This window comes from Dryobates pubescens, chromosome 3, assembly GCF_014839835.1.
Source record: "Dryobates pubescens isolate bDryPub1 chromosome 3, bDryPub1.pri, whole genome shotgun sequence".
NCBI lineage: Eukaryota > Metazoa > Chordata > Aves > Piciformes > Picidae > Dryobates > Dryobates pubescens.
The window spans coordinates 12,804,123-12,942,725 of record NC_071614.1 but is presented as its reverse complement, the minus strand read 5'-3'; the positions used below and the strand labels follow the sequence as shown (position 1 = coordinate 12,942,725).

Sequence of the window (138,603 nt, the reverse complement as noted above, 5' to 3'; positions counted from 1 at the left end):
GACTTTAAAGCTCATCCAGTTCCTGCCATGGGCAGGGACACCTCCCACCAGCCCAGGCTGCTCAAGGCCTCTTCCAGCCTGAACACCTCCAGGCAGGAGGCAGCCACAGCCTCCCTGGGCAGCCTGTGCCAGAGTCTCACCACCCTCACTGCAAACAATTTCTTCCAGTCTCAGTGTCTCCTCTCCCAGCTCAAAGCCACTGTCCCTCCTCCTGGCACTCCCAGCCCTTGTCACAAGTCCCTCCCCAGCTCCTCCCGTAGCTCCTCCAGGTACTGGCAGGCTGCTCTAGAATTTCCACACACCACCTGATGTGGGAGGGACTTTGTCAAGGGCTTGCAGTCAGTGGAAATGTCTGCTCTGGTCAGACCTCACCTGCAGTGCTGCATCCAGCTCTGGGGCTCCCAGCACAAGAGAGACATGGACCTGATGGAGTGAGTCCAGAGGAGGCCAAGAGGATGATCAGAGGCTGGAGAACCTCCCCTGTGGGAGAAGAGAAAGCTCTGGGGAGACCTCAGAGCAGCCTTCCAGAGAGGTGCAGGAGAGCTGGGATGGAGCTGTTCAGAAGGGCTGTGGTGACAGGATGAGGGCAATGGTTTGGAACTGGGGCAGGGCAGAGTTAGGTTGGACAGCAGGAGGAAGCTCTGCACAGTGAGAGGTGAGACACTGGCACAGGCTGCCCAGGGGGGTGGTTCAGGCTCCAGCCCTGGAGACATTCCAGATCAGACTTGATGTGGCCCTGGGCAGCCTGCTCTGGCTGGAGGTGTCCCTGCTGAGTGCAGGGGGGGTGGACAAGATGCCCTTGGAGGGTCCCTTCCAAGCCAATGCCATCTGTGAAGCTGTGAATCTCTCTGCCTCAGAATTCCTCTTGCTCTTCAGTCCATGCTTTGCTTGCAGGCTTGGAGCACAATTTCTCTTCTTTGTCAATACAAGGCCAAGGGATGTGCTGCAGATGATCAAAGGGTGCTGGCTGCTGTCAGCTCTTCTCCAGCTCAGCAGGGCTTGGGTTGCTGTGCCTTGGGTTTTGCTGCAGATGTACAGAGTGCAGCAGCCTGGAAATGGTCAGAGCTGTAAGTACAGAGCAGCTCCCTGCCCTGCTGGGCACAGGCAGGTGAGATGTTTCCTGGCACAGTTCTCTCCTGTCTCCCACTCTGTTTAATCTGCTTCTCCACAGCTCCCTGAAGGGAGGTTGGAGTGAGGAGGGGGCAGTCTCTGCTCCTTGGTGGCAAGGGACAGGAGCAGAGGCAATGGCTCCAAGCTGCCCCAGGGGAGGCTCAGGCTGGAGCTCAGGAACTATTTCTGCCCTGGAAGGGATCTCAGCCATTGGCAGAGGCTGCCCAGGGCAGTGCTGGAGTCCCCATCCCTGGGGGTGTTCCAGCAGCTGTGGCCCTGGGGCTTAGGGACATGGTTTGGTGCTGCCCCTGCAGGGCTGGGTGGAGGGCTGGACTGGCTGAGCTTGGAGCTCTCTTCCAACCAGATCTATTCTGTGGCTGTGAGTCTTGACAGAATCACAGAATGCTTTTATTTGGCAAAGCCCTTTCAGCTCATCCAGCCCAGCCATTCTCTAGCTCTGCCAAGGCTGGGGCTAAGCCATGGCCCTCAGCACCACAGCTCTGCCTCTCTGAAACACCTCCAGGCATAGGGATTCAACCTCCTCCCTGGGCAGCCTGTGCCAGGCTTGGAGAACCCTTTCAGGGAAGAAGTTTCTTCTAATTTTCCAACCTCTCACCCTCCCCTGGGGCAACCTGAGGCCATTTCCTCTGTCACTCGTTCCTAGGGAGAAGAGACCAACCCCCACCTGGCTCCAGCCTCCTTTCAGGACACTTTTAGGATGCACACATGGGCAGACATTGGGCATCCTAGGCACGGGGCTTGAGCCCAGACATCCTCACAGCAGGGCCACAGGGACTGCCAGCTGTGGGAGGAGTTCCTGCCTCATGGTCACTGTGAAGGGAAGCTCTGGGAGCCTGCAGTCAAGGACAGTGTCTGCACCCAGCCTAGTCCTGGCAGGGGTGAGAGATAACTGCCCAGCAGGAACTGTGAGAAGGACATTTGAGGACTGCTTCTCCTTGGGTGATTTTTATCTGCATTCCAGCTGCAGCCATGAACAAGGCTAATCAGAGCCATTGATAGCTAAGGCTCCTCTGGAGCATCTTGCTAGGAAAAATAGTTGGAGCTTAAGGTCAACACAGAGAAGAGCTTCTCATGACAGCTGGGAAAGCTGATGCAAGCTAAAAGCATGTCTGATAGGATGGCTTGGGTTGGGAAAGCTCTCTGAGATCACCCAGTCCAACATCCACCCAACCCCACCATGGACACCAAACCCTGGCCCCAAGTGCCATGGCCACAGCTCTCTGGAACACCTCCAGGGATGGGGACTCCACCACCTCCCTGGGCAGCCTCTGCCAAGCCCTGACCACTCTGGCAGCAAAGACATTTTGCCTCCTCTCCAACTTAAGCCTCCCCTGGCACAACTCCAGGCCATTTCCTCTCCTTCTGGCACCTGAGCCTAGGGAGCAGAGCCCAACCCCCACCTGGCTTCAGCCTCCTCTCAGGGAGCTGCAGAGAGCAATGAGGTCTCCCTCAGCCTCCTCTTCTCCACACTCCACACCCCCAGCTCCCTCAGCTGCTCCTCCCCAGCCCTCTTCTCCAGACCCTTCCCCAGCTTGGTTGCCCTTCTCTGGCCCTGCTCCAGCCTCTCAATGTCCTTCTGGGAGTGAGAGCCCAAAGCTGACCCCAGCACTCAAGCTGTGGCCTCCCCAGTGCCCAGCACAGGAGGACAATCCCTGCCCTGCTCCTGCTGCCCACACCATTGCTGCTCCAGGCCAGGCTGCTGGTGGCCTTCTTGCCCACCTGGGCTCCCCTGGCTCCTCTTCAGCTGCTGCCAACCAGCACCCCCAGGGCCTTCTCTGCTGGGCAGTTTGCAGCCACTCTGCCCCCAGCCTGGAGCACTCCTGGGGTTGTTGTGAGCCAAGTGCAGGACTCAGCACTTGGCCTTGCTGAACCTCACACAGCTGAGCTCAGCCCTGGAGCCAGCCTGGCCAGGTCCCTCTGCAGAGCCTTCCTGCCCTCCAGCAGTTCCACAGTGCCACCCAAGTCACTGTCATCAGCAAACTCAGAGAGGCAGGACTCAGCTCCCTCATCCAGATCACTGGGGAAGCCCCAACATGTCCAACCCTGTGCCTGCCTTCTCAGGCTCCATTATGAAGATGAGCCTTTGTGTTTGTGCAGTGGAGATCCTGCCTGAGAGGCTAGGAGCAGCTGAAAGCAGGGGGAGAAACCTTTCTCTTTTCTTGGTGCAGAAGGAACCAGTCTTGGCTCTTGGACTTGGTTCTGCTTCTTGCCTTTACTTCCTACCACATTCCCCACCCTACAGAGTCTCTGGCCAGCCTGCCAGCTGTTTATAGAGAGGAAGGCCCAGAACTGCTAGAAGCTTGGGGTTTTCCTCTCAGACAGCACACCTGGAGATCTCCTGGTGGTGTGTTAGCTGCTCTGAGCCTTTGCAAGCTAAGACATCCCCCAGCAGAAGGGTTCCCCAAGTCATAATCACTGCAGACTAAAGCAGCCTTCCCAGCCAAGAGCTGCCAGCAAGCTATGGGCTGTCATTATCTCATCTGTCTAGCACCAAACTGTGCTTCTGTGATGGGCCTCAGGGCTGGAGGCTACTGATCCTCATCTTTTGACATGCTGCAGGGAAGGAATCCATCCAGAGGGATTTCAAAAGGCTGCAGAGGTGAGCCCAGGCCAACCTCATGAAGGGCAACAAGGCCAAGGGCAAGGTCCTGAACCTGGGCTGGGGCAATCCCAAGCACAGTTCCAGGCTGAGTGGAGAATGGCTCAGGAGCTGGAGGAGAAGGCCTTGGGGGTGTCAGCTGGTGACAAACTCCCCAGGAGCCAGCACTGGTCCCTGGCAGCCCAGAGCCAGCTGAGTGCTGAGCTGCAGCCAGAGCAGGGAGAGCAGCAGCACAGGGAGGGGATTCTGCCCCTCTGCTCTGCTCTGCTCAGAGCCCACCTGCAGCACTGCCTCCAGCTCTGGGGCCCCCAGCACAGGAGGGACCTGGAGCTGCTGGAGAGGCTCCAGAGGAGGCCACAAAGTTGATCAGAGGTTGGAGAACCTCCCCTGTGGGGCCAGGCTGAGAGAGTTGGGGCTGTTCAGCCTGGAGAAGACTCTGGGGAGACCTCAGAGCAGCCTTCCAGTACCTGAAGGGCTGCAGGAGAGCTGGGGAGGAACTTTTGACTAGGGCTGGGAGAAGACTCTGGGGAGACCTCAGAGCAGCCTTCCAGTACCTGGGAAGGAACTTTTGACTAGGGCTGGGAGTGCCAGGATGAGGACAATGGCTTTGAGCTGGGAGAGGGCATATTTAGACTGGATTGGGAAGAAATTGTTTGCAGTGAGGGTGGTGAGACTCTGGCACAGGCTGCCCAGGGATCCACAGTGCCACCCAGCTTGGTGTCAGCTGCTTACAGGCAAGGCAATCTGTGCCTGCACCCAGAGGGACGCTGGGGGCCTCAGGGGCTCATGTGCCCCCCGGTTGCCCCCAGCCTCTGGAGCCCCTGGCTGCTGTCTGCATGGTGTTTATGGATTTCTCTCCCTGGTCAGACAGAGGGCTGGAGCTGCGCTCTGGGGTTGTGCACAGGCTGTGAAGGTCCTGCTCAGCCTGGCTAAGACTGTGCTCAGCTGCTGGGCTGCTGGCAGTGCCCAACAAAAAAGCTTCATGAAGGGCAGAGCTGAGTGCCCATGGCCAGGCCTGAAGGCTGCTCTCAGATGAGCTGTGGACTCTCAGAGTTTCCAAGGGAAGGGTTCCCTTGAACGAGGAAGGGCTGTGGTCACAGCAGGTCCCCTGGCCTGCTGGGGGCTGCTCAGGCACCTGCCCGGGGCTGGCTGCTGCCCTGGGGCCTCTCTCTCAGCCCCCATGCAAAACAAACACAAGAGAGAGAAACTGCAGAGGGAGAGACTCTGGGCTGCAGCTGCTGCAGGGGCTGCTGCAGCTTCTGCCCTGGGGCTCCCCCAGAGCAGGCCCATGCCTCCAGGGTGGCCCTGCCTGTGGCTCCTGCTGGGAGGGATCAGCCAGCCTCAAGCACAGGGCCACCAGCAGCATGCCCTGGGGCTGCAGGTCCCTGCCACTATCACTTACCAGGAATTTTCCACTAAGTGAGACACCACAGGAGGTGTCAGTGATAAAAGCCAACCTGAGAAGAACCTTCTCAGCATCAGCCCTGAGCACATTAATAAATCATTTAGCCCAGCACCTCCTGAAGGGCCACCCCAGAGCTGCAGCACAGCTGATCCCAGGGTGCCAGCATGGAAGGGACCCCAAGGATCACCTGGTCCAACCTTTTAAAGTGATAGAACCACAGAACTGTCAGAGCTGGAAGGGACCTCGAAGATCAGCCAGTTCCACCCCCCCTGCCATGGGCAGGGACACCTCACACCACAGCAGGTTGCTCACAGCTACCTCCAGCCTGGCTGCAAACACCTCCAGGCAGGAGGCTGCCACCACCTCCCTGGGCAACCTGTGCCAGGCTCTCACCACCCTAACTGCAAAGAATTTCTTCCTCACATCCAATCTGCATCTCCCCACTTCTAGTTTTGCTCCATCCCTCCAAGTCCTATCCCTCCCTGACACCCTCCAAAGTCCCTCCCCAGCTTTCTTGGAGCCCCCTGCAGATCCTGGAAGGCCACAATGAGGTCTCCTGGGAGCCTTCTCCTCTCCAGCCTGCACAACCCCAACTCTCTCAGGCTGTCTCCAGAGCAGAGCAGCTCCAGCCCTCTGCTCCTCCTCGTGGCCCTTCTCTGGACACCTTCCAGCACCTCCAGAGCCTTCCTGGCACAGAGGCTCCAGACCTGGCCCCAGAGCTCCAGCTGTGGTCTCAGCAGAGTGGAGCAGAGGGGCAGAATCCCCTCCCTGGCCCTGCTGGCCACACTTCTCTTGCTGCAGCCCAGGCTCTGCTTGGCTCTCTGGGCTGCAAGTGCTCCCTGCTGGCTCCTGTGGAGCTTCTCCCCCAGCACCCCCAAGGCCTTTTGTTCAGGGCTGCTCTCCAGCCAGTCCCTGCCCAGCCTATAGCAGTGCCTGGGATTGCCCTGCCCCAGCTGCAGGACCTTGCCCTTGGTCTGGTTGAACCTCATGAGGTTGTCCTGGGCCCAGCTCTGCAGCCTGTCCAGGTCCCTCTGGATGGATCCTTCCCTCCAGCAGTCAGCAGCACCACACAGCTTGGTGCTGAGGCTGCACTCAGTGCCAGTCTCCATGGCACCCACAAAGATGTTAACCAAGCCTGGTCCCAGGACTGCTCCCTGAGGGACTCCACTTGTCCCTGGCCTCCCCTTGGCCATGGACCATTGCCAGCCACCCTTTGCTGATAAACCTGGACCCAGCTGATTTGCTCCAGGAACACCTCCTGGAAGTCAAATGTCTGCTTATTTAGGGAGCATCAGCAGGAAAAGGTGAGGTCTGCTTCCAGGAGGGAGGCTTAGAAAACAAAACACAGCCACAGGAGAAACATTTGTGCTGGAGAGCTGCTGTCCTCCCCTGGGACTGCTCAGCCTGTGAGAAAGAGGAAAAGAGGAAGGCAGATGGAAACAGCCAGAGTGTGCCTGGGTGGCTCTTTGCATGCCCACACAGCTGTGCAGAGCAGTGAGAATCCCAGTGTGGGGATTTGGGCTTCAGTTCATGTCATAGAATCATGGAACTGACTGGGCTGGAAGAGACCTCAAAGCTCATCCAGTTCCAACCCCCTGCCCTGGGCAGGGACACCTCCCACCAGCCCAGCTTGCTCAAGCCCCCCCAGACAACCTGGATGGCAGCACTTCCAGGCTTGAAGCCTACACAGCTTCCCTGGGCAACCTGCTCCAGTGCCTCAGCACCCTCATGGGCAAGAATTGCTTCCTGATGGTCAGTCTCAACCCAGCTTCTTCCACTCTGAAGCCATCACCTCTCATCCTTCACTCCAGGCCTTTGTCAGAAGTCCCTCCCCAGCTCTCCTGCTGACCACACACCGAGCTCTTAGCCATCCCTTGGGCCTCTCTTTGTTCTTCCCTCCATCACCAGATGACCTTTTTAGGTGCTGGGGCTTGCAGCTTTTCTTACAGGGGTGCTGAGCCCTTGGGGCACAGAGAGAGGGCTTCAGGGCTGCTGTTTGCTCATAGCCAAAGCTAGAGCCTGCAGCAGGGCAAAGGAGTTTGGATGAGATCTTCTCTCTCAGGGATGCTCTTTGCTACAGGGGAGAGAGAAAAATGTTATCATTAACCTCATAATTGCTCTTCCAAATGCAGAGAGCAGCAGATAAGGCTCCTACAGAGCCCACATCCTCCCTGGAGCCTTACCACAGGAAAGCTGGAGGAGTGCCCAGGTCCCACTCAGCTCCCTGTACCCAGCCACCCTCTTTGTCCTGGGAACGTGTCCCAGGAGCTGTGGTGGTGGGAGCTGGGGCCAGGATCTATGTGTTAGTTATTTATGGCCTCACTGAGAATGCTGATGGCCAGGCCTGCAGCTCCCAGCAAGGATTCATGGAGCTCACATTGCCCCCTTTGAGCCCTAGAGCCAGCACTGCTGCTCCTCATGGCCACAGTTAATCATAGTATCATAGTATCATGGAATCAGTCAGGGCTGGAAGGGACCACAAGGATCATCTAGTTCCAACCCCCCTGCCATGGGCAGGGACACCCCACACTAGATCAGCCTGGCCAGAGCCTCATCCAGCCTGGGCTTAAACACCTCCAGGGACAGGGCCCCAACCACCTCCCTGGACAACCCATTCCAGGGCTTCACCACTCTCATGGGGAAGAACTTCCTCCTCACCTCCAGCCTGAATCTCCCCACCTCCAGCTTCATTCCATTCCCCCTAATCCTATCACTCCCTGAGAGCCTGAGCAGTCCCTCCCCAGCCTTCTTGGAGCCCCCTTCAGATCCTGGAAGGCCACAATGAGGTCACCTGGGAGCCTTCTCTTCTCCAGACTGAACAGCCCCAACTCCTTCAGTCTGTCCTCACAGGAGAGGTGCTCCAGCCCTCTGCTCAGCCTCCTGGCCCTTAATAACCATCTGCACCTCTCGGGAGAGGATTCTGCCCCTCTGCTCTGCTCTGCTCAGAGCCCACCTGCAGCACTGCCTCCAGCTCTGGGCCCCCAGCACAAGAAGGACCTGGAGCTGCTGGAGAGGCTCCAGAGGAGGCCACCAAGATAATCAGAGGGTTGGAGAACCTCCCCTGTGGGGACAGGCTGGGAGAGTTGGGGCTGTTCAGCCTGGAGAAGAGAAGGTTCTGGGGAGACCTCAGAGCAGCCTTCCAGTAGCTCAAGAGCTCCAGGAGAGCTGGGGAGGGACTTCTTATAAGAGCTGGGAGTGCCAGGATGAGGGACAATGGCTTTGAGCTGGGAGAGGGGAGATTGAGACTGGAGATGAGGAAGACATTGTTTGCAGTGAGGGTGGTGAGACTCTGGCACAGGTTGCCCAGGGAGGCTGTGGCTGCCTCCTGCCTGGAGGTGTTCCAGGCCAGGCTGGATGAGGCCTTGAGCACCCTGGGCTGGTGGGAGGTGTCCCTGCCCATGGCAGGGGGTTGGAACTGGATGACCTTTAAGGTCCTCTCCAACCCAAACCCCTCAGTGGTTCCATGAAGCCCACTGGAGCTCCCCACACAGTGCCAGCTGCCATGCAGCAGTGAGAGCCAGCTGGGGCAGAGCAAAACCTCCACCAGCTCTCCTAGAAACAACCCAAAACCCCACACCCCCAAAGCCTTGCACAAAGCAGCCCCAGGCCAGCCCAGCCCAGGGACAAAGCCAAGAGGCAAACCAAACAATGTCCCAGCAGAGCTCAGCTGGCTGAGCAAACAGAGAGCCCAGGGCTCCAAAGAGCAGGGCAGCTGGGTTATGAAACCAGATTCCAGCCACAAAAGGAAGCTTACAGACATCTGCAGTGCTCAGAGGCAGAAGGGAAAGGTGGCTCTGGGTGTCAGGCCACACTCCCCACACACACACACAGAGGTTATTCAATCAATATTTGTCCTGGAGTCACACAGGGTGGAAAAGTTTGCAAGTGAGTGGTCAGCAGAATTTGCTGCTCATTCATGGGCACGTGTTTGTGTACCCAGCAGCAGCCCAGCTGCAGGATCCCAGCAGGAAAACCTCGGGGTTAAGCACTGTGTGGTGACCTGACACTGCTCTGGGGAGACCTCAGAGCAGCCTGCTGGGGAGGGGAGAGGAGAGGTTTGGAGAGGAGAGGTTTGGAGAGGAGAGGAGAGGTTTGGAGAGGAGAGGTTTGGAGAGGAGAGGAGAGGTTTGGAGAGGAGAGGTTTGGAGAGGAGAGGAGAGGTTTGGAGAGGAGAGGTTTGGAGAGGAGAGGAGAGGAGAGGTTTGGAGAGGAGAGGAGAGGTTTGGAGAGGAGAGGTTTGGAGAGGAGAGGTTTGGAGAGGAGAGGTTTGGAGAGGAGAGGAGAGGTTTGGAGAGGAGAGGTTTGGAGAGGAGAGGTTTGGAGAGGAGAGGAGACTCGAGGAGAGGAGAGGAGAGGAGAGGAGAGGAGACTCGAGGAGAGGAGAGGAGACTCGAGGAGAGGAGAGGAGACTCGAGGAGAGGAGAGGAGACTCGAGGAGAGGAGAGGAGAGGAGAGGAGAGGAGAGGAGAGGAGAGGAGAGGAGAGGAGAGGAGAGGAGAGGAGAGGAGAGGAGAGGAGAGGAGAGGAGAGGAGAGGAGAGGAGAGGAGAGGAGAGGAGAGGAGAGGAGAGGAGAGGAGAGGAGAGGAGAGGAGAGGAGAGGAGAGGAGAGGAGAGGAGGAGAATAAATCAGGGTGGAAGAGACCTTCAAGATCATTGTGTCCAACCTATAATCCAACACCACCTAATCAACTCAACCATGGCACCAAGCACCCCATCAAGTCTCCTGAACACCTCCCATGATGGTGATTCCACCACCTCCCTGGGCAGCACATCCCAGTGGCCAATCACTCTCTCTGTGTAGAATTTCTTCCTCACCTCCAGCCTAAACCTCCCCTGGCACAGCTGGAGACTGTGTCCTCTTGTTCTGGTGCTGCTTGCCTGGGAGAAGAGACCAACCCCCACCTGGCTACAACCTCCCTTCAGGGAGTTGGAGAGAGCAAGAAGGTCTCCCCTGAGCCTCCTCTTCTGCAGGCTAAGCAACCCCAGCTCCCTCAGCCTCTCCTCACAGGGCTGTGCTCCAGACCCCTCCCCAGCTTTGTTGCCCTTCTCTGGACACCTTCCAGCAGCTCAACATCTTTCCTAACCTGAGGAGCCCAGAACTGGACACAGGACTCCAGGTGTGGCCTCAGCAGTGCTGAGCACAGGGCACAATGACTTCCCTGCTCCTGCTGGCCACACTCTTCCTGCTGCAGGCCAGGATGCCCTTGGCCTTCTTGGCCCCCTGGGCACACTGCTGGCTCATGTTTAGGCAGCTGTCAATCAGTACCCCCAGGTCCCTTTCTGCCTGGCTGCTCTCAGCCACTCTGCCCCCAGCCTGTAGCACTGCCTGGGGTTGCTGTGGCCAACGTGCTACAGGAGGGCTGCAGAGGGACTGTTCCCAAAGGCCTGCAGGGACAGGCCCAGGGGCAATGGCTTCAAACTAGAGCAGAGCAGATTGAGATTGGATGTGAGGAACAAGTTCTGCACCAGGAGGCTGCCGGAACACTGCAGCAGGTTGCCCAGGGAGGTGGTTGAGGCTCCATCCCTGGAGATATTCCAGGTGAGGCTGGACAGGGCTCTAGTGGAGGATGTCCCTGCTGAGAGCAGGGGTTGGTCTGGGTGAGCCTTGGAGCCCCCTCCCAGCCCAGCCCACTCTGTGATTCTGTGATTCTTGATTGCATTATCTGGGGACCTGCATTTTGATGCCACTCAAGCACTGCCTGCTGAGTGCACTCCCAGCAGGATGGGGACCCTGCCCCTGGGATTTTAGGGAGGGAGATTGTTTGAGCCTCCAAGTTGTGGCTCTAACAGGACAAATAATCCAGTTCAGGCTCCAGCAGGACAGCTCTGTCCACAGAGCCCCTCCCCCAGCAGAAGGGGTGGGATCCACTCCTGCTGAGCTGCTGCTCAGGGCTTTATTTGGGGTCCCAGCAGTAAGAGTGAAGATGTCATCCCCTGCTGAACAGTGAGCTGCTACCCCCTGCCTTCCTCAAAATGATGACCTCAGGTTGAAGATATTGCAGCCCTGAAGCACCCTGGGGCTCTATCCTCCCTGTGACCTCACCACAACAAACTGTTTGCTGCAGACCAGGAGCTTGTGATGCAATTTCCACCCCCCTCTAAGTGAAAGCTAAAGGGAATTCGACCATTAGGGCCCCAGCCATGGACCTGAGCCCCTTAAAGCACAACCAAACCAGAACAAACCCAGGGCAAACCCCAGAACTGCTGCCCAGGGGCTTCAAGGCAAAACACAGGCAGGGCACAGCACAGCACCCAGGTCACCTCAGGCTGCTATGCCCTGCTGGGTGGCACTCAGGGAGAGAGCAGCCACGGGGGCAGGACATCTCTGAGCCCTTAGAACAGTGGTTTGGTGTGACTTGAGTGCTCTCTCCAGCACTGCTTAAGGGGCAACTGCAGCTGCACAGGGGAAAGCCTGGGAGAGGAGAGCTCCATTGAGCAGCAGAGATGTACAGAGAGAAGGCAAACAGAGGCAGAGGAGGCTGCTGGAGGGCAGAAGCTTTCAGAGAGTTTATTTGAACAGCCCCCCTGGGAATTCACAGGGAACAGCTCCATCAGCACTGGGCAGCAAGGGTAAGGGCAGAGAGCACAGCTCACAGGATTTCAGGGGTTGGAAGGGACCTCTGGAGATAACCATTGAGTCCAACCCCCTGCCAGAGCAGGAGCATAGAATCCAGCACAGGTCACACAGGAACACATCCAGATGGGGCTGGAAAGGCTCCAGAGAAGGAGACTCCACAACCTCTCTGGGCAGCCTGCTCCAGGGCTCTGGGACCTTCACAGTCAAGAAGTTCCTCCTCCTGCTGAGGTGGAACCTCCTGTGCTGCAGCTTACATCCATTGCTCCTCATCCTATCCCAGGGTGCAAGTGAGCAGAGCCTGTCCCTGTCCCCTCCCTCCTGACCCCCAGCCCTCAGCTATTGATAGACATTGATCAGATCCCTCTCAGTCTTCTCCAGGCTAAACAGCCCCAGGGCTCTCAGCCTCTCCTCCCCAGGCAGTGCTGCAGTCCCTTCAGCATCCTTGGAGCCTCCCTTGGACTCTCTCCAGCACATCCCTGTACCTCCTGACCTGGGGAGCCCAGACCTGGATGCAATACTCCAGGTGAGGTCTCCCCAGGGCAGAGCAGAGGGGGAGGAGAACCTCCCTGGCTCTGCTGGCCACACTCCTCTGATGCACCCCAGGACCCCATTGGCCTTCTTGGCCCCAGGGCACATTGCTGTCCCATGCAGAATTTGCCTTCCTCTGGCTGGCCTGGCAAAGCCCCTGGCAAAGCCCTGTGCTGCAGCACAGCACAAACACCATGTCCTGCCCCACACCTGCCTCCTTCCTGGCAGGAGGGGAAAGCCTCTGGGTCGCTGCCCCTGGGTTTTTACATAGAATACACAGAATAAGCCAGGTTGGAAGAGACCTTCAAGATCATTGTGTCCAACCCATCAACCAATCCAACACCACCTAATCAGCTAACCCATGGCACCAAGCACCCCATCAAGTCTCCTCCTGAACACCTCCAGTGATGGTGACTCCACCACCTCCCCAGGCAGCCCATTCCAATGGGCAATCACTCTCTGTATAGAACTTCTTCCTAACATCCAGCCTAAACCTCCCCTGGTGCAGCCTGAGACTGTGTCCTCTTGTTCTGGTGCTGGGTGCCTGGGAGAAGAGACCAACCCCTTCCTGGCTACAACCTCCCTTCAGGGAGTTGGAGAGAGCAAGAAGGTCTCCCCTGAGCCTCCTCTTCTCCAGGCTAAGCAACCTGACTGCTAAACATCACCTGACTGCTCCTGGCAGCCCCAAAGGAGCCTGCCAGAGTTACAAGAGATCATTGCATTTACCTTTCCCTCCCCTAGCTGCCTTGGTCCTGCAGCCCCAGCAAGTGTCAGTGAGGAGGGGGAGCTTGGTTTTGTCACTAGAGCAGGCAGGCCCTCAGGAGCTGGGCTGGTGAGTCAGGAGTGGTTATTCTCTCAGTACAATTCACATCTTGCCTCTAACTCCAGTTCCAGGTGAAGGTTTTGATTCACCTGCAGCAGCATTTTCAGGCTTGCCTTGGCAACAAGCTGTGCAGGAGCCCAGCCTTGGCTGGAGGTCTGTGGCCCTGCAGATTGGCTCTTCACATCCTGCCTTGCAGCAGGGCAGTCCTCATGCTGGGCACAGTAAACCCAAGACAACAGGAGGCTTCCACACTTGGATTAACTCCCCTCTGAAGGCAGCTCTGCAGAGGCATCCACAGGTTCACAGGATCCCAGGATGTCAGGGGTTGGAAAGGACCTCTGGAGATCATTGAGTCCAACCCCCTGCCAGAGCAGGAGCTAGAATCCAGCACAGGTGGCACAGGAACACATCCAGACAGGGCTGGGAAGGCTCCAGAGAAGGAGACTCCACAACCTCTCTGGGAGCCTGCTCCAGGGCTCTGGGACCCTCACAGTCAAGAAGTTCCTCCTCATGGTGAGCTGGAACCTCCTGTGCTGGAGTTTCCATCCACTGCTCCTCATCCTATCCCAGAGTGCAACTGAGCATCCTGACCCCCAGCCCTCAGCTATTGATAGACATTGATCAGATCCCTCTCAGTCTTCTCCTCTCCAGACCCAACAGCCCCAGGGCTCTCAGCCTCTCCTCCCCAGGCAGTGCTGCAGTCCCTTCAGCATCCTTGCAGCCCTCCCTTGGACTCTACCCAGCAGATCCCTGTCCCTCCTGAGCTGGGGAGCCCAGAGCTGGATGCAGTACTCCAGGTGAGGTCTCAGCAGGGCAGAATTGAGGGGAGGGAGAACTCGGACAGGTGGGTTGCTGATCTCTGATTTTGGCACAGCCTCCCTCCTGCCTCTCCAGGCTCTCTAAAGCCAGCTCTCCCCTCCCTCGTGTTCCTGGGCTCCCCAAAGCTCACATTGTCTCCAGGCACCCACATCTGAGGAGTCTCCCTTCCAGCTCTTGGTGCACTGGGTGAAAAAGCCACTGTGCTCTACCACTCCTATAGCCACCTGGCACCCAGCTGCCTGCACCAGCCTGTGCCCTCTGCAGTTCAAACACCTGAGTGGAGCTGCTTGGTTGGAAGAGAACTTGGAGGGGGAAATGACTGAGACAACACTCAGCAAAGGAAGCTTCCAGAATGTGTCTCTCTGGTTTTCCTTTCAACTTTGCTATTTCCTCCACTCAGCCACCAGCTCCTCCTCACACACAAAGTTTCTACTGGCAAAGTCAATCTGTTGGACATTTTCACATATCCTCCAGCAGGCAGGGCTGCAGAACACTTGGAATCATCTAGAGCTTTGCTAAGCACAGATCAAAAGGACATAAGAAGCTGGGAGGGGTATGGAAACAACAATCCAAAAGCAAACACCAAACCAGCATTTGCCTGAGGCTGTGCAGAGTCATTTGCATTTGCTCCTGAAGGCACAAATTGGTCTACAGCACCTGGGATTTCTAGCATGCCAATTATCTTTGTACTGTGGTACCCCACTCATGAGCAAAAATAGCTTCACTTCACACTGAGAACAGTCAGGCTGTTCTTCTGCAGCACCCAGGGCATCAGCAACACAGGTAAAGAAGTCATTGTCCCACTCTGCTCAGTGCTGGGCAGCCCACACCTGGGGCACTGCCTGCAGGTTTGGTCCCTGCTGTACAGAATAGATGTGGGCAGGCTGGGAAGTGTCCAGAGAAGGGCCAGGAGAGTGCTCAGAGGCCTGGCAGCCCTGCTGTGTGAGGCAAGGCTGAGAGCTGAGTGTGCTCAGCCTGCAGAAGAGAAGGCTCAGGGCAGACCTCATCAGCATGGAGCAGCAGCTAAAGGGAGGCTGCCAGGGGGATGGAGACTCCCTGCGTCCAAGGAGCCCCATGGGAGAGACAAGGGGGGATGCAATATTCCAGGTGAGGTCTCCCCAGGGCAGAGCAGAGGGGGAGGAGAACCTCCCTGGCTCTGCTGGCCACACTCCTCTGATGCACCCCAGGACCCCATTGGCCTTCTTGGCCCCCAGGGCACATTGCTGTCCCATGCAGAGCTTGTTAGCCACCAGCACTCCCAGGTCCTTCTCCCCAGGGCTGCTCTCCAGCAGATCCCCTCCCAGCCTGTGCTGCTGCAGTTGATTCTTCCTCCCCAGCTGCAGGACTCTGCACTTGTCCTTGCTGAACCTCATTAGGTTCCTCTGTGCCCAGCTCTCAGTCTCTCCAAGTCTCTGAATGGCTGCAGGGCATTCAGGCTTATCAGCCAAGCCTCCCAGGCTGCTACTGTCAGCAACCTTGCTGAGCATACCCTGTCCCCTCATCAATGTCACTGATGGAGATGTTATACACTCTTTAAAACAGTGCTTCCAACAGTGACTGATTCCACCCCAGCAGCAGTTCTGGGAAGGAAGTGCACACCTCTGCACTCACACAGTGTCCCAGGTTAGCCCAAATGCTGCACTCCCACCTGGCATTTCAGTGCTGCTTCTATCCCAGCCCTGTGTGGCATGAAAGATGGACTTGGAGAATGAGCCCTGTGTCCAGTTCTGGGCTCCTCAGGTTAGGAAAGATGTGGAGATGCTGGAAGGTGTCCAGAGAAGGGCAACAAAGCTGGGGAGGGGTCTGGAGCACAGCCCTGTGAGGAGAGGCTGAGGGAGCTGGGGTTGCTTAGCCTGGAGAAGAGAAGGCTCAGAGGAGACCTTCTTGCTCTCTCCAACTCCCTGAAGGGAGGTTGTAGCCAGGTGGGGATTGGGCTCTTCTCCCAGGCAAGCAGCAGCAGAACAAGAGGACACAGTCTCAAGCTGTGCCAGGGGAGGTTTAGGCTGGAGGTGAGGAAGAAATTCTTCCCAGCAAGAGAGATTGGCCCTTGGGATGTGCTGCCCAGGGAGGTGGTGGAGTCCCCATCCCTGGAGGTGTTAAAGAAGAGCCTGGATGAGGCACTTGGTGCCATGGTTTAGTTGATCAGTGGGTGTTGGGTGGTAGGTTGGACTTGACGATCTCTGAGGTCTTTTCCAACCTGGTTAATTCTATTCTATTCTATTCTATTCTATTCTATTCTATTCTATTCTATTCTATTCTATTCTATTCTATTCTAACCTATCCTATCCTATCCTATCCTATCCTATTCTATTCTATTCTATTCTATTCTATTCTATTCTATTCTATCCTATCCTATTCTATTCCATTCTATCCTATCCTATCCTATCCTATCCTATCCTATCCTATCCTATCCTATCCTATTCTATTCCATTCTATTCTATGCTAATGTGCTCCAGGATTCAGTTGCCATAGCAAGCTCCTGAGCTCCAGAGAAAAACACAGACTGTGGCTGCTTCCCCTCAGAAATGCAAGAGGAATAAGAACCCTTACCCAGATGCAAGGTGGAAGGCCTGGGTTTCATGACCCATCTGTCTACCATACAGTAGTCCTTGGGTCAGCACCCAGTGAATGTTCTGTCAGCCTACAGATCAGTGACATCTCTCTGTGGCCCAGGGGATCTCCTCCAGAAGTCCTGAATTCTTTCAAAAGCAGCACTGACTCAAAAGGAGCTCAGAGCTCCTCCAGGGCAGCCAGGAGCATTGTCACCCCAGCACCAGGCATCCATCTCACTGGTTGCCACTGGAGGGATGGAGCCTCTGGTCAGCACTGGGCATTGCTTGCCCCATCACAGAATCACAGAATTGTCAGGGCTGGAAGGGACCTCAAGGCTCAGCCAGTCCCAACCCCCTGCCATGGGCAGGGACACCTCACACTACAGCAGGTTGCTCACAGCCACATCCAGCCTGGCTTCAAACACCTCCAGGCAGGAGGCTTCCACCACCTCCCTGGGCAACCTGTGCCAGGCTCTCACCACCCTCATGGGGAACAGCTTCTTCCTCACAGCCAATCTCAAGCTCCCCACTTCTACTTTTGCTCCATCGCCCCCAGTCCTATCCCTCCCTGACACCCTCAAAAGTCCCTCCCCAGCTTTCTTGGAGCCCCCTGCAGATCCTGGAAGGCCACAATGAGGTCTCCTGGGAGCCTTCTCCTCTCCAGCCTGCACAACCCCAACTCTCTCAGGCTGTCTCCAGAGCAGAGCAGCTCCAGCCCTCTGCTCCTCTTCATGGCTCTTCTCTGGACACCTTCCAGCCCCTCCAGATCCTTCCTGGCACAGATGCTCCAGAACTGGCCCCAGAGCTCCAGCTGTGGTCTCAGCAGAGTGGAGCAGAGGGGCAGAATCCCCTCCCTGGCCCTGCTGGCCACACTTCTCTTGCTGCAGCCCAGGCTCTGCTTGGCTCTCTGGGCTGCAAGTGCTCACTGCTGGCTCTTGTTGAGCTTCTCCAGGGCTGCTCTCCAGCCAGTCCCTCCCCAGCCTGTATCAGTGCCTGGGATTGCCCTGCCCCAGCTGCAGGACCTTGCCTTTGGCCTTTTTGAACCTCCTGAGGTTGTCCTGGGCCCAGCTCTGCAGCCTGTCCAGGTCCCTCTGGATGGATCCTTCCCTTCAGCTGTCAGCAGCACCACACAGCTTGGTGTCATCAGCAAACTTCCATCACAGGGAAGTGGCAGGCTGCAAGTCCTCCACCTTCCTCTCTTGAAACAGCAGTTTGGAGGACACTTTGGAAGCACACAGCATCCTCCCAGCAGGAGACAGATGCCAGCTGGGCTCTTCCCTGGGGAGGCAAGTCTATCTGGGCAGCTCACTGCTGGTCCAAGTGATCCATCCATGGCATGCCACAGGCACACCAGTGCCCTCTGTCAGGAAGGACAGCACCACTGTCAGCCCTAAGAGAGCTGTCTGAAATGGGAGTGCCCACCTCAGAACAGCACTCAGCTCCCTAAGAAAGTGGCATCTGGGAAACTCCTCTTTCTTCTATCATTCCCTATTCCCTTGCTGACTGTCGGGGCAGCTCAGGATGCACAAGGAACACACCTCAGGGACGTGGCCCTTTAATGTTCAGCTTTTGTGGCACCCAGAGCCAAACCATCAGAAAGCAACAAAAGCCACAGAGCTCAATTCTGAAGTCACTGAATGCTCCAAGGGGCAGTGCTGAGATGCATTCATCAATGATGTGGATGAAAGGAAGGAGCATGTCCTCTACTCTGCCCTGGTGAGGCCCCACCTGCAGTACTGGGTCCAGTTCTGGGGATCCCAGCTCAAGAAGGACAAAGAACTGCTGAAGGGAGCCCAGCACAGAGCCACTGAGATGCTGAGGGCACTGGAACAGCTCTCATGGGAGGAGAGGCTGAGAGAGCTGGGGGTGGTTAGCCTGGAGAAGAGGAGGCTGAGGGGGATCTAATCAATGCTTACAAATATTTGAGGGGTGGGGGTCAGGAGGATGAGGCCAGACTCTTGTCATTGTCAGGACAAGCGGCAATGAACATAGACTTGAACATAAGGTCCATCTAAACCTGAGAAGGAACTTCTTTGACAGTGGCAAAGCTCTGGAGCAGGCTGCCCAGAGAGGTAGTGGAGTCTCCATCTCTGGAGACTTTCAAGGTCTGCTTGGATAATTTCCTGTCAGACCTGCTTTAGGTGATCCTGCTGTGGCAGAGGGCTTGGACTCAATGATGTCCAGAGGTCCCCTCCAACCCCTGCCATGCTGTGATTCAGCGAGAGGAACACAAACCTGAGCCCATAGCTTCCTCCAAAAAGAGGATTAGTTCCTCTCTGATCCATGGGACAGCAATGTGCCCTGGGGGCCAAGAAGGCCAAGGGGGTCCAGGGGTGCATCAGAGGAGTGTGGCCAGCAGAGCCAGGGAGGTTCTCCTCCCCCTCTACTCTGTGCTGGGGAGACCTTATCTTGAGTACTGTGTTCAGTGCTGGGATCCCCAGTTCAGGAGGGACAGGGATCTGCTGGAGAGAGTCCAAGGGAGGGCTCCAAGGATGCTGAGGGGACTGCAGCACTGCCTGGTGAAGAGAGGCTGAGAGCCCTGGAGCTGTTTAGTGTGGAGAGGAGAAGACTGAGAGGGGATTTAATAAATGTTTATAAATATTTGAGGGCTGGGGGCCAGGAGACAGGGGACAGGGACAGGCTCTGTTCAGTTGCACCCTGGGGTAGAACAAGGGGCAATGGATGTAAGCTGCAGCACAGGAGGTTCCACCTCAACATGAGGAGGAACTTCTTGACTGTGAGAGTGACAGAGCCCTGGAGCAGGCTGCCCAGAGAGGTTGTGGAGTCTCCTTCTCTGGAGCCTTTGCAGCCCTGTCTGGATGTGTTCCTGTGTGACCTGTGCTGGATTCTATGCTCCTGCTCTGGCAGGTGGGTTGCACTGGATGATCTCCAGAGGTCCCTTCCAACCCCTGACATCCTGTGAGCTGTGAGCCTGTGATCAATCATTATGTGTTTCAATTTAGTTATTTTTCCAATCAAACTGTCAAGCTTTTGATAAAATCTCAGGGGACACTGCAGCATTTGTGACAGTTTGGGATGGTTGGTAAATCATCTGGCAGCCATAACTGGCAGGGAATTAAGTCACTGCAAGGCTTTGTGAGGCAGGCCCCCAGCGCTATCTCGCCGCAGCCATATGTTGTGCTGCGAGGATCTATCTGTTACCCAACCCTTACATAAGCTGTTGATGGAATTATCATCACAGGACATGAACACTTGTAGCACGGTTGAGTGGACTGAAATAAAGTGAGGAAGGAATAACTGAAGGAGCTCCAGGCTGAGGTGGGACCTGGCAGCTTGCCCTCCCGAGCTGCAGCCGCAGGACGGAGCGGGCAGACCTGCAGTCAGCTGCACAGCAGCCACCGCGCCGGGAACGCCAGGGGACAGAGCTGGGCTTGGGCTGCAGGCAGGGCGGGAAGTAAATACCTGCACCTTCCCTCCTGCAGGGCAGAGGGGACGGCTGGGGAAGGGCTGAAGAGAAGGGTTGGGAGGGGGTTGAAGGGAAAGGTTGGGAGGGGGTTGAAAGGAAAGGCTGGGAGGGGGCTGAAGGGAACGGCTGGGGAAGGGGTTGAGGGGAAGGATTGGAGAAAGGGTTGAAGGAATTGATTGGGGAAGACGTTGAAGGGAAAGGGTTGGGGAAAGGGTTGAAGGAAAGGATTGGGAGGGGGTTGAAGGGAAGGATTGGGAGGGGGTTGAAGGGAAGAGTGGGGAAGGGGTTGAAGGGAAAGTTTGGGGAGGGTGTTGAAGGAAAGGATTGGGAATGGGTTCGAGGGAAGGGCTGGGGGTGCTTCAGGGAACTCGTGCAATGTGTCACAAGCACACCTCACGCTGCGCAGGCCACCGGTGCCAGCCGGGGCACACCCGGGCCGCCGCAGCGGGACACACGCCTTTGGCTGCCGGGCGCATCCCCGGGGGCTGCCCGGCCACACCTCCGCCCTCCCGGAGCCACGGCCAGCCCCGGGGCGCTGGCACCCGGGAAATACAAAAGAGGCAGCGCCGGAGCCGCTTGCAAGGGCCCAGCCGCAGCCCCCGAGCAGGGTGCAGCCGGTGCCAGGCTCCGAGAGCCATGTGCCGCGTACTACGGGCACAGACTCCACCTTCCCCGGCTCCCGCCCGCCCCCACGCATCCAGGAAGGGAAAAGGAGGAGGAGGAGGGAGGAGGAGGAGGAGGAGGGAAGGGGGTGAAAGGGAAAAAAAAAAAGAAGAAGAAGAGAGAGGTTGAAAGGAGGGAGCTCGCCGAGACCCACCCTTCTCCCTCCTCCTCCTCCTCCTCCCGCTGCGGGCTCTGGCCGGGCTTTTGTTTTCCTGCAGCTCCCCGCTGCCCACACGTGATTGCTGTGTTTTCGCGCATCGGCGGCGCGGCTGCACCTATAAATAGGGAGCGGGCGGGCGGCGGCGGCCCGGGGCACCCCCGTAGCACCCCCATGCACTCCGGCCGCCCGACGGAACCCATGCCCCGCCGCCCGCCCGCCTAAAGGGGAGGCAGCGCCAGGCAGCGCCCGGGCAGCCGGGAGGGGAAAAGGCGGCGGGCGGGGGGGGTGGGGGGTGTGAGCCGGCCGACAATGGCGGCGGCCGCCACGGCCGCCAGCCCCGGCAGTCCCGCCGCCGCTGCCCTGCCGCAGCCGGAGCCCTGCCCCAGGAAGGGGCCGGCGCCGGGCCCGCCGCAGCCGCCGCCGGCGCGCAGCGATCCGCGGCGCAGGCAGGCCGCGCTCTCCTTCCTCACCAGCATCTCCCTCGACGGGCGGCCCCTGCCGCCGGGCAACGACGGCCCCGCCGCCAGGCCCCGCCAGGCCCCGCCGCCGCCGCGGCTGGGCAGCCCCCCGGCGGCGCCCGCCGAGCCCCCCCGGGCCCAGGAGGAGGAGGAAGAGGAGGAGGAGGAGGACGCTTTCGCCGCGGTGCAGGTGCCGGCCGCCGCCTTCCTGGGCTCGGCGGCGGCGGGCAGCCGCGGTCGCCTCAACTCCTTCACGGCCGGCGTGCTGCCGGCGGCTTTCGGCCGCACCAGCCCCCAGGGCACCGCCGTGGTCGGCGGAGAGCTGGGGCAGCCCTGCTCCGCCGCCGCCTTCGAGCTGCAGCGGTCCCGGTAAGCCTGCGCGGCGGGGCGGGGGAGCGCGGGGTGCGGAGGTGATGCGCGCTGGGACGGCTTCGCCCCTCGGCGGGCAGCCGTGGGCAGGCCCCGGCGGCCGCGGGCTAGGAGCGCCGGGGGCTGGGACAGCCGGGGGCGCGGAGCCGCCCTCCGCCGGGCGACCGTCATGGGCGGGCGCCTGGCCGGGAGAGCAGCGGTGGCGGCGGGGCTGCCGGCGTTCCCGGGGCAGCAGCGGCTGGAAGCTTGGCTCTGCCGATCCGGGCAGGCTGCACTGCCGCCGTCCCCCGGAGCGGCTGTCACCGCTTGCCGTGCCGCGCTGGCGGGCTGCGAGGCAGCAGGCAGGGAGCCAGCCCGGAGCCAAGCGTTCTGTAGCCCACAAAGGGCAGGGGAATCGTTGCGCCCGTGCCCACCCGTGGGGTGTCGGCACGGCGTCCCTCTGTGCCCCGAAAGATTCACTTCCATCCACAAGCACAAACGCTCCGTGTGCCTCGGTGCTGCTCCTTGCCTCCAGGTACTCTTTTGCCTTCTAAGAGGTTCATCTCAAAAGAGTAATCTCGGCAGCTTGAGGAGCTGAGACTTTTGGCTACAGAAGGTGCAGGCATGTAAAGATATGCGAGTGCGTGCGGATTAATTTCTCCGCGGGTGCGGAATCATCTTCTTTCCCTTCTTCACCAACGCAACTGGGCTGTCACGGGCTGGGGCTGGGGGAAGTGGCCGGGCAGAAGCCGGAGGAAATGTCTGCTCTCCCCAAGCCCTCGCTGCTCGCCACTCCCACATTCCCCATTTGCCACACTCCCTTCGTGCTTCTCCCTCGGACAAGTAGGTAGCCTTTGAGTCCCGTGTTGTTGCGAGGGTTTGTAAGGGTAACTGGGCGTGGAGCAGCGTAGAAGAAATCCCTTTCAAAACCCACTGGCTTGGGGAAACTGGAGGTCCTCCGGGAGAAAGTTGTCATAGCTGTGTGCCCTGTTGTTGTTTGGATCTTCCATCTGGATTCTGTTGGTGGCTTTTTTGGAGCCCCTTTTCAGGTGCTGTGCTAGGAGCCCCACGTTCCCAAGTCCAATGCCAGCTGGTGGGTTACAGAATGGTAGGGGCTGAAGGGGATCTGTGAAGATCCTCTGGTCCAGGCACCCTCCCTCTCCCAGTCTGTCTCTCTCAGTTTCCTGCAGTGCCAACCCTCTCGTTGTGCCATGGATCACCAGCACAGCAACAAGGCACACAGAGGCTTCTTGTGCGTTTTAGCCTGTGCCATGGCTCTGCAGGCTGCTGCCTGTGGTTTTGCAGGTGAAGACTTCACCTTCACACCATGGTCTGGGAGTCTCTTGAACTTCTTGCTTGGTGGTGGTGATGCACTTGGCAGTATCCTCTTAGTCTTCAAGAGGCTGGGGACTCCTTGGCCTCCCAGTGAGTGAGTTTGTTATTTATGCAGGATTGTTGTGGGCTTGCAGTGTCTGAAGTGGGCTCCAAGAAAGCTGGGGAGGGACTTTTGAGGGTGTCAGGGAGTGATAGGACTGGGGGGTGGGGTGGAGCAAAACCAGAAATGGGGAGATTGAGATTGGATGTGAGGAAGAAGTTGTTCCCCAGGAGGGTGGTGAGAGCCTGGCACAGGTTGCCCAGGGAGGTGGTGGAAGCCTCCTGCCTGGAGGTGTTTGCAGCCAGGCTGAAGGTGGCTGTGAGCAACCTGCTGTAGTGTGAGGAGTCCCTGCCCATGGCAGGAGGGTTGAAGCTGGCTGATCCTTGAGGTCCCTTCCAGCCCTGACAGCTCTGTGACTCCTACATTCCCAAAGACCCTCCTTGCTTTCCCTTGCTTGCACACCTTGGTCCTGTGCTTAGTTCTGGGTGCTAAAGATCTCACCTGTGTCACTGCTTCCTCTGTCATCCCTTGCCCCTACTTGCCACTCTCTGAGTTTTTCCTGTCACAACCAATACTTCTTGTTTCTTGTTACATGACAACTCTGTGGAGTTTCAGAGGGAGCAGTAATTGCTGGCTTTGTTTAAAACCCAGAAACCCAGCATCCTGCAAGCTCTGCTGTGCTGCTGGCACGCAGACAGCCTGGCTGCATAGCTGGAGTCCACCGCGAGGGAAATCAACTCATGCCCCCTGGTCAGGGTGCTCCTCCAGTCCTCTAACAGCCCTGCTTTGTAGTGGATGCTTTCTCCTGGTGTAAGACATCAGACAAAGTTTTCTCACTTGCTTTTTTGTTTTCTTGAGAGCTCAGCCCAGCTGTGGCTCAGTACCCTCACTGCCCCACCAAGTGTGAAGCTGTCTTACGGCCTTTGCTCACGGCTGGTGCTGGTGCTGGAGAGGTCTGGGTTGTGCCCTGGGCTTCGCTGACTGCCCCGGGCAGACTTTGGCCTGCCCCATAGATCTGTTTCTGTCCTCTGAAGGTAGCTATTGATAAACATTGGGAGCAGACAGCTGCAGGCCACGGGCTGGATGGAGTGTTTGCTCCTCCCTTCCCTCAGTGAAAAGACACGGTAAGGGCTCCAGTTGCTGGGTTCACTCTTGGCTTCACAGAAGGTAAATGGAGGCATGCACTGGGCTGGTGCAAGCCCAGGGATGAGGGTTTGAGCAGACCTGCTGGAGAGGAAGGAGCCAAATGACCAAGCACATGGAGGTTTTGAAGGCCAGGCTGGATGTGGCTGTGAGCAACCTGCCAGAGTGTGAGGTGTTACTGCCCATGGCAGGGGGGTTGGGACTGGACGATCCTTGAGGTCCCTTCTAACCCTAACAATTCTATGTCCTTGGTGCAGTGGGGTGGGAGGCACAGTAACTGCCCAGAGTCAAGCATTAGCTGGCCTGAAGGAGGATGTGGAGAAACAGAGAGGTAAATCAGAGTTGGTTTTGGTAGCTGTCATAGAATCACAGAATTGTCAGGGCTGGAAGGGACCTCAAGGATCATCCAGCTCCAACCCCCCTGCCGTGGGCAGGGACACCTCACTACAGCAGGTCCCTCAGAGCCAACCTTCTGCTCTCCTTGCATCAGGCTTGAGGTTGAGCTGGATGTAGCCTTTGACAGCCTACAGCCCTCTGTGCTGGGACACCTGAGCCCTTGTAACCAGAAACCATTTCCTATGACAGTGTCCGGCAGGACAGGCTGCCGTGTGGGGCTGCTTTTATGTAGTGCTCAGGGAAGAAAACACTGTGGTGCACATGTAATCAGAGTTCCCTGGCTTTTCTGTTTGTGTTAGCAGTTGGGAGAGTTGTGTGCTGGTTTATGTTTAACAAGGTTATCATTAATGTGGTTTGGGTTTGTGCTCTCTGTGTGTTCACAAGAAACAAGCGGTGCAAAGAGAGGGAAAACCAGGCAAGGGGCTGGAGCTGGGAGCTGTGGGGAAGCTGCTGTGTAATTACATGTTGATGGAAAAAATCCCTCTTGTTCAGATGTCAGCTTGTTGATGCCAGAGGCTCCTGTCTAGTGCAAAAGGAATTTGTCTCAGTTTCGTGGTGGCTGAGGAACAGTGGTCAGGTTCTGCCAGGTCTTCCTTCGTGTCCAAAGCTTCGCCTTAAATTAGCTCTGTGCAGCAGAGTGGCATGAGCTTAAAATCAGTGCAGTGCCTGCAGGTGACACAGTCCTCAGTGCTTAGAATCATAGCACAGCTCAGGTTGGAAGCACCTCACAGATCATCTGTTCAAACCCTGCCCTGGGCAGGGATACCTCTCAACTGGACTTGGTTGCTCAAGGCCTCATCCAACCTGACCTTGATGAGACTGTGACCAGCAGTGTCTGGAGGTCCCTTTCAAACTCCAATGTACTGTGATTGTGTTTCAGCACACAGGGTGTTTGAGCAGCTCATGCTAAACAAGAAAGCTTGCAGCCCAGTCAGACTGAGCATTGTCCCTCAGCAGGGCAAGGGCACATCACAGGAGGAGCTGACCAAGCCTTTGACACTCATAGAGTCACAGCATGGGTTGGCTTTGAAGGGACCTTAAGGATCATCCAGTTCCACCCCCCTGCCACAGGCAGGGACACCTCCCACCAGCCCAGGCTGACCAAAGCCCCATCCAACCTGGCCTTGAACACCTCCAGGGTGAGAGCAGGGAGCAAGTTCATGAGACTGTGACCAGCAGTGTTCTACAGGGGCTGGTGGTTAGAGCTGGGAGGTCATCACAGAATCATACATTCATGAATGGGTTGGAAGGAACCTTAAAGATCTCATCTAGGTCAAATCCCCTACCATGGGCAGGGACACCTCCCACCAGCACAGCTTGCTCAAGGCCTCATCCAGCCTGGCCTTGAACACCTCCAGAGAGGAGGCAGCCACAGCCTCCCTGGGCAGCCTGTGCCAGAGTCTCACCACCCTCACTGCAAACAATTGCTTCCTAACCCCAGTCTCAATCTCCCCACCTCAAGCTTCAAGCCATTGCCTCTCATCCCATCCCAACAACTCCCTGCAAGCAGATCCCCATTTCCATTCCCACCATCCATGCAGCCCTCAGACAGAGCCATGAGGGCAGCAAGGTAAAACCCCAGCTGGGAAGTGCCTGTTGGAGGGCTGCTGGCAAATTCATGCCCTTTGCCTTTTCCCCTTTGAAGTGCATTTAAACACTCCAGCTCTGCTCCCCAGCTTGCTCAAGGCCTCATCCAGCCTGGCCTTGAACACCCCCAGGCAGGAGGCAGCCACAGCCTCCCTGGGCAGCCTGTTCCAGACTCCCACCACCCTCACACTGAAGAACTTCTTCCTCAGCTCCACTCTAACCCTGCTCTGCCTCAGCTTCGAACCATTCCCCCTTGTCCTGTCTCCAGACACCCTCAGGGAAAGTTCCTCTGCAGCCTTCCTTCAGGCATTGCAAGGCAGCTCTAAGGTCCCCCTGGAGTCTTCTCTTCTCCAGGCTGAGCAGCCCTGCTTTTATGTGTGGCTGGCTTTCTTGTTGCCATAGTTTTCCTGGGGAAGATGATTCCTGTTTCCATGTCTGAGGTTTCCTGGTGCAGTGTGCTGGGTGGTTGCCCCCGAGCGCACGCTTCCTCCTGCTGCCTTTTCTCTGGCTTGGCTGGGGTTTTTTTCCTTGCTAAGGAAGCAAATCAGTGATTGGATTTGGAGTCTAAACATTGCTTACAGTTGCATTTGTCTGTGTTGCTGTGTCAGACTTGAAGGCAGATGGGCAGGAGGATTCCTTCTGGGAGCAGCTGGTGCTGGGAAGGAAGCAGAGAGAGGAATATCTGCTGAATAATTACCGGGGGGGGACACGGAGGCAAACTCAGAAGGACATGGAGGTTAGTGTGGCCCAAAGAGATTTGTCCTGGGTATTTATTGACCTCCAAGTCACATCTAATTTCCTGAGTAATTCTGGAATGGATGTGTGATTAGTAAAGCTTGTGAAGATTCAATCTGCTTCTCCCCGTTAGAAAATGCAGAGCTGCCACAGCCTCAGTATGCATCTGAGGAGGAGCAGGGGGCTGGAGCTGCTCTGCTCTGGAGACAGCCTGAGAGAGTTGGGGTTGTGCAGGCTGAGAGGAGAAGGTTCCCAGGAGACCTCATTGTGGCCTTCCAGGATCTGCAGGGGGCTCCAAGAAAGCTGGGGAGGGACTTTTGAGGGTGTCAGGGAGGGATAGGACTGGGGGGGATGGAGCAAAACTAGAAATGGGGAGATTGAGATTGGATGTGAGGAAGAAGTTGTTCCCCAGGAGGGTGGTGAGAGCCTGGCACAGGTTGCCCAGGGAGGTGGTGGAAGCCTCATCCCTGGAGGTGTTTGCAGCCGGGCTGGATGTGGCTGTAGTGTGAGGTGTCCCTGCCTATAGCAGGGGGTTGGAACTGGCTGAGCCTTGAGCTCTCTTCCTGACAGTTCTGTGATTCTGGAGAGACACAGCTAAGGGGGATACTGGAATTCTTAGCTTGCCAGGCTTTTGTACTGCTCACAAAGTGCGATGGGCTGTTAGTGGTGGAGGAAGCCTCCGAGGTGTTGTTGAGGAGCTGAGTCCCACTGGTTAGTCCCATGGTGGATGGCTGAGAGGTCAGAGCCTGGCCCTCCACAGCCTCAGGTGGGCAGGCAGGGCAGGCTCAGCCCACCACAGAAGATTCTTCCAACACTTCGAGATAAGAGAGACATCTCTCAGAAGCAAGTGTCTTACAGGCAGAGCCCTGAATGAGCAGCAAAACAAAGAGCTGGGGGCACCTTCCACCCTGTGGGGTCATCCCGGCATCAGGAGCTGCCTTGTGAGCTGCTGGAAGTGCTTGGGACCTTTTGTGTGCGCAGGGACTCTGCTATTCACTGAGCCTAAAGCCCTCCAGGCAGCCCGAGGTTCAGAGTGATGTGTACAAGAGCAGCATGAAAGCAGCAATTTAATGGTCTGGGGAGTGAATGGGAAGGGCACAGGCTGGGCTGAGGCTTTGCAGCCAGGGGGGACCTTGTGCACCCCTGATGGGTGCTTGCTCTTAACCAGGGGATGCTCACTGACTCCAGCTGTCACTTCAGGAGGCTAGGTGGCCTTCCTCTGCCGCCTCAGAGAGGGGACAATGCCACAGCGGTGTTCAGGCTCGATAAAGGCTGTTGCACCAGCATCCTGCTGCATCCCTTGGGGCATTTTCAGTGCTGCAGACCCTGTGTGAGTCGTTTGCTCCTCAAGAAAGGGCTTTCAGTCTCCGTGCACACAGCTCTGTGCAAGCTCCTCCAGGAGCCCTGTGAGGGACAGGGAGTGCACCCATGTCATTCAGCATGAGCTTTCTGGGCTGTGCACATGCCAGGCATGGCTAAGCCCCATGCCCATGCTGACCAGCATCCATCACAGTGGTCTCTGCTGGCCTTCTCCCTTGTCCAGGGCTCAAGCTTGAGCCTCCATCACTTCCTTGTGGAAACGTAGTCATCTTCCATGTGATAGCTGAAGTAGAACAATGGTTCAGAAGTCAATACAGTGATGGAAGTGTTCAAGGCCAGGCTGGATGAGGCCTTGAGCAAGCTGGGCTGGTGGGAGGTGTCCCTGCCCAAGGCAGGGGGTTGGAACTGGATGATCTTCCAGGTCCCTTCCAACCCAAACCATTCTATGAATGTATGAAGGAAAATGAACTCTCCCAACTCACAGCTGAGTTAGGTGACCTCAGCAGTGTTTATTCCTAAAGCAGCAATTCTCTGCACTGCTGTGATCAGAGCTGGGGAGAGCCACATTCAAGCACTCCTCAATATTGGCAGGGCTGCAATCTTCATCTCTGCTGAGGCCTCTCCCTTGGGGTGCTGGCAGTTGCCCCTGCCCAGGACTTGAGGGCTGGAGCTGGAGGAGAGCTGGGGGGGAGGAGGGGGAGTAGGGCTGGAGCTGGAGAAGGGAGAGTGGAACTGGAGGAGAGCTGGGGCTGGAACTGGAGATGAGCTGGGGCTGGAGGAGAGTTGGGGCTGGAGCTGGAGAAGGGAGAGTGGAGCTGGAGGAGAGCTGGGGCTGGAGCTGGAGAAGGGAGAGTGGAGCTGGGGGAGAGCTGGGGCTGGAGCTGGAGAAGGGAGAGTGGAACTGGGGGAGAGCTGGGGCTGGGGCTGGAGAAGGGAGAGTGGAACTGGAGGAGAGCTGGGGCTGGAATTGGAGGTGAGCTGGGGCTGGAGCTGGAGAAGGGAGAGTGGAGCTGGGGGGAGAGCTGGGGCTGGAACTTTTGTTTTAGCATATTTTAAGGGCTTATTATGGTGCTGAGTATACATCTCTGGCAGGTAGAAACCGTAATATTCATCAGATAAGGTAAAAAAACCCCTCTGCTGTCAGTTCTGAAGAGGAGCTGGGACAGAATGTGGCATTCAGGACTGCTGGGGAATGAATTTGATCAGATGCTGGGAGGGAGCTGCCTGCAGAGCTCGGCAGGTTTGGAGCGAGGCGCCCGGGCACACCTGAGAAGCTGTTTGTCTTGGCTGCCTTTGCTGCCCACCAGCTCAAAGCTCCCTGGGTCCAGCCCTGCCTCAGGAAGTCCTGTGGTTACGGTGCTGAGGTGCTGAGCTGGTGCTGAGGGACCCCTGAGGAGAGTGGAGGAGCAGCAGTGTCAGCAGGTCTGTCTGTGGGCACTGCTGTGCCGTTGCTCAGGTTTGGCTCTTGCCTGGCACCAGCAAAGCTCCTGAGCAGGCAGCCAGCCCAGCCCTGTGCCCCAGGAGCCTGCCACACAGCCTGGGGATGAAAGTGCTGCTGCAAGAGCCTGGAAAGCACAGAATCATGGAATGGGCCAGGTTTGGAAGGGACCCAGCCCCCTGCCATGGGCAGGGACACCTCCCACCAGCCCAGCTTGCTCAAGGCCTCATCCAGCCTGGCCTTGAACACCACCAGGGAGGAGGCAGCCACAGCCTCCCTGGGCAACCTGTGCCAGAGTCTCACCACCCTCACTGCAAACAATTTCTTCCCAATCCAGTCTAAATATGCACTCTCCCAGCTCAAAGTCATTGTCCTCATCCTGTCACTCCCAGCCCTAGTCAAAAGTTCCTCCCCAGCTCTTCTGGAGCCCTTCAGGTACTGGAAGGCTGCTCTGAGGTCTCCCCAGGGTCTTCTCCAGGCTGAACAGCCCCAACTCTCTCAGCCTGGCCCCACAGGGGAGGTTCTCCAGCCTCTGATCAACTTTGTGGCCTCCTCTGGAGCCTCTCCAGCAGCTCCAGGTCCCTCCTGTGCTGGGGGCCCCAGAGCTGGAGGCAGTGCTGCAGGTGGGCTCTGAGCAGAGCAGAGCAGAGGGGCAGAATCCCCTCCCTGTGCTGCTGCTCTCCCTGCTCTGGCTGCAGCTCAGCACTCAGCTGGCTCTGGGCTGCCAGGGACCAGTGCTGGCTCCTGGGGACTTTGTCACCAACTGACACCCCCAAGGCCTTCTCCTCCAGCTCCTGAGCCATTCTCCACTCAGCCTGGAACTGTGCTTGGGATTGCCCCAGCCCAGGTTCAGGACCTTGCCCTTGGCCTTGTTGCCCTTCATGAGGTTGGCTGAGGGAGACCTCCTTGCTCTCTGCAGCTCCCTGAGAGGAGGCTGCAGTGAGCTGGGGGTTGGGCTCTGCTCCCTAGTCTCAAGTGATAGAAGGAGAGGAAATGGCCTGGAGTTGTGCCAGGGGAGGCTTAGGTTGGAGAGGACTGAAAATGTCTTTGCTGCCAGAGTGGTCAGGGCTTGGCAGAGGCTGCCCAGGGAGGTGGTGGATTCCCCATCCCTGGAGGTGTTCCAGAGAGCTGTGGCCATGGCACTTGGGGCCAGGGTTTGGTGGCCATGGTAGGGCTGGGTGGAGGTTGGACTGGGTGAGCTTGGAGAGCTTTCCCAACCCAAACACATCTCTGACTCTCACTTCTGTATGTTTACACTTCAGTAGACACCAGGTCACCCTGTGGGAAGCATGGGAGCCAGGTTGTGTTTGAGCCATGCCAGTACTGACAGAATTCCCCTCCAGCTGTACCCTGGTCCCTGCAAGGCTGTCCTTGCTGACAGGCACTCACTTCTGACACCCAGACCTGCTAAGTGGGGCTCTCAGGAGCTGCCAGGCTTAGCAGTGCAGCAGGTGCAGCGAAGACACAGAGCTGGCTGCTTTCCTAAGCCAACTCCAACCCATCCCTTGCCAGCCTGCTGCAAGGAGGAGGATTCCTAAAACGTGGGGAGGAGATCCTTTGGCACCTGGGGAGCTGCTCTCTGCTGGCCTGCAGTTTGCACATCACCTGCTGAGAAATGTGAGGAGTGGTGGTGGGTTTCCTCAGAAGGGCCCAGCTGGGAGGGGAGGCTGAGGAGCTGTGCAAATCCATCAGGGTTAGGGTTTCACCAGTGGCTGGACAGACCACGCTGTGCCAGCGGGGGGCTGTGAGAGCTCTCAGGGTTTGCTTTGCAGGCTGCAAAGTGCAGGCTCAGAGCAGCACATGCTGGAGGAAGTGGGAAGCTCTTTCACAGGGGCTGCTAGCTGCTTGGCTGGCAGGAATGCTGAATGTGTTTGCTCTTCCCTGCAGGGATTTCAGAGCCAGCGCTGCTCTTAGCAGCTACATTTCAGAGTTGGTTTGGGGCTGTTTGGTTTGGGTTTCCTGAAGAAGGTTTTCCATTGTGGGAGAAGCAGAAGTGAATGAAAAGTGAAGGAGAGGTTTCCTTCCTGTCCAGAAGCTGTGTTTGTTCAGGAGCCTTTCACCCTGTGTGTGGCTACAAAGGACAAGCTCATCTTCTTAGCAAGCGCTTGGTTGTTCCTCTGTGTTGTTAGAGAATCATGGAATGGGTTGGGTTGGAAGGGACCTTAAAGACCACCCAGCTCCACCCCCCGTGCCGTGGGCTGGGACACCTCCCACCAGCCCATATCCATTTGCATCTCATGTGCCTGGATGGTAGTTTGCCTGTAAGCAGAGCTTCATTTGCTTCCATCCCAACCTGGGCTGGGCTGGCAGTTTTATTTTGGGGGTGCTTTCTCCAAATGAGTTGGGGAGGGTAATTTCAACTCATCACAGGACCTTAAAGGTATCATCCAGTTCCAGCCCCCTGCCATGGGCAGGGACACCTCCCACCAGCACAGCTTGCTCAAGGCCTCATCCAGCCTGAACACCTCCAGGGAGGAGGCAGCCACAGCCTCCCTGGGCAACCTGTGCCAGTGTCTCACCACCCTCACTGCAAAGAATTTCTTCCTCCTCTCCAGTCTCAATCTCCCCTCTTCCAGCTCAAAGCCATTGTCCCTTATCCTGTCACTAGAAGTCCTCATAAGAAGTCCCTCCCCAGCTCTCCTGGAGCCCCTTCAGGTACTGGAAGGTTGCTCTGAGGTCTCCCTGCAGCTTTTTTATTCTCCAGGCTGAGCAGCCCCAACCCTCTCAGTCTGTCCCCAAAGGGGAGGTTCTCCAGCCTCTGATCATCCTCATGGCCTCCTCTGGAGCCTCTCCAGCAGCTCCAGGTCCTTCTTGTGCTGGGGACCCCAGAGCTGGAGGCAGTGCTGCAGGTGGGATCACCGGAGCAGGGTCCCTACTCACCTCCCTCCTGCTGCTGCTCACACTTCTTTTGCTGGTTGGCTTCTGGGCTGCCAGTGACCCTTGCTGGGTGCTGGGGAGTTTGTCATCAACTGGCACCCCTTAAGGCCTCCATCTCCAGACTGCTCTCAAGCCACCCCTCACCCAGCCTGGATTTGTGCTTGGGATTGCATTTTGGTGCTGCTGCAGATGGAACCATGTTACCCAGGTAAATATGATTAGGTTTTCAAATCTCCATGCTGCCAAAGCAAATCAAGACACAGGCACATCAGTTTGTGGGCAGAGACATTCAGAAGCAGCAGAGCTTTTCCTGCTGAGAAGACAAGAACAGATCTCCTGATTTTGTGTAGCAGGGACAATCATAGAGGTGACACCATGGTGACTTTGCTGATGATGCCAGGCTGGGGGTGGGGGGGGTGACTGACACCCTTGAGGCTGTGCTGCCTTCCAAAGGCATCTGGACAGGCTGGCAGCTGGGCTGCACAGAGGTTAATGTACCACAAGTGAAGGGCTGAGAGACCCTGAGGTGAGCTGTGTCCCTGGCCAGCAGGAGGGCTATGTGCTGGCACAGGGGCATGGCTTCTCATTCCCTGGTGATGAAAGGCTCAGATGCCATTATCACTGCTTCTGGAGAGGTGTCTCTCAGCGCTGGAGCCTCACTGCTGCTGGCAGAGAAGCAGGTGGTAGCCCCAGCATGGTGTTGTGCCCTTGGCAGGGTGCAAGCAGCACAGCTTCACCAAACCACTTGAGGCAGGGCTGCTGAATTATAGTTTCTTGGGTGCACGGTGCTGGAGGAGGGGAGAGCATGAAGGACTTCCCCGCCCTGAGGGATGACCATTGTGTCTCCTGGGGGGGTGTCTGGGGTCAGCCAGTGCCCCCAGCAGATGCAGGGATGGAGAAATGGGAGCCAGGGGGTGAATGGGTGTCAGGGAGTGATAGGACTGGGGGGGATGGAGCAAAACTAGAAGTGGGGAGATTGAGATTGGATGTGAGGAAGAAGTTGTTCCCCATGAGGGTGGTGAGAGCCTGGCACAGGCTGCCCAGGGAGGTGGTGGAAGCCGCCTGCCTGGAGGTGTTTGCAGCCAGGCTGGAGGTGGCTGTGAGCAACCTGCTGTGGTGTGAGGTGTCCCTGGCCATGGCAGGGGGTTGAGACTGGGTGATCCTTGAGGTCCCTTCCAGCCATGGCAGTTCTGTGATTCTATGAGTGTCACATAAGACCCTCTGCCTTCAGACCTCCTGAGATCCCTTATGTGCCCTTGTGTGTACACACATAGAGTTCAAGGAGCTCTGGCTGCTGCTTGTTCACTCTGGCTGGTGCTGGGGACCTGTATTTCCCACCCCACTGCAGTCAGCTCCTCTGAAGGATGTACCATAAAGCAGAAGCTAGGTGTCAGCTGTGCTCTGAATCACAGAGAGTGGCTTGAGTTGGAAGGGACCTGTTACAGTTTGAAGGGGGAACTTCAGCCTGGTCCCTGCAAAGACTGAGAGTGAAGTAAATGACCACTGGATGTGAAAGGAGAATCATTCTAAGGCCTGTAGAATTCACTGGCTTGCTCATGGCATACAGAGCAGAGGCAGAAGCAGTTCTTTCTCTCTTTTCTTCTGCCACTGCTGCTTGCAACTTCTCCCCTCTCCCCTGCAGCCTTGCCAGGGGATCTCTGTTTTGACTGCTGTGTGAGGTAACGGGAGGGAGGGAGGGAGGGAGGAGGTGAGCAGGTCCCCTGGATCCATCCAGGGGGGTCTGAGGAGTCTCTGTGTTGGTTATAAATTGCAAACAAATTTCTCTCTTGCACAGCTGGTGTGTGTTCAGCATATGCTCAGGACATCTAGTGTGCATTTTGCACAGAGCCATTTGCATTCCAGATGCCTAGGCTGTAGTTTGCCTGTAAGCAGAGCTTCATTTGCTTCCAGCCCAAACTGGGCTGGGCTGGCTATTAAATTTTTGGGGCTGGTTACTCCAAATGAGTTGGGGAGGGTAATTTCAACTCATCACAGGACCTTAAAGTTATCTTCCAGGTCCAACCCCCTGCCATGGGCAGGGACACCTCCCACCAGCCCAGCTTGCTCAAGGCCTCATCCAGCCTGGCCCTGAACACCTCCAGGGAGAGGACATCCACAGCCTCCCTGGGCAGCCTGTGCCAGGCTCTCCCCACCCTCTCTGCAAACAATTTCTTCCTCATGGCTAATCTAAATCTATCTTGCTCTAGTTCAAAACCTCAGAGTTTCAAACTTTCTGGTTTGAAATGTGTCTTAGAAACACCTTACTCATGTGTTGGCTGTTTCTACACATCAGCACTGTTCCTTGAGGTTTGTCTGTCCTATCCCCTCTGCAGACAAACCTGTCATAGATTCATAGGTTGGAAGGGACCTCAAGGATCATCTGGTCTGGATCATCAGGGTAAGAATATAGAATCATAGAATCACAGAATCAACCAGGTTGGAAAAGACTTCAGAGATCAAGTCCAACCTATTACCTAATCCCTAACACCTCCTGACAACTAAACCATGGCTCCAAGTGCCACATCCAAGCCTTTTGTGAACACCTCCCAGGGACAGGGAGATCATCAAGTCCAACCTGTGACCCAACACCATCTGATCAACTAACCCATGGCACTGAGTGCCTCACCCACGCTCTTCCTAAACACCTCAAGGGATGGGGACTCCACCACCTCCCTGGGCAGCACATCCCAATGGCCAATCTCTCTCTCAGTGAAGAACTTTCTCCTCACCTCCAGCTTAAACCTCCCCTGGCACAGCTTGAGACTGTGTCCTCTTGTTCTGCTGCTGCTTGCCTGGGAGAAGAGCCCAATCCCCACCTGGCTACAACCTCCCTTCAGGGAGTTGGAGAGAGCAAGAAGGTCTCCTCTGAGCTTCCTCTTCTGCAGGCTAAGCAACCCCAGCTCCCTCAGCCTCTCCTCCCAGGGCTGTGCTCCAGACCCCTCCCCAGCCTTGTTGCCCTTCTCTGGACTGTTGCTGCTTCTGCCCTTGCCAGAGTAGCTACAGATCCAGCAGCAAAGGACATTCATTTCCTCTTCTTTTTGTCAGTTGAGGTGGCAATCAGCTACACCCAGGCAAATCAGGATGACAGAAGGGTTGTCCACATGTCAGTGGGGTGTGGTGGACTTGCACAGCAAGGAGTGAAGTCCTCCTCAGGTGACAGCAAGCTGCATCAAGGCAAAGGCTCCATCTGGGTAGCTGGGATGTGAGCAGAGCTGAGCAGGCAATGGTAGCTGCAAGCAGACTTCCTAGTTCTGTAGTGAGGCGAATGAGACCATGTGGGACTGTCACAGAGGGGGTTGTTGGGGGAGAGGGAGAGAGGAAAAGCAGCTTTCAGGTGCCACAGTGCAGAGTATGGCTGAGTGGCTTGGGCAGGAGAGAGGTGGAGGTGCTGCAGCAGGTTGTGTAAGGAGGCAAGGGGCACTCCTGTCTGCTATTCATTGTGCTGAAAGCATGGCCTTCAGAACAGAGGTGTGATTGTGCTTTCTGACCTGGAGTTCACATAACCTCCCCTTCACAACCCATTGTGTGTCTTAACCTCCTTAGTTTTATGAGGCTGTGTTCCTAATTACAGCAGCTCTGGGGCTGCTGTTTATTGATGGTGTTTAGTTTTGTAGAACAGCATCCTCTAGCATAACCTAATCACAGAGCTGTCAGGGTTGGAAGGGACCTCAAGGCTCAGCCAGTCCCAACCCCCTGCCATGGGCAGGGACACCTCACACTACAGCAGGTTGCTCACAGCCACCTCCAGCCTGGCTGCAAACACCTCCAGGCAGGAGGCTTCCACCAGCTCCCTGGGCAGCCTGTGCCAGGCTCTCACCACCCTCCTGGGGAACAACTTCTTCCTCACATCCAATCTCAATCTCCCCACTTCTAGTTTTGCTCCATCCCCCCCAGTCCTATCCCTCCCTGACACCCTCAGAAGTCCCTCCCCAGCTTTCTTGGAGCCCCCTGCAGGTCCTGGAAGGCCACAAGAAGGTCTCCTGGGAGCCTTCTCCTCTCCAGACTGAGCAACTGGCAGCTGAGAGGTGGCTGCTTAAAAAGAGGCAGCATTATTTCCAGCAGAACACAAAGTGCCACTGTCCAGGTCCCTCCATCGTGACCTTTGAGGATTTATTTGCAAAATCCCTCTTTTTCCATCTGCCTGCCTGGCCTCCAGATCAAATGCTCTGCTGGTTTAGGAGGCACTCCAGGTACAGCAGAACTCAGCAGCAGCAAGTGTCTGCATGCTTTAAAGGACAGACTCCATTGCCCAAGGGCTTTTCTGTTGCTTGTGTTTGTTTTAAAGGGATGAGTATAAACACCAGGCTCCTGTTTGTTCATTAGCTTCCTTATTGATGCAAGGCTGTTTGAGCTGGAGGTATCATAGTATCAGTCAGGGTTGGAAGGGACCACAAGGACCATCTAGTTCCATGGGCAGGGACACCCCACACTAGATCAGCCTGGCCAGAGCCTCATCCAGCCTGGGCTTAAACACCTCCAGGGACAGGGCCTCAACCACCTCCCTGGACAACCCATTCCAGGGCTTCACCACTCTCATGGGGAAGAACTTCCTCCTCACCTCCAGCCTGAATCTCCCCACCTCCAGCTTCATTCCATTCCCCCTAGTCCTATCACTCCCTGAGATCCTGAGCAGTCCCTCCCCAGCCTTCTTGTAGCCCCCTTCAGATCCTGGAAGGCCACAATGAGGTCACCTGGGAGCCTTCTCTTCTCCAGACTGAACAGCCCCAACTCCTTCAGTCTGTCCTCACAGGAGAGGTGCTCCAGCCCTCTGCTCATCCTCCTGGCCCTTCTCTGGACACCTTCCAGCACCTCCAGATCCCTCTTGGAATAGGGGCTCCAGAACTGGAGGCAGTACTGCAGGTGGGGTCTCAGCAGAGCTGAGCAGAGGGGGAGAATCCCCTCCCTTGCCCTGCTGGCCACACTTCTCTTGCTGCAGCCCAGGCTCTGGTTGGCTTTCCGGGCTGCAAGTGCACACTGAGAGCTCCTGGTGAGCTTCTCCTCCCCCAGCACCCCCAAGGCTCTCTCCTCAGGGCTGCTTTCCAGCCAGTCCCTGCCCAGCCTGGATTTGTGCCTGGGGTTGCCTCAACCTGGGGTGTAGCAGGGAGCAGAGCTGGAGTGTTTAAATGCACTTCAAAGGGGAAAAGGCAAAGGGCATGAATTTGCCAGCAGCCCTCCAACAGGCACTTCCCAGCTGGGGTTTTACCTTGCTGCCCTCATGGCTCTGTCTGAAGGCTGCATGGATGGTGGGAATGGAAATGGGGATTTGCTTGCAGGGAGTTGTTGGGATGGGATGAGAGGCAATGGCTTGAAGCTTGGGGAGATTGAGACTGGGGTTAGGAAGCAATTGTTTGCAGTGAGGGTGGTGAGACTCTGGCAGAGGTTGCCCAGGGAGGCTGTGGCTGCCTCCTCTCTGGAGGTGTTCAAGGCCAGGCTGGATGAGGCCTTGAGCAAGCTGGGCTGGTGGGAGGTGTCCCTGCCCATGGCAGGGGGTTGGACCTAGATGAGATCTTTAAGGTTCCTTCCAACCCATTCATGAATGTATGATTCTGTGATGACCTCCCAGCTCTAACCACCAGCCCCTGTAGAACACTGCTGGTCACAGTCTCATGAACTTGCTCCCTGCTCTCACCCTGGAGGTGTTCAAGGCCAGGTTGGATGGGGCTTTGGTCAGCCTGGGCTGGTGGGAGGTGTCCCTGCCTGTGGCAGGGGGGTGGAACTGGATGATCCTTAAGGTCCCTTCAAAGCCAACCCATGCTGTGACTCTATGAGTGTCAAAGGCTTGGTCAGCTCCTCCTGTGATGTGCCCTTGCCTTGCTGAGAGACAATGCTCAGTCTGACTGGGCTGCAAGCTTTCTTGTTTAGCATGAGCTGCTCAAACACCCTGTGTGCTGAAATACAATCACAGTACATTGGAGTTTGAAAGGGACCTCCACAGATCATGCAGTCCAACCCCCCTGCCAGAGCAGCATCACCCACGGTAGTGCACACAGGAATGCGAAGAGGTCTCCACAGGAATGCTAAACAAGGACCACTGTCACTATGAATTGGTTAAACCTGGAGCCCTTGGGAGACAATTAGGCCTTCTCCATCCAGCAGGGCTGTGTTTGTGTCAGCAAACAGTGAGACCCATCAGGAGCAGGCCAGGAGAGCAGGAGCTTGGTGTGAGGGCCAGCTTGTCAAACCAGCTCCAGCCTGGACCTGTGGACTGGATACCCAGCAGCAGTAGGAGGCTGGGCACTGTGCTGCCTCAGTGTGTCAGAGGGGAATCACAGAATCACCAAGGTTGGAAGAAACCTCAAAGGTCATCAAGTCCAACCTGGCACCACAGACCTCGTGACTAAACCATGGCACCAAGTGCCACATCCAATCCCCTCTTGAACACCTCCAGGGATGGGGACTCCACCACCTCCCTGGGCAGCACATTCCAATGGTGAATGACTCTCTCTGGGAAGAACTTTCTCCTCCCCTCCAGCCTGAACCTCCCCTGGCACAGCTTGAAACTGTGTCCTCTTGTTCTGGTGCTGCTTGCCTGGCAGAAGAGACCAACCCCCACCTGGCTACAACCTCCCTTCATGGAGCTGGAGAGAAAAGAAGGTCTCCCCTGAGCCTCCTCTTCTCCAGGCTGAGCAACCCCAGCTCCCTCAGCCTCTCCTCACAGGGCTGTGCTCCAGACCCCTCCCCAGCTTTCTTGCCCTTCTCTGGACACTTTCAGGTCTCTCAATGTCCTTCTTAAACTGAGGAGGCCAGAACAGGACACAGGACTCAATCCTTGCTGTAAGTGGGCATGGGCCTGAGTCTTGCTTCAGAAGCTTGCTCCTGAGCCAGTCACACAGTGGAGTTATGCCCACAGAATCCCAGCTCCCTGTTGTGGGACAGAGGGAATCAGGCTGAGCCAGTTCAAACTGCTCTCTCTCTTCCACACTGTGAATTCAGCTGCCTTTCCCCTAGCCATTTCCACTGGATTTACTGCCTGCCTTCCCGTGTGCCACCGAGGCTTCTACAAAGATTTTGGAGGGAAATTGTTTTGTTTGGGTTTTCTCTCTCTCTCTTTTTTCCCCCTTTGCAGCAGACCACTGGGCCTTTCTGTTTTAACTTTCTTTTGGCTTTCTAAATCAATCTCCATGGCATAATCAGGTAGATGCTGTGACTGTGGATTGTTTAAATGACTGTTACATTAACAGGCAGCTTTTCCTGTCTGTTTAGTGGAAAAGATGAAACAGGAAACCCAAGGTTTCCAAACTCTGCCTCACAAGGCGGTGGCAGTTGTGAGCTGGGTCAGCACTAAGGCTTAATCACAGAGTTGGCAGGGCTGGAAGGGACCTCAAGGCTCAGCCAGTTCCAACCCCCCTGCCATGGGCAGGGACACCTCACACTACAGCAGGTTGCTCACAGCCACATCCAGCCTGGCTGCAAACACCTCCAGGCATGAGACTTCCACCACCTCCCTGGGCAACCTGTGCCAGGCTCTCACCACCCTCCCGGGCAACAACTTCTTCCTCACATCCAATCTCAATCTCCCCACTTCTAGTTCTGCTCCACCCCCCCAGTCCTATCACTCCCTGACACCCTCAGAAGTCCCTCCCCAGCTTTCTTGGAGCCCCCTGCAGATCCTGGAAGGCCACAATGAGGTCTCCTGGGAGCCTTCTCCTCTCCAGCCTCCTGCACAACCCCAACTCTCTCAGGCTGTCTCTAGAGCAGAGCAGCTCCAGCCCTCTGCTCCTCCTCGTGGCCCTTCTCTGGACCTGTTCTTACTCAGCAAGGCTTTGCCCTTGCCCTGTGCTGGTTTTAGATGTGAACATGCAGCAGCTGAGGATGTAGTGGTTTCTGGCTGTGGGGTCTGTGCAGCAGGGTCTGTTTGTTTAACTGAAAGACAGTAAACCAAAACACTTTGTGCTAAGTACAGCCAATGTCAATTCTCAGTGGGAGCAAGAAGGCAAAATTTTGCCTGTGACTTCCATGTATGTCCAGAGAAAGGCCACCAGAATGATCTGGCAGCCCTGTTGTGTGAGGGAAGGCTGAGAGCTGAGTGTGTTCAGCCTGCAGAAGAGAAGGCTCAGGGCAGACCTCATCAGCATGGAGCAGCAGCTAAAGGGAGGCTGCCAGGAGGATGGAGACTCCCTGTGTCCAAGGAGCCCCATGGGAGAGACAAGGGGGGATGGGGACAAGGTCCCTTCAAGGCATGGCATGCTTCTTGTGATTAGATGCAAAATCAGTTCAGATATGGGAAAAAACAAACAAACAAAGGAGAAGGAATTAGGGAAGAAAATATTCAGTCCTAGGGCCTCTTGCTCTTTAACTCTTGTGGATAAGAGAGAAAAATTGTTGTGTGCAAGCAGGTAGAAAAGCACTCAATCATATCCATCCAAGGAAGGACACAGAGCTGCTGGAGTGAGTGCAGAGGAGGCCACAAAGATGATCCAAGGGCTGGAGCAGCTCTGCTGTGAGCACAGGCTGAGGGAGCTGGGGGTGTCCAGCCTGGAGAGGAGAAGGCTCCAAGGAGACCTTAGAGCTGCCTTCCAACAGCTGAAGGGATACTGCAGGAAGACTTCAGAGGAACTTTTCCTGAGGGTGTCTGGAGACAGGAAAAGGGGGAATGGTTTGAAGCTGAGGCAGAGCAGGGTTAGACTGGAGCTGAGGAAGGAGCTCTTCAGTAAGCCAACCATGTGCCAGTGTGCAGCAAAAGAAGAGTGAGCAGCAGAACGATAGGGGGTGAGTAGGGACTCTGCTCTGGTGATCCCACCTCAGCACTGCCTCCAGTTCTGGGGCCCCCAGCACAAGAAGGACCTGGAGCTGCTGGAGAGGCTCCAGAGGAGGCCACCAAGATGATCAAAGGGCTGCAGAACCTCCCCTGTGGGGACAGGCTGAGAGAGTTGGGGCTGTTCAGCCTGAAGAAGAGAATACTCTGGGGAGACCTTAAAGCAACCTTCCAGTAGCTGAAGGGGCTCCAGGAGTGCTGGGGAGGGACTTCTTATAAGGGCTGAGAGTGCCAGGATGAAGAACAGTGGCTTTAAGCTGGGAGAGGGGAGATTGAGACTGGAGATGAGGAAGAAATTCCTTGCAGTGAGGGTGGTGAGACTCTGGCACAGGCTGCCCAGGGAGGCTGTGGCTGCCTCCTCCCTGGGCTGTTCAAGCCCAGGCTGGATGAGGCTTTGGGCAACCTGGCCTAGTTGAGAGGTGTCCCTGAGCATGGCAGGGAGACTGATGCAGATGATCTCTGAGGTCCCTTCCAAGCTAAGCCATTCTATGCTTTGATTCTCTGATTAAAGAGCCTTGTGGGGTCTTGTCGCCAGGACTCTCTTCTCCCTGTGTTGATGTGTAAGCTTTGAGTTACCAAACCCAAGGTTCTGCTTCCTGAGCTGCTGCTTAAAGCCAAGGGAAGGAGAGATTTTTATTACATAAGGAAATGTTTTGAGGAGGAATATTGTTTGTGGAATTGCCTGCCTGATAACCCTTCTTGGGGGGGATTAAGTATTTTTGGTAGCAGCCCTGTGGTCTGTGCCCTGTTTGCTCAATGTGTGCCATAAAGTGCTGCAAGGGGTGCAGGTAGAACTTGAACTTGCCTTGAACTCCCCAGTGGAGGATTGCCAGTGTTGTGTGTACATAATCCCATTAAGCAATAGTGTTGTTCAAAATCCCCCTCTTGCTTTTTATTCCCTTCCCCTCTTTCCAGTCACAACAAAGCTCCTAAGCCTGTGGTGAAGCTCTGTGACACATTTTTCAATGGGCCTTTGGCCTTGCTTTGGAGTTCTTTAATGCAAGGAGCTTTACCAGAAAACAAGAATCCCTTTCTTCTCAGGCTGTGTTTGTTCAGCTTGGGGCTGGGATGCTGAATGTGCAGCCAGCCAGACAAGTCAGGTGATGTGAGATGTGTGGCAGGAGGTTGCATGGAGCCACAGAATGGCAGGGGGTGGGAGGGACCTCCAACTCCAACCCCAATGCAATTACAGTATCAGAGTATCACAGTATCACCAAGGTTGGAAGAGACCTCAAAGGTCATCAAGTCCAACCTGGCACCACAGACCTCATGACTAAACCATGGCACCAAGTGCCACATCCAATCCCCTCTTGAGCACCTCCAGGGATGGGGACTCCACCACCTCCCTGGGCAGCACATCCCAAGGGTGAATGACTCTCTCTGGGAAGAACTTTCTCCTCACCTCCAGCCTAAACTTCCCCTGGCACAGCTTGAGACTGTGCCCTCTTGTTCTGGTGCTGGTTGCCTGGGAGAAGAGACCAACCCCCACCTGGCTGCAACCTCCCTTCAGGGAGTTGGAGAGAGCAATGAGGTCTCCCCTGAGCCTCCTCTTCTCCAGGCTAAGCAACCCCAGCTCCCTCAGCCTCTCCTCACAGGGCTGTGCTCCAGACCCCTCCCCAGCTTTGTTGCCCTTCTCTGGACACCTTCAAGTCTCTCAATGTCCTTCTCAAACTGAGGGGCCCAGAACTGGCCACAGGACTCCAGGTGTGGCCTCAGCAGTGCTGAGCACAGGGCACAATGACTTCCCTGCTCCTGCTGGCCACACTCTTCCTGCTGCAGGCCAGGATACCCTTGGCCTTCTCAGCCCCCTGGGCACAGTGCTGGCTCATGTTTAGGTGGCTGTCACCCAGTACCCCCAGGTCCCTTTCTGCCTGGCAGCTCTCAGCCACTCTGCCCCCAGCCTGTAGCTCTGCCTGGGGTTGTTGTGGCCAAAGTGCAGCCCCTGGCACTTGGACTTGTTAAATGCCATCCTGTTGGCCTCTGCCCATCTGTCCAGTCAGTCAAGGTCCCTCTGCAGAGCCTTTCTGCCCTCTTAACTGACCAACATCTGCTCCCAGCTTGGTGTTATCTGCAAATTTGCTGATGACTGACTCAACCCCCTCATCCAGATCATCAATAAAGATGTTAAAGAGCATAGGGCCCAGCACTGATCCCTGGGGCACACCACTGGTGCCTGGCTGCCAGCTGGCTGTGGCACCATTCACCACCACTCTCTGGGCTCAGCCTCCAGCCAGTTCCTAACCCAGCTCAGAGAGCTGCTGTCCAAGGCAGGGGCTGACAGCTTGGCCAGCAGTTTGCTGTGGGGGACGGTGTCAATTCATACAACAATCATTTAAAATCTCTGTTGTAGACTTAGAGACTCACAGAATGCTTTGGGGTGGAAGGGACCTCCAAGTCCAACCCCAATATAATTCATACAATGATCACTTAAAATCTCCATCATGGATTTATAGATTCACAGAATGCTTTGGGGTGGAAGGGACCTCTGAAGATCACCAAGTCCAACCCCAGTGCAATCCATACAATAACCATTTAAAATCTCTATTGTAGTTGTATAGAGTCACAGAATGCTTTGGGGTGGAAGGCACCTTAAAGATCATCCAGCTCCAACCCCCTGCCATGGGCAGTGGGACACCTCCCACTAGATCAGGTTGCTCAAGGTCTCACCCAACCTGGCCTGGACCATCCTGGACACTAAATCAATGAAGTCTGTGACAAAATCTGATTGTTATCTAAAATGAGGGCAAAATCAGATATGTTTTTTTCCCAGAGGCCTTTTACTCTCCTTTGCACACTTAGTCTCTTTGTCTGAAGTCAAAGTTTTGTTTCCAGTTGCTTTTCTGTTTAATTTTTTGCCATCTGTCTGATGCTGCTTCTAGAGCAAAGACTTTGGTGTCTGGAGATGCCTCTAGCTGGTGGGGGGCAGCTGAAGGAGCTCCTGGCCCCACAGCAGAGGCTGCCTGAAGCAAATATGCTCACAGCTCCCAAGATCTTACTGGACAACCTGAGCCATCATTTTAACCTGATATAGCTGCTGGTTTAAACTGGTCCACAAGCCTGACCCTGCTCTCATTGAACCCCTTCATGTTATTCATCTTTGAGAAACAGCTTTTTAGCTTGAGTGCAGCAGGAGAGCCTGAGCCACTGCATCTCCTTTCAGGGACTCCAACTTTGCTGGCTGCATGCTCAGGTGCCTTCAGCAGAGCTCAGTAATCATGTGTGAAGTGTAGCATATGATGCACATCACACTCTTGGCCTGGGGAAATGGAGAAGCAAACAACAGGCAGTGTGAGCCATGGCTTGCTGGGGTTTGAGATTCTTAGCAGCAGGCTTTAAGATTTCCAGTGTGGTTTTCCACAGTGGCTGAAAGCAGTAGCAGCATTCTTGTGCCTCCAGCACGAGAGGGACCTGGGGCTGCTGGAGAGGCTCCAGAGGAGGCCACCAAGATGATCAGAGGCTGCAGAACCTCCCCTGTGGGGACAGGCTGAGAGAGTTGGGGCTGCTCAGCCTGGAGAAGAGAAGGCTCCAGGGAGACCTCAGAGCAGCCTTTCAGTACCTGAAGGGCTCCAGGAGAGCTGGGGAGGGACTTGGACAAAGGCTGGGAGTGCCAGGATGAGGGACAATGGCTTTGAGCTGGGAGAGGAGAGACTGAGACTGGAGATGAGGAAGAAATTCTTTGCAGTGAGGGTGGTGAGACTCTGGCACAGGCTGCCCAGGGAGGCTGTGGCTGCCTCCTCCCTGGAGGTGTTCCAGGCCAGGCTGGATGAGGCCCTGAGTAACCACATCTGCTCGAAAGGTGTCCCTAGGGGCCCCTGGCAGGGGTTTGGGTCTGGATGATCTTTAAGTTCCCTTCCAACCCAAACCATTCTGTGGTTCTATGAACTTTTAAATCCCATGAAGTGTCCTGTGTCATCTCTCTTGCAGAGGAAATGACTCCAGTGCCACCAGCCTCAGGGCCTTGCAATGTATGAGAGAGGCTGTTCAAAGTCCCTGGCCTGTTGGGATGAGGTGGGGACGGAGGCTCAGTCTGATCTCCTTGTACCCTGTCTTTGTGACAGAGTTCCCAACTTTGAAGATCAAAAGAAGATTTTCAAAGATGCAGCCTTAAAGGCCAACATAGCAGAAAGCAAAGTGAAAGCCTTGAAGGATTCACAGGAGCTCAGGCATTTGTCACATGTTTGCAGCTGTGTGTTTGTCATTCAGATGGAAATGGCAGAGCCACAGCTCCCCTGTGCCTTCTGCTTGTGGGCACTCAGCCATGAGCACTGGAGGCACAGCATGCCCACAGAGTCCTGGCACACAGAATCACCAAGGTTGGAAGAGACCTCAAAGATCATCCAGTCCAGCCTGTCTCCACAGACCTCGTGACTAGACCATGGCACCAAGTGCCACATCCAGTCCCCTCTTGAACACCTCCAGGGACTCCACCATCTCACTGGAGGTGTTCAGGAGGAGACTTGACAGGGTGCTTGGTTGCATGGTTTAGTTGGTTGGGTGGTGTTGGATGATAGGTTGGACTCAATGATCTTGAAGGTCTCTTCCAACCTGGTCTATTCTATTCTATTCTATTCTATTCTATTCTATTCTATTCTATTCTATTCTATTCTATTCCTATTTTATTCTATTCCATTCCATTCCATTCCATTCCATTCCATTCCATTCCATTCTATTCTATCTATTCTATTCTATTCTATCTCCCTGGGCAGCACATCCCAAAGGTTAACAACTCTCTCAGTGAAGAACTTTCTCCTCACCTCCAGCCTAAACCTCCCCTGGCACAGCTTAGATTGTGTCCTCTTGTTCTGGTGCTGCTTGCCTGGGAGAAGAGACCAACCCCCACCTGGCTACAACCTCCCTTCAGGGAGTTGGAGAGAGCAAGAAGGTCTTCCCTGAGCCTCCCCTTCTGCAGGCTAAGCAACCCCAGCTCCCTCAGCCTCTCCTCACAGGGTTTGTGCTGGAGGCCTCTCCCCAGCCTCATTGCCCTTCTCTGGACACAAGGCTCCCAGAGAACTGCTGGATGCCACCATGGAGGTGGGAACAGTTGACTCCATCACAGCATTGCTTTTAGTGTCTGCCTTGGCACTGCTGGGCATGGGGAGATGCAGCTCCTGAGGCAGATGTGGGTACGGTGCAGATGGGCTGGGGCAGCTTGGGTGCTGTCTGGTGATTTGCCTCTGCACTGATGTCTCCCATAACAGGAGCCAAGGCAAGGTAGATGTGGAAGTGGAGAGCAAGACAGCACCCCCTGACAGTCATCAGTGTGGTTCCTGAGCTTACAGGAGGAGATGTAGAGAAATGCAAGAGGAACCACACATCCTTCTGAGTGTGTAACAGGATTCTCACATCCTCACCCCTCCAGTGGCATTTCTGGGAAGGTTCTGAATATGGGGACCCCCTTTTGTCTTTATTTCAGACATTTGTGATACTGAGCTCAGTCAGGAGAACCACAGAATAGATCTGGTTGGAAGAGAGCTCCAAGCTCATCCAGTCCAACCTCCACCCAGCCCTGCAGGGTCAGCCCTAAGCCATGTCCCTGAGCACCAGGGCCACAGCTGCTGGAACACCCCCAGGGATGGTGACTCCAGCACTGCCCTGGGCAGCCTCTTCCTGCTTGAGAGAAGAGACCAACTCCCTCCTGGCTACAACCACCCTTCAGGTAGTTGTAGAGAGCAAGGAGGTCTCCCTTGAGCCTCCTTTTCTCCAGGCTAAACAATCCCAGCTCCCTCAGCCTTTCCTAGTAGGGCTATGCTCAAGGCCACTCCCCAGCCTTGTTGCCCTTCTCTGGACACCTTCAAGTGTCTCATTGTCCTTCTTAAACTGAGCACTGCCCTGGGCAGCCTCTTCCAATGGCTGAGATCCCTTCCAGGGCAGAAACATTTCCTGAGCTCCAGCCTGAGCCTCCCCTGGGGCAGCTTGGAACCATTGCCTCTGCTCCTGTCCCTTGCCACCAAGGAGCAGAGGCTGCCCCCTCCTCACTCCAACCTCCCTTCAGGGAGCTGCAGAGAGCAATGAGGTCTCCTTCAGCCTCCTCTTCTCCAGCCTGAACACCCCCAGCTCCTTCAGCCTCCTCTTCTCCAGCCTGAACACCCCCAGCTCCCTCAGCCTCCTCTTCTCCAGCCTGAACACCCCCAGCTCCCTCAGCCTCCTCTTCTCCAGCCTGAACACCCCCAGCTCCCTCAGCCTCCTCTTCTCCAGCCTGAACACCCCCCAGCTCCTTCAGCTCCCTCTCCAGCCTGAACACCCCCCAGCTCCCTCATCCTCTCTTCTCAGCCTGAACACCCCAGCTCCCTCAGCCTCCTCTTCTCCAGCCTGAACACCCCCAGCTCCCTCAGCCTCCTCTTCTCCAGCCTGAACACCCCCAGCTCCCTCAGCCTCCTCTTCTCCAGCCTGAACACCCCAGCTCCTCAGCCTCCTCTTCTCCAGCCTGAACACCCCCAGCTCCCTCAGCCTCCTCTTCTCCAGCCTGAACACCCCCAGCTCCTTCAGCCTCCTCTTCTCCAGCCTGAACACCCCCAGCTCCTTCAGCCTCCTCTTCTCCAGCCTGAACACCCCCAGCTCCCTCAGCCTCCTCTTCTCCAGCCTGAACACCCCCAGCTCCCTCAGCCTCCTCTTCTCCAGCCTGAACACCCCCAGCTCCCTCAGCCTCCTCTTCTCCAGCCTGAACACCCCCAGCTCCTTCAGCCTCCTCTTCTCCAGCCTGAACACCCCCAGCTCCCTCAGCCTCCTCTTCTCCAGCCTGAACACCCCCAGCTCCTTCAGCCTCCTCTTCTCCAGCCTGAACACCCCCAGCTCCCTCAGCCTCCTCTTCTCCAGCCTGAACACCCCCAGCTCCCTCAGCCTCCTCTTCTCCAGCCTGAACACCCCCAGCTCCCTCAGCCTCCTCTTCTCCAGCCTGAACACCCCCAGCTCCCTCAGCCTCCTCTTCTCCAGCCTGAACACCCCCAGCTCCCTCAGCCTCCTCTTCTCTAGAACTTTTGCTCTTACATTCTTATTGTGATTTTTTCTGCTGGGCTGTTGCCTGCTGCTTTGGAAAGGCCTCTGCTCCATGGGCATGACCTGGTGGCTCTGCTGCCTGCCTCCACAAACCCAGCTGGCTGCTCTGGGGCCTGCAGAATGCCCAGCAGGTCGTTCTCCTGCCAGGGCAGGAGCTGTCATCCCCTCTTGGGCTCAGGTGCTGCCATGCAGCTGGGAGCTCGTCCCAGGCTGCCTGCTCTGCACACACACAGCTTTCCCAGTGGTGTTTTGTGGTCCCAGCAGGGGCTGCACCTGCAAGCAGCTCCCCACCAGCTCCTGCTGAAACTTGCCCCAGCAGCAGCCACCGGCCTGGGTCACAGGCTGGCTGCTGCCTGTAATCCTCTCTTTGGGAGCTGAAGCCAGCCATGGAGTGTGTAATTGCAACAGCTCTGTCTGGGTGACTTAATGGTTTTGGACAACAACAGAATTAGTGGCAGGAAAGAGCAGGAGTTCCTTGCAAAGCAAGATCTGGCTGGAGGTGTCCCTGCTGACTGCAGGGGGGGTGGACAAGAGGAGCTTTGAGGGTCCCTCCCAACCTGATGGAGTGTGTGACACTGCAGGGCTGCCACAGTGCATGCTGCAGGACACAGAGCTCTCCCTCGTGTCTGTGGCTCTGACTTGCCAGAATGTCTCTGTGGTTGCTGCAGTCTGTGAACTGCAGTAGCATCATGGCTGCTGCTGGGTGCTCATGGGACTGGGGCACAGCAGGGTCTGCCCAGGCCCTGTGGAGCTGGCTGGGTTTAAGGGCTGTAGTACCTGGGGAGGTTGGTGTGGCTGAGCTTCCTTTCAGCTTCAGAGAGTCATAGAATGGCTCAGGTTGGAAGGGACCTCAGAGATCAGCTGCTTCAATCTCTCTGCAGTGGGCAGGGATGCCTCTCAACTAGCCCAGGTTGCTCGAGGCCTCGTCCAGCCTGGCCTTGAACACCCCCAGGCAGGAGGCAGCCACAACCTCCCTGGGCAGCCTATTCCAGAGCCTTAGCTCCCTCTGTGAGGAACTTCTTCCTCAGCTCCAGTCCAACCCTGCTCTCCTTCAGCTTCAAACCATTCCCCCTTGGCCTGTCTCTAGACACCCCATGAAAAGTCTCTCTGCAGCCTTCCTGCAGGATCCCTTCAGGTCCTGGCAGGCAGCTCTGAGGTCCCCCTGGAGCCTTCTCCTCTGCAGGCTGCACACCCCCAGCTCCCTCAGCCTGTGCTCCCAGCAGAGCTGCTCCAGCCCTGGGTTCAGCCTTGTGGCCCTGCTCTGCACTCACCACATGTGATGCTCACGTGGAGTACAGAGCTGGAGGCTCTCAGGGCTCTGTCCTGGAGAGGAAGTGGTGTTTGTGTTGTCTCAGGAAGCTGCCATTTCCTTGATGTAAAGATGTGGCTCTTGGCTGTTCTCCTTTTACAACAGCAGAGATCATTTGGCATTCCCTGTTTAACACAACTGACAGCCTGAGGTGCTCAGAAAATTGGCATCCTTTAGCCTAACAACTTGTGGGGCTGGGGGGGTGTGTGAAGCAATAGAATCAGAGAATTCATGGAATTGTTTTGGTTAGGAAAGCCTTCTAGGACCACCCAGGCCAACATCAACCCAGCCCCACCATGGCCACCAAACCATGGCCCCAAGTGCCATGGCCACAGCTCTCTGGAACACCTCCAGGGATGGAGGAGAAAAGTGCCACACCAAGTGCCATGGTGGGGCTGGGTGGATGGTTGAACTTGGTGATCTCAGAGGGCTTTCCCAACCAAAATAATTCTATTGTGCTAGGATAATGTACCAAGGGACCTGCATTTAGCTGTCACCTCCATGCAGGCAGGATGAAACATGGTTTAAGGTAGTGAAGAACAGTCCCTGACACGGAAAGCCTGGACTGGCAGGAGCTGCTTCTGCTGGCACAGGTATTAGACCTTCAAACCTTAGCCTAGTGATGGTTAGGAGAAAAGTGCCACCCCAAATGCCTCCTTGGACTCCATCAAGCTTTCAGGGGTACACAGGAAGATGGGCAGAAGACAAGGGGGTGAGGGGAGAGCTATGGCATGAACATGCCTCCATGCCGCCGTTCTTGGACACCTCCAGGGACACCACCTCCCTGGGCAGCCTCTGCCAATCCCTGACCACTCTTGCAGAGAAAACATCCTTCCTGATCTCCAACCTAACCCTCCCCTGGCACAACTCCAGGCCATTCCCTCTCTTTCTATCCCCTGAGACCAGGGAGCAGAGCCCAACCCCCACCTCACTGCAGCCTCCTCTCAGGGAGCTGTGGAGAGCAGTGAGGTCTCGATGTGCACACTGCTTGCCCACAGGTGAAATGAGGCAGGTTGTTCAAACACCATCAGGTTGGCCTCCTCACTCTTGCCAAATAACCAGGAGAACAAAATTCAGACCTCAGGAGGGAGGCTGGACAGCTCAGAAAACACAGGAGCTTAGGCACAGGGTTTGGTGCTGCCCCTGCAGGGCTGGGTGGAGGGCTGGACTGGCTGAGCCTGGAGCTCTCTTCCAACCAGATCTATTCTGTGGCTGTGTGATCAAGTCTGTGGTGTTTACTGATGCAGCATTCACACAGATCTCAACATAGCTGAGGTTCTCCAAGCCTGGCACAGGCTGCCCAGGGAGGTGGTTGAATCCCCATGCCTGGAGGTGTTTCAGAGAGGCAGAGATGTGGTGCTGAGGGCCATGGCTTAGCCCCAGCCTCGGCACAGTTAGAGGGTGGTTGGACTGGGAGAGCTGAAAGGGCTTTTGCAATGCAGTCTGTAATGCTTAACAAGGCCTCTTCAGCAGAACTGATGTCTTCTCTGCTTTCCTTGTGATTTTCATAGCATCACAGAACTGTCAGGGCTTGAAGGGCTCAGCCAGTCCCAACCCCCCTGCCATGGGCAGGGACACCTCACACTACAGCAGGTTGCTCACAGCCACCTCCAGCCTGGCTGCAAACACCTCCAGGCAGGAGGCTGCCACCACCTCCCTGGGCAACCTGTGCCAGGCTCTCACCACCCTCCTGGGCAACAACTTCTTCCTCACATCCAATCTGAATATTTTTGGCTTGCAAGCCAAGAGAGAGAAGAAAAAAAGAGAAGGCTAAATGAATATTAATGAAATGTGTAATTAGTGCTCAGCAGAGCAGGCTCTGTGGAACTGGGTTGCATTTTCAGTGCATTCCAATATGACTTTGCTTCTGCAATGCTGTTAGAGATGGCTGCAGTGTGTCACAGAGAGACCTCATCAGGTGGTGCTAGATGAAGATTGGAGCTGTGGAGAGGGGGTTAAAGTTGGAGTGGTAGCTGCCACTCTTTCCTGTGGTCACAACAGTGAGCTGCTCAGTGTGGAGAAGAGGGGAGGAGGCCTTGGGTCAGCCAGAGAACCTGCAGTCTGCCTCAAGCTGCTCAGCCCAACCAGAAAAAACTCTTGGAGGTTTTTGTGCAGGAAGCAAAATTCTTCAGAAAGGTGACAGAGATTCAGGGAATTACAGAGTACAGAATCAACCAGGTTGGAAAACAGCTTCAAGATCATTGAGTCCAACCTAGCACCCAGCACCATCTGATCAACTAAACCATGGCACCAAGTGCCTCAGCCAGGCTCTTCCTAAACAACTCCAGGGATGGGGACTCCCCCACCTCCCTGGGCAGCACATCCCAATGGCCAATCTCTCTTGCTGGGAAGAACTTTCTCCTCACCTCCAGCCTAAACCTCCCCTGGCACAGCTTGAGACTGTGTCCTCTTGTTCTGGTGTTGCCTGCCTGGGAGAAAAGGCCAATCCCCACCTGGCTACAACCTCCCTTCAGGGAGTTGGAGAGAGCAAGAAGGTCTCCCCTGAGCCTCCTCTTCTCCAGGCTAAGCAACCCCAGCTCCCTCAGCCTCTCCTCACAGGGCTGTGCTCCAGACCCCTCCCCAGCTTTGTTGCCCTTCTCTGGACACCTTCCAGCAGCTCAACATCTTTCCTAACCTGAGGGCCCCAGAACTGGACACAGGACTCCAGGTGTGGCCTCAGCAGTGCTGAGCACAGGGCACAATGACTTCCCTGCTCCTGCTGGCCACACTCTTCCTGATGCAGGCCAGGATGCCCTTGGCCTTCTTGGCCCCCTGGGCACAGTGCTGGCTCATGTTTAGCTGCTGTCAAATTGCCTTGGTTAGCAGAGATCTCCAATATCCTCCAGTCCAACATCAACCCAGCACCACCATGGCCACCAAACTCTGGCCCCAAGTGCCATGGCCACAGCTCTCTGGAACACCTCCAGGAATGGGGACTCCACCACCTCCCTGGGCAGCCTCTGCCAAGCCCTGCAGCAAAGACATTTTTCCTTCTCTCCAACCTAAGCCTCCCCTGGTACAATTTCAGGTCATTTCTTCTCCTGTCACCTGAGTCTAAGGAGCAGAGCCCAACCCCCACCTCACTGCCACCTCTTCTCAGGGAGCTGTAGAGAGCAAGGAGGTCTCCCTCAGCCTCCTCCACACTCAACACCCCCAGCTCCCTCAGCTGCTTCTCCAGAGCATTCCCCAGCTTGGTTGCCCTTCTCTGGATCTAGTCCAGCCCCTGATCTTACGGAGAAGAGACCAACCCCCACTTCACTGCTACAGGCTGGGGTCAGAGTGGCTGGAGAGCAGTCAGGCTGAGAGGGACCTGGGGGTGCTGGTCGACGGTAGACTGAACATGAGCCTGCAGTGTGCCCAGGCAGCTAAGAGGGCCAATGGCATCCTGGCCTGCATCAGGAACAGTGTGGCCAGCAGGAGCAGGGAGGTCATTCTGCCCCTGTACACTGCACTGGTTAGGCCACACCTCGAGTACTGTGTCCAGTTCTGGGCCCCTCAGTTTAGGAAGGAGGTTGACTTGCTGGAACGAGTCCAGAGAAGAGCAACAAAGTTGGTGAGGGGTTTGGAACATAAGCCCTACGAGGAGAGGCTGAGGGAGCTGGGGTTGCTTAGCCTGGAGAAGAGGAGACTCAGGGGTGACCTTATCACTCTCTACAACTACCTGAAGGGAGGTTGTAGACAGACGGATGTTGGTCTCTTCTCCCAGGCAAGCAGTACCAGAACAAGAGGACACAGTCTCAGGCTGCGCCAGGGGAGATTCAGGCTGGATGTTAGAAAAAAGTTCTATACAGAAAGAGTGATTGCCCATTGGAATGGGCTGCCTGGGGAGGTGGTGGAGTCGCCATCACTGGAGGTTTTTAGGAGAAGACTTGACAGGGTGCTTGGTGCTGTGGGTTAGTTGCTTGGGTGGTGTTGGATTGGTTGATGGGTTGGACGCGATGATCTTGAAGGTCTCTTCCAACCTGGTTTATTCTATATATTCTTCTTTAAGATTGGCAGTCTACAAGGTCCAGAAGGAGGATCCAAGGAACTAGGGACTGAGGGTCTGACCTTGGTGCCAGGGAAGGTCATGGAGCTCATCCTGAGTGGCATTGTGCAGCATGTGCTGGGCAACCAGGGGATCAGGCCCTGTCAGCATGGGCTCATGAAGGGCAGGACCTGTCTGACCAACCTGATCTCCTTCTATGACAGTGACCTGCTCAGTGGATGAGGGAAAGGCTGGGCAACAAAACTGCTGAGGGTCTGGAGAACAGATCTTAAGAGGGGAGGCTGAGGGAGCTGGGGGTGTTGAGGCTGGAGGAGGCTGAGGGAGACCTCACTGCTCTCTGCAGCTCCCTGAAGGGAGGCTGGAGTGAGGAGGGGGCAGCCTCTGCTCCTTGGTGGCAAGGGACAGGAGCAGAGGCAATGGCTCCAAGCTGCCCCAGGGGAGGCTCAGGCTGGAGCTCAGGAAATGTTTCTGCCCTGGAAGGGATCTCAGCCATTGGCAGAGGCTGCCCAGGGCAGTGCTGGAGTCCCCATCCCTAGGGGGGTTCCAGCAGCTGTGGCCCTGGGGCTTAGGGACATGGTTTGGTGCTGCCCCTGCAGGGCTGTGTGGAGGGCTGGACTGGCTGAGCCTGGAGCTCTCTTCCAACCAGATCTATTCTGTGGCTCTGTGATTGGGTCACAGCATTGCTGCACAGGGGGATGGCCACGGGCTTGGTGTTCAGGCACTGCTCTGCAGTGTGTTTTATTCACCCCAAGCAGCCCTTGCTTCAACAGCTCATCTGCTGACCTTGGTTTAAGTGCTGTTTGCAGAGAGAGAGCTCTGGCTGGACACAGGGCACCTGCTGCAGCAGTGACTGAGGATGAGGACCATTCTGAGAGGTCATTGTGCCACTGCCTGGAAGCCACTGTTTCATGCTGGGACATTTGACAGCAGATTAGGTCCTGGGGCAGCTTTACTGCAGCTTGGGAAATGAGGAGCAAAAAATAGCCCTCTGATTAAAACTTGGGCTTCTTGAAAGCTCCTCAGAGATGAAAGATGTGCAATTGCAGATGCAGGGGAGAAATGAAGCAGTCTGGCTGTGCACAGCTCAGGAATTCAAAGGGAATAATGGGTTGAACCACTGTGCAAGCTCATTGCTCCCAGCTGCCCTGCCTTCACATTCAGTAAGCCAGCAGAATGTGCTGGGAACAAGCTGCCTGAAGTGCTGCCCTTAGTGAAGCAGTGTTGTAACACCCTGGATTGAGTAGTTTAGTGGCCATGCAGTTGTTCTGCATGTCCCAATGCCAGCCTGCAATACCAGCTGGCTTGGGTTTAGATCTATGAACTTCTTGCCTATTTAAACCAAACCATTTCCTGCCCTTCATCTCACATTGATCAGCAGCATTTGCTGCCTGATGCCATCAGGAATCACTCTCCTCCTCCTCCTCCACCACCCTTTGCTGCGGCAGTGTGATTACAGCCACCTTGGAGCATCCTGCCAAGTCCCTTCTTGCCTGCCAGGCAGTCTTCAAACACCAAACAGAAATGTTTGAGTTGATTAAGGAAACTCCTGAGGCTCTCCTTTTGCTGCCACAGTGTGGCTTTCTTTGCAGCAAGCAGAAGAGCATCAAACGTGTTGGAGATGTGCTGCTGAGCACCCAAAGGCTGCAACTGGTCAGTGCTGGCCACAGGACTGTTGAACATCTCTGTCTGAGCTGAGATAGAGATGTTGAGCTCAAAGGAGTCCAGCCTACCCCCCCTCCATCTGTTTTAGCTGCCTGCTCTCTGTTTGAATCATAGAATCAATAAGGTCGGAAAAGACCTGAGAGATCATCAAGTCCAACCTGTCACCCAACACCTCCTGACAACTCAACCATGGCTCCAAGTGCCACATCCAATCCCCTCTTGAACACCTCCAGGGATGGGGACTCCACCACCTCCCTGGGCAGCACATCCCAAGGGACAATCTCTGGGAAGAACTTTCTCCTTACTTCCAGCCTAAACCTCCCCTGGCACAGCTTGAGACTGTGTCCTCTTGTTCTGGTGCTGGTTGCCTGGGAGAAGACACCAACCCCCTCCTGGCTACAACCTCCCTTCAGGGAGTTGGAGAGAGCAATGAGGTCACCCTGGAGCCTCCTCTTCTGCAGGCTAAGCAACCCCAGCTCCCTCAGCCTCTCCTCACAGGGCTGTGCTCCAGACCCCTCCCCAGCCTTGTTGCCCTTCTCTGGACACCTTCAAGTCTCTCAATGTCCTTCTTAAACTGAGGGGCCCAGAACTGGACACAGGACTCAAGGTGTGGCCTCAGCAGTGCTGAGCACAGGGCACAATGACCTCCCTGCTCCTGCTGGCCACACTTCCTGCTGCAGGCCAGGATGCCATTGGCCTCCTTGGCTGAAGGTGAGCCCTGTGGCTTTGCTGGGGAAAGGCTAAGGGCCAGGGAAGCTCCAGCAGCAGCAGCAGCCTGAACAGATGCAGGAGGAGCAGCAAGGCTGTGGCTGTGGTTGTGAGGGTTGTTGGGAGCTGATCCCACTGAGGACAGCAGGTCTTCTCCTCTCTCCTCAGAAAGCACAGCAAGAGCTGGTCACTGACTGGGGGGTTTCAGCTGTGTGCTTGCTGGTGGGATCCAGCTGCAGGAAGCCTTCTGCCAGTGTGCTGCAGGGGGTGGGGAGGTGACTGAAGCAGCATGGAGCCTTTTGCTCACAGCTTCAGTTTAGCTGCATAAATGAGACTGATTTAAACCAATTAGGAAGCTGTAGTTTGCAGGAAGCCTGCATGGGGTCTAACCTTTACTTCCTTTAATCTGAGGCTGGTGTCAGGATGTTCTGGAGGTATCAGAGCATCACAGAGTCACCAAGGTTGGAAGAGATCTCAAAGATCACCAAGTCCAACCTGGCACCACAGACCTCATGACTAAACCATGGCTCCAAGTGCCACATCCAATCCCCTCTTGAACACCTCCAGGGATGGGGACTCCACCACCTCCCTGGGCAGCACATCCCAATGGCCAACAACTCTCTCTGGGAAGAACTTTCTCCTCACCTCCAGCCTAAACCTCCCCTGGCACAGCTTGAGACTGTGTCCTCTTGTTCTGGTGCTGCTTGCCTGGCAGAAGAGACCAACCCCCACCTGGCTGCAACCTCCCTTCAGGGAGTTGGAGAGAGCAATGAGGTCTCCCCTGAGCCTCCTCTTCTCCAGGCTAAGCAACCCCAGCTCCCTCAGCCTCTCCTCACAGGGCTGTGCTCCAGACCCCTCCCCAGCCTTGTTGCCCTTCTCTGGACACCTTCAAGTCTCTCAATATCCTTCTTAAACTGAGGAGCCCAGAACTGGACACAGGACTCCAGGTGTGGCCTCAGCAGTGCTGAGCACAGGGCACAATGACTTCCCTGCTCCTGCTGGCCACACTATTCCTGCTGCAGGCCAGGATGCCCTTGGCCTTCTTGGCCCCCTGGGCACACTGCTTGCTCATGTTTAGGCAGCTGTCAATCAGCACCCCCAGGTCCCTTTCTGCCTGGCTGCTCTCAGCCACTCTGCCCCCAGCCTGTAGCTCTGCCTGGGGTTGCTGTGGCCAAAGTTCAGCCCCTGGCACTTGGATTTGTTGAATGCCATCCTGTTGACCTCTGCCCATCTGTCCAGTCGGTTGAGGTCCCTCTGGAGGGGACATTGTCCACCAGGAGACTTTCCCTGCACATCAAGCCTCCAGCTGTGGGCTGCTCTGCAGGCAAAGCACCAGAGTTTGAGAAGTCTTGATGGAGTTGGCTTTTTAAAGCCTCATACCCATCTTAGGCAACGTTCAGTACAGTGGGAGCTGGGATCTGTGATGTCTGGTTACAGCTGGCATGGACCTAGCTATGACTTGGATGTGGTTTATGGAACTGTTAAAGGGTCAGGATCACACTGAATGTCGTTTGCCTCCTGCTCCCTCTGCAGCAGCTCCATTTGCCTGGACACTTACAAGGCATTTGCTCAGTCTTGGAATGGAGCAAGGAGCAGAAAATTATAGGAGAATGTAAAATCAACTGAGATCACCAAGCAGTGTAAGGTAGCATAGAATCATAGAACCACAGAATGGTTTGGTTGGAAGGGACCTCAAGGATCATCCAGTTCCAAACCCCTGCCATGGGCAGGGACACCTCCCACCAGCACAGCTTGCTCAAGGCCTCATCCAGCCTGGCCTGGAACACTTCCAGGGAGGAGGCAGCCACAGCCTCCCTGGGCAACCTGTGCCAGAGTCTCACCACCCTCACTGCAAAGAATTTCATCCTCATCTCCAGTCTAAACCTTCTTCTTCCAGCTTCAATCCATCACCCTACATCCTGTCACTCCCAGCCCTTGTCCAAAGTCTCTCCCCAGCCCTTGTCCAAAGTCCCTCCCCAGCCCTCCTGGATCTCTTCAGGTACTGGAAGGCTGCTCTGAGGTCTCCCCAGAGCCTTCTCTTCTCCAGGCTGCACAGCCCCAACTCTCTCAGCCTGTCCCCACAGCAGAGGTTCTGCAGCCCTCTGATCATCTTGGTGGCCTCCTCTGGAGCCTCTCCAGCAGCTCCAGGTCCTTCTTGTGCTGGGGGCCCCAGAGCTGGAGGCAGTGCTGCAGGTGGGCTCTGAGCAGAGCAGAGGGGCAGAATCCCCTCCCTGTGCTGCTGCTCTCCCTGCTCTGGCTGCAGCTCAGCACTCAGCTGGCTCTGGGCTGCCAGGGACCAGTGCTGGCTCCTGGGGACTTTGTCACCAACTGACACCCCCAAGGCCTTCTCCTGCAGGCTGCTCTCAATGATGTGCCTCAAGCAGGACCTACCTCAGGCTCAGAGGTCAGCAGGAGCCTGGTGCCTGTTCAGCAAATTGCCACGGGCGCAGCTGGAAAGCAGCAGAAATCCTGCTGGTGATGAGCATGGCCCCGGCCAGCCAGGGCTGTGACACTCCCTTGGCTGCCTGGGAGTGCTGCCGAGCTGGAGGGCTGATGCACAGTGCTTCCTGATCAGCATGATAAATGGAGTTTTGCATGAGAATTGTGTTTACAGCAGCACAGATGCACTAATAACAACGTCCCCTGAAGACTGGAAATGAGCTCTAAAAGGAGGCAATCTCTGCTGGGAGGGCTGGCAGCAGTGCTATTAATTGTGTGAGTTGCAGCTGATCGTTGTCTCCTTGGGGCTGAGGGAAGCAGGCAGCTATTGATGGCCTTGTGCTCCCCGCTCCCACACCAGCAGACTCTGCACAGCTTGGGGCTGGATAACGCAGTTAGAGATTAGCAGAGGGTCCCCAGGGCCGTGCTCCAGGGGCCAGGGAAGGCAAGAAGTGTTGCAGCTCATTCCTCATGCTCTTTCATCTCTGGTATCTACATGCTTGCTGCTCTTCAGGCAGGGAACTTAGCTTTCTTATCTGCAAATGGTGTGGTGCAAGAGCATGCCTGCAGTAATGGAGCAAACTCTCTGTGTGATTATTGAGGAGTGAAACTGAGCTTGGCTTAATTAGCTGTCCCCTTCCACCGGCCTGCTGCAGGCTGGGGAGCTCAGTGAGAGTCTCAGCCTTGTCTGCAGGTGTCTCAAGGCTCAGCAGGTCTGTTGAGAGCATGCAGGAGGCTGCAAGTGCACAGAGGACACACAGGGAACAGCTCCATAGAATGGGTGGGGTTGGAAGGGACACACACACCCAGAGAAACACAGAATCACCAAGGCTGGAAGAGACCTCAAAGATCATCCAGTCCAACCTGGCACCACACACCTCATGACTAAACCATGGCACCAAGTGCCACATCCAATCCCCTCTTGAACTCCTCCAGGGATGGGGACTCCACCACCTCCCTGGGCAGCACATCCCAATGATGAATGACTCTCACGGTGAAGAACTTTCTCCTCACCTCCAGCCTAAACCTCCCCTGGCACAGCTTGAGACTGTGTCCTCTTGTTCTGGTGCTGCTTGCCTGGGAGAAGAGACCAACCCCAACCTGGCTGCAACCTCCCTTCAGGGAGTTGGAGAGAGCAATGAGGTCTCCCCTGAGCCTCCTCTTCTCCAGGCTAAGCAACCCCAGCTCCCTCAGCCTCTCCTCACAGGGCTGTGCTCCAGACCCCTCCCCAGCCTTGTTGCCCTTCTCTGGACACCTTCAAGTCTCTCAATGTCCTTCCTAAACTGAGGGGCCCAGAACTGGACACAAGACTCAAGGTGTGGCCTATCCAGTGCCTTAAAGCTCATCCAGCTCCAGCCCCCTGCCATGGGCAGGGACACCTCCCACCAGCCCAGGCTGCTCAAGGCCTCATCCAGCCTGGCCTGGAGCACCTCCAGGGAAGGGGCATCCACAAACTCCTTGTCCCAGTGTCTCACCAGCCTCACTGCAGATAGTTTCTTCTTAGTATCTTCCCAAGATTTTGACAAACCCCCTCAAAAAACCCAACCTAAACTGCCCCCAAAGCCCCCCTCTGTCCTGGCATGCTGCAGACAGGGCAAGGACAAAGGGGGAACTGCACCAACTGGACAGGAACAGCAGCTCCTGAAAGGCTGAGGGAGCTCTGGGGCTCTGAGCTTGGAGCAGAGGAGCTGAGGGCTGCCCTCATTGCTGGGGATAAAGATGTGCAGGGCTGGAGCCAGGCTCTGCTCAGGGATGGCCAAGCACAGCACAAGGGGCACTGGGGGCAAGCTGGAGCAGAGGAGGTGCCAGGGGAACAGAAGGGGAAAACTTTGTGAGGGTGCTGAGCCCTGGAGCAGGCTGTCCAGAGAAGTTGGGGAGTCTCCTGCTCTGGAGCCTTTCCAACCCCACCTGGATGTATCCTGTGTGCCCTGTCCTGGGTGACCCTGCCCTGGCAGCGGGGTTGGACTGGGTGATCTCCAGAGGTCCCTTCCAACCCCTCCCATGCTGTGATTCACACCTCAGGGCATCACCTCAGTGGAGCTAATGGAGCAATTCTGGGCCTTGAGATGATTTTGTTGGTTTTGTCCTGGGGAGCACCAACCAGATGTGAGCTGAAGCCCTGCTGCAATACCTCTCCAAGCCTGGCTCTTCAAACCAGCAGTTAAACAAAGTCCCAGTCAGTGGCCACACCAAGATGCTGTGCCAGGCTGGCACTTAAACAAAGACCTTGCAGGTAACTAAGCAAATGTAAAGCCCTCCTGGTGCAAACTGAATTACTTTCTGTGTCACCTAAGTCCTTTGCATCCCCACAGTGTGTCTCAGCTCAGCTGGGGTGAGTTGAGCAGCAGGCAGTATCCCAGGGGAGGGTGCTTGTAGCAGTCCTAAGCCACAGCCTTGCTCGGGCTGGTTAAGCTCTCCCAGATCTCTCTCCCCTGCTGTTCCATCAAAGCATCCTGGAGTAAGCCATGGAAGCAGGGTGCTGCAGTGTGCTCCCCTGGCAGGAGAAGGCCTCTTGGTGTAGTTTGTGAGGCAACACTTTGGGGGCTTATGGGGACACAGGCAGTTGACTTCCAGAAGAGAGCAAGATGTGTTCCTTGGTTAGGAGATGAGAGCTGATCACAGCTCACAGGATGTCAGGGGTTGGAAGGGACCTCTGGAGATCATTGAGTCCAACCCCCTGCCAGAGCAGGAGCATAGAACCCAGCACAGGTCACACAGGAACACATCCAGATGGGGCTGCAAAGGCTCCAGAGAAGGAGACTCCACAACCTCTCTGGGCAGCCTGCTCCAGGGCTCTGGGACCCTCACAGTCAAGAAGTTCCTCCTCCTGCTGAGGTGGAACCTCCTGTGCTGGAGTTTATAACCATTGCCCCTTGTCCTATCCCAGGGAGCAAGTGAGCAGAGCCTGTCCCTGTCCTCTCCCTCCTGACCCCCAGCCCTCACCTATTGATAGACATTGATCAGATCCCTCTCAGTCTTCTCCAGGCTAAACACCCCCAGGGCTCTCAGCCTCTCCTCCCCAGGCAGTGCTGCAGTCCCTTCAGCATCCTTGGAGCCCTCCCTTGGACTCTCTCCAGCAGATCCCTGTCCCTCCTGACCTGGGGAGCCCAGACCTGGATGCAGTATTCCAGGTGAGGTCTCCCCAGGGCAGAGCAGAGGGGGAGGAGAACCTCCCTGGCTCTGCTGTTCACACTTCTCTGATGCACCCCAGGACCCCATTGGCCTTCTTGGCCCCCAGGGCACATTGCTGTCCCATGCAGAACTTGTTGTCCACCAGCACTCCCAGGTCCCTCTGCCCAGGGCTGCTCTCCAGATCACCTCCTGAGAAAACTGCCTAGAGATGCTCTGGAAAAAAAGTTGTCCTTGGTTCCTTGTAACCTTTCATCAACTTAATTCATTGCTAATGAGCTGCAAGTTCATTGCAATTGATTGCAGAGCTTTAGCATTGCCAGAGTCAGATGACAGAGTTCCTTGGTTATCAAGAAAATCCTTCTGGTTGATGGAGGCTTAGGCAGTGGCACAACTCCAGAAGAAGTCTTCTTTGTCTCCTTGTCTCTCAAGGCTGCCAGTGGAAGTGCAGCAGTTTTGAGAAGAGACAAGAAGACCAGAAAGCCTTTGTTAGCTTATGTCCACATGGGGCTGATCCTTACACCTGCTGCCTAGGGGGCTGGGATTGATTTGCTCCATGCAGATAGGAGAGCCTTGGGTAGCAAATATCACAGAAACATAGAATTGTTTGGGGTGGAAAAACCCTCTGAGATCATTGAGTGCTGTCATCAACCCAACACCAGCATGGCCACTAAACCATGGTCTCATCCAGGCTCTTCCTAAACACCTCCAGGGATGGGGACTCCACCACCTCCCTGGGCAGCACATCCCAATGGCCAATCTCTCTTGCTGGGAAGAACTTTCTCCTCACCTCCAGCCTAAACCTCCCCTGGCACAGCTTGAGACTGTGTCCTCTTGTTCTGGTGCTGGGTGCCTGGGAGAAGAGACCAACCCTCACCTGGCTACAACCTCCCTTCAGGGAGTTGGAAAGAGCAAGAAGGTCTCCCCTGAGCCTCCTCTTCTCCAGGCTAAGCAACCCCAGCTCCCTCAGCCTCTCCTCACAGGGCTGTGCTCCAGACCCCTCCCCAGCTTTGTTGCCCTTCTCTGGACACCTTCAAGTCTCTCAATGTCCTTCTTAAACTGAGGAGCCCAGAACTGGACACAGGACTCAAGGTGTGGCCTCAGCAGTACTCAGGCACAATGACTTCCCTGCTCCTGCTGGCCACACTCTTCTTGATGCAGGCCAGGATGCCAGTGACCTTCTTGCCCCCCTGGGCACACTGCAGGCTCCTGTTCAGCCTACTGTCAGACTGTCTTGGTTGGCAAAGATCTCCAAGATCCTCCAGTCCAACATCCACCCAGCCCCACCATGGCTACCAAAGCCTGGCCCCAAGTGCCATGGCCACAGCTCTCTGGAACACCTCCAGGGATGGGGACTCCACCACCTCCCTGGGCAGCCTCTGCCAAGCCCTGACCACTCTTGCAGCAAAGACATTTTCCCTCCTCTCCAACCTAAGCCGCCCCTGGCACAATTTCAGCCACTTCTACATTGGCTTAGTTGCTTTTCTTCCTGAAACCATCTACAGAGTGCTTGGATAGAAACAAACAAATCACCAACAAGAAAACAGCCCCAAGAAAGAGTCTCAGCTGAGGAAGCTTTTGAAGGTCTTGCATCCATAGACACAGCGTTGGCCATCCAGAGGTCTGTTGCTCAGTCTAGGGCTGTACTTGGCACAGCTGCAGCTTTAACCATGACACTGCTGGAAATCATTTGGCCCCAGCTGTGTTGCACCTCAGCTTTGAGAGGTCCAAGCCCTGCATCAGCTCAGCTGCCCGTGCCAAGTGCTCCTCAGGTCCTAGTGCTGCCATTTAGAACCATGGAATGCTCTGGGTTGGAAGAGAGCTCCACAGCTCATCCAGTCCAACCCCCTGCACTCAGCAGGGACATCCTCCACTGGAGCAGGTTGCCCAGAGCCCTGTCCAGACTCACCTTGAATATCTCCAGGGATGAGGCCTCAGCCACCTCCCTGGACAACCTGCTGCAGTGTTCCAGCAGCCTCCTGGTGCAGAACTTGTTCCTCACATCCAATCTCAATCTGCTCTGCTCTCATTTCAAATCATTGCCCCTGCTCCTGTCCCTGCAGGCCTTTGCAAACAGTCTCTCTGCAGCCTTCCTGTAGCCCCTTCAGGTCCTGGCAGGCTGCTGTTAGGTCTCCCTGGAGCCTTCTCCTCTCCAGGCTGAACATCCCCAGCTCCCTCAGCCTGGCCTCACAGCAGAGCTGCTCCAACCCCCTGAGCATTTTCATGGCCTCCTCTGGAGCCTCTCCATCAGCTCCAGGTCCTTCCTGCATTGAGGGCTCCAGCCCTGCACACAGCACTGCAGGTGAGGTCTCAGCAGAGCAAAGCAAAGTGGCAGAATCACCTCTCTGGATCTGCTGCAGTGCTGCTTTGGGTGCAGCCCAGGCTGTGATTTGCCTTCTGTGCTGCAAGCTCACCCTGCCTGCTCCTGTCCTTGCTCCTGCCCTTCCCAAACACTTGGAGACCTGCACCTCAGGCTTTGACTTTGGACATGTTGAGTGGTGCCTTGCACCCTTCTAAGTGCTTTGGTAGTAAAGCTTATGGCAGCCTCCTGACAAGGGAGGGATCCATCATTAGATTTGGGGTTGTGGAAGCCATCCCTGCCTCTGCTGAGCCTCAGAAGTGGAGGAGGAAGATCTGCTACCAGAGTGTCCCTCCTGGGACTTCACTCTTCATCTGCAGCCTCCTTGTGCTCCTCCTTGCAGCCTCCCTGTGCTCAGGGCTCTGCTGGAGCAGGGCACAGGGTTGTGTAAGCTCACCACAGGCAGCTCCACATCTGGTAACAATTTGTTTGTGGTAGGAGTTGGGCAACTCAGATCCTCCAGACTCCCTGCAAGGCTAAGGTGTGAGCCTGTTCTCAATGAATCATCTCCACCAGGAGATGCCTTGCAAGTGGGTGATTAATGATGCCTTTATCTCTTTGTTTGCTTATGTGCAGAGCAGATTAGATCAGGTCAAGGGCTCAAGAGGCGTTTGAAATGGGGCACTGTGGTGCTGGGGGTAGGTCAGCCAACTTCTCCATTGCCTAATGGGAATCCAGCACACAGCTGGTGTGCTGGGGAGAGGCTGAGCATGCCAGGAACCATCCCTGGAGCTGCTTGGTGCAGCCGTCAGTGTGCTTGCAGAGGGCTGCCTGCTCCTACAGCTGCCTGAGCTGCTGCTTCTGGCTCTCCTGGCACTGCCTGGGGATGGTGAATGCAGCTCTGCCACAGGGCAGCCGAGGCAGGGGAGCTCACAAAGGATGGGAGTGAAAGCTGGGGCTGGGGCTGCCTCCTGACAGTGCTGGTCTTAAAGCAGCCCTCTGAAGGGCACTTCTCTTGGCCACATTTGTCACTTGGAGGTGCTTTGGGATGCTTCCATAAGAGACATTAGTCCTACTCTGACAGAATGCCTTGGCAGCTTTCCTCACTTCTGATGGGGGAGGAAAGGAGAGGAGAGGAAGAGGAGAGGAGAGGAAGAGGAGAGGAGAGGAAGAGGAGAGGAGAGGAAGAGGAGAGGAGAGGAAGAGGAGAGGAGAGGAAGAGGAGAGGAGAGGGGAGAGGAACAAAGAGAGAAGAGCAAAGAGGAAAGAGAAGAGAAAGGGGGGGAGAAGAGGAAGGGACCTGCAGTGATCATCCAGTCCAACTGCACAACACTTCAGGCTGCCCAGGATTTCATGGAGTTGGTTTTTGTGTGGGGGTTCCCCCCCACCAAAAGCAACAGGAACCTGCCCTCTCAGTACTGGCTGTTGGTGGCCAAGCAGCTGGTTCAGTCCTCTACTACTGAAGTGTTGTTTGGTGAGGGGGATGCTGCCCAGAGTGAGCAGCACTCCTGTACCCCTGCCAGCCCACACGAGGATACAAAAGGCCAGACCTCTGCCCCCCTTTGGGGTCTCCCACTCAGCTGTTTGTGGGCTGCCAGAGCAGCCTGTGTCCCCTGGGTGACTCAGGATGGTGCCCTCAGAAGAGGTGGTTGAGGCAGAGAGGAGAGCAGGAGAAGCTTTCTGCTTGAGGGGTAGGCTCCTGGGCAAGCACTGATCCCCCCAGCCTGGATGGAGGCTGCGTGTGCCAAGGCAGGGGAGAGTTCCTTGGGGTGAGAGCTGGGTGCTCCCTGTTGGCAAAACAAGTGGGAGGCTTGCTGGCAAGCTCCTGCACATCCTGGACACTGCTGCAGCACCACACCTGAGCTGTGAGCACACGCTGCAGCCACACAGCTCCCAGCACCAGGAGTGTCCCTGGGGCAGCTGCTTCCTGGGAGTGGGGAGAGTCACAGAGACACAGCATCAGCCAGGTTGGAAGAGACCTCAGAGGTCACCAAGTCCAACTGATCACCCAACCCCATCTAACCAACCAGACCATGGCACTGAGAGCCTCATCCAGGCTCTTCTTAAACACCTCCAGGGACATCAACCCCACCACCTCCCTGGGCAGCACATCCCAGTGGCCAATCCCTCTTGCTGGGAAGAATTTCTTCCTAACCTCCAGCCTAAACCTCCCCTGGCACAGCTTGAGACTGTGTCCTCTTGTTCTGATGCTGCTTGCTTGGGAGAAGAGACCAACCCCCACCTGGCTACAACCTCCCTTCAGGGAGTTGGAGAAAGCAATGAGGTCTCCCCTAAGCCTCCTCTTCTCCAGGCTGAACACCCCCAGCTCCCTCAGCCTCTCTCCTCATAGGGCTTGAGGCTTGTGAGGGTTCCTTGCAGAGGTCCAGGCTGGTCACTGCCATCCTCTAAGCCATGATCAGTGCATGAGTGCCTGTGGTAAGCTGCACCAGCACCTTCAGTTTGCAGCTGCACTTTCTCCCTGAGGATCACCCAGGCTGAGCATTCTGAACAGGGCAAACTGCTTTCTGACAGCAGTAAACCTTTCTGATGGACATCTGTAGCAGGGGGGAGCAGCCTCAGGCTGGGGGCACGCCAGTCACAGCGTGCAGAGTTGAGCAAGGGACCTCAACAGAGAGAGAGGGAAATGATCTGACCCTCTTCCACCACCTAGCATCCCAGTGCCCACTGACAGGAAGGTGCTGTGCCCACTGGCAGTGCAGGCATGGAGGGAGAGAGGAGGCAGAGAGCAATCATGCTGGTTGACTCTATTGCCTAGTGAGAAGAGCAGGGAAGCCAGCAGCCTGGCCTGGAGCAGCAGTGGTGTGGGCAGCAGGAGCAGGGCAGGGATGGGCACCAGGTACTGGGCACTGGGGAGGCCACAGTTTGAGTGCTGGGCTCAGCTTTGGGCTCCTCACTCCCAGAAGGACATTGAGAGGCTGGAGCAGGTCCAGAGAAGGACAACCAAGCTGGGGAAGGGTCTGGAGAAGAGGGCTGGGGAGGAGCAGCTGAGGGAGCTGGGGGTGTTGAGTGTGGAGAAGAGGAGGCTGAGGGAGACCTCATTGCTCTCTACAGCTCCCTGAGAGGAGGCTGCAGTGAGGTGGGGGTTGGGCTCTGCTCCCTAGGCTCAGGTGCTAGAAGGAGAGGAAATGGCCTGGAGTTGTGCCAGGGGAGGTTGGATATTAGATGAAACTTCTTCCCTGCAAGGGCTCTGAAGCACTGGCACAGGCTGCCCAGGGAGGAGGTTGAATCCCCATGTCTGGAGGTGTTTCAGAGAGGCAGAGCTGTGGTGCTGAGGGCCATGGCTTGGCCCCAGGCTTGGTAGAGCCAGAGAGTGCTTGGACTGGATGAGCTGAAAGGTCTTCCAACCACAACAGTTCTGTGATTCTATGCACTGAGATGCAAGCCCCAGGCCCACAAGCCTGCAGATGTTTTGCAGCAGTTCTGCTGGACCTTCCCTGTCCCCTGGCTGTGTGCCCTGGTGTCCCCTGGGGGTGTCCTGCTGTCCCCTGGCTGTGTGCCCTGGTGTCCCCTGGGGGTGTCCTGCTGTCCCCTCGGTGTGTGTGTCCTGGTGTCCCCTGTTGTGTGTCCTGGTGTGGCCACTACACTTTGGCTGGGGGGAGCCTCAGCAATAGCATAAATGAATTAAGGGAAGCTAAGCAGGAAAAGGCAGCAGCTATAGCTGCATGGACCTGTTGGAGCAGGACCAGGGGAGGCCACAGCGGTGATCTGAGAGCTGGAAGCCTTCTGCTGTGAGGCCAGGAGGAGAGGGTCGGGGTTGTGCAGCCTGGAGAAGGGAAGGCTCCAGGGAGACCTCCTGGTGGCCTTGCACTGAAGGGGCCAGAAGAAACCTGGGGACAGACTTTTTATCAGGGCCTGTTGTGCCAGGACAGGGGTGGATGGTTTGAACTAAAAGAGGGGAGCTTTATTCTGGGTAAGAGGAATAAAGACACTGAGGGTGGTGAGAGCCTGGCCCAGGCTGCCCCAGGAGCTGAGAGCTGCCCCGTGGCTGGAACCACTGCAGGTATCACAGTATCACAGTGTCACAGTATCACTAAGGTTGGAAGAGACCTCAAAGATCATCCAGTCCAAGCTGTCACCACAGACCTCATGCCTAAACCATGGCACCAAGTGCCACATCCAATCCCCTCATGAACACCTCCAGGGATGGGGACTCCACCACCTCCCTGGGCAGCACATCCCAATGGCCAACAACTCTCTCAGGGAAGAACTTTCTCCTCACCTCCAGCCTAAACCTCCCCTGGCACAGCTTGAGACTGTGTCCTCTTGTTCTGGTGCTGGTTGCCTGGGAGAAGAGACCAACCCCCACCTGGCTACAACCTCCCTTCAGGGAGCTGGAGAGAGCAAGAAGGTCTCCCCTGAGCCTCCTCTTCTGCAGGCTAAGCAACCCCAGCTCCCTCAGCCTCTCCTCACAGGGCTGTGCTCCAGACCCCTCCCCAGCCTTGTTGCCCTTCTCTGGACACCTTCAAGTCTCTCAATGTCCTTCTTAAACTGAGGGGCCCAGAACTGGCCACAGGACTCCAGGTGTGGCCTCAGCAGTGCTGAGCCCAGGGCACAATGACTTCCCTGCTCCTGCTGGCCACACTGCTCCTGATGCAGGCCAGGATGTCGTTGTTCAGGTTGGTTGTGGCTGTGAGCAGCCTGCTCCAGCTGCTGATGTCCCTGCTGGCTGGGCTGGGGGTCTGTGATGCTCTGGCTGTGTTTGGTGGGTGCTGGGCAGACACAGGCTGCTCTGGGGTGGGTTTGCCTGCAGGAGAAGGCCATCAGGGTGGAGAATTGGTGTGTTCCTGACAGGGCTGTTGTATGTGCTTTGGCAACCCTCCCTGTGCTCATCAGCACAGATGATTAAGCTTGTTTGCTCCTCTGCCACTCTGGAGTGCCTTTAATTAAGCTGCTGGCCACAGATGTTGTCACCATGAGAGCAGGTGATGAGGTAATGGCTGCTCTGGCAAAGGCAGCTGTGGCACTGCTGGGGCATGCTCCAGAGACATCATTGCTCACCAGCCTGCTGCAGAGCCAGGGGAGTGAGGACAGGGAGTCTGTAAATCATTGCTTACAGACAGGCATCATGGAATCCTAGAATAGGCTGGGCTGGCAGGGACCTCAGACATCATCCAGCTCCAACCCCCTGCCATGGGCAGGGACACCTCCCACCAGCCCAGCTTGCTCAAGGCCTCATCCAGCCTGGCCTGGAACATCTCCAGGGAGGAGGCAGCCACAGCCTCCCTGGGCAGCCTGTGCCAGAGTCTCACCACCCTCACTGCAAAGACTTTCTTCCCCATCTCCAGTCTCAATCTCCCCTCTCCCAGCTCAAAGCCATTGTCCATCAGCCTATCACCAAAGGCTCTTCTGAACAGTCCCTCCCCAGCATCCCTCTCAGCTGCAGTGAATCTGTTCACTGTGCTGCTGATGCCCATTTTGTAGTGGATCCAGGCAGATGCAGGTGATCCACCTGGGACCCTGGGACAGAGCCATGCTAGCATTTTGTAGGCCATCTGAAGGATCAGTGTAAAGCTACATAATAATTTGTGACCAGAGCATCATGTTCTGGGCTCCTCACTCCCAGAAGGACATCGAGAGGCTGGAGCAGGGCCAGAGAACAGCAATCAGGCTGGGGAAGGGTCTGGAGAAGAGGGCTGGGGAGGAGCAGCAGAGGGAGCTGGGGGTGTTGAGTGTGGAGAAGAGGAGGCTGAGGGAGACCTCATTGCTCTCTGCAGCTCCCTGAGAGGAGGCTGCAGTGAGGTGAGGGTTAGGCTCTGCTCCCTAGTAACAAGTGACAGGGTGAGAGAAAAAGGTCTCAGGTTGCATCAAGGGAGGTTTGGGTTGGCCATGAGGATAAAAGTTTCTTCCCTGAACGGGTTCTCAAACATGGCAGAGGCTGCCCAGGGAGGTGGTGGAGTCCCCAGCCCTGGAGGGGTTCCAGAGAGCTGTGGCCATGGCACCTGGGGCCAGGGTTTGGTGGCCATGGTGGGGCTGGGTGGATGGTTGAACTTGGTGATCTCAGAGGGCTTTCCCAACCAAAATAATTCTATTGTGCTAGGATAATGTACCAAGGGACCTGCATTTAGCTGTCACCTCCATGCAGGCAGGATGAAACATGGTTTAACATAGTGAAGAACAGTCCCTGACACGGAAATCCTGGACTGGCAGGAGCTGCTTCTCCTGGCACAGGTATTAGACCTTCAAACCTTAGCCTAGTGATGGTTAGGAGAAAAGTGCCACCCCAAATGCCTCCTTGGACTCCATCAAGCTTTCAGGAGTACACAGGAAGATGGGCAGAAGACAAGGGGGTGAGGGGAGAGCTATGGCATGAACATGCCTCCATGCCGCCTTTCTTGGACACCTCCAGGGACACCACCTCCCTGGGCAGCCTCTGCCAATCCCTGACCACTCTTGAAGAGAAAACATCTTTCCTGATCTCCAACCTAAGTCTCCCCTGGCACAATTCCAGGCCATTCCCTCTTTATCCCTTGAGCCTAGGGAGCAGAGCCCAACCCCCAGTTCACTGCAGCCTCCTCTCAGGGAGCTGTAGAGAGCAATGAGGTCTCCCTCAGCCTCCTCTTCTCCACACTCCACACCCCCAGCTCCCTCAGCTGCTCCTCCCCAGCCCTCTTCCCCAGACCCTTCCCCAGCTTCATTGCCCACCTGCTGTCCCTGTGTTGGGGCTGGGCTGCTGAGTTCCCCCCAGCAGCTGTTTCCAGCCTGCAGCAGCCACTCTCAGCTCTCTCTGGGGGCAGCCTTGCCAGCAGGCTGCCCAGCCTGGGAGTCCTGCCTGGAGTCTGCAGGGAATGGCTCTGCTGTGTGACTGTGACAGCTCACAATTAACCCCTGGCTCCTGTGGCTTTGGGTAGCTCTGCCTCTCTCAGGACTTTGTCCCAGTCTCAGGGTTTGTTCTTGCTCTGCAGGTCTCCCTGTGCTGTTGGCAGAAGGCAGGAGCAAAGCGAGCTGGGGCCCGGCAGTGCCAGGCAGGCGCTCGGGGGGAGGGCAGGAGGTGCCTCATTAGTAGCTCTTTCATCTGGGCTCACGCTGGGAGGTGGAGGCAGAGGCCAGGCAGTGAGTGGGGCTGCAGCTGAGGTCTTGGATAAGATTCCAGAGGAGAGCATTAATGGAGGGCAGCCCAGCCTGGCAGCTGAGGAGCACTTGGAGGCTTTTAGCTCTGCACAGGCTGGTGAAGGAGCTGCTGGGGACGGGACACACATTGCCTGTGCCCTGGCAGCTCCCTGCTGCCTGCCTGCTGCCCTGGCCCAGCAGAGAGCTGGCACCTGTGGTTCTGTCTCTACCCAAATCCTAACTCCAGAGGAGCTAGAGAAGGGCAAATGTGCCCCATTCAGAACCCCAGTGGCTTGCAAGGTGCAGCTGTGGCCAGCATGTGGTGGAGGAGCCAAAATGCTGAGCAGCCAGGGGTTGCTGTGGGCTGTAGAGCAGAGCTCTGTCTGTATATACAGAGAGAGTTACTTTTAACCTGAGGGGGTGTTGTGTGTGTCCCATTTTAACACCTGGAAGCCTGATCTTAGATCTCATTGAATTCCCTTTGTTTTCCTTTCACTGTTCAAGCCCTTGTGGTGCTGCACTGAGCAATAGAATAGAGTAGGATAGGATAGGATAGGATAGGATAGGATAGGATAGGATAGGATAAACCAGGTTGGAAAAGACCTTCAAGATCATCAAGTCCAACCTATCACCCAACACCATCTGATCAACTAAACCATGGCACCAAGTGCCTCAGCCAGGCTCTTCGTAAACACCTCCAGGGATGGGGACTCCACCACCTCCCTGGGCAGCACATCCCAAGGGCCAATCTCTCTTGCTGGGAAGAACTTTCTCCTCACCTCCAGCCTAAACCTCCCCTGGCACAGCTTGAGACTGTGTCCTCTTGTTCTGGTGCTGCTTGCCTGGGAGAAGAGACCAACCCCCACCTGGCTACAGCCTCCCTTCAGGGAGTTGCAGAGAGCAAGAAGGTCTCCCCTGAGCCTCCTCTTCTCCAGGCTAAGCAACCCCAGCTCCCTCAGCCTCTCCTCACAGGGCTGTGCTCCAGACCCCTCCCCAGCTTTGTTGCCCTTCTCTGGACACCTTCAAGTCTCTCAATGTCCTTCCTAACCTGAGGGGCCCAGAACTGGGCACAGGACTCAAGGTGTGGCCTCAGCAGTGCTGAGCACAGGGCACAATGACTTCCCTGCTCCTGCTGGCCACACTTCCTGCTGCAGGCCAGGATGCCCTTGGCCTTCTTGGCCCCTGGGCACACTGCTGGCTCTTGTAGACCAGAGCTCTGTCTGTATATAGAGAGATAGATTTACTTTTAAGCTGATCTCACTGAATTCCCTTCTGGTTTTCCTTTCCCTGTTCAAGTCCCTGTGGTGCTGCACTGAGCAATATGAAGCCCAATGAAAACAACACTCCTGGGGTTGGTGTTCTCACAGAGGTGATGCTCTGCCTGGTTTGACCTATGGCACCTACCACAGAGCATGGTTGGACTGCTCCATTCCAGGGAGCACTTGCAAGGGACTGGGTTGGCTTTGGGGCAGGAGCACCCCATAGCTCAGAGCTGGCACCCTGCAGAAGGGTGGCTGGGGAGGAAGTGATTGTCCCTCAGTGCTGGGGAGGGCACCCCTTGAGTCTTGGGTTCAGCTTTGTGCCCCTCACTCGCTCCCAAACTGACATTGAGAGGCTGGAGGAGGTCCAGAGAAGGGCAACCAAGCTGGGGAAGGGTCTGGAGAAGAGGGCTGGGGAGGAGCAGCTGAGGGAGCTGGGGGTGTGGAGTGTGGAGGAGGCTGAGGGAGACCTCCTTGCTCTCTGCAGCTCCCTGAGAGGAGGCTGCAGTGAGCTGGGGGTTGGGCTCTGCTCCCAGTAACAAGTGATAGAAGAAGAGAAAAATGGCCTGAAGTAGCCCCAGGGGAGGTTTGGGTTGGAGATTAGCCGAAACTTGTTGACTAAAAGGATTCCTAAGCCCTGGCACAGGCTGCCCAGGGAGATGGTTGGATTCCCATTGCTGGAGGTATTGAAAAGACACACAGATGTGTTGCTGAAGGACATGGGTTACCACCAGCCTTGCTAGGGTTAAATAGTGGTTGGAGACAGTGATCTTCAAAGGCTTTTCCATCCAAAGTGTTTCTGTGATACTCTACAGGCTGCAGCCATTAACGACCTGCAGGCAGGCTGGGGAGGGACTGTTCAGAAGGGGCTGTGGGGATAGGATGGGGGCAATGGTTTGAAACTGGAGCAGGGCAGAGTTAGGTTGGACATCAGGAGGAAGCTCTGCACAGTGAGAGGTGAGACACTGGGACAGGATGCCCAGGGGGGTGGTTCAGGCTCCATCCCTGCAGACATTCAAGATCAGACTTGATGTGGCCCTGGGCTGCCTGATCTGGTTGGAAGTGTCCCTGCTGAGTGCAGGGGGGTTGGACAAGATGTCCTTGGAGGGTCCCTTCCAACCTGATGCTTTCTGTGACTGTAGTGCTGTGAAGGGAGGAGGTGACACAGTGGGCTGCAAGGTGATCTACTAACAGGCTTGAGCTGCTCTGGTGTGCCCTGTTCTCCCCTCCGTGCTGATGCAGATGGTCACTGTTCAGATGCTCAGCACTTCTGTGTCCCACCAGCACCCCTGTGTCCCACCAGCAGCTCTGTGTCCCACCAGCACCTCTGTGTCCCATCAGCACCCCTGTGTCCCACCAGCACCCCTGTGTCCCACCAGCAGCTCTGTGTCCCACCAGCACCTCTGTGTCCCACCAGCACCTCTGTGTCCCACCAGCACCTCTGTGTCCCACCAGCACCCCTGTGTCCCACCAGCAGCTCTGTGTCCCACCAGCACCCCTGTGTCCCACCAGCACCTCTGTGTCCCACCAGCACCTCTGTGTCCCACCAGCACTGCACTTCTGAAGGGACTCTCTTGTCCCAGACAAAGTGGAGGAGCTTTATCTTTAGGGATGCTGTTGTTGTGGGAGCCCCTGGCCCCCAGGCTGCTGGCTTCAGCCCCTGGAGGTTTGTGAGCAGGGGGATCCAGGCCCACATCTCTGTATGAGATGCAGCTTCTTCTTCCTGGCTCTGTGGCTGTGCTAGAAGGTCATTACACAGGGATTTAGTTTTCCTTATCTCTTGGATTATCATCAGCTTCCTTCCTTCCTGGATGCATTTATCCAGTGGTCTGATTGCAGCTCCATTTTTCTTCTCATCTCCTCCTCTCTACAGGGCTTAAGGCTGTGTCCCTTGGACATAACTGAGCTGAGTTTTATGCAGCAGTGAAGACAATTTCCCACCCGTGGGTGTGTTAGTTGCAGTGAAGCTTTGTGCAGTCCACTCACTCCGACTTCTTGGCTGGTGTGGTTACAGGCCTGCTGCTGTGTTTTATTTGTCCTTCTGCTTTCCTGGCAGCTGAGCCACATCTTGATCTGGGCAGAGGAAACCAAGATAACCTTGGAGGGTTTTAAGAAACTTCCACAGAGATCCAGACAGCTGGTCAGAGATAAAGCCAGTCTGGAAACAGGGTCACCAGTGCCTCAGGAAAGAGCCTTTGGAAGTGCCAGGGCAGCAAATAGCCCTTCAGGCTCTCTCTTTGGACTGGGCTTGGTGCTAAGGTGTTGCTTATTCCTCAGCTTATGTTAAGCACCAAACAGGGAGGAAGCAAACCTGGGATGGTTTGGAGCTTGAAGGGAAAGTGGAGTTAGAGGATTTCCAGACCAAATCTGCAAGTTGCATGAGACTGTGGCCCTGCAGGGGCTGGTGGTTAGAGCTAGGAACTCATCACAGGATCATAGAGTCATGAATGGTTTGGGTTAGAAGGGACCTTAAAGCTCATCCAGCTCCAACCCCCTGCCATGGGCAGGGACACCTCCCACCAGCCCAGCTTGCTCAAGGCCTCATCCAGCCTGGCCTGGAACACCTTCAGGGAGGAGGCAGCCACAGCCTCCCTGGGCAACCTGTGCCAGAGTCTCACCACCCTCACTGCAAACAATTTCTTCCTCATCTCCAGTCTCAATCTCCCAGCTCAAAGCCATTGTCCCTCATCCTGGCACTCCCAGCTCTTATAGGAAGTCCCTCCCCAGCTCTCCTGGAGCTCTTCAGGTACTGGAAGGCTGCTCTGAGGTCTCCCCAGAGCCTTCTCTTCTCCAGGCTGCACAGCCCCAACTCTCTCAGCCTGTCCCCACAGGGGAGGTTCTGCAGCAATCTGAGCATCCTCGTGGCCTCTTCTGGAGCCTCTCCAGCAGCTCCAGGTCCTTTCTGTGCTGGGGCCCCAGAGCTGGAGGCAGTGCTGCAGGTGGGCTCTGAGCAGAGCAGAGCAGAGGGGCAGAATCCCCTCCCTGTGCTGCTGCTCTCCCTGCTCTGGCTGCAGCTCAGCACTCAGCTGGCTCTGGGCAGCCAGGGACCAGTGCTGGCTCCTGGGGAGTTTGTCACCAGCTGACACCCCCAAGGCCTTCTCCTGCAGGCTGCTCTCAAGAGCAGTCCCAGAACCAAGATGATTTCTCCTGTGTGTGGGGGTGTGAGGAGACAGAGGTGGGTTTGGTGTACCTAGGATGTGCTGCTTAAACTGGGAGGAAGTTTTTTAAGGTTTTCCATGAACTGGGAGGAATTAACATTGTTAATGAAGCATCATTAACTGTGTCATTAAGGGCAGTTGCATTGCAGTGTGTGTTAGCTGCCTGACATTTACTCTGCCCAAGCTGTAAAGCAGTACTGCATTTAATGGAATTGTTTCTATGGGGAGAGACCTCCAAGCTCACCCAGTCCAACCCCACCATGGCCACAGCTCTCTGGAACACCTCCAGGGATGGGGACTCCACCACCTCCCTGGGCAGCCTCTGCCAAGCCCTGACCACTCTGGCAGCAAACAAGTTCTCCCTCATCTCCAACCCAACCCTCCCCTGGCACAACTCCAGGCCATTTCCTCTCCTTCTAGCACCTGAGCCTAGGGAGCAGAGCCCAACCCCCAGCTCACTGCAGCCTCCTCTCAGGGAGCTGCAGAGAGCAAGGAGGTCTCCCTCAGCCTCCTCTTCTCCACACTCAACACCCCCAGCTCCCTCAGCTGCTCCTCCCCAGCCCTCTTCTCCAGACCCTTCCCCAGCTTGGTTGCCCTTCTCTGGACCTGCTCAGCCCCTCAGTGTCCTTCTTGGAGTGAGGAGCCCAAAACTGCACCCAGGACTCAATCTGAGTCCAGGGGCACTGTCTGCCTAAAGGTTTATCCCAAAGCCTGAATCCTGCCCAAGTCACCCAGTGCTGTTCTGGTTTGCTCTGTACCCTTCCTGAGCAAGAGAAGGATCTTCCCTTAAGTGCTGTAGAAATGGGATGTTTTTAATTATAGATTAGGTATCAACACAGCTTACCTTGCAGTGATGGTGATGTGTGGGATCAGTTTGGGGCATTTCAGTGCAAGTGTCTCCATACAGCAACTGCTGCAGCACCTGGGGAGGCTCTGGGGAGACCTTAGAGAGGCCTTCCAGTACCTGAAGGGGGTTGACAAGAAAGCTGGGGAGGGACTTGTGACAAGGGCTTGTGGTGATAGCATGAGAGGGAATGGATTGAAGCTGGAAGAGGGGAGGTTGAGGCTGGAGATGAGGAAGAAATTCTTTGCAGTGAGGGTGGTGAGACACTGGCACAGGTTGCCCAGGGAGGTGGTGAAAGCCTCATCCCTGGTGAGACCACAGCTGGGGCTCTGGGGCCAGTTCTGGAGCCTCTGTGCCAGGAAGGCTCTGGAGGTGCTGGAAGGTGTCCAGAGAAGGGCCAATGAGGAGGAGCAGAGGGCTGGAGCTGCTCTGCTCTGGAGACAGCCTGAGAGAGTTGGGGTTGTGCAGGCTGGAGAGGAGAAGGCTCCCAGGAGACCTCATTGTGGCCTTCCAGGATCTGCAGGGGGCTGCAAGAAAGCTGGGGAGGGACTTTGGAGGGTGTCAGGAAGTGATAGGACTGGGGGGGATGGAGCAAAACTAGAAGTGGGGAGATTGAGATTGGATGTGAGGAAGAAGTTGTTCCCCAGGAGGGTGGTGAGAGCCTGGCACAGGTTGCCCAGGGAGGTGGTGGCAGCCTCCTGCCTGGAGGTGTTTGCAGCCAGGCTGGATGTGGCTGTGAGCAGCCTGCTGTAGTGTGAGGTGTCCCTGCCCATGGCAGGGGGTTGGGACTGGCTGATCCTTGAGGTCCCTTCCAGCCCTGACAGCTCTGTGATGCTGTGATTGATCCAGTTTGGAAAGTCAACCCTTTCAGAGGTGGTGCAGCCAAGCCTTGCCTGCCTGCCTGAGGAGAGCAGGGTGATAAAATGGATTTAAATATTAAACACCAGTTGAGGCCATTCATTCTTGATGAAGACCATGACAAACTGGTTCTGCTGGTATGCCCTGGAACAGCCTTTGAAATGCTTTGCTTTCCCCAAATTGATTTTCCCCCTGAGCCTGTGGCACTGGATGTGACTTGGCTCACAGCAGGTAGGTTCATTAGTTGGCACTGGTGATGTAATATCCAGCTGTGCAGAGCTTATAAAATACTGGTATTTAGGTCATCTTAATTAGGCCTCAAAATAAAGATTTAAGATAAAGTAGAATAATTGCATGTGCTTGAGGGTGGCTGAGCTTCTTCAGGGGAAAGAGGATGCAGAGCCCAGGCACTGTGAACACAGTTCAGCAAAGCTGCTGCTGATCTCACAGCATCACAGAATCAGCAAGGTTGGAAGAGACCTCAAAGGTCATCAAGTCCAACCTGTCACCACAGACCTCATGACTAAACCATGGCACCAAGTGCCACATCCAATCCCCTCTTGAACACCTCCAGGGATGGGGACTCCACCACCTCCCTGGGCAGCACATCCCAAGGGCCAATCTCTCTTTCTGGGAAGAACTTTCTCCTCACCTCCAGCCTAAACCTCCCCTGGCACAGCTTGAGACTGTGTCCTCTTGTTCTGGTGCTGGTTGCCTGGGAGAAGAGACCAACCCCCACCTGGCTACAACCTCCCTTCAGGGAGTTGGAGAGAGCAAGAAGGTCTCCCCTGAGCCTCCTCTTCTGCAGGCTAAGCAACCCCAGCTCCCTCAGCCTCTCCTCACAGGGCTGTGCTCCAGACCCCTCCCCAGCTTTGTTGCCCTTAGTGTTAGAGACCTCTTCCAGCTGATTCTGTGCTGACTCTGTGTGTGGCCCAGCTGGCAGAGAGCAGTCTGTGAGCTTTGCTGGGCAGCAGCTCTGAGGCCCTGCTGCCCATGGTGACCTCTGCTGTTGTGCTCTCCGCAGGCGCCGGCTGATCTCCCAGCGCTCTTCCCTGGAGACTCTGGAGGACATTGAGGAGAATGCCCCTCTGAGGAGGTGAGTCCAGCTGCCCTCTCTCTGCTTCCCTGTGCCCAGGACCCCTGCACAGGCAGGCCTGCTGCCCCTGCCCAGGTTGGGAAGGATCCAAGTGGGACTGCTGTTACGGTGAACCCACAGTGGGTAAACTCTGGTGTGGAGCCTCACCCTCCCTGCCAGCTGCTAGGGGACATGACCAGGACATTCCCTGCCCTCAGGCTGTTGAGTGAAGAGTCAATATTGGAATAAAATGCCAGGAAATGAAAAGCCAGGGTTGAGGAGCAGAGTTTAGGTGGCACTAGGAGGAGGGAGTAGCCTCTGATGGGGGTAGTGCCTTTAAAGGGTAGGTGCAGCTGGTTTCATGCAGCCAGCTTGTGCAGGCTGCTCTTAGTTGTGGTCTCAGGTCTGATGGATTTCCACTCTTTTCTCTCTCAGCTCATGCAATCTTGCTTTGGGATCCAGTGTTGGGAGCCAGGTTTGGTAACCAGGCTCCAGGGAGACCTTAGAGCTGCATTTCTCAATGGGACCAACAGGCAGGCTGGGGAGGGGCTGTTCAGAAGGGGCTGTGGGGATAGGATGAGGGCAATGGTTTGAAACTGGAGCAGGGCAGAGTTAGGTTGGGCATCAAGAGGGAGTTCTGCACAGTGAGGGTGGGGAGACACTGGCACAGGCTGCCCAGGGATGTGCTTGAGACTCCAGCCCTGAAAACATTAAATATCAGAGTTGCTGTGGCCCTGGGCAGCCTGCTCTGGCTGGAAGTGTCCCTGCTGAGTGCTGGGGGGTTGGACAAGATGACCTCTGAGGGTCCCTTCCAACCAAGAGCAATCTGTGAAGCTTTGAATCTGTTGCTGTCCTTCTGTGGTGGCTGGTGGGTTTGTGACTGCCACCTCACTAATGAGTCTGCCCCCAGCCTAGTCAGAGCAGCAGCTTCAGGGTGATTTTATTTCTGCATCCAGATGGCCACAGCACCTTTGTGCTCAGCAGCAATTAGTCACTGGGCAGTCCTGTGTGGTGGTGGAAAATGGAGCAACTGCTTAAGAGCTCAGGAATGGACTGAGCAGGAGGCTGACCAGTGAGGGCTCTGCTTCCAGGTCCTGCTTGGCAGGGCAGCAGCTTCATTCTGGGAGTCTCTTTCTCTTAGGGCTGAAGCCCAGCTGGGTTACGTGTTGGGTAGTGATAGGACCAGGGGGAATGGATCCAAGCTAGAGGAGGGCAGATTCAGATTGCATGTTAGGAAGAAGGCTCTGAGGAGACCTTCTTGTGGCCATCCAGGATCTGAAGGGGGCTCCAAGAAAGCTGGGAAGGGACTTTTGAGGGTGTCAGGGAGTGATAGGACTGGGGGGGATGGAGCAAAACTAGAAGTGGGGAGACTGAGATTGGATGCGAGGAAGAAGTTGTTGCCCATGAGGGTGGTGAGAGCCTGGCACAGGTTGCCCAGGGAGGTGGTGGAAGCCTCCTGCCTGGAGGTGTTTGCAGCCAGGCTGGATGTGGCTGTGAGCAACCTGCTGTAGTGTGAGGTGTCCCTGCCCATGGCAGGGGGTTGGGACTGGCTGAGCTTTGAGGGCCCTTCCAGCCCTGACAGTTCTGTGTTTCTGTGCTGTGCAGCCTGCAGCCTTGCTTAGCCACATGCAGGCTGCCTGACTGCCCCTGCCTTGGAGCAGAGAGTTGATAGCAGAGGCTGCACCCCCTGGACTCTCACCAAGCCCTGATGATTACTGAGCTCCTTGCTGAGTGCTCCCCAGAGTGCTATGCAGGGTGCTCAAACATCCATCACTGGCAAAGGACACAAAGCCTGGCTTGCCAGGCAGTCCCTTGCTGATCTGCAGAACTGATGAGAGAAGCTCTCTCCTGGTGGACTCTTCCCATGAGGAAGTTAATGAGGCTAATTTCAGCCAGAGGGGGAGGGAGTCTCAAGGATTTCACTGACAGGAGGCAAGCAGAATCCTTTTAAATTTATCCTTTTTCCTTTTGAGCTTTCCAGACTCATTGTCCTTCATTCTGATTCTGACCCCTGGGTGACTTCAACCATGTCTGCTCTCTCCTTCCTGCCTATGTGCAGGCTTCAGGGATCAGTGCTGGGCCCAATCCTGTTCAATATCTTTATTGATGATCTGGAGGAGGGCATTGAGTCCACCATTAGTAAATTTGCAGACAACACCAAGCTGGGGGCAGGAGTTGATCTGTTAGAGGGTAGGAGAGCTCTGCAGAGGGACCTTGCCAGGCTGGGCAGGTGGGCAGAGGCCAACAGGATGGCATTCAACAAATCCAAGTGCCAGGGGCTGCACTTTGGCCACAACAACCCCAGGCAGAGCTACAGGCTGGGGGCAGAGTGGCTGAGAGCAGCCAGGCAGAAAGGGACCTGGGGGTACTGAGTGACAGCAGCTGAACATGAGCCAGCAGTGTGCCCAGGGGGCCAAGAAGGCCAAGGGCATCCTGGCCTGCATCAGGAGCAGTGTGGCCAGCAGGAGCAGGGAAGTCATTGTGCCCTGTGCTCAGCACTGCTGAGGCCACACCTGGAGTCCTGTGTCCAGTTCTGGGCTCCTCAGGTTAGGAAAGATGTTGAGCTGCTGGAAGGTGTCCAGAGAAGGGCAACAAAGCTGGGGAGGGGTCTGGAGCACAGCCCTGTGAGGAGAGGCTGAGGGAGCTGGGGTTGCTTAGCCTGGAGAAGAGGAGGCTCAGGGGAGACCTTCTTGCTCTCTCCAACTCCCTGAAGAGAGGTTGTAGCCAGGTGGGGATTGGTCTCTTCTGCCTGGCAAGCAGCACCAGAACAAGAGGACAGAGTCTCAAGCTGTGCCAGGGGAGGTTTAGGCTGGAGGTGAGGAGAAAGTTCTTCCCAGCAAGAGAGATTGGCCCTTGGGATGTGCTGCCCAGGGAGGTGGTGGAGTCCCCATCCCTGGAGGTGTTCCAGAGGGGCTTGGCTGTGGCACTTGGAGCCATGGTTTAGTAGTCAGGAGGTGTTGGGTGACAGCTTGGACTCTATGACCTCTGAGGACATTTCCAACCTTCTTGATTCTGTGAATCTTGGCCATCCAGCAGGGGACTGAGCACTTTCTGTGCTGTTCTGCCTGTGCTCTGTGTTGCAGGTGTCGAACACTCTCAGGATCACCCAGACCAAAGAGCTTCAAGAAGGTTCACTTCATCAAGAGCATGCGGCAGCACGACACGCGCGGCGGCAGGTACTGCGCGCTCTGCGGGGCACGGCGCCGGGGCAGGGCCAGCAGCCCCCTGCAGGACTGCAGCCTGCCCCCCCACCTACTCTGCTGGCTTGAAATTCCACCCCCCCAGCATTAACCTTGCCAGGCCAGCTCACCTAGAAGCAAGGCCTTTGACACTGTCCCCCACAGCAAACTCCTGGCCAAGCTGTCAGCCCCTGGCTTGGACAGCAGCTCTCTGAGCTGGGTTAGGAACTGGCTGAAGGCTGAGCCCAGAGAGTGGTGGTGAATGGTGCCACAGCCAGCTGGCAGCCAGGCACCAGTGGGGTGCCCCAAGGATCAGTGCTGGGCCCCATCCTCTTTAACATCATCATTGATGATCTGGATGAGGGCACTGAGTCCATCATCAGTAAATTTGCAGATGACAGCAAGCTGGGGGCAGGAGTTGATCTGCTGGAGGGTAGAGAGGCTCTGCAGAGGGACCTCGACAGGCTGCACAGATGGACCGAGGCCAAGGGCAGGAGATTGAACACATCCAAGTGCCAGGGGCTGCACATTGGCCACAACAACCCCATGCAGTGCTACAGGCTGGGGTCAGAGTGGCTGAGAGCAGCCAGGCAGAGAGGGACCTGAGGGTACTGGTTGATGGTAGGCTGAACATGAGTCTGCAGTGTGCCCAGGGGGCCAGGAGGGCCAATGGCATCCTGGCCTGCATCAGGAAGAGTGTGGCCAGCAGGAGCAGGGAAGTCATTGTGCCCTGTGCTCAGCACTGCTGAGGCCACACCTGGAGTCCTGTGTCCAGTTCTGGGCTCCTCAGGTTAGGAAAGATGTTGAGCTGCTGGAAGGTGTCCAGAGAAGGGCAACAAAGCTGGGGAGGGGTCTGGAGCACAGCCCTGTGAGGAGAGGCTGAGGGAGCTGGGGTTGCTTAGCCTGGAGAAGAGGAGGCTCAGGGGAGACCTTCTTGCTCTCTGCAACTCCCTGAGGGGAGGTTGCAGCCAGGTGGGGGTTGGTCTCTTCTCTCAAGCAAGCAGCACCAGAACAAGAGGACACAGTCTCAAGCTGTGCCAGGGTGGCTTAGGCTGGAGGTGAGGAGAAAGTTCTTCCCAGCAAGACAGATTGGCCCTTGGGATGTGCCTGTGGTTTCTACCTGGTTCTTGCTCATGGCAGGTGTATCACAGCAGGTATGTGCAAGACTCAGCTCCCATGGATTTTCTTGCACAGCAACAGGCTTCCACCACAGCTGCTTCTCCAAAGCATACTCTGGGACAAGGGGCTGGGCTTCCTCCTCCAGTAAACCATTGCAGCCCCTCAAAATGGCTTTGGTTGCCATGCCCCCCAGCAGACCACTGCCTAAAATGCCATTTTATCCCTGCCCTACTTCCCTTCCAGTCCAGCTCCTGAGGCTGTTCTGCACCAGCTCATTTTATCCCTTCCCTACTTGCCTTCCAGTCCAGCTCCTGAGGCTGTTCTGCACCAGCTCATTTTATCCCTTCCCTACTTGCCTTCCAGTCCAGCTCCTGAGGCTGTTCTGCACCAGCTCATTTTATCCCTTCCCTACTTGCCTTCCAGTCCAGCTCCTAAGGCTGTTCTGCACCAGCTCATTTTATCCTTTCCCTACTTGCCTTCCAGTCCAGCTCCTAAGGCTGTTCTGCACCAGCTCATTTTATCCCTTCCCTACTTGCCTTCCAGTCCAGCTCCTGAGGCTGTTCTGCACCAGCTCATTTTATCCCTTCCCTGCTTCTCCTCCAGTCCAGCTCCTAAGGCTGTTCTGCACCAGCTCATTTTATCCTTTCCCTACTTCCCTTCCAGTCCAGCTCCTGAGGCTGTTCTGCACCAGCTCATTTTATCCCTTCCCTACTTGCCTTCCAGTCCAGCTCCTGAGGCTGTTCTGCACCAGCTCATTTTATCTCTTCCCTGCTTCTCCTCCAGTCCAGCTCCTAAGGCTGTTCTGCACCAGCTCATTTTATCCCTTCCCTGCTTCTCCTCCAGTCCAGCTCCTAAGGCTGTTCTGCACCAGCTCATTTTATCCTTCCCTACTTCCCTTCCAGTGCACCTCCTAAGGCTGTTCTGCACCAGCCCATGCCAGCAGCTCTGCAGATGAGGGTTTGTGCATCCTGGCAGTGGATGGAGGCTGTGGAATCCTCTCCTTCTCTGCCTGGGAGATCTTTGTGTCCCCTTCTTATGGGAAGAGAGGCTATTCTTGGCTCCCAAGGGAAAGCAACATGAGAGAACTAGAGGCTGGGTGCTGCTTTTTGTTTCCTCTGCAGCCTGCTCCCCTCCATGCACACAGCAAGTTGTGTGTGGTAGCATCCCATTCTTGTCTCTGCTTGTGGACATGGAAGGCCCAGCTTGTTTTGCTTTCAATATGAGGAGCTGGGGTGTGTTGTTTCAGGGAGGTGCAGGGCCCTGGTGGAAGAGCTCTCATTTCCTGAAGCAACCAGAGGCAGTGGGGGTGGGGAGGGGAAAGGGGGAAGACAATTAGTGGGCAGGGTGGTTTTCCCAGTTCAAAGATGCTTTCTGATGTCAGCCTTGCAAGCTGTGCCAAGCTTCATACAGCAGCAAACAAGGCTCCCAGGGAACAAGCAAGCTGTTGTGAGGAGCAACCATTCAGCAATAAGCAGTGGCAAGCACAAAATTAATCATAGGCCAGGCTTGCTTGGTTGGGGAGGGGTTGGGGTTGGGGTTTTTTGTTCTGCTTGCAGATTGCTTTTCTCAGATGTGAAGGAAAATTATCCTCCCTGCTCTGTAATTTGCAGCTGCACCATGAGGGCAGGAGCTTGAGAGCTGGGCTGGGGGTGAGGGGTGTTGGAGCTTTCAGACAAAGAAATGGAATCCTGCTTGCTGTCTGCTGCAGGAGAGAGAACTTCCTAATGCTGGGGGCATGCTTGTGGATGGAAAGCCTCTTCCAAGCACCACCTTGCTCTTAAACCTGCATTTCACAGCATCACCAAGGATGGAAGAGACCTCAAAGATCAGCAAGTCCAACCTGGCACCACAGACCTCATGACTAGACCATGGCACCAAGTGCCACATCCAATCCCCTCTGGAACACCTCCAGGGATGGGGACTCCACCACCTCCCTGGGCAGCACATCCCAATGGCTAACAACTCTCTTGCTGGGAAGAACTTTCTCCTCACCTCCAGCCTAAACCTCCCCTGGCACAGCTTGAGACTGTGTCCTCTTGTTCTGGTACTGCTTGCCTGGGAGAAGAAACCAACCCCCACCTGGCTACAACCTCCCTTCAGGGAGTTGGAGAGAGCAATGAGGTCTCCCCTGAGCCTCCTCTTCTCCAGGCTAAGCAACCCCAGCTCCCTCAGCCTCTCCTCACAGGGCTGTGCTCCAGACCCCTCCCCAGCTTTGTTGCCCTTCTCTGGACACCTTCCAGCAGCTCAACATCTTTCCTAACCTGAGGAGCCCAGAACTGGACACAGGACTCCAGGTGTGGCCTCAGCAGTGCTGAGCACAGGGCACAATGACTTCCCTGCTCCTGCTGGCCACACTCTTCCTGATGCAGGCCAGGATGCCCTTGGCCTTCTTGGGCCCCCCTGGGCACACTGCTGGCTCATGTTCAGCTGCTGTCACCCAGTACCCCCAGGTCCCTCTCTGCCTGGCTGCTCTCAGCCACTCTGCCCCCAGCCTGTAGCTCTGCCTGGGGTTGCTGTGGCCAAAGTGCAGCACCTGGCACTTGGATTTGTTGAATGCCATCCTGTTGGCCTCTGCCCATCTGTGCAGCCTGGCAAGGTCCCTCTGCAGAGCCCTTCTGCCCTCTAACAGATCAGCTCCTGCTCCCAGCTTGGTGTCATCTGCACATTTGCTGATGACTGACTCAGTGCCCTCCTCCAGATCATCAATGAAGATATTAAAGAGGATTTGAAGCAAGCAGTCAGGGTTGCTGCAGCAGAATGATCCAGGGGAGGGAAAATGGATCACTCTGCATTTCTCCAGGCATTTTCCAGCCAGCAGCTCTCTTGGGGAGCTAAACTTTGTCCAAGAATGATGACTAAGCTGGTCCCTTAAGGAAATGGTGGTTTAATAACAGTGTAACTGCTGTGAGATTTATTGGTGCATGTGGTGGTGCAGACAGGAGAGAGCAGAGCATCAGCCTGCAGAACAGGAGGCTCTGGGGAGACCTGAGAGCAGCCTGCAGTACCTGAGGGATGCAGAGAGACTGTTCCCAAAGGCCTGCAGGGACAGGGCCAGGGGCAATGGCTTCAAACTAGAGCAGAGCAGATTGAGATTGGATGTGAGGAACAAGTTCTTCACAATGAGAGTGGTGGAAGTCTGGAAGAGGTTGCCCAGGGAGGTGGTTGAAGCCCCATCCCTGGAGATATGATCCTCAAGGCCTCTTCCAACCTTAGTGATACTGTGATACTGTGAAGGGGAGATGCCTCTGGAGGAGATTTGCCCACACCCAGTTGCCATTCCCATGGTCTCAGGGGATCAGGAGGGCTTGGGCTCATCTCAAGGCAACACAGTCAGGCTTCACCCAAGGCTTGACATGCCAGTGAAGGAGGGGGGACCCAACCAGCTGTGTCAGAGCACATCTCAGGAGAAAAGCAGGGGTGAGCAGCCACAATGAAGGACACCAGTGTTGAGCTGAGACCCTGGCTGAGGGCTGACCCCACCTGGAGCTTGCTTCTGCATCCAGCCATGGGGTGCAGTAGCAGAGAGAGAGAGAAGGTATAGGGTTTGAACTTGTCCCTGGGGGCTGTCTGGTGGCAGCTGCAAGGACAGCTTGAAGGTGTCCAGAGAAAGGCAAGGAGACTGGGGAGGGGTCTGGAGCACAGCCCTGTGAGGAGAGGCTGAGGGAGCTGGGGTTGCTTAGCCTGCAGAAGAGGAGGCTCAGGGGAGACCTCATTGCTCTCTAAACTACCTGAAGGGAGGTTGTAGCCAGGTGGGGGTTGGTCTCTTCTCCCAGGCAAGCAGCTCCAGAACAAGAGGACACAGTCTTAAGCTGTGCCAGGGGAGGTTTAGGCTGGAGGTGAGGAGAAAGTTCTTCCCAGCAAGAGAGATTGGCCCTTGGGATGTGCTGCCCAGGGAGGTGGTGGAGTCCCCATCCCTGGAGGTGTTTAGGAAGAGCCTGGCTGAGGCACTTGGTGCCATGGTTTAGTTGATCAGATGGTGTTGGGTGATAGGTTGGACTTGATGATCTCTGAGGTCTTTTCCAACCTGGTCTATTCCATTCCATTCCATTCCATTCCATTCCATTCCATTCTATTCTATTCTATTCTATTCTATTCTATATCTCTCTGTAGTCCAAGTGCAAGGTCCTTGAGTTGGGCCAATCCCAAGCACAAATCCAGGCTGGGTGCAGAATGGGTTGGGAGCAGCCCTAAAGAAGGTGTTGGGGGTGTTGGATGCTGAGCAGCTCCCCAGGAGCCAGCAGTGCCCTCATGCAGCCCTGCAGGCAGCTGTGTGCTGGGCTGCAGCCAGAGCAGTGTGGGCAGCAGGGCAGGAGAGGGGATTCTGCCCCTTGGCTCTGCTCTGCTCAGACCTCACCTCCAATCCTGCCTCCAGCTCTGGCGTCCCCAGCATGGGAAGGACACAGAGCTGCTGGAGTGAGTGCAGAGCTCTGCTATGAGGACAGGCTGGGGGTGTTCAGCCTGGAGAAGAGAAGGCTCCAGAGGGTCCTTAATGCTGCCTGCCAGGACCTGAAGTGATCCTACAGGAAGGCTGCAGAGGGACTCCTCCTGAGGGGGTCTGGAGCCAGGGCAAGGGGGAATGGTTTAAGCTGAGGCAGAGCAGGGTCAGACTGGAGCTGAGGAAGGAGCTCTCCAGTACAAGGGTGCTGAGACTCTGGCACAGGCTGCCCAGGGAGGTTGTGGATGCCTCCTGCCTGGGGGTGTTCAAAGCCAGGCTGGATGAGGTCTTGAGCAACCAAGTCTAGTTCAGAGGCATCCCTGCCCCTGGCAGAGCCATTGGAGTAGATGACCCCCAGGGTCCCTTCCCACTTAAGCCATTCTCTGTCTCTGTGATACTGCATCCTGAGGAAGCTTCTCCTGGCCTCTTGCCAGTCTGTGTCTCCTGGAGCTATAACAGCACAGGTCTTGACAGGCCATGCAGTTTGATGGGAAGCAAGTCTGGACCTCCAGGTGGTTTTGATGTCACAGCTTGGTGGCTAAAGGTGTGGCTGGAAACCAGGGAGGTTGCTCTGGGTGGCTTGACTGAATGCCACAGAGTGGCTTGGCAGATGAGGCAGAGGTTTGGAGACTAAAATACAAGGAGCTTGCTGGAAGGGGGGCCTGGGTTCTGAGAGTCCTGTGCAGGCAGGGGGTCTGTAGGCAGCTCTTGAGCTGCTTGCCTTGCAAGGAGTGAAGGCAAACAGTGCTTACAGGAGGTGCTCAGCCCTGGCAGCTGCTGGCTGAGGTAGGTGTAGTGCTGGAGGAGAGGGAGCAGGGAGCAGTGGGGTCACTCAGGCTTCAGTGTCAGTGCAGCATCAGGGCCAAGAGTGTTGATGTGATTGCTGAGTGCTGGTGGGGCCTCAGGGCTGGACACTGATCTTGAAGGTAGGGCTGAAAGGTGGGATGGTTCTGTCTGCCATCTGGGTGAGCTGCTGAGGCCAGGGGTGCTGCCCAGAGGCCAAGAAGGGCCATGAGGAAGAGCTGGAGAGGAACCTGGAAAACTGGAAGGATCTGGAAGCAAATGATAATGAATGCAAAGGTCAGCTCCCACCCATGACCCAGGCTGTGACAGGAGCAGGCAGCTGAAAACCAAGGGGCAGCTTGGGCTTAGCAGAAGGTCAGGAGCAGCAGCTGGAAAGTCATATCCAATAAATGCAGAATTCAGCTCAGGGACAGAGTTGTAGCATGGCCAGAGGTGGGTGGTGGTGTCTCTCACAGGTGGGTGTTGGTGTCTGCCACAGGTGGGTGTTGGTGTCTCTCGCAGGTGGATGTTAGTGTCACAGGTGGGTGTTGGTGTCACAGGTGGGTGTTGGTGTCTCTCACAGGTTGATGTTGGAGTCTGACACAGGTAGATGATGGTGTCACAGGTGGGTGTTGGTCTCTCTCACAGGTAGATGTTGGTGTCTGAGGTGGGTGTTGGTGTCTCAGGTAGATGTTGGTGTCAGAGGTGGGTGTTGGTCTCTCTCACAGGTAGATGTTGGTGTCTGAGGTGGGTGTTGGTGTCACAGGTGGGTGTTGGTGTCTCTCACAGGTAGATGTTGGTGTCACAGGTGGGTGTTGGTGTCAGAGGTGGGTGTTGGTGTCTCTCACAGGTAGATGTTGGTGTCAGAGGTGGGTGTTGGTGTCTCTCACAGGTAGATGTTGGTGTCACAGGTGGGTGTTGGTGTCACAGGTGGGTGTGGGTGTCTCTCACAGGTAGATGTTGGTGTCAGAGGTGGGTGTTGGTGTCTCTCACAGGTAGATGTTGGTGTCACAGGTGGGTGTTGGTGTCAGAGGTGGGTGTTGGTGTCTCTCACAGGTAGATGTTGGTGTCACAGGTGGGTGTTGGTGTCTCTCACAGGTAGATGTTGGTGTCTCTCACAGGTAGATGTTGGTGTCACAGGTGGGTGTTGGTGTCTCTCACAGGTAGATGTTGGTGTCACAGGTGGGTGTTGGTGTCTCTCCCCTGGGTTGCTGCTGGCTTTGTCCCATTCCAGCCCCGGTGCTGAGCCCTCAGCCCAGCTCTCTGCTGGACTCCTCTCCCTTGGGCTCCTTTCTCTCAAAAACCACCTGCCCTGCATTCCCAGGTAGTCTTCCTGGGAAGGCCCTGGAGGGGCTGGGGCAGCCCTGCTCATGCCCAGTGCCATGTGTGGCACAGGCTTGGGCACATCTGTGCAGCTGGGCAGGCCAGCACCCTGCCGCTGAGGGGAGAGGAGGAGGGAGCAACCCTGTGGGGCCGAAGCTCCGCGGGGACAAGCTCCTCCAGGGTGACCTCTGTTGCTTTGCTACTTGTGCTGGGATTTTGCCATGTGAGTCCTTGATTGCTTCTGTTTCTCTTTTATGTTTTAGAATAGTGCTTATCAGCAGCAGAAGATCCTTCTGCAGCATATTTTCAGTGCTGCCATACCGAGACTGTACCCAAGTCGGGTATGTATCCTTCATCCGCCTGCCTTGCACGCTCTGCCTGGGCCTGCATGCTGAGCTGCTCATGGACCACAGCATGCTGGAGGGGAGTGCTGTGACAGGACAAGAGAGAGATGCCCTCAGATGCTTGGTTACCTTCTGGAGCGTTACCAGGTTAAAAGCTGCAGCTCTGAGCCTGCAGTTCATTGCTGTGTGCTGCGCTGTCTCTGATGGCTGAGCTGCAGAGCAACTCCTGCCCTGAAGAGAATGCTCTCGAGTGATGCTCTGGGTTTGCTGCTGCTTCTGTGCTCCAGACAGCACAGTTTTTTCTTCTTCCCAGCAGTCTTAGCTTTCTCATCCCCCCAGGCAGGTGTGGTGCTGCTGGGTCTCCCATTTCCAGAGGGACAGAGGAATGTTTGGATTTCAACATGATCCCTTGGTGTTGTGCCTTCAGCTGGGGGTCAGATCAGTCAGGCAGTGAAGACATGATTTTGGTCACAGTATAGGATGAGGGGGAATAGATTGAAGCTGGGAGAGGGGAGGTTGAGACTGGAGATAAGGAAGAAATTGTTTACAGTGAGGGTGGGGAGACACTGGCACAGGTTGCCCAGGGAGGCTGTAGCTGCCTCCTCCCTGGAGGTGTTCAAGGCCAGGTTGGATGAGGCCTTGAGCAAACTGGGCTGGTGGGAGGTGTCCCTGCCCATGGCAGTGGGTTGGAACTGGATGAGCTTTGAGGTCCTTTCCAAGCTAAAGCACTCTGAATCTGGAAAATGTCCATAGCTGCTGTGAGCAGCACCCCTGGAGCTGCCTCACATCCCCAGCCCTGCTGAGACACCTGGCCTCTGGCAGAAAAGCTGGGGCTGAAGCATTTCCTCAAAGACTGAGAAAGCTTTTTGCTCTTCCCCTGAAAGTGCAGGAGTGGAAGGCACTGGGTCTGGCTGGGGGACCTTGCCTGGCAGGCCCTGGGGCACAGCTTGCAGGGCTGGGGAGGGCGGTGCAGGCTGGCAGCACCTCCGTGCCCCCGGGGCAGAGGATTCAAACCTGCCCACAGTGGCCTCTTACTGCAGAGCTGTGGGTGGCTGGGGTTGGCTCAGCATCTGCAGGGCACAGCATCTGCAGGAAATACTCAGTTGCTGCCCTGAGGTGAGTTTGAAATCATCAGATTTACCCACAGCCTAAGGGGTGGCTCTGGCTGGTGTTCTTCAGCCATCTGTTCAATTCTGGAGGGTGATTGGCCACAAAGGTTTTGTTTCATAGCAAAAGGGGATTGCTTTGAATGCCCAGAGGAAGGAGACCCCTCTGTGGCAGAGCTGGCTTGCTCTCCTGGCTCTTAGAGTAAGCTTTCTCCCTTAATTAAAGTGGGATGACACACCAGGCAACTGCTTGACAGAGTGGCAGCACTCTTCACTCCTCTTGGGCACTCTGGCATTCAGTTCTGATCATTGGCCCTGTGGAAATTGCTGCTTTCTTGGCAACTGAAAGTGTTTGGAAATGCTGATGACTGGTTATACCTTCTAAATTACAGCAGCAATGAGCCCAGCTGCAAACCTAAATGCTGCTGCAGCCTGCAACGTGACAGTGTCTTGTTCCCTGCCTGCACAGCAAGCAGGGGATGGGATGAGAAGGGGGAGGGGTGAGAACGGGCCAGGCATGATCCTTGGGCTGAAAAGACAAGATTAAAAATAGTAATAATACTAAATGGCCTCTGCTTTTCTTCCAGAGCATCAGAGAGGAACAATTCAGTGGCACAACCCTCTAGGAGCAGCTGCTGCAAAAGGACAGCTGAGGCAGTAGAGCATCAGCTGGAGCCACTGCTCAGGCTGCACAGGGCTGGCACATGTGGGGCATGGTAGGAGAGGGGACAGACACTGGCACCCCTCTGAGGTGCTGTGCTCACAGAATCACCAAGGTGGGAAGAGACCTCAAAGATCACCAAGTCCAACCTGGCACCACAGACCCCATGGCTAAACCATGGCACCAAGTGCCACATCCAGTCCCCAAGCATCCTCTAGCTTTGCTCTCTCTCAATCTCTGCATTGCTGATGGCTGCTCCTAGGCAAGATGTCCTAACTCTGCTCTGCTCAGAGCCCACCTGCAGCACTGCCTTCAGCTCTGGGCCCCCAGCACAAGAAGGACCTGGAGCTGCTGGAGAGGCTCCAGAGGAGGTCACCAAGATGATCAGAGAGCTGCAGAACCTCCCCTGTGGGGACAGGCTGAGAGAGTTGGGGTTGTTCAGCCTGGAGAAGAGAAGGCTCTGGGGATACCTCAGAGCAGCCTTCCAGTGCCTGAAGGGCTCCAGGAGAGCTGGGGAGGGACTTTGGACAAAGGCTGGGAGTGACAGGATGAGGGGGAATGGATTGAAGGTGGCAGAGGGGAAATTGAGACTGGAGATGAGGAAGAAATTGTTTGCAGTGAGGTTGGTGAGACTCTGGCACAGGCTGCCCAGGGAGGCTGTGGATGCTCCCAAGGCCAGGCTGGATGAGGCCTTGAGCAAGCTGTGCTGGTGGGAGGTGTCCCTGCCCATGGCAGGGGCTGGAAGTGGATGAGCTTTATTGCTCCTTCCTACCCAAACCATTGTCTGAATCTATGAAATGGTCTTTCTGGCTCAACAGCCACCTCACATCTTCCTTGCAGGACAGGAGAATGAATCCCTGTCTAGTTCTGCAGCTGCAGCTGCACAGAACAGGAGGCAAATGCAGAGCTGCAAGCCCTGTGCTGCTGTGATGCACACCTGCTTTGCAAGGCTGTCACAGTGGAAGCTCACAGCAGGTGGAGTTGAGTGTTGGTGCTGTTTTCTCTCCCAGGACAGGGGAAGGTGCCTCAGGTCCCTAGCAAACAGCTGCCCCACCACACCTGCAGGCAGCACATTCCCATACACACAGCTGCTGAGCTGCTCTAGGCCCTCAGAGGGGATTTGTGCCATGGTAGACCAAAGACTGCAGCTGTTTGCAGGCATCTGCCACTTCTCTGGGCAACATGGGCCAGGGGCTCTCCAGCCTCTGTAAAGAAGTCTTCTTTCTGTCCAGTCTAAATCTCCCTCTTACTAGCTTAAAACCTTCACCCTTTGTCCTGTCACAACAGGCCCTGACAAAGTCTGTCCCCAGCTTTCTGATCAGCCACTAGAAGGTCTCCCTGGAGCCTTCTCCAGGCTGAACAACTCCAACTCTCTCAGCCTGGCCTCACAGCAGAGGGCTTCCAGCCCTGCCAGAAGGTCTTTTCCAACCTGGTTTATTCTATTCTATTCTATTCTATTCTATTCTATTCTATTCTATTCTATTCTATTCTATCCTATCCTATCCTATCCTATCCTATTCTACCCTATTCTATTCTATCCTATCCTATCCTATTGTATTCTATTCTCTCCTATTCTATTCTATTCTATCCTTTTCTATCCTTTTCTATCCTATCCTATCCTATCCTATCCTATTCTCTCCAACAGTTCCATATCCTTCATGTGTTGGAGGCTCCAGAGTTGGACCAAGTAGTGCAGAGCAGGGGGGCAGGATCCCCTTGCTGCCCCTGCTGCCCACCCTGCTGGGGGTCACTCCAGGGCAGGGCTGGCTCTGGGCTGGCAGCTCACAGTGCCACGTCCTGTGCTGCTTTTCACCCCCCAGGGTGCCATCAGGGCTGCCATCAGTCACATCATCACCCAGCATGGGCTGGTTGCAAGCAGTGCTTGGCCTGGCAGTACATGGTGGCCTGCAGGAGGGCTCTGCATAGCATTGCAGCCAGCTGAGAGCAACCCAGGTCTTGTTAGGATTTGCAGAAGAGGCAATGGCCATGTGTCTCTGGCACTGCTGGAGGGGCTGTGCTGTCTATGCCCCCAGGAAAGGAAGGTAGTGCAGTTAGTTGGGTTTGTAGTGCTGTGGTTGGAGGGCTTTGGTCCTTTGGCATGCATCACTGCATCAGCAGCCACATGAGCATGAGCCAGGGGGTGCCCAGCTGGCCAAGAAGGTCACCAGCAGCCTGGCCTGGAGCAGCAGTGGTGTGGGCAGCAGGAGCAGGGCAGGGATTGTGCCCTGTGCTGGGCACTGGGGAGGCCACAGCTTGAGTGCTGGGTTCAGTTTTGGGCTCCTCACTCCCAGAAGGACATTGAGAGGCTGGAGCAGGTCCAGAGAAGGGCAACCAAGCTGGGGAAGGGTCTGGAGAAGAGGGCTGGGGAGGAGCAGCTGAGGGAGCTGGGGGTGTTGAGTGTGGAGAAGAGGAGGCTGAGGGAGACCTCATTGCTCTCTGCAGCTCCCTGAGAGGAGGCTGCAGTGAGCTGGGGGTTGGGCTCTGCTCCCTAGGCTCAGGTGGCAGGACAAGAGGAAATGGCCTCTAGCACCAGGGGAGATTTAGGTTGGACATTAGAAGAAACTTCTTCCTTGAAAGGGTTCTCCAAGCCTGGCACAGGCTGCCCAGGGAGGTGGTTGAATCCCCATCCCTGGAGGGGTTTCAGAGATGTGGTGCTGAGGGCCATGGCTTAGCCCAAGATTTGGCAGAGTTAGGTTATGTTTGGACTTAATGACCTTAAAGACCTTTTCCAACACAAGCAGCTCTGTCTGGGTTTAGCCAGCAATGGAGAAACTGAAATCATCAAGTCCTAGAATGGGTTGGGTTGGAAGGGACCTCAAGGATCATCCAGTTCCAACCCCCTGCCATGGGCAGGGACACCTCCCACCAGCCCAGCTTGCTCAAGGCCTCATCCAGCCTGGCCTGGAACACCTCCAGGGAGGAGGCAGCCACAGCCTCCCTGGGCAGCCTGTGCCAGAGTCTCACCACCCTCACTGTGAAGGATTTCTTCTTCATCTCCACTCTTAATCTCCCTCTCTCAGCTCAAAGCCATTGCTCCTTGTCCTGTCTCTCAACAGCCTTACAAAAGTCCCACCCCAGCTCTCCTGGAGCCCTTCAGGTACTGGAAGGCTGCTCTAAGGTGTCCTCAGAGTCTTCTCTTCTCCAGGCTGAACTCCAGCTCTCTCACCCTGTCCCCACAGGGGAGGTTCTGCAGCCCTCTGCCCATCTTGGTGGCCTCCTCTGGACCCTCTCCAGCAGGTCCCTGCTTTGTTTTCCATCCCCCATTTCCCTGCTTCTCCCCAAGTGAACACCAAACAAAGCCACCTGCAGTTTGGCTTAGCAGAAAGACAGATAAATCAGGGCTGCTTTATTTTCCCCACCACAAAGCCAATCACCTCCTGTACAAGCTGTCTGGAGCCACCACTGCTCCTTTTTGCGAGCTGCTCTCTACCCTTAGCTGAAATTAAGCAATGAATTTCCTTCCCTGGAGCCTTTCCAGCCCTGTCTGGATGTGTTCCTGTGTGACCTGTGCTGGATTCTATGCTCCTGCCCTGGCAGGGGGGTTGGATTTGAGGATCTCTGGAGGTTCCTTCCAACCCCTAACACCCTGTGAGCTGTGAGCCTGTGAAAGGTCAACAGTTTACATGTGGAACTTGGACAAAAGATCTGGCCTGCTGACACCTGGATGTGTCTGGGGAGAGGGAAAGGCTGCTGCCCCATTAGAGTCATCTTTCCAGGGGGGGTTTTGCCTCCTCTCCCTGTAAATTGCTGCTGGAGCTGTTGTTGCAGCACCACTAATGGCAATTAGGAGCTGACAGCTCTTGATCAATTAAAGCAGGCAGTGGCAGGCAGCAGATCTGTTGCTGGGCTGGCTGGCAGCATGGCTTTTCCAGAGCTGTCATTGTCCTAGTCACAGAGTCACAGAATGCTCTGGGTTGGAAGGAAGCTCCAAAGCTCACCCAGTCCAACCCCCTGCACTCAGCAGGGACATCCTCCACTGGATCAGGTTGCCCAGAGCCCTGTCCAGCCTCACCTTGAAGATCTCCAGGGATGGACCCCAGCCACCTCCCTGGGCAACCTGTTGCAGTGTTCCAGCAGCCTCCTGGTGCAGAACTTGTTCCTCACATCCAATCTCAGTCTGCTCTGCTCTAGTTTGAAGCCATTGCCCCTGCTCCTGTCCCTGCAGGCCTTTGGGAGCAGTCTCCCTGCAGCCCTCCTATAGCCCCTTCAGGTACTGGCAGGCTGCTATTAGGTCTTCTCCAGGCTGAACACCCCCAGCTCCCTCAGCCTGGCCTCATAGCAGAGCTGCTTCAACCCCCTGAGCATTTTCATGGCCTCCTCTGGAGCCTCTCCATCAGCTCCAGGTCCTGAGGGCTCCAGAGCTGGACACAGCCCTGCAGGTGAGGTCTCCCCAGAGCAGAGGGGCAGGATCCCTCTCTCCATCTCTGGCCACACTGCTTTGGATGCAGCCCAGGCTGCCCTTGGCCTTCTGTGCTGCAAGCTCACACTGCCTGCTCCTGGCCAGCTTCTCCCCCCCCAGCACCCCCAAGTCCCTTGCCTCAGGGCTGTCTCTATCCCCTCCTCCCCCAGCCTGTGCTGATAGTGAGGATTGTTCCAGCCCAGGAGCAGGACCTGCCCTTGCTCCTGGTGAGCCTCATGAGGTTCACCTGGGCACCAGCTCTGCAGCCTGTCCAGGTCCCTCTGGATGCCCTCCTGCCCCTCTGGCACATGGACAGCACCACTCAGCTTGGTGCCATTGCACAGTGCTGATGGTGCCTGGAGCCCTCTGGCTGGAGCAGTGATAAAGATATCAAACAGTGCAGGTCCCAGCCCCTGAGGGACACCACTGTCACTGCATCTGGGTTTCAAGCCACTGAGCACTGCCCTCTGGGTGTGACCACCCAGCCAGTTCCTTATGCACCCTGCCCTTACAAACAGAGATGAGAAGCAGAAGGTATTTACAGTGCCAGGTGAGACCAGTGGCTTGTCTTGATGTCTCCTGCACTGCCTTTGCCTCTGGAATCAATCTGAACAGTCATTGAGTCACTAAGCATAAAGCACAGGCACAGAAGGCTTACATCTCGAGCTGACAACAATCAGATTCCTTTTGGCAAGCAGCAGAAGGCTTGGTCACGGATCCAGGCAGCTGCTTAATAATTGATGGGCTCCTAAATTATTCACAGGTTAAAGTGTTCAGCTTTTGCTGTCATTTAAAGAGCAGGTGCCCAGCAGGAGCCTTGTGGGGGGCTTTGCAGATCACATCAAAGCACAGCATTTAGTTCATTAGAGAAATGTTAACACTGCCACAGGCAGCAGCATCTGATTTACAGCCCCTTCATCCTGGCCTGGCTGATACAATGCATGGGCAGCCTGATCTGGTGAGGATGTCCCTGCAGACTGCAGAGGGGGGTGGACTGGATGAGCTTTGGAGGTCAGAATCAATAAGGTTGGAAATGTCCTCAGAGATCAGCAAGTCCAACCTGTCACCCAACACCTCCTGACAACTAAACCATGGCACCAAGTGCCACATCCAATCCCCTCTGGAACACCTCCAGGGATGGGGACTCCACCTCCCTGGGCAGCACATCCCAATGGCCAATCTCTCTTGCTGGGAAGAACTTTCTCCTCACCTCCAGCCTAAACCTCCCCTGGCACAGCTTGAGACTGTGTCCTCTTGTTCTGCTGCTGCTTGCCTGGGAGAAGAGACCAACCCCTAGCTGGCTACAACCTCCCTTCAGGTAGTTGTAGAGAGCAATGAGGTCTCCCCTGAGCCTCCTCTTCTGCAGGCTAAGCAACCCCAGCTCCCTCAGCCTCTCCTCACAGGGCTGTGCTCCAGACCCCTCCCCAGCTTTGTTGCCCTTCTCTGGACACCTTCAAGGGTCTCAATGTCCTTCTTAACCTGAGTGGCCCAGAACTGGACACAGGACTCCAGGTGTGGCCTCAGCAGTGCTGAGCACAGGGCACAATGACTTCCCTGCTCCTGCTGGCCACACTCTTCCTGATGCAGGCCAGGATGCCCTTGGCCTTCTTGGCCCCCTGGGCACACTGCTGGCTCCTGTTCAGCTGCTGTCACCCAGGTCCCTTTCTGCCTGGCTGCTCTCAGCCACTCTGGCCCAGACCATTCTCTGATTCTGTGATTGTCTGATTCTCTGATCCTGTGAGTCTCTGATTCTGTGGCAAGGTTTCCTCTTCTGATTCTTTCCTACCTGCTCACCATCACCATCCCACCAAAACTTTGCCATTCTAAGGCACCTGGCACTCCTCCCAGAAAAACCTGAGAGCTCTGTCAGGTGGAGAAACTCTTCCTGCAGTCATGGAGAGTTCAGGCAGTGTGTTTAGTGAGGAGTGGAGCCGAGAACACTGCTCAGCTCTCTGGCACAGGTGGAACACACCTGCAGCTTGTCATTAAATCAGGCTAACTCCCCAGACTTGGGCAGAAACTGGGATCCAGGTCTTCTGCCTGCTAAGGAGATGCCACCTCTGACCTTCTCATTTCCTTAAGCCTTCCCTGATCAAATTGTTTTGCTTTGCAGTGTCTACCTTGAATCAGATGTTAGGAGCAGGTTCTTGGATATCAGGAACAAGTTCTGCACCAGGAGGCTGCTGGAACACTGCAACAGGTTGCCCAGGGAGGTGGTTGGAGACCATCCCTGGAGATACTCAAGGAGAGGCTGGACAGGGCTCTGGGCAACCTGATCTAGTTGGGGATGTCCCTGCTGAGTGCAGGGGGTTGGACTGGCTGAGCTTTGGAGGTCCCTTCCAACCCAAAGCAGTCTGTGATGCTGTGAAGGCTTTGTCAAAAAGCACTGCTGGCAAAGAGAACAGAGCAAAGAGCAGTGAGCAAGAGGGGAAAGGAAGTGGTCTGTACTGGAAAGCCTCTTCATGAAGGAGCAGCTTTCCTGCTCTGTGTTTTCAAGCACTGGCTCTTGCCTTGTGCAGTCCCTGAGTCCCATCAGTCAGCTCAGGAAGTTCAGCATGGTGAAAGCTTGAGGGTTTCATTCTGTGAGCTGCCTGCTCTCCACCTTCCTGCCCTGTGTGGCCCACTGACATGGAGCCACAGCAGGGCACAGGGCCTGAAGCGCCTGGAGGCAGTGGCTGTGGAATCAGAGACTCACAGAATTGTCAGGGCAGGAAGGGAGCTCAAGGCTCAGCCAGTCCCAATCCCCTGCCATGGGCAGGGACACCTCACACTACAGCAGGTTGCTCACAGCCACCTCCAGCCTGGCTGCAAACACCTCCAGGCAGGAGGCTTCCACCACCTCCCTGGGCAACCTGTGCCAGGCTCTCACCACCCTCATGGGGAACAACTTCTTCCTCACATCCAATCTCAATCTCCCCACTTCTAGTTTTGCTCCATCCCCCCCCAGTCCTATCCCTCCCTGACACCCTCAAAAGTCTCTCCCCAGCTTTCTTGGAGCCCCCTGCAGCTCCTGGAAGGCCACAATGAGGTCTCCTGGGAGCCTTCTCCTCTCCAGCCTGCACAACCCCAACTCTCTCAGGCTGTCTCCAGAGCAGAGCAGCTCCAGCCCTCTGCTCCTCCTCATGGCCCTTCTCTGGACACCTTCCAGCACCTCCAGAGCCTTCCTGGCACAGAGGCTCCAGAACTGGCCCCAGAGCTCCAGCTGTGGTCTCAGCAGAGTGGAGCAGAGGAGCAGAATCCCCTCCCTGGCCCTGCTGGCCACACTTCTCTTGCTGCAGCCCAGGCTCTGCTTGGCTCTCTCTGTGCTCACTGCTGGCTCCTGCTGAGAGCCATGGTTTAGTAGTCATGAGGTCTTGGGTGACAGGTTGGACTTGGTGATCCTTGAGGTCATTACCTGATTGATTCTATGAGGGGAATCCCCTCCCTGGCCCTGCTGGCTGTGCTGGTTCCTTCTCCCTTGCAAGGGGGCTGTGCAGAATCCAGTTCCCTCTCAGCTGTGATCTGTTTACAGTTTTGCTACTTTTGTGCTCAAGCTCTGTGACAAATCTTTAAAGTCATAGCCTGAAACTTCCACACCAGGGTTGAGGCTGCTGCCTTATGTCAGCACTGGGTGGCTGCAGGTGGCCAAGGGCTGTGTGTTGAGAGCTGTTTGTGCTCTGGTTTCTGTCTCCCAGGGACATGAAGCTGGAGGGAGGTCGGCAGTGCCACTCTGCTGGGGTGTGCCTGAAGGAGATGATTGGCCTGGAAGGTGTGGAGCTTGGAGCAGATGGGAAGGTGAGGCTGCTTCACTTCCTACTCTCTTAGATTTTGTGCAGGAAGAGGGGGACAGAAGTGCTGCACTGATCACCAGCAAAAACAGAAGCTCTCACATGCAGAGTCAGCCAGCAGTTAGAGCACAGGGTGTGCAAAGTGCAGAGGAGCTCGGCAGAAGTTCAGGACTGCCCGAGCTCTCAGTGCAAACACCTCTGGCTCCTTGCCTCTGGCAACATCTGAGCCTCTAAAGCAGCACTGAGTCGCACAGCCTGGCCCTGGCAGCAGGCAGCACTGTGCTGTCAGTGGCTTGGGAGTCATTTCTGCTGAGAGCTGTAAGCTGGGGTTCTGTTGGCTCCACTTTTGTCCAATGAACTCACTCTGCCTTAGCAGCAGATGCTTCCAAAGAGCAGAGAGACAGCAGTGTGCTTCTGACCAGTGTGCAGCTAACCTGTGTGCAGTGTGCCTCTGACCAGTCTGCCTCTGACCATCTGCCTCTGACCAGTGTGCCTCTGACCATCTGCCTCTGACCAGTCTGCCTCTGACCAGTCTACCTCTAACCAGTGTGCCTCTGACCAGTGTGCCTCTGACCAGTGTGCCTCTGACCAGTCTACCTCTGACCATCTGCCTCTGACCAGTCTGCCTCTGACCATCTGCCTGTGACCAGTGTGCCTCTGACCAGTGTGCCTCTGACCAGTGTGCCTCTGACCATCTGCCTCTGACCAGTGTGCCTCTGACCAGTCTGCCTCTGACCAGTCTACCTCTGACCAGTGTGCCTCTGACCAGTGTGCCTCTGACCAGTCTACCTCTGACCATCTGCCTCTGACCAGTCTGCCTCTGACCAGTCTACCTCTGACCATCTGCCTGTGACCAGTGTGCCTCTGACCAGTGTGCCTCTGACCAGTGTGCCTCTGACCAGTCTGCCTCTGACCAGTGTGCCTCTGACCAGTCTGCCTCTGACCATCTGCCTCTGACCATCTGCCTCTGACCAGTGTGCCTCTGACCAGTCTGCCTCTGACCATCTGCCTCTGACCAGTCTGCCTCTGACCAGTGTGCCTCTGACCAGTCTGCCTCTGACCAGTCTGCCTCTGACCATCTGCCTCTGACCAGTCTGCCTCTGAGCAGTGTGCCTCTGACCAGTCTGCCTCTGACCAGTGTGCCTCTGACCAGTCTACCTCTGACCATCTGCCTCTGACCAGTCTGCCTCTGACCAGTCTGCCTCTGACCATCTACCTCTGATCAGTGTGCCTCTGACCAGTCTGCCTCTGACCAGTGTGCCTCTGACCAGTCTACCTCTGACCATCTGCCTCTGACCATCTGCCTCTGACCAGTGTGCCTCTGACCAGTCTACCTCTGACCATCTGCCTCTGACCAGTGTGCCTCTGACCAGTCTGCCTCTGACCATCTACCTCTGATCAGTGTGCCTCTGACCAGTCTGCCTCTGACCAGTCTGCCTCTGACCATCTGCCTCTGACCAGTGTGCCTCTGACCAGTCTGCCTCTGAGCAGTGTGCCTCTGACCAGTGTGCCTCTGACCAGTGTGCCTCTGACCAGTCTGCCTCTGACCAGTGTGCCTCTGACCAGTCTGCCTCTGACCAGTGTGCCTCTGACCAGTCTACCTCTGACCACCTGCCTCTGACCATCTACCTCTGACCAGTCTGCCTCTGACCAGTGTGCATCGGACTCTCTGCCAGGGTGGTGCTGAGGGGAACTCTGTGACATAGTGGTGCTGAGGGTGACTCTGTGCCAGGGTGGTGCTGAGGGTGACTCTGTGCCATGCTGGTGCTGAGGGTGACTCTGTGCCAGGGTGGTGCTGAGGGTGACTCTGTGCCATGCAGGTGCTGAGGGTGACTCTGTGCCATGCTGGTGCTGAGGGTGACTCTGTGCCAGGGTGGTGCTGAGGGTGACTCTGTGCCAGGGTGGTGCTGAGGGTGACTCTGTGCCATGCTGGTGCTGAGGGTGACTCTGTGCCAGGGTGGTGCTGAGGGTGACTCTGTGCCAGGGTGGTGCTGAGGGTGACTCTGTGCCATGCTGGTGCTGAGGGTGACTCTGTGCCAGGGTGGTGCTGAGGGGAACTCTGTGCCATGCTGGTGCTGAGGGTGACTCTGTGCCATGCTGGTGCTGAGGGTGATTCTGTGCCAGGGTGGTGCTGAGGGTGACTCTGTGCCATGGGGGTGCTGAGGGTGATTCTGTGCCATGGGGGTGCTGAGGGTGACTCTGTGCCATGCAGGTGCTGAGGGTGACTCTGTGCCATGCTGGTGCTGAGGCTGACTCTGTGCCATGGGGGTGCTGAGGGTGACTCTGTGCCATGCAGGTGCTGAGGGTGACTCTGTGCCATGCTGGTGCTGAGGCTGACTCTGTGCCATGGGGGTGCTGAGGGTGACTCTGTGCCATGCAGGTGCTGAGGGTGACTCTGTGCCATGCAGGTGCTGAGGGTGACTCTGTGCCAGGGTGGTGCTGAGGGTGACTCTGTGCCAGGGTGGTGCTGAGGCTGACTCTGTGCCATGGGGGTGCTGAGGGTGACTCTGTTCCAGGGTGGTGCTGAGGCTGACTCTGTGCCATGCTGGTGCTGAGGGTGACTCTGTGCCATGCTGGTGCTGAGGGTGACTCTGTGCCATGGGGGTGCTGAGGGTGACTCTGTGCCATGGGGGTGCTGAGGGTGACTCTGTGCCATGCAGGTGCTGAGGGTGATTCTGTGCCATGGGGGTGCTGAGGGTGACTCTGTGCCATGCAGGTGCTGAGGGTGACTCTGTGCCATGGGGGTGCTGAGGGTGACTCTGTGCCATGCAGGTGCTGAGGCTGACTCTGTGCCATGCTGGTGCTGAGGGTGACTCTGTGCCATGGGGGTGCTGAGGGTGACTCTGTGCCATGGTGGTGCTGAGGCTGACTCTGTGCCAGGGTGGTGCTGAGGGTGACTCTGTGCCATGGTGGTGCTGAGGGTGACTCTGTGCCATGCAGGTGCTGAGGGTGACTCTGTGCCAGGGTGGAGCTGAGGATGACTCTGTGCCATGCTGGTGCTGAGGGGGACTCTGTGCCAGGGTGGTGCTGAGGGTGACTCTGTGCCATGCTGGTGCTGAGGGGAACTCTGTGCCATGCTGGTGCTGAGGGTGACTCTGTGCCAGGGTGGTGCTGAGGCTGACTCTGTGCCATGCAGGTGCTGAGGGTGACTCTGTGCCATGGTGGTGCTGAGGCTGACTCTGTGCCAGGGTGGTGCTGAGGGTGACTCTGTGCCATGGGGGTGCTGAGGGTGACTCTGTGCCATGCTGGTGCTGAGGGTGACTCTGTGCCAGGGTGGTGCTGAGGGTGACTCTGTGCCATGGTGGTGCTGAGGCTGACTCTGTGCCATGCAGGTGCTGAGGGTGACTCTGTGCCATGCAGGTGCTGAGGGTGACTCTGTGCCATGGTGGTGCTGAGGGTGACTCTGTGCCATGGTGGTGCTGAGGCTGACTCTGTGCCATGGTGGTGCTGAGGGTGACTCTGTGCCATGCAGGTGCTGAGGGTGACTCTGTGCCATGCTGGTGCTGAGGGTGACTCTGTGCCATGGGGATGCTGAGGGTGACTCTGTGCCATGGTGGTGCTGAGGGTGACTCTGTGCCATGGTGGTGCTGAGGGTGACTCTGTGCCATGCTGGTGCTGAGGGTGACTCTGTGCCAGGGTGGTGCTGAGGGTGACTCTGTGCCATGCTGGTGCTGAGGCTGACTCTGTGCCAGGGTGGTGCTGAGGCTGACTCTGTGCCATGCTGGTGCTGAGGCTGACTCTGTGCCATGCAGGTGCTGAGGGTGACTCTGTGCCATGGGGGTGCTGAGGGTGACTCTGTGCCATGCTGGTGCTGAGGGTGACTCTGTGCCATGCTGGTGCTGAGGGTGACTCTGTGCCAGGGTGGTGCTGAGGGTGACTCTGTGCCAGGGTGGTGCTGAGGCTGACTCTGTGCCATGGGGGTGCTGAGGCTGACTCTGTGCCAGGGTGGTGCTGAGGGTGACTCTGTGCCATGCAGGTGCTGAGGGTGACTCTGTGCCAGGGTGGTGCTGAGGGTGACTCTGTGCCATGCTGCTGCTGAGGGTGACTATGTGCCAGGGTGGTGCTGAGGGTGACTCTGTGCCATGCTGGTGCTGAGGGTGACTCTGTGCCATGGGGGTGCTGAGGGTGACTCTGTGCCATGCTGGTGCTGAGGGTGACTCTGTGCCATGCAGGTGCTGAGGCTGACTCTGTGCCATGGTGGTGCTGAGGCTGACTCTGTGCCATGGTGGTGCTGAGGCTGACTCTGTGCCAGGGTGGTGCTGAGGGTGACTCTGTGCCATGGGGGTGCTGAGGGTGACTCTGTGCCATGCTGGTGCTGAGGGTGACTCTGTGCCAGGGTGGTGCTGAGGGTGACTCTGTGCCAGGGTGGTGCTGAGGGTGACTCTGTGCCATGCTGGTGCTGAGGGTGACTCTGTGCCATGCAGGTGCTGAGGGTGACTCTGTGCCATGGGGGTGCTGAGGGTGACTCTGTGCCAGGGTGGTGCTGAGGGTGACTCTGTGCCATGCAGGTGCTGAGGGTGACTCTGTGCCATGGGGGTGCTGAGGGTGACTCTGTGCCATGCAGGTGCTGAGGGTGACTCTGTGCCATGGGGGTGCTGAGGCTGACTCTGTGCCAGGGTGGTGCTGAGGGTGACTCTGTGCCATGCAGGTGCTGAGGGTGACTCTGTGCCAGGGTGGTGCTGAGGGTGACTCTGTGCCATGCTGCTGCTGAGGGTGACTATGTGCCAGGGTGGTGCTGAGGGTGACTCTGTGCCATGCTGGTGCTGAGGGTGACTCTGTGCCAGGGTGGTGCTGAGGGTGACTCTGTGCCATGCAGGTGCTGAGGGTGACTCTGTGCCATGGGGGTGCTGAGGGTGACTCTGTGCCATGGTGGTGCTGAGGGTGACTCTGTGCCAGGGTGGTGCTGAGGGTGACTCTGTGCCATGCAGGTGCTGAGGCTGACTCTGTGCCAGGGTGGTGCTGAGGCTGACTCTGTGCCAGGGTGGTGCTGAGGGTGACTCTGTGCCATGGGGGTGCTGAGGGTGACTCTGTGCCATGCTGGTGCTGAGGGTGACTCTGTGCCAGGGTGGTGCTGAGGGTGACTCTGTGCCAGGGTGGTGCTGAGGGTGACTCTGTGCCATGCTGGTGCTGAGGGTGACTCTGTGCCATGCAGGTGCTGAGGGTGACTCTGTGCCATGGGGGTGCTGAGGGTGACTCTGTGCCAGGGTGGTGCTGAGGGTGACTCTGTGCCATGCTGGTGCTGAGGGTGACTCTGTGCCAGGGTGGTGCTGAGGGTGACTCTGTGCCATGCTGGTGCTGAGGGGGACTCTGTGCCATGCTGGTGCTGAGGCTGACTCTGTGCCATGCAGGTGCTGAGGGTGACTCTGTTCCAGGGTGGTGCTGAGGGTGACTCTGTGCCATGGGGGTGCTGAGGGTGACTCTGTGCCATGGTGGTGCTGAGGGTGACTCTGTGCCAGGGTGGTGCTGAGGGTGACTCTGTGCCATGCAGGTGCTGAGGGTGACTCTGTGCCATGGGGGTGCTGAGGGTGACTCTGTGCCAGGGTGGTGCTGAGGCTGACTCTGTGCCATGGGGGTACTGAGGGTGACTCTGTGCCAGGGTGGTGCTGAGGCTGACTCTGTGCCATGCAGGTGCTGAGGGTGACTCTGTGCCATGGGGGTGCTGAGGGTGACTCTGTGCCATGCTGGTGCTGAGGGTGACTCTGTGCCATGGTGGTGCTGAGGCTGACTCTGTGCCAGGGTGGTGCTGAGGGTGACTCTGTGCCAGGGTGGTGCTGAGGGTGACTCTGTGCCATGGGGGTGCTGAGGGTGACTCTGTGCCATGCTGGTGCTGAGGGTGACTCTGTGCCAGGGTGGTGCTGAGGGTGACTCTGTGCCATGCTGGTGCTGAGGGTGACTCTGTGCCAGGGTGGTGCTGAGGGTGACTCTGTGCCATGCAGGTGCTGAGGGTGACTCTGTTCCAGGGTGGTGCTGAGGGTGACTCTGTGCCATGGGGGTGCTGAGGGTGACTCTGTGCCATGGTGGTGCTGAGGGTGACTCTGTGCCATGGGGGTGCTGAGGGTGACTCTGTGCCAGGGTGGTGCTGAGGCTGACTCTGTGCCATGCAGGTGCTGAGGGTGACTCTGTGCCATGGGGGTGCTGAGGGTGACTCTGTGCCATGCTGGTGCTGAGGGTGACTCTGTGCCATGGTGGTGCTGAGGCTGACTCTGTGCCAGGGTGGTGCTGAGGGTGACTCTGTGCCAGGGTGGTGCTGAGGGTGACTCTGTGCCATGGTGGTGCTGAGGGTGACTCTGTGCCAGGGTGGTGCTGAGGGTGACTCTGTGCCATGCAGGTGCTGAGGGTGACTCTGTGCCATGCTGGTGCTGAGGGTGACTCTGTGCCAGGGTGGTGCTGAGGGTGACTCTGTGCCATGCAGGTGCTGAGGGTGACTCTGTGCCATGGGGGTGCTGAGGCTGACTCTGTGCCAGGGTGGTGCTGAGGGTGACTCTGTGCCATGCAGGTGCTGAGGGTGACTCTGTGCCAGGGTGGTGCTGAGGGTGACTCTGTGCCATGCTGCTGCTGAGGGTGACTATGTGCCAGGGTGGTGCTGAGGGTGACTCTGTGCCATGGTGGTGCTGAGGGTGACTCTGTGCCAGGGTGGTGCTGAGGGTGACTCTGTGCCAGGGTGGTGCTGAGGGTGACTCTGTGCCATGCTGGTGCTGAGGGTGACTCTGTGCCAGGGTGGTGCTGAGGGTGACTCTGTGCCATGCTGGTGCTGAGGGTGACTCTGTGCCATGGGGGTGCTGAGGGTGACTCTGTGCCATGCTGGTGCTGAGGGTGACTCTGTGCCATGGGGGTGCTGAGGGTGACTCTGTGCCATGGTGGTGCTGAGGCTGACTCTGTGCCAGGGTGGTGCTGAGGGTGACTCTGTGCCATGGGGGTGCTGAGGGTGACTCTGTGCCATGCTGGTGCTGAGGGTGACTCTGTGCCAGGGTGGTGCTGAGGGTGACTCTGTGCCATGCTGGTGCTGAGGGTGACTCTGTGCCAGGGTGGTGCTGAGGGTGACTCTGTGCCATGCTGGTGCTGAGGCTGACTCTGTGCCATGGGGGTGCTGAGGGTGACTCTGTGCCAGGGTGGTGCTGAGGGTGACTCTGTGCCAGGGTGGTGCTGGGGGCAGCTCTGTGCCAGGGTGGTGCTGGGGGCAGCTCTGTGTTGCGGCGGTTGGCCATGCCTGTGTCATTCCTCTCCTGGTGTCAGCAGCGCCGTGGGTTGTGTCAATGGATTTCAGTGCAGTGTGGAAAGGAAAAGCAGAATTCATTCTGAACTATTGCATAGGAGAGATTGCTGCTGCTGAGGCCACACCTGGAGCCCTGTGTCCAGTTCTGGGCTCCTCAGGTTAGGAAAGATGTTGAGCTGCTGGAAGGTGTCCAGAGAAGGGCAAGAAAGCTGGGGAGGGGTCTGGAGCACAGCCCTGTGAGGAGAGGCTGAGGGAGCTGGGGTTGCTTAGCCTGGAGAAGAGGAGGCTCAGGAGAGACCTTCTTGCTCTCTCCAACTCCCTGAAGGGAGGTTGTAGCCAGGTGGGGGTTGGTCTCTTCTCCCAGCCACCCAGCACCAGAACAAGAGGACACAGTCTCAAGCTGTGCCAGGGGAGGTTTAGGCTGGAGGTGAGGAGAAAGTTCTTCCCAGCAAGAGAGATTGGCCATTGGGATGTGCTGCCCAGGGAGGTGGTGGAGTCCCCATCCCTGGAGGTGTTCAAGAAATGCTTGGATGTGGCACTTGGAGCCATGGTTTAGTTGTCAGATGGTGTTTGGTGTTTGGTCATAGGTTGGACTTGATGCTCTCTGATGTCTTTTCCAGCCTGGTTGAGTCTCTGGGTCTATGATGAGGCTGCTGGTGCCTGAACATTGTGGGGACCTTTCCTCTGATCTCCTCTCTGCTCCCTTCATGCCTTGAAGGGAGACAGAGTTGCTTCTGCTTGGCCTTGGCTGTATTGTTTTGGTGAAGTCTAGCATCTCCTTTCTCCCAGCTGCTTCCTGCCTTTTGGGCAGGGCCTGTGGGGGCAGAGGGAGCGATGCACCAGGGGGGTCCTGTGCTGGTTGTTACTGTAGCTCCCGGGGATGTTGCACCTCTCCCTTGTAGCCCATTGCAGAGCGTAGTTTGCCTCTGAGCACCGCAGCCCTTTGCCTCCAGCTGAGCCGGGCTGGCGATCTTCCTGCTGGGGGAGGGAGCTTGCAGCCCAGCAGCCTCTGCCTGTTGTGCCTCTCTCTGCAGACTGTCTCTTACACCCAGTTCCTGTTCCCCACCAACGCCCTGGGCGCCCGGCGCAACACCATCGACTCCACCTCCTCCTTCGCCCAGTTCCGCACCGCCAGCCACCGCAGCCTCTCCCTGGCCAGGGCCAGCAGCACCCAGGGCAGCATCGACGCAGGTAACTCCCCAAGCAGCCTGCCTCTGACACCCTCCACCTCTGTGGGAGCCTGAGCTCGCCTCACTGGCACTGACTTCACTCACAGTCCTGTGCTCTCAGTGAGCTGCATGAGCCCTGACTTGCAGAGGCTCTTTGCCTGCAGGTCCTCAGCTGCTCTCAAGGAGTAGCTGAGCCTCCTCCCTGCAGGTAGGTGTGGGCAAGGAGAGTTGCTTTCTCTTTGCTCTCTGGTTTGCTCTGGACTTCTGGCTGCACACTTCTGCACCCAGAGCAGCACAGGGAGGGGATTCTGCCCCTCTGCTCTGCTCTGCTCTGCTCAGAGCCCACCTGCAGCACTGCCTCCAGCTCTGGGGCCCCCAGCACAAGAAGGACCTGGAGCTGCTGGAGAGGCTTCAGAGGAGTCCATGAAGATGAACAGAGGTTGCAGAGCCTCCCCTGTGGGGACAGGCTGAGAGAGTTGGGGCTGCTCAGCCTGGAGAAGGGAAGGCTGCAGGGACACCTCAGAGCATCCTTCCAGGACCTGAAGGGGCTCCAGGAGAGCTGGGGAGGGACTTGTGACAAGGGCTGGGAGTGATAGAATGAGGGGGAATGGATTGAAGGCGGCAGAGGGGGAAGAAATTCTTCACAGTGAGGGTGGTGAGACACTGGCACAGGCTGCCCAGGGAGGCTGTGGCTGCCTCCTCCCTGGAGGTGTTCCAGGCCAGGCTGGATGAGGCCTTGAGCAAGCTGGGCTGGTGGGAGGTGTCCCTGCCCATGGCAGGGGGTTGGAACTGGATGAGCTTTGAGGTCCCTTCCAACCCCAGCCCATGCTCTGGATCTGTGGATAAGATCTAGTCTCAAGCTGTGGGTGGATCAGAGCTCATTCCCTGTTTAGCAGAGCTGGCTGCTGGGTGATGGAAAGTTCACAAGGCTGCTGGTGGTACTGGCAGCCCCTGATGGCACTTGGCATGCCTCCTGCTGTCACCAGCATTGTTTCTTCCTCCTGCTCATCATTGCCTCCCTTCCTTTGCTATGGAATATTTGCATTGGCAGCAGAGTAGTCAGAGGCTGCAGGGGCAGCTCACACTGCTGACCTGTCTGAGGCTGCAGAGGGGCTGTGTTGACAGGAGCAGGCACCAAGCCCAAGCCCAAGCACTAAATGCTGGAAATATTGCCTCATCTTAAAGCAAACAAATCAAAACATCTTCATAGACCAGATGGAAGCTTCTTGCCAGGAGGGAAAGTCATTTCTAGCCTTCTGCAGTGCTCCAAGCCCTGAATTCACTTGTGGCAGGTAGCTGAGGGGCTGCAGGGCCTCTGTGGCTTTGCAGATTGTGTTTGTGGTGAAATAGGGAAATACTCAGGGGTTGAGTTTGGGGCACCTGAGAGCAGCCTTCTGCTGTCTGAAGGCAGCTACAGGAGAGCTGCAGAAGGACTTTTGACAGAGGCCTGGAGTGACAGGACAGGAGGTGATGGCTTCAAACTGGAAGAAGCTGGATTTAGATCATAGAATCATAGAGTCAATAAGGTTGGAAAAGACCTCAGAGCTCAGCAAGTCCAACCTGTCACCCAACACCTCCTGACAACTAAACCATGGCTCCAAGTGCCACATCCAATCCCCTCTGGAACCCCTCCAGGGATGGGGACTCCACCACCTCCCTGGGCAGCACATCCCAATGGCCAATTACTCTTGCTGGGAAGAAGTTCTTCCTCACCTCCAGCCTAAAGCAGCAGAGATCAAGGGCCTTCAAAACCCACCTTTGCAGCTGTGGGTTTGTGTCTGGGTGCTGAAGCCATGGGCTGGCTTCCTTCTTCCCTGAGCATGGCAGAGGTGACAGCAGGGCTGGGGTCCAGTGTACAGCAGCCACCCCTGTGGGCAAAGGGCTGCTCAAGTACTTTCTCCTCACCTCCAGCCTAAACCTCCCCTGGCACAGCTTGAGACTGTGTCCTCTTGTTCTGGTGCTGGGTGCCTGAGGGTAGAGACCAACCCCCACCTGGTGGATGAGGCATTAGGAAGCAATTCTTGCCCATGAGGGTGGTGAGGCACTGGAACAGGTTGCCCAGAGAAGCTGTGGAGGCTCCAAGCCTGGAATCCTTTCCATGTAAACATAAGGACAAACTTTGTCACTGTGAGGGTGACAGAGCCCAGGAGCAGGCTGCCCAGGGAGGTTGTGGAGTCTCCTTCTCTGGGAGTTCTGGGGCTCTCTGTTCAAGAAGGACCTCAGGGAACTGGCTGAGAGAGTCCAGCACAGAGCCACAGAGCTGCTGCAGGCAGTGGAACATCTCCCTGTGAGCACAGCTGAGGGAGCTGGGGCTTGGAGCTTGGAGCAGAGGAGCCTGAGGGCTGCCCTCATTGCTGGGGATAAAGATGTGCAGGGCTGGAGCCAGGCTCTGCTCAGGGATGGCCAAGCACAGCACAAGGGGCACTGCGGGCAAGCTGGAGCAGAGGAGGTGCCAGGGGAACAGGAGGGAAAACTTTGTCCCTGTGAGGGTGCTGAGCCCTGGAGCAGGCTTTCCAAACCCACCTGGATTCATTCCTGTGTGCCCTGCCCTGGGTGATGCTGCTCTGGCAGAGGGCTTGGAATCAATGATCTCTCAAGGTCCCTTCCAACCCCTGTGTTCAAAACCAGGTTGGATGAGGCCTTGAGCAGCCTGGGCTGGTGGGAGGTGTCCCTGCCCCTGGCAGGGGCATGGAGCTGGATGCTATTTGTGCTCCCTTCCAACCCAAACCATTCCATGGCTTTCTGATTATCTGTGAACACATTTGCCCCTCCTCTGAAGTCCAGAGGCTTCTTGATGTCACCAGTTCCTGCCTTCTATTTCCCCTTGTTTTCTAGGTAGTGACCTGGGAGACTTTGTTGAGTACGACCCCAACCTTTTAGATGATCCCCAGTGGCCATGTGGCAAACACAAGAGGGTTTTGATCTTCCCTTCATACATGGTGAGTGATGTGCACAGCGCAGTGCGGCGCTGGCAGCGCTGGGGTGGCAGCACTTGGAAGGGCAAGCTTACACCGGGCTGTGTATGAAGAAGACCATTAATTACTGGTACTCTTCTCACTAGGATTGTGTTTAATCTGCTAATAAAGAGCTGCTGGGGAATGCTTTGTTCTGACTGACAGCTGTGTGGCAGGGCATGTAACAACAGCCTGGTGGAGGTATTGCCCAAGTGAAGGCTTTCATTCACTGCTGTCTTTCATCCGTGCTGCAGATGAAAGGCCTCTCAGAACAATGCCTTCATTCTCTTGCATCCAGGGGAAAATTTATACTTCCCCTAATTGGCATCTATTAAAAACCAGGAGGATGCTCATTAGGGCTCCTCTGAAGTCACAAAGCTGCATTGTCTTCTGATGCTTATCACTCATCCCTTGGAACAGCCCTTGGGTGTCTGGTGGAGCCTTTGTTTCCCAGGTCTTTGTTTCCCCATGGCCTAGTCCTTCCTTTCCTTGCACAACTACAAGCACAGCCTCTGTGCTTTTCACTCTATCCATGCAAACACATCACTGCTCCTCCTTCTGACCTCTGACTCCCTGGGTCCTCTGCTGAGAGACTTCTGGAGCCTTTCTGCAGCTGCACTCTACCTGTAGGCTTTGCAGGACTGCTGCAAGGTGGCTCTGAGTTAGGCACCCAAAGGAGGAGCAGGCAGCAGGGAAAAGTTGGGTTGGGATGGTTTGATTTGGGATGGGATGGTTTGGTTTGGGATGGTTTGGTATGGTTTGATTTGGTTTGGTTTGATTTGATATGGTTTGATTTGATCTCGTTTAGTTTGATTTGATTTGGTTTGGTTTGGTTTGATTTGGTTTAGTTTGGTTTGATTTGATTTGGTTTAGTTTGGTTTGATTTGATTTGGTTTAGTTTGGTGTGGTTTGGTTTGGTTTGGTTTAGTTTGATTTGATTTGGTTTAGTTTGGTTTGATTTGATTTGGTTTAGTTTGATTTGGTTTAGTTTGGTTTGATTTGATTTGGTTTAGCTTGATTTGATTTGGTTTAGTTTGGTTTGGTTTGGTTTGGTTTAGTTTGATTTGATTTGGTTTGGTTTGGTTTGATTTGATTTGGTTTGGTTTGGTTTGGTTGTTATCTAAAGTGGTGACTTAGTCCTCTTACCTATATACAAGGGTGTGGAGAAGAGGGCTGGGGAGGAGCAGCTGAGGGAGCTGGGGGTGTTGAGTGTGGAGAAGAGGAGGCTGAGGGAGACCTCATTGCTCTCTGCAGCTCCCTGAGAGGAGGCTGCAGTGAGGTGGGGGTTGGGCTCTGCTCCCTAGTCTCAGGTGACAGAAGGAGAGGGACAGGCCTGGAATTGTGCCAGGGGAGGGTTGGATTGGAGATGAGGCAAAATGTCTTTGCTGCCAGAGTGGTCAGGGCTTGGCAGAGGCTGCCCAGGGAGGTGGTGGAGTCCCCATCCCTGGAGGTGTTCCAGAGAGCTGTGGCCATGGCACTTGGGGCCAGGGTTTGGTGGCCATGGTGGGGCTGGGTTGAGGTTGGACTGGAGGATCGCAGAGGGCCAGCCCAAACAATCCAGTGGTTCTATGCCTTCAAACCTTGAGGTCTGAAGTGTTCTCCCTTAGCTTGGGAGAGGAGCTGCTGTTTAAGACGTTGCTACTGTATGCCGAGGTGCAGCCCTTGCAGTTTTTCTGCCCCCCAGCCCTGGCCTTTATTTGATTGAGATGCTCTTGGGTGCTCCTACTTCAAAGGAAAAGGATGTGAAGTGTTTCATGTAGATTGAAGCTTCTCTCCTTGCTGGCAGGAGCATCCTGACTGTGGCAGAGGGAGACTTAACTGAGCTCTGAGGCTGTGTTTGTGCTAAGCCTGCAAATGAGAGCTTCGGTCTGTCCCCTGCTCGCTCTCAGCCACTTTGGCTTTTGGTGTGGGCAAGGTAGTTTTTGGCTGCCAGCCCACAAAGTGTCAGCCTTCCATAGCAGCTCCATCTGGGTGAGGAAATACTTGTTAGGTTTTGATTTGCCTGTTGTCATGGGCAGGGAGCTGCCTGCCCTCAGAGACCTTGCAGAGCAGCACCCAAAGGGAGCGCAGCTTTAGCAGTCACTGCTGGGTTCCTGCCCTTCCTCAGGGTGCAGATGTGCACCAGGCACTCTGAGTCCTCCAGGACCACCTCAGACCTTTTCAGCTTGGTGTTGAGATGGACATGGTTGGGTGAGTCAAAACAGGGCAGCCAGGGTAGTGGCCAACAAGTCCAATGGTATCCTGGGGTGTATTGGAGGGAAGTTGGTTAGTAGGTCAGAGTGGCTCTCCTCCTCCTCTACTCTGCCCTGCTGAGGCCACATCTGGAATATTGTGTCCAGTTCTGGGCCTCTCTATTCAAGAAGGACCTCAGGGAACTGGCTGAGAGAGTCCAGCACAGAGCCACAGAGCTGCTGCAGGCAGTGGAACATCTCCCTGTGAGCCCAGGCTGAGGGAGCTGGGGCTTGGAGCAGAGGAGCTGAGGGCTGCCCTCATTGCTGGGGATAAAGATGTGCAGGGCTGGAGCCAGGCTCTGCTCAGGGATGGCCAAGCACAGCACAAGGGGCACTGGGGGTAAGCTGGAGCAGAGGAGGTGCCAGGGGAACAGAGGGGAAACTTTGTCCCTGTGAGGGTGCTGAGCCCTGGAGCAGGCTGTCCAGAGAGGTTGTGGAGTCTGCTCTGGAGACTTTCCAACCCCACCTGGATGTGTTCCTGTGTGCCCTGCCCTGGGTGACCCTGCTCTGGCAGGGGGGTTGGGCTGGATGCTCTCCAGAGGTCCCTTCCAAGCCCTGATGTTCTGTGCCAGCATCCTGCATGGGAGGTGTCCACCCAAGAGTGAGCTTTTGATGCCCTTCTTCGCCTCATGCTGCTTAACCACAGCTTTTGGAGGTCCATAACAGTAATCCTACTGCAAAAAGGAGAGGAGCCAGCTGGGGACTTGCAGCTTGACCAGAGGTATGGCAAGACATTTGGAAAGTGAGAAATGGTCTCCAAGGGCACGGAAGGAAAGGTTGTGCCAGAGTGTCCTGGGAGCTTGCAGGTTAAAGAGGATAAGGAAGGAAGGTTTGTGCCTTCCTTGGGCTGCCCAGAGAGGTGCTGGAGTCTCCATCTCTGGAGACACTCCAACCCCACCTGGATGTGTTCCTGTGTGACCTTCTCCAGGTGACCCTGCCTCGACAGGGGGGTTGGATTCAGGGGTCTGCAGAGGTCTCTTCCAAGCCCTGCCCTGCTCTGGTTGTGGCACTGTGTGCATCAGACTGGGCAGGGTAGGTGCAGGGGCACACTGACTGCAGGAAGCTGCACTGGCACCCATGTTAGACCTGCCTGACTCAGCTGGCATCCCCCCTCCCTGCAGCTCACAGCAGTGGGAACAGGACCATTATGGGCTGTAATTTCAAGGCATTTTCTTTGCCAAAGACAAAATCGACCTCTGCTGCAATTAAAGCAAATCATCGGTGACAGACCTGGGGGCTTCTGTGACTGGGCCCAGCCATCCTGGCAGTGGCAGCCCCCTGCCTGCTAAGTGAGCCCTGTCTAGAGCTGCTGTGCTCAGGCTGGAGCCAGTCTCTGGTGCTGAGCAGAGCGCAGCTGTAATTAACAGCTGTAATGAACTGCCTCCTGTGAGCGCCAGAGCAGCTCTGATGGCAGTGTTGAACCTTCTGCTTTGTGTGGAGAGCTCCAGCTTGTAATTAAAGTTGGGTTCCTTGGCCAGCATTTAGCAGTGATGCTTGGCAGCTGCAGGCCTGGGGATGTGCCTCCCTGCACTGCCCCTGCACTCCCTCACTGAAGGTGTGTGGCAGGAATGGGCCCAGGGGGGTGTGGGGCACAGTTGTAGGCAGGGATGTGCCTCCTGGCAGCCTGGCTCCTGCTCTGCAGGGCAGGGTTTCTCCACTGATCAAACTGCAGAGTTGTAGACACACAAAAGCTTTGGGTTGCAAAAGCCCTTTCAGCTCCCCCAGCCCAACCATCCTCTAACCCTGCCAGGGTTGGGGCTGAGCCACGGCCCTCAGCATCACATCTCTGCCTCTCTGAAACACCTCCAGGCATGGGGATTCAACCACCTCCCTGGGCAGCCTGTGCCAGGCTTGGAGAACCTCAGCTATGTTGAGATCTGTGTGAATGCTGCATCAGTAAACACCACAGACTTGATCACACAGCCACAGAATAGATCTGGTTGGAAGAGAGCTCCAGGCTCAGCCAGCCCAGCCCTCCACCCAGCCCTGCAGGGGCAGCACCAAACCATGTCCCTAAGCCCCAGGGCCACAGCTGCTGGAACACCCCCAGGGATGGGGACTCCAGCACTGCCCTGGGCAGCTTCTTCCAATGGCTGAGATCCCTTCCAGGGCAGAAATAGTTCCTGAGCTCCAGCCTGAGCCTCCCCTGGGGCAGCTTGGAGCCATTGCCTCTGCTCCTGTCCCTTGCCACCAAGGAGCAGAGGCTGCCCCCTCCTCACTCCAACCTCCCTTCAGGGAGCTGCAGAGAGCAGTGAGATCTCCTTCAGCCTCCTCTTGTCCAGCCTGAACACCCCCAGCTCCCTCAGCCCCTCCTCACAGGACATGTGCTCCAGGCCCTATCTTGAGGCCTGATGGACAGAATGTGTGGTCCAGCTTGGATTTTACTGCCAATAACAAGCAGCTAGCCCTCAACAAGCACTTCCTCCACCTCTGTGGGAGCCTGAGCTCGTCTCACTGGCACTGACTTCACCGTCCTGTGCTCTCAGTGAGCTGCATGAGCCCTGACTTGCAGAGGCTGTTTGCCTGCAGGTCCTCAGCTGCTCTCAAGGAGTAGCTGAGCCTCCTCCCTGCAGGTAGGTGTGGGCAAGGAGAGTTGCTTTCTCTTTGCTCTCTGGTTTGCTCTGGACTTCTGGCTGCACACTTCTGCACCCAGAGCAGCACAGGGAGGGGATTCTGCCTCTCTGCTCTCCTGAGACCCCACCTACAGCACTGCCTCCAGCTCTGGGGCCCCCAGCACAAGAAGGACCTGGAGCTGCTGGAGAGGCTCCAGAGGAGGCCACAAAGATGATCAGAGGTTGCAGAACCTCCCCTGTGGGGACAGGCTGAGAGAGTTGGGGCTGCTCAGCCTGGAGAAGAGAAGGCTGCAGGGACACCTCAGAGCATCCTCAGAGCAACCTGAAGGGGCTCCAGGAGAGCTGGGGAGGGACTTGTGACAAGGGCTGGGAGTGCCAGAATGAGGAGCAACAGATTGAGGATGGCAGAGGGGAGATTTAGGCTGCAGATTAGGAAGAAATTCTTTCCAGTGAGGGTTGGGATGATTCTGAAGCAGCAGCTTCAGTACTTTGCCAGCACCAGCTCCACAGCTCCTAGGAACTGTGTTGGTCCTCTTTAAATCCTGCTTCACTTTGTGGTGCTTCATGGGAGAGGCTGCAGACTCCACTGCAGTGTGAACAGAGAGGTACAAAAATGCCCTGCTGGGGGCAGGGGGAGGGAAGCACCATGTCCTGGTTGACAGATGTCTTCCTGGCTGGTGCTGCCAAAACAGCAATTCCTGCAGATCCCTAAACCCCTCTGGAATGGGAGCTTGCTCTGCCAGGCAGAGCACTCCTTCCTCTTCCAGAGCCTCCTGGGGACCACTGCACCTCCAGGCTCAGCACTGCCTCCCTGAGCTCCTCCAGCAGAGGCTGCCCCCTGCCGTGCAGAGCCGGGCAGCTCCCTGAACAGGCCTGAGGCTGACCTTGCACTCCTGCCTGTTAGGAGCACAGAGACACAGGAGCCTGTGAGCTGCCTGCTCTGCAGTGCAGCCAGAGCAGGAAGGGCCAGCTGATGGACTCATGGAGTCTTTCTGGGGGGAATGCACCTTGCAGACCACCAAGTCCAACCCTTCACCCAGCACTGCCAGCTCACCACTAAGCCACAGCACCAGCTTTGCAACCCTTCTAGGGATGGGGGCTCCACCAGTGCCCTGGGCAGCCTGTCCCAGGGCATGACAGCCCCCAAGGAACCTTGTTCCTCATGTCCGTGTTCCTCATGTCCATAGAATCACAGAACTGTCAGGGTTGGAAGGGAGCTCAAGGATCAGCCAGTTCCAACCTCACACTACAGCAAGTTGCCCACAGCCACATCCAGCCTGGCTGCAAACACCTCCAGGCATGAGGCTGCCACCACCTCCCTGGGCAACCTGTGCCAGGCTCTCACCACCCTCATGGGGAACAACTTCTTCCTCACATCCAAGCTGAATCTCCCCACTTCTACTTTTGCTCCACACCCCCCAGTCCTTCACTCCCTGACACCCTCAAAAGTTCCTCCCCAGCCTTCTTGGAGCCCCCTGCAGATCCTGGAAGGCCACAATTAGGTCTCCTGGGAGCCTTCTCCTCTCCAGCCTGCACAACCCCAACTCTCTCAGGCTGTCTCCAGAGCAGAGCAGCTCCAGCCCTCTGCTCCTCCTCCTGGCCCTTCTCTGGACACCCACTGCAACATCCATGTTCCTCATGTCTCTGTTCTTCATGTCCATGTTCCTCATGTCAGCAGCACCTTGACTTAGAGTCACCCCCCTCTGGTACCATCCCTGCAGCAGGCACCTGCCTGTGCCCAAGGGATGCTCTTGGAACCTGCTTTGGGTGCTGAAGTGCAGTGCCTGGGTGATGTCCCCACGAGCTGCCATCTCCCCAGCACTAATCAGAAGCAGGTCACACAGGCCTGCAGTGCTTCTCCAGCCAGCTGGCTGGCAGCCTGCCCTTGCCAGGGCTGCTGCAGAGCACAGCCAGGCTGCAGCTCTCCAGTGTGGCTTCCAACTGCTCCCTGCCCTGCCCCTGCAGCCTCCCAGCAGCCCTGCATGATGACACAGCACATTCTGGCCCTGCTCTGCCTTGCAGCAGGAGCAGCAAGGTCAGGAGCACTGTGCTGCAGTGTCCCTCAGTGCCATCACCCTGCTCTGCAGGCCACTTCCTGAGCTGGAAATTCAGCATCTCCAAACAGCCCTTTTTTTACCTTCTTCTTGTCTTCTTTCTTTTCCCCCCCCTATTTTTTCTTTCTTTTCCTTTTTTTCCCCCTTTTTTGTTCTCCTTTTTTCCTTCTTTTTTCCCTTTTCCTGTTCTTTTTTCTTTTTCTTTCCTTTTTTCTTTTTTCCTTTTTTTCCCTTTTTTGTTCTTTTTTCCTTCTTTTTTCCTTCTTTTCTCCCCTTTTTTCTTTTTTCCTTTCCTTTTCCCCCCTTTTTTGTTCTCTTTTTTCCTTTTTCCCTTCTTTTTTATTTTTCTTTCCTTTTTTTTCCTTTTTTCCCTTTTTTGTTCTCATTTTTTCCTTCTTTTTTCCTTTTTCCCTTCTTTTTTCTTTTTCTTTCCTTTTTTTTTTCCTTTTCCCTTTTTTGTTCTCATTTTTTCCTTTTTTCCTTTTTCCCTTCTTTTTTCTTTTTCTTTCCTTTTTTATTTTTTCCTTTTTTCCCCTTTTTTGTTCTTTCTCCTTCTTTTTCCCTTTTCCCTTCTTTTTTCTATTTTCCTTTTTTTCTTTGTTCCTTTTTTCCCTCTTTTTTGTTCTCCTTTTTCCCTTCTGTTTTCCCTTTTTCCCCCTTCTTTTTTCTTTTTCTTTCCTTTTTTCCCCCTATTTGTTCTCTTTTTTCCTTCTTTTTTCTCCTCTTTTTTCCTTCTTTTTCTTTCCTTATTTTTTCCTTTTTTTCTTCTTTTTTGGTTCTCCTTTTTTCCTTCTTTTCCCCCCTTTTTCCTTCTTTTTTCTTTTTCTTTCCCTTTTTCCTTTTTTCCTTTTTCCTTTTTTCTTTTTTTATCTTTTAATTTTTTTCTTCTTTATTCCTTTTTCTGCTTTTTTCTTTTTTCCTTTTTCCTTCTTTTTTCCCTTTTTTCTTTTTTTTCTTTTTTCCTTTTTTTTTCCTTTTTTTTTTCTTTTCTTCTTTCCTTTTTTTCCCCCCTTTTTCTTTCCCTTTTTTTTTTCTTTCCCTTTTTTTTTTTCTTTCCCTTTTTTGTTTCTTCTTTTCCTTTCTTTTCTTTTCTCAGCTGCTGACCTTCTCCTGCAGAGCCTCGGGGAGCAGAGGATCACAGTGGGGGCAAAGGGTTGTGTTTGAAGCCTGATGCTGTGTTTGGCTGAGAACCCCAAGGAGCACATCTTTGATAACAGTGACACAGGGAATTAATTCAGGTTGATTTGAGTGTGTTAACCCTGTAAAAGAAACTGGCAGCCTTCCAGGGGCTGTAGTTCAAAGAGGCACTTTTGAGATTATTTGCTTGGTGAACTCCTGAATCTTTCAGGCTCCAATCCCTGAACAGGAATAACTCTGAACAGGAGGCAGCTTCTGCTGCCTTTACCTGCACTGTTGAGGCTGTTGTAGTCTAAAGAAGGAAGCTCTCACCTTTTCCACCACTGCTCCAGCAGGATTGGCTGAGTTTAGAGCCAGCTGAAGATGAGCCAGGGGGTGCCCAGGTGGCCAGCAGGAGCAGGGCAGGGATTGTGCCCTGTACTGGGCACTGCTGAGGCCACAGCTTCAGTGCTAGGTTCAGTTTTGGGCCTCTCACTCCAAGGAGGACGTTGAGAGGCTGGAGCAGGTCCAGAGAAGGGCAACCATGCTGGGGAAGGGTCTGGAGAAGAGGGCTGGGGAGGAGCCCCAGCTGTGATGTGACAGAGGGTTCCTAAGGTGTCTGATTAGAAACAGATACAGGAGGGGTACTGGTGAGGTTCTGGTGCCCCCAGCAAAGGACATGGAACTGTTGGAGAGGGTCCAGAGGAGGCCACCAAGATAATCAGAGGGCTGGAGAACCTCCTGTGTGGGGACAGGCTGGGAGAGTTGGGGCTGTTCAGCCTGGAGAAGGGAAGGCTCTGGGGAGACCTTAGAGCAACCTTCCAGTGCCTGAAGGGGCTCCAGGAGAGCTGGGGAGGGACTTTGGATAAGGGCTGGGAGTGCCAGGATGAGGACAATGGCTTTGAGCTGGGAGAGGGCAGATTGAGACTGGAGATGAGGAAGAAATTCTTTGGAGTGTGGGTGGTGAGGCACTGGCACAGGTTGCCCTCTCTGCTGGGCATGGTCCCACAGGCACATCTCTGCAGGTCCCAGCTGAGCAGCCACTGCTCAGAGCCAGCTGGGAAGAACAAAATCAAGGGGGGTGTGGGAATAAACAAGTGGCCCAGTTCCTGTTCTGGAGAATAAGGGCAGGTAGCTGAGCTCTCCAGCATGGCTCTGCCAAGATGAGCCGATGTGCTCAGTCAGCCCTGCTGCTGTCAGCCTGCTAGAGGGACCCAGGCAGCACACAGCAGCTTGCAGCTGGATTTCATTCTGGTGTCTCACAGCTGCTGTTGTCTGGCAGGAAGCAGCAGTACTGGGGGCTGGGGGGAGGAGATTCTTATCAACAGGGTAAAACTGACAAATCCCCAAGGTGCCAGACAGCTCCACCCCCTGCCCATGGCCAGTGTGAAGCCATGGGCTGCTTCTCCAGCCTCTGAGTGCTTTAAGTAGAACGATTTAAAAAGAGCTTTTCTCCTTCTAAGGAGGATCTGCCTCAGTTCTGGAGAATCTCCCCAGGGCTGGAGGTGTCCCAGGGGAGACAGAGGCTGGCTGCAGAAGGGAGACTTTCCAGCCCCACCTGGCTGTGTTCCTGTGTGACCTGTGCTTTGGCAGAGGGTTGGACCCCATGATCTCCAGAGGTCCCTTCCAACCCCTGACATCCTCTGGTCTGTGATCCTGTGCTCCTGTGGTCGCCCCAAACCTCAGGCCACTTGTTCTGAGGGAGCAGTCACCAGGGCTTGCCTCAATGCAGACTGAATTCTCCTCCCTGCTGCAAGCCCTGGGACCAGCTGGCTCCTGTCTGCTGTCTGTGGAGGATTAAGTGCTGCTGGTAGTTACAGACCCCAAGAGTGACTCTCTCTTGGCCATGTGTTCCAGACCACAGTCATAGACTACGTGAAGCCATCAGATCTCAAGAAGGACATGAATGAGACCTTTAAGGAGAAGTTCCCTCACATCAAGCTCACCCTCAGTAAGATAAGAAGGTATGTTGGCAAGCTTGGGAAGGCTGCAGCATGCCACAGCTGCCTCCCCTGGCAGTGCAGTTGCTCTTGTGCAAGGGGGGTGGGGGAGAGCACAGCACTGAGGGATCTTGCAGGAGCAGTGGCCAGCAGAGATGCAGGTTGCTTGGATGGGGGGACTGAGTGCAGAAGCCCAGGGGCAAACAGACATGGGCAAGCACCTGCTGGGCAGGGGTCAAATGTGGCATCTAATGGGGTGGGAATGCGAGCTGGGCATGCACTGTGCTGAAAGAGCCAGAGCAAGGACACCACCCTGGCACTCACTGTGAAGAGGCTGAGGAAAGAGGAATGCTGACCTTGGTGCCTTGGCACAGCCAGGGGCAAAACAAGTGTCAGCAGCAGGGCTGCAGTGCTGGATCACTGCTCCCAGCGCAGCGCAGAGCTTCACTGGAGCAGTGAGCAGGCCAAGGGCTGAGGTGCCAGAAGGGTGCTGAGTTCCCTTGCTGTGCAGCCAGGCAGTGCTGCGGTGCATGGGAGGCCTGCCCAGCCCAGGCTGCAGACATCAGGGGTGTTGAGGCTGCTGTTAGCACATCAGCTGCAGCTGAAGGCTCCTGCTGGAGCAGAGCTGCTAAACATGTCAGAGCTCTTCAGCTGCTTTGGAGCCTGACACAGCTACCTGCGGGGGGGAGGCTGGGGGCCTGTGACACGTGTCCCCAGGACACAGCACAGAGACAGCTGCCCAGGAAGTGCAGCTCCCTTGTCCCCTGTGTCTGACTAGGCAGCATGCCTGGCAGGGTGAGGCCAGGCAGGGTTCAGAGCGCAGCTCAGGGCCTCCTTGTCTGCTCTCTCTCCTCAGCCTGAAGAGGGAGATGCGGAAGCTGGCGCAAGAGGAGTGTGGCTTCGAGGAGCCCACGGTGGCCATGGCCTTTGTCTACTTTGAGAAGCTGGCCCTCAAGGGGAAGCTGAACAAGCAGAACAGAAAGCTTTGTGCTGGAGCCTGTGTCCTCTTAGCAGCCAAAATTGGCAGTGACCTCAGAAAGCACGAAGTCAAGCATCTGATAGATGTACGTATGCACAGGCCTGTACCTGCCCCTGCACCAGCTGCAGCTGTCCCCCTGCACCAGCTGCAGCTGCCCCCCTGCACCACCTGTCCCCCTGCACCAGCTGCAGCTGCCCCCCTGCACCAGCTGCCGCTGCCCCCTGCACCAGCTGCAGCTGCCCCCCTGCACCAGCTGCCCTCTGCACCAGCTGCCGCTGCCCCCTGCACCAGCTGCAGCTGCCCCCCTGCACCAGCTGCCCCCTGCACCAGCTGCCCCCCTGCACCAGCTGCCCCCCCGCACCAGCTGCCCCCCCGCACCAGCTGCCCCCCTGCACCAGCTGCCGCTGCCCCCCTGCACCAGCTGCCCCCTGCACCAGCTGCCCCCCTGCACCAGCTGCCCCCCTGCAACAGCTGCCGCTGCCCCCTGCAACAGCTGCCCCCTGCAACAGCTGCCCCCCTGCAACAGCTGCCCCCCTGCACCAGCTGCCCCTGCCCCCTGCACCAGCTGCCCCCCTGCACCAGCTGCCGCTGCCCCCTGCACCAGCTGCCCCCTGCACCAGCTGCCGCTGCCCCCTGCACCAGCTGCCCCCCTGCACCAGCTGCCGCTGCCCCCTGCACCAGCTGCAGCTGCCCCCCCGCACCAGCTGCAGCTGCCCCCCTGCACCAGCTGCCCCCTGCACCAGCTGCCGCTGCCCCTGCACCAGCTGCCCCCTGCACCAGCTGCCGCTGCCCCCTGCACCAGCTGCCCCCTGCACCAGCTGCCCCCTGCACCAGCTGCCCCCCTGCACCAGCTGCCGCTGCCCCCTGCACCAGCTGCCCCCTGCACCACCTGCCCCCCTGCACCACCTGCCCCCCTGCACCAGCTGCAGCTGCCCCCCCGCACCAGCTGCCCCCCCGCACCAGCTGCCCCCCCGCACCAGCTGCCCCCCCGCACCAGCTGCCGCTGCCCCTGCACCAGCTGCCTCCCTGCACCAGCTGCCCCCTGCACCAGCTGCCCCCTGCACCAGCTGCCACTGCCCCCTGCACCAGCTGCCCCCTGCACCAGCTGCCGCTGCCCCCTGCACCAGCTGCCCCCTGCACCAGCTGCAGCTGCCCCCCTGCACCAGCTGCAGCTGCCCCCCTGCACCACCTGTCCCCCTGCACCAGCTGCAGCTGCCCCCCTGCACCACCTGTCCCCCTGCACCAGCTGCAGCTGCCCCCCTGCACCACCTGCCCCCCTGCACCAGCTGCCGCTGCCCCCCTGCACCAGCTGCCGCTGCCCCCCTGCACCAGCTGCCCCCTGCACCAGCTGCCCCCCTGCACCAGCTGCCCCCTGCACCAGCTGCCGCTGCCCCCTGCACCAGCTGCACCCTGCCCCTGCACCAGCTGCAGCTGCCCCCCTGCACCAGCTGCACCAGCTGCCCCCCTGCACCAGCTGCCCCCCCCGCACCAGCTGCCGCTGCCCCCCCCGCACCAGCTGCCCCCCCGCACCAGCTGCCCCCTGCACCAGCTGCCAGGGTCTGTGTGCTGCCTGAGCCTGCTGCTGGCTGCCCACACTCCTCCAGGGTGCCAGCTGGAGGCCGTTGTTGGTTGCACCTCTGTGTGGTGATCAATGGGAAGCTTGGTTGCTGGGATCAAAGGCCCTGGTGTCAGATGCTGTGTGGTCTGGGAGGTCCCTGAGCACCCTTCTGTCAGTGCAGCTCCAAAGCTAATGCTCAGGAAATCCATTTGGCTGTTTCTGCTTTCAAGAGTGTCAGCAATCAGTACACTGGCACAGGCTGCCCAGGGAGGCTGTGGCTGCCTCCTCCCTGGAGCTGTTCAAGGCCAGGCTGGATGAGGCCTTGAGCAAGCTGGGCTGGTGGAAGTGTCCCTGCCTGTGGCAGGGGCTGGAACTGGATGAGCTTTGAGGTCCCTTCCAGCCCAACCCATTCATGAATGTATGATTCCCTGATGACCTCCCAGCTCTAACCACCAGCCCCTGTAGAGCACTGTTGGTCACAGTCTCATGAACTTGCTCCCTGTTCCCTCCCAGGGGTGTTCAAGGCCAGGCTGGATGAGGCCTTGAGCAGCTGTGTCCAGTTGAGAGGTGTCCCTGCCCATGGCAGGGAGCTTGGAGCTCTTCCATGAGTAAGGACTCCTCTCTGGGAGGTGAATGCAGATGCTAGCTTCAGGAGGGGTCTAAGAGACTACCAAGTTTGTGTTCCCTTCAGTTGAGCTCTGAGGCAAGGAAACCTAACCAAGTGTTCCCACTGGAACCCCTCACCCCAGCTGGTTTTCTGCAGAGTAAGGTCTCCCACCCACTCCACGGGGAAGGGGCAACAGGGGAGGGTCACTGCACAGCCCTTTGCAAGCACCAAGATGCCAACCTGGCTGACTGCCTCAGAAAGTGAGGCAGGCAGCCTTAGCTTGGCCACAACCAGCTCCCCCAGTTCAAGGGACACAGGGGCTTGGCTGGGGGCAGGGCTCATGCCCTTGTGCCACAGTGCCAGGGATGAGCCAACACTGAGTGTGTTAGAAAGCCCTCTGAGTAACCAGAAAACCCCCAGTGGGAGCTGGGGCCTCTCTTGGCACCCTGAAACACTGCACCATCTTTAAGAGGTTGTGACCTCTTCAGCAGGCCCAGTGAGTGGAGAAGCAGCAAGCCAGGGAGAGCCTAAGGAGAGGCTGAGGGGCAGAAACACCTCTGAGCAGCTGGAGACAGGCAGCCACATCCAGTGAAAACAGCAGAGCAGCTGGCAGGGTTGGTAAGGGACAGCAGAAAGCCAGCTGTGAAACCCTTCACATCCCTCCTGAGGCTGGTGGGTTCCATGGCTCACTGCTCCTGAGGGTGCTGCCTCTGAGGTATTGAGATCAAATGTACCTGGCTGCAGCAGAAACAATCCCCCCAGCAGGGTGCTGAAAGGGGAAGTGGGGATGTCAGGTAGGGCAGGGAAGCTGTGGGCAGTCAGCTGGAGGATGGCATGGCAGTGCAGAGGGGAACTCAGTGTTTGCATCACACCAGCACTTCCCTCTTCCTGTGTGGTGATCACTGTGATCCTCCATCTGCTGGAGGTGGGGGGAGTGGAGAGCACAGCAGGATGAGCAGCACAGCAGGATGAGCAGCACAGCAGGATGAGCAGCACAGCAGGAGCAGCACAGCAGGATGAGCAGCACAGCAGGATGAGCTTTGTAAGCTCAGCTTCACAAGAAGGGGTCAGAGCAACATGGACTCCCAGAATGGGTTGGGTTGGAAGGGACCTCAAGGCTCATCCAGTTCCAACCCCCTGCCATGGGCAGGGACACCTCACACTACAGCAGGTTGCTCAAGGTCCTGTCCAACCTGGCCTTGAACACCTCCAGGGAAGGGAACGTCCACAGCCTCCCTGGGCAGCCTGTGCCAGAGTCTCACCACCCTCACTGTGAAGAATTTCTTCCTCATCTCCAGTCTCAGTCTCCCCTCTTCCACCTTCAATCCATTGTCCCTCACCCTGTCACTCCCAGCCCCTGTCACAAGTCCCTCCCCAGCTCTCCTGGAGCCCCTCAGGTACTGGAAGGTTGCTCTAAGTTCTCCCCAGAGCCTTCTCTTCTGCAGGCTGCACAGCCCCAACTCTCTCAGCCTGTCCCCACAGGGGAGGTTCTGCAGCCCTCTGTTCATCTTTGTAGCCTCCTCTGGACCCACTCCAGCAGCTCCAGGTCCTTGTTGTACTGGGGGCCCCAGAGCTGGAGGCAGTGCTGGAGGTGGTCAGAGCAGAGCAGAGGGGCAGAATCCCCTCCCTGTGCTGCTGCTCTCCCTGCTCTGGCTGCAGCTCAGCACTCAGCCTTGAACACCTCCAGGGAGGAGGCAGCCACAGCCTCCCTGGGCAACCTGTGCCAGAGTCTCACCACCCTCACTGCAAAGAATTTCTTCCTCATCCTCAGTCTCAATCTGCCCTCTGCCACCTTCAATCCATTGTCCCTCACCCTGTCACTCCCAGCCCCTGTCACAAGTCCCTCCCCAGCTCCCCTGCAGCCCCTCCAGGCCCTGGAGTGAGCAGATCCAGTTGCTCCTGCTCCCATTCCCTGACGCCGGAGCTGCGCCGGCGGGGCAGGGCAGAGGTTTTAGTGCCAGCAGCAGGCATGCTGTGAATTGTGCCAGCTGCAGGGAAGCCCTGGGAGGGCAAATCTTGGTGCCCAAGGCCTGACTCTGTGTCACTTGCTGCCTTGGTTGCAGAAACTGGAAGAGAAGTTCCGGCTGAACAGGAGGGAGCTGATCGCCTTCGAGTTCCCGGTGCTGGTGGCCTTGGAGTTCGCCCTGCACCTCCCCGAGCACGAGGTGATGCCACACTACAGACGCCTGGTGCAGAACTCCTAGCACTGGCTGCCCTGCAGGGAAGGGCTCCTGACTGTTCCCACCTGGCTCTCTGCAGCCACCCTTACTACTGGAAATGCAAAAGCAGCCTCCCCACGCTTCCCCCTGCGCCCCACCAGGCTGTGCCCGGCGCCAGGCGGGGAGCGCCTCGGCCTGGGCAGGCGCTGGCGGCGGTGTCTGAGGGCTGGTGGTGAGTGGTTCCCGTGCTGAGGCTGGGTGGTGGCTGACCCCTGCCTGTGGGGAGCTCCAGCTGGAAAAGTGGGCAAGGATCTGAAGGGCGGGCTCCGTGTGACCGCCCCCTGCCCTTCTTCATCATCGTCACCCAAGCCCTGGCGGCGGCCCGCCGGAGTGCATTCTCATAGAGCTCCTTCTACAGACCTGCTGCAACTTCCCAGAGGACTTCTCCCCGTGAGAGAAAGCCACACAAAGCTTTTAAAGAGGACATCTTCACTGTGTCCAACAGAATGTGCCAATCTATTTTTGTATCAGCAACTGAAAGTGCACTTTTTGCTGTGGGGTGGTGCGTGTGCGTGTCCGTGCCTGCGCCTGCGTGCGTGTGCGTGTGTGTGTGTGCCTGGCACCAAACTGAGCTCAGCCCAGCTGGGTGGCTTCAGCTCTTGCCAAGTGGTGAAGACCAAGGTGTCCTGACCTGTTCACTCCCTGGAAAAGTGGTAGTTGGGATCATTCTGGGGGACACTTGGCTTGGTTTGTGGTCGGTTCGGTTTGGTTTGAGCCGCCGAGAGGGTTGCACTGCTACCGCCGCGAGAGAAAGGAGGGTCAGCAGCTTGACCTTGAGTCTGCAGTCATGTCTGTGACAGAGCTGAAAGCATCAGGCTGAGCTTTTGTCCCCCCCCCCATGTCCTGGTTTTCCCAGACCCCTTGTGTTCAGCCACTTTTCCCTCTGTGGAGATGGTTAGACTTGCACTCTGTAGTGGTGTTATTTCCGTGCTCTATGTTAGAGTGCATCCTAAGCACAGGTACTGTGCTCTATTTAAAACAGTGTTTTATTCACATGAAATGGAAGCAAAGCATTGAAGAGCAGGGCTCAGCAGTGGGGCAGGTGCCCTGAGGCCCCCAGCAGCGGGGGGCAGCAGCTGCCCTTCAGAGGTTTGGGGGTTTTGACCTGGAGCTGGTTGTGCGAAGCCTGAAGTGAGTGCCCGCTGGAGCCGAGGATCCGCTGCCTTTAGGCGCTGGAGTGCTGGAGGGTTGCAGTAGAAGGGATTGCAGCTCCCCTGGGGCTTGACTGGAGGGTTTCATCCAGGCTCCTGGGTGCTGCTCACACACTAGGCTGGCACCGTGCTCATGGATGTGGTGTGAGATGAGTGGCCAGGCGCTGGGGTGGGTTCCCCAGGGAGGTGGTGGAGTCCCCATCCCTGGAGGTGTTCAGGAAGCCTGTGGCCGTGGTTTAGTGGCCGTGGTGGGGCTGGGTTGATGTTGGACTCAAGGTCTTTCCCAACAGAAACAATTCTATGACAGCCCTGTCCAGTCTTCTCCTGTGCTGGTTCACTTAGCAAGCCTTCAGGTCCCCCAGACGGGTCCAGTCCAACACTTGGAGCTGCAGGATGTGTCTGAAAAAGAGTGAAGAGCAATCTCCAGCATGAGCTGGCAGCTGGAGCCCCACTGCTCAGCTGGAGCCCCACTGCTCAGCTGGAGCCCCACTGCTCAGCTGGAGCCTGGCAGCTGGAGCCCCACTGCTCAGCTGGAGCCTCACTGCTCAGCTGGAGCCTCACTGCTCTGCTGGAGAGTGTTGCTCAGGGGGTGGACCACAGGGCTGGGACAGCCCAGAGGATGCAGACAGCTGCTGCTGCTTTCCCTGGCTCTCCCTGCAGTCAGTTTCACCATTTCCTTCAGCCAGGCCACAAGCATCCAGCTGCTTTACCAGCTTTGACTCCTTCAGATTCCAGCCTGCAGAGTGCCTGCCTGAGGCTGCTTCCCAGGGCTCCACACGTCAGGACAGACAGGGCTGTGTCTGATGCTGGTGCTCTCCCTCCATTTTCAGGGGGAGGGTTCCTCTGCTAGCTTACAGTTCCAGTTACTACTGACCTGCTCCTGGTGTAGATACATTCCAGCAGGGTTGGAGTGGAGAGGCTCAGGACACCAGAGTGCACTTCCCTCCACACTGCCATGCCCCACACGCTGCTGCAACCCACCCAGCCCCAGCCAGCTGCTGAGCCCGGGGAGAGAGGCCCTCACAGTGCTCCTCCTCATCCTCCCAGCCCCACACAGCCAGGCCTGGGGTCCTGCCAGGTTTTTCAGCCCCAAGCAGTCTGTGGCTTTGCTAGGAAGGCTTCCAGCCTTGGCTGCATCCCTGTCCACCCAAATGCCGTGCGAGCATTAGAGCTTCACTTCTGACTGCAGAGAGCTGTCTCTCAGTGACCACTGGAGGCCAAGGGAAGCTTTTACCTTTCCCTGAAGGCCTCTGCCCTTTGCCTTGGACTCTGATTTTCCTTTAGCATTGCTCTCTAGTACTGCAGGGAAGGAGCAAGTGGTGATGGCAAGCTGCAGGCATGAGAGCCTCACAGTAGCCTTCAGAGACACTCCCCTGTCGCATCCTCTGTGCTGCTCCCCAGCCCCAGTTTGCACAGAGCCCTGGGAGGAAATCTGATTGCTGCTTCTTGCTCTTCTTGTGGTCGTTCCTGGGGGGTGGGGCAGGGCTCCAGAGTGATGCTCAGTCCCAGACTGAAGGGGGAAATAAACACTTGAGGTGGGGATGATGTCGCAACCGTTCCCTTGGGAACGTCTCTAAAGCCATAACGATGCCAGATCTCCCAGCACAGAGCATGCTCAGCACAGCCTGGGGGGAGGACAGCGGGCAGGGACTGCTCCCCTTGCTCCCCAAGCCCTGGGGGGGCAGTTCAGGCTGAAGGGGCAGAGGAAATCTGTACCAAACCAACCCCCCCAGGGTGGTTGCTCCCCTTGGTCTCCCCTGGTAAATGAATGTTGTTGATTTTACAAATGATTTGGGGGTTTAGGCTCAACTTTGGATAGTTTGGGGGAAGAAATCCATTCCATTCTCACTTGTTCTGTCTGGAAGCTCTCTCCTGCACACTCTACCATGCAGAGGTTATGCCTTTTCTATAAAAAAAAAAAATAAAAACCACAAATAAAAGGGTTCTAAATAAAGAAAGAAATCCGTGGGCAAACTCAGCTCCTTCTCCGGGGGTGCCAGCCTGGGACTCTGCCCCCTCCTCTCTCTGTGTGCCAAAGGGCTCTGCCTGGCTGCACAGCTGGGCAAAGGGGGATGCAGTGCCACAGGCTGGGGGCAGAGAGGGACCTGGGGGGACTGGGTGTCAGCAGCTGAACAGGAGCCAGCAGTGTGCCCAGGGGGCCAAGAAGGCCAAGGGCATCCTGGCCTGCATCAGGAAGAGTGTGGCCAGCAGGAGCAGGGAAGTCATTGTGCCCTGTGCTCAGCACTGCTGAGGCCACACCTTGAGTCCTGTGGCCAGTTCTGGGCCCCTCAGTTTAAGAAGGACATTGAGAGACTTGAAGGTGTCCAGAGAAGGGCAACAAAGCTGGGGAGGGGTCTGGAGCACAGCCCTGTGAGGAGAGGCTGAGGGAGCTGGGGTTGCTTAGCCTGCAGAAGAGGAGGCTCAGGGGAGACCTCATTGCTCTCTCCAACTCCCTGAAGGGAGGTTGTAGCCAGGTGGGGATTGGTCTCTTCTCCCAGGCACCCAGCACCCACCAGTCTCAAGCTGTGCCAGGGGAGGTTTAGGCTGAAGGTGAGGAAGAAATTCTTCCCAGCAAGAGAGATTGGCCCTTGGGATGTGCTGCCCAGGGAGGTGGTGGAGTCCCCATCCCTGGAGGTGTCTAGGAAGAGCCTGGATGAGGCACTTGGTGCCATGGTTTAGTTGATCAGATGGTGCTGGATGATAAGTTGGACTTGATGATCTCAAAGGTCTTTTCCAACCTGGTTAATTCTACTCTAACAAGGATAAAAGTGGAGAGTCTACACCTGGGGAGGAGCAAGAGCAGGCACCAGGGCACTCAGCAGGGACAGCTCCAGATGGAGCAGGCTGCCCAGGGACACATCAAGTATGATCTTGAATGTCTCCAACCACCTCCCTGGGCAGCCTGCTCCAGCTTCTCACCACCCTCACTGTGCAGAGCTTCCTCCTGGTGTCCAACCTAACTTTGCCCTGCTCCTCATCCTATCCCCACAGCCCCTTCTGAACAGTGCCTCCCCAGCCTGTCTGTAGGTCCCCATCAGATACTGAAATGCAGCTCTAAAGTCTGCAGTCAGCAGAGGCACATCTGCCTTCAGTTTGTATCCATTGCCCCTTGTCCTATGCCAGGACACCACTGAAAAGATCCTGACCCCTTCTTCTTGACACTCACCCTTCAGCTGTTTATAAACATCGTCCCAAGTCCCTCCCCAGCTCTCCTGGAGCCCCTTCAGCTTCTGGAAGGCTGCTCTGAGGTCTCCCTGCAGCCTTCTCCAGGCTGAGCAGCCCCAACTCTCTCAGCCTGTCCCCACAGGGGAGGTTCTGCAGCCCTCTGATCATCCTCATGGCCTCCTCTGGACCCACTGAGCAGCTCCAGGTGGCCCCAGAACTAGACACAGTAGCCCAGGTTGTGGGGACACAAATGTTAGCTGGGTCTGCACAGAGCCCAGGAGGCACAAACACACAGCCAAATATTTTGCCAGCCACTTTCCCAACCTACTCCTGCCAGGAGGCAGGCACTTAGCAGCTGGCTGCTCTCTGGGGCTGCCTGGGGATACTCAGCAGTGTCCTAACACACAGAGCCCCCAGCCTGAGCCTTCCCTGGAAGCAGTGAGGAGCAGTTTGCAGGAGGTGCTGACACCTTCCCACCCTGCTGAAGGCTTTTGGCACCAGGCTCCACGTGAACAAAGGCAATGAAAGCTGCAAGTTGTTTAGGAAGGTGAGAGCCACAGCACCACCCTCACCCACCCGGGCTGGAGCCTCTCCTGGGCTGCACCTTGGCGGTGGCAGGCAGAGCAGCAGCTCATTTGTTCATCTGCTGCTGTGAACCTTGCAGTGAAAGGGGGTGGAGAGGGCCAGAAGACAGAAAACCTTCAGCTGCATCCTGTCAAAGCAAGCTGCAGGCAGGCAAAAAGGCTGCTCTGAAATCCTTGCTCCTTCCCCCCACCCCGGCCTGAGCCTTCCCTGGAAGCAGCGAGGAGCAGTTTGGAGGAGCTGCTGGCACCTCCCCACCACCAAGAAGGCTTTTGGCACCAAGCTCCACATGAGAAAAATAGCAAGAAAAGGTGAAAGTTGCTTCCCAAGGCTGGGCTGGTGGTGTGCTGAGCAGCTGTGCCAGGAGCAGCTGTGCCAGGAGCAGCTCTGTGAACAGAGGCCGAGAGTCCTGGGGCTGCTGAGCCTGGGGAAGAGCAGCAAAGCTTATCAAGAGCTAAAGGGTGAAGCACAAGAGGATGAGCCCAGACTCTCTGCAGTGGTGCCCAGTGCCAGGGTAAAGGGCACAAACCCTGACAGCCAGGGACTCCCAGCCTCAAGGAGCTGCTGGTCCAGAGCAGCTCAGGGAAGAGCTTTTCAATCACTTTAAGGAGCCCCTCGCCCAGACCCCAGCAGCAAGGAGCAGGCCTGAGAGTAAGCAGAGCTTAGAGTGGGAAAGAGCAGGAGCCATGTGCCAGGCAAATGGCCTGGGCACCTGGAATGCAAGGCAGGGAGGAGCAAGGAGCTGCTGCAGCAAAGGCTTCCTGCCCTTAGCACAGTTCAATGGTAGCTGCTGCTACTGGTGAGGCACTGAGCTGCCCAGGGAGCTGCTGGAGGGGTTCAAAACCAAGTGGCTGTGGCACTTCAGGACATGGCTTAGTTGCCATGGTGGTGGTGGGTTGGTGGTTGGACTTGAAGGTCTTGAAGGCCTTTTCCAACCAAAACAATTCTCTGATTCTCTTCTGTAAGTTAATTTGCCCTTCCTGCACACTCCTGGCCTGGGGCGCACCCATTGCCACCACAGAGTCATCATAGGACAGCTTGAGGAGGAAAGGACCTCAAAGCTCATCCAGCTCCAGCCCCCTGCCATGGGCAGGGACACCTCCCACCAGCCCAGCTTGCTCAAGGCCTCATCCAGCCTGGCCTGGAACACCTCCAGGGAGGAGGCAGCCACAGCCTCCCTGGGCAGCCTGTGCCAGAGTCTCACCACCCTCACTGCAAAGAATTTCTTCCTCATCTCCACTCTCAATCTCTCCTCTCCCAGCTCATAGCCATTGTCCTCATCCTGTCACTCCCAGCCCTGGTCACAAGTCCCTCCCCAGCTCTCCTGGAGCCCTTCAGGTACTGGGAGGCTGCTCTGAGGTCTCCCTGGAGCCTTCTCCTCTCCAGCCTGCACAACCCCAACTCTCTCAGGCTGTCTCCAGAGCAGAGCAGCTCCAGCCCTCTGCTCCTCCTCGTGGCCCTTCTCTGGACACCTTCCAGCACCTCCAGAGCCTTCCTGGCACAGAGGCTCCAGAACTGGCCCCAGAGCTCCAGCTGTGGTCTCAGCAGAGTGGAGCAGAGGGGCAGAATCCCCTCACTGGCCCTGCTGGCCACACTTCTCTCGCTGCAGCCCAGGCTCTGCTTGGCTCTCTGGGCTGCAAGTGCTCCCTGCTGGCTCCTGTGGAGCTTCTCCTCCCCCAGCACCCCCAAGGCCTTTTCTCCAGGGCTGCTCTCAAGACCATGGTGTGAAAGCCAGAAAATAGCTTCCCCTTCCCCTTCAAATTGCCTCTTGTGCTTTTGACTCTTCTTGTCTCTGAAAGGTCACCACCAGGCCACCATCCTGGTTCCAAGTCCTCTTTGAAACCGAGTTCTGAAGGAGCACAGGCAGCGGGACACAGCTGAGGTGAGTGTGCAGCCTCTTGCTGCCAGCACCTGGGGCTCCAGCAGCTCAGGGGGGAAGCACAGAAGAGGTTTGTAGAGCTGAGGAACCCTGGGTCTGTGGTCATGTTCTGCACTTGTGTTCCTGAACCACAGCTTCTAAAAGGGGAGCAGATGGACTCTCCCCAGCAGACACTCAGCATGCTCCGTCCCAGGGAGCCCACCAAAATGCTCAGGGGCTTGGAGCAGCTCTGCTGTGAGGCCAGGCTGAGGGAGCTGGGGGTGTTCAGCCTGGAGAAGACCTAACAGCAGCCTGCCAGGACCTGAAGGGGCTACAGGAAGGCTGCAGAGGGACTGTTCCCAAAGGCCTGCAGGGACAGGAGCAGGGGCAATGGCTTCAAACCAGAGCAGAGCAGATTGAGATTGGATGTGAGGAACAAGTTCTGCACCAGGAGGCTGCTGGAACACTGCAACAGGTTGCCCAGGGAGGTGCCTGAGGCCTCAACCCTGGAGATCTTCAAGAGGAGGCTGGACAGGGCTCTGGGCAGCCTGATCCAGTGGAGGATGTCCCTGCTGAGGGCAGGGGGTTGGACTGGATGAGCTGTGGAGCTCCCTTCCAACCCAGAGCACTCTGTGATTGCCTGCTCCCTCCCTGGAGGTGCTCCAGGCCAGGCTGGATGGGGCCTTGAGCAAGCTGGGCTGGTGGGAGGTGTCCCTGCCCATGGCAGGGGGTTGGAGCTGGATGAGCTTTGGGGTCCCTTCCAACCCAACCCATTCTGTGACTCTGTGCTTCCATCTCCCTGAGCCTCTTGCCACTTTCTCAGCCCCAGTGCTGCACACAGAAGCTGGCAGGGGAGGCCTTGATCTCATCTCAGCCATGTCCCAGCCCTCTAAGAAACTAAGGCGAGGATCACTTGGCGGTCAGCACACAGAGCGTCCTGTCACAGCCACTCAGAAGGCTCTGAACTTGCTGCTGGTGTGGAGGATTTCAGCCCCTCAGCCCTGTGTCCTGGCAGAGTCCCATGCCTGCCTGCTTCCTCTGCCCAGCCAAGGCTGTGCCGGGGGTCACGGGCTGGCAGCCCTCTGAGGCTTGCCTGCAGCCGTTGTGCTGCCACCAGCAGTTCAGCTCAGCAGCTATTTTGCTTCCTGGCCTCCTGCAGCTCGACTCTGAAACTTTCCATTTTCCTGTCCCTGCACAGCACCACCACAGCCTGGGCAGAGGCCAACTTTCCATTCCTGCCCCCAGCAGGCTTCTAAACCAAATCAGCTGCAGGCTGGAGCCTGCGGCTCCGGATGCGCCCCGGGAGGGAGGCAGCCAGAGCCAGCTCCCAGCGCGTCTCTGCCTGCTCTGGGGTGACCAAAGGGCGACCTGCAGGGGAATAAAGACACAGAGACACCTGAGCAGCAGCTGCCAAGCAAGAAACACCAGCCAAGGAACCGAGCAAACGGGATCTCAGAGCTGGTCATCGGTGACCCAGCAGGACTGGGGCGCCCCAGCGGGCTTGCAGAGGATGCCAAGCTCCTGCCAAGCTCCTTCCTGCACTGGAGACAGAGCTCTGCCAGCTAGGAAGGACTTCAGGAGGCAGGAGGTGATTGCCTCTCACCCACAGGTGTGGGACAACCTGAGGAAGGTGTCTGGGGTTCAGGCCTCCACTCAGGGCTGTTCACAAGGGCATTGTGCTGCAGCCACAGGCAGGTGGGGATGAAGTGGGGACACAGCATGGGCTGGGCCTTTGCCCCAGCTCAGGAGGTGCCAACTCACTCAGAGCAGCTAAGAAGCAAAAGGGGTTTGAACATCTCTTTACTCCTTCACAGGCCCTGCCTCGGTCTCCAGCTGCTGGTAGAGAGAAGCAAAGGGCAAGAAGGAAACTTCTCCTTCCTGTCTGCATGTGCTGGAAGCAGAGAGAGTTGGGTTGTGCAGGCTGGAGAGGAGAAGGCTCCCAGGAGACCTCATTGTGGCCTTCCAGTATCTGAAGAGGGCTACAGGAAAGCTGGGGAGGGACTTTTGAGGGTGTGCCAATTGCTAACTCATGAACTGGCCAGGGGCACAGGGACCCCTTCTGCTGGGAGGCAAGGAGCAGGCTGGTTTCTAGGTGTCAGGAGGAAGAGCTTTGCAGGACACATTTGAAGCCAGAGCTCATCCCTTGGTGTGACAGAGAAACAGCAAAGATCTCCTCTGGTTCCCATCTGCAGCCAGGGCTGGAGGGCACAATGAGCCAGACTGGCTCAGCACCCCCAGCTGGCAAAGGGAGGGCTGGGAAAGGCTCACCCTGGGGCCTTGCACCCCACCAATAGACATTTGGTGCTGTTGTGATGTGGCTCTTGGCTGCAGCAACACAGCTCCTGCACTGGGCAGCCACTGCTCCCCAAACATTCCTGCTCAGCATCCCCTGCACCCCAGAAACTCCTGCTCAGCATCCCCTGCTCCCCAAACATTCCTGCTCACCATCCCCTGCTCCCCAAACACTCCTGCTCAGCATCCCCTGCTCCCCAAACATTCCTGCTCACCATCCCCTGCTCCCCAAACACTCCTGCTCAGCATCCCCTGCACCCCAAACATTCCTGCTCAGCATCCCCTGCACCCCATCCCCTGCACCCCAAACACTCCTGCTCACCATCCCCTGCTCCCCCAAACATTCCTGCTCAGCCACAGCTTCCTGCTCACATTATGGTCCTGTTAGCCCAACCTGGAACCCCCTGGTGCCCCTGCCTGCAGTTGGTGATGCTCCTGTGCCTAGGCTCTGGAGCCATCATCAGTCTTAGGGCAGAGCAACAACAGAGTCCCAGAGTGCAGGCTGGAAGGGACCCCAGGACCACCTGCTCCAACCTCTGCAGCTAACAGCAGAGCTGAAAGGAGCTGCCCAGCACCCTGCCAAGCTGAGCCTTCCAACTGCCCCATGGAGGGGACTCCACTGCTGCCCCTGGGAGATGATTCCAGTCTCTGACTGCTCTCAGGGGCAAACATTTTCTCCTGCAGTCCCATGGGAATGTCCCCAGCAGTGCCTTGTCCCCATCCCCCCTTGTCTCTCCCATGGGGCTCCTTGGACACAGGGAGTCTCCATCCCCCTGGCAGCCTCCCTTTAGCTGCTGCTCCATGCTGATGAGGTCTGCCCTGAGCCTTCTCTTCTGCAGGCTGAGCACACTCAGCTCTCAGCCTTGCCTCACACAGCAGGGCTGCCAGGCCTCTGAGCACTCTCCTGGCCCTTCTCTGGACACTTCCCAGCCTGCCCACATCTATTCTGTACAGCAGGGACCAAACCTGCAGGCAGTGCTCCAGGTGTGTGCTGCCCAGCACCGAGCCTCATCTGCAGCAGTGCAAGTTTGCTGCACTCTCACATCAGCTTTGTGAGGAGTCCCCAAAGGCAGAGGCCTGCAGGTGGCAAGCAGCAGGGGCAGAAGCTGCAGCATGCTCTGTTCCTGCCATCACACAGCAGCTCCTACAGCCCCCTCTGGGAGTGCAGCTGTGGGATTTCATCCTCAGCCAGGCAGCAGTGCTCAGAGAGGCTCAAACCCATTCCATGGTGTCCTTCTCTCTCCAGGCAGCAGTGCTCAGAGAGGCTCAAACCCATTCCATGGTGTCCTTCTCTCTCCAGGCAGCAAGCTGGCAGCTGGGAGGTTCTGAGCTGTATGGTTTTATACCTTAGTGACAGAGCACAGGACAAACCCACTCTGATGCTCTCAGTGTGGTTTTGCAGGAGATTTTGCACACCCTCAGAGCAGGAGCTTACCTTTGCCACCTCACCACCCCCAGCCCATGCTGCAAGCTAAGACATTGATTCAAAGGTATCACAGAATGGCTCAGGCTGGGAGGGACCTCAGAGACCACCTACTACCATCCCCCTGCCATGGGCAGGGACATCTCTCAGCCAGACTTGCTTGCCCAGGGCCTCATCCAGCCTGGCCTTGACCATCTCCAGGCATGAGGCATCCACAGCCTCCCTGGACAGCCTGTGCCAGAGTCTCACCAGCCTCACACTGAAGAACTTCTTCCTCAGCTCCAGTCTGACCCTGCTCTGCCTCAGCTTCAAACCATTGCCCCTTCTCCTGGCTCCAGACACCCTCAGGGAAAGTTCCTCTGCAGCCTTCCTGCAGGATCCCTTCAGGTCCTGGCAGGCAGCTCTAAGGTCTCCTCCTTGGAGCCTTCTCCTCTCCAGGCTGCACACCCCCAGCTCCCTCAGCCTGTGCCCACAGCAGAGCTGCTGCAGCCCTTGGATCATCTTTGTGGCCTCCTCTGGACTCTCTCCAGCAGCTGTGTGTCCTTCTGCTGGGACAGCCTCCCATGCCAGGCAGCAGGGAGGAGCTGCATTCCTCACCGCAGGGACCAAGCAGGGACAGCACAACCTTTGCAGCAGCACCCCTCCAAAATGCAGCCCAGCTCCTAGCAGAAATCAAGGCTTGCACCATGCCAGCTGCAGAGCATAGCTAAGAAAGGGTTAAGCCTCTCAGGCCAGGCAGTGGCCATGGACAGGGCTCCCCAAGGCTCCTGGCTCCTGCAGGGCCCTCAGGGGAATGAGCAGCTGTGCATTCCTGTGTATCCCAACAGCCCCCAGGGAACGAGGGGCAAACCTCTCCCCTTTTGTCTACTGCTACACAAGTGTCTCAGCCTCCATTTGTGTGCAGCCCTGCCCCCAGCCTCCTTCCCCTCAGCCACATCTTCACAAGGAGCCAGTCCCTGTGCCTGCCCTTCCCAAGGCAAAGCACTGAAACCAGCACTGAAAGCCTGGCTCAGATTCCCTCCCAAGGCAAAGCACTGAACCAGCACTGAAAGCCTGGCTCAGATCCCCTCCCAAGGCAAAGCACTGAAACCAGCACTGAAAGCCTGGCTCAGATCCCCTCCCAAGGCAAAGCACTGAAACCAGCACTGAAAGCCTGGCTTAGATACCTTCCCAAGGCAAAGCACTGAAAGCCTGGCCCAGATCCCCTCCCAAGGCAAAGCACTGAACCAGCACTGAAAGCCTGGCTCAGATTCCCTCCCAAGGCAAAGCACTGAAACTAGCACTGAAAGCCTGGCTTAGATTCCCTCCCAAGGCAAAGCACTGAACCAGCACTGAAAGCCTGGCTTAGATTCCCTCCCAAGGCAAAGCACTGAAACCAGCACTGAAAGCCTGGCTCAGATTCCCTCCCAAGGCAAAGCACTGAAACCAGCACTGAAAGCCTGGCTTAGATTCCCTCCCAAGGCAAAGCACTGAACCAGCACTGAAAGCCTGGCCCAGATTCCCTCCCAAGGCAAAGCACTGAACCAGCACTGAAAGCCTGGCTCAGATTCCCTCCCAAGGCAAAGCACTGAAACCAGCACTGAAAGCCTGGCTTAGATTCCCTCCCAAGGCAAAGCACTGAACCAGCACTGAAAGCCTGGCCCAGATTCCCTCCCAAGGCAAAGCACTGAACCAGCACTGAAAGCCTGGCTCAGATTCCCTCCCAAGGCAAAGCACTGAAACCAGCACTGAAAGCCTGGCTCAGATTCCCTCCCAAGGCAAAGCACTGAACCAGCACTGAAAGCCTGGCTCAGATTCCCTCCCAAGGCAAAGCACTGAAACTAGCACTGAAAGCCTGGCTCAGATTCCCTCCCAAGGCAAAGCACTGAACCAGCACTGAAAGCCTGGCTCAGATCCCCTCCCAAGGCAAAGCACTGAAAGCCTGGCTCAGATTCCCTCCCAAGGCAAAGCACTGAACCAGCACTGAAAGCCTGGCTCAGATTCCCTCCCAAGGCAAAGCACTGAAACTAGCACTGAAAGCCTGGCCCAGATTCCCTCCCAAGGCAAAGCACTGAACCAGCACTGAAAGCCTGGCCCAGATTCCCTCCCAAGGCAAAGCACTGAACCGGCACTGAAAGCCTGGCTTAGATTCCCTCCCAAGGCAAAGCACTGAACCAGCACTGAAAGCCTGGCCCAGATTCCCTCCCAAGGCAAAGCACTGAACCAGCACTGAAAGCCTGGCTTAGATTCCCTCCCAAGGCAAAGCACTGAACCGGCACTGAAAGCCTGGCTTAGATACCTTCCCAAGGCAAAGCACTGAACCAGCACTGAAAGCCTGGCTCAGATTCCCTCCCAAGGCAAAGCACTGAAACCAGCACTGAAAGCCTGGCTCAGATCCCCTCCCAAGGCAAAGCACTGAACCAGCACTGAAAGCCTGGCCCAGATTCCCTCCCAAGGCAAAGCCCAACAGCTGCTCTGCAGTATGCAGTGACAGGATTGCTTCAGTGGTGGGCATCAG

The 138,603-nt window shown here is 56.5% G+C and overlaps 1 protein-coding gene across 1 annotated transcript; it reads left to right on the top strand.

The window, feature by feature from the left end:
• The first annotated feature begins 20,704 nt into the window (after positions 1 to 20,704).
• On the top strand, positions 20,705 to 125,715 carry CABLES1 (Cdk5 and Abl enzyme substrate 1). Its single transcript, XM_054180207.1, has 10 exons — positions 20,705 to 21,512; positions 77,856 to 77,927; positions 80,990 to 81,082; positions 89,009 to 89,086; positions 98,930 to 99,029; positions 107,270 to 107,426; positions 110,240 to 110,343; positions 120,190 to 120,296; positions 121,129 to 121,336; positions 125,480 to 125,715. The coding sequence occupies exons 1-10, from the start codon at positions 20,995 to 20,997 to the stop codon at positions 125,618 to 125,620; spliced, it is 1,578 nt and encodes a 525-aa protein (XP_054036182.1). The 5' UTR covers positions 20,705 to 20,994; the 3' UTR covers positions 125,621 to 125,715.
• The last annotated feature ends 12,888 nt before the right edge of the window (positions 125,716 to 138,603 follow it).

What these genes read in the sequence shown, in the direction of transcription:
- CABLES1 (XM_054180207.1), top strand. Translation starts at nt 20,995, where the DNA reads ATGGCGGCGGCCGCCACGGCCGCCAGCCCCGGCAGTCCCGCCGCCGCT. An exon ending in GAGAATGCCCCTCTGAGGAG is followed by an intron (nt 77,928 to 80,989) that starts GTGAGTCCAGCT and finishes TCTGTGTTGCAG; the next exon opens with GTGTCGAACACTCTCAGGAT. An exon ending in ACCCTCAGTAAGATAAGAAG is followed by an intron (nt 120,297 to 121,128) that starts GTATGTTGGCAA and finishes CTCTCTCCTCAG; the next exon opens with CCTGAAGAGGGAGATGCGGA.